This window comes from Nicotiana sylvestris, chromosome 9, assembly GCF_000393655.2.
Source record: "Nicotiana sylvestris chromosome 9, ASM39365v2, whole genome shotgun sequence".
NCBI lineage: Eukaryota > Viridiplantae > Streptophyta > Magnoliopsida > Solanales > Solanaceae > Nicotiana > Nicotiana sylvestris.
The window spans coordinates 106,046,275-106,178,711 of NC_091065.1; the positions used below are offsets into that span (position 1 = coordinate 106,046,275).

Consider the following 132,437-nt stretch of genomic DNA (forward strand, 5'->3'; position numbering starts at 1 on the left):
CCCTATCCAAAAGCCCACATTATGGTCCAAAGAAAGACCTTCCGATCAGTCTTCGAGAGATGCCAAGTCAAGGAAGTGGAGGATTCATATCAAGGGCAACACTCTGGTCCAAGCAGAAAATATTGAAAATGAGAGAGTCTTATTGGTGAAAACCCTCACGGGCACCGTAAGGCGACGGGAGCTGAGAGAAATAAAAAATGAGAGAGTCTTATTGGTGTAAACCTTCGCGGGCACCTTGAGGTGACAGTGAGTTGAGATAAAGAACAAATGAGAGAGGCTTGATGGTGAAAACTCTCCGGGCACTACAAGTCGAATAAGGATTGTGAATCAGATTGGATAATCGGAGAATTGAAGCCCAGTTTCACGGTTTAAAGGTACAACAAGAGTCGAACATCAGACTTGCTCAACAGAATAGGCTACAGGTGCATGTCATGGTCATTAGAGTTGGTATCCACATCTGATAGGTTTCTACTTTGTAGTTTTCTTGTTAGGAGTCATCTCTTTCCTTTGTCCTTTACTCTGTTCCTTTTGTCTTGTTTACTTCCTTCTCTTGAGTCTGTTTGGTCAAAATAAGTGAGAAATGACTTCAAAATTAGCCACCAGCTTCCCAATCGCACAAAACGGGATCTGGCCAGTACAGCAAAGTGGCATAAGTTAGGAAAGAACAACAAGCGCACTGAGTTGGTAGCAATCAACATGCTTTGGGGTCCATGAGGAATACAAAGGTTTGATATATTTCAATTCGTGAACAGTGGAACAGATAGAGGATGTTGGGTGAACGAGTCAAAGGTATTCTCTGTGATGAGCTCAATAAAGAAAGTGGTTAACCAGTGACAAGCGAGGTCTTCCAAGCAGAAATCAAAGTTATCATGACGAGTGAGGGAACAATAGACTTCAAGGCCAAGGCCAGTGATTTAAGTTAGGAAAGAACAGCATGCGCACTAAGTGGATGGAAATTAACGTGCTTTGGAATTCATAAGAAACACAAAAGTGCAGTACATGTCAACACAAGAGCACGATGCAACAGATGGAGGGTGTTAGGTGGACGGATCAAAGGTATTTTCGGTAAAACCCAAAGGTTGGTAAATGTTAGTTCATGAGCAGTGTAACAGATAGAAGGAATTGGGTCTGAACAGAGAATGGGAATTTTCTATGATAAGGATGACAGAGAAAGTGGCTAGTCCATAAGCAAGCAAGGTCCTCGAGGGGAAATCAGTTATCATAGGAAGTGAAGGAGCAATCGCCCTCAAAGTCAAGGCCACAAACCAACCACCACATTTTAAACTAACAAAATTTTTCTTCGATTGAAACAGGGGCAGAAAAGTTCATTTGTTTCGGAGAAACCCTCCGTGGAGAAAGGCAGTCACCAAACAGGTTTGATTTTTGATCTTCAGGACCCTCCTGGAAAATAAGACCTAGTTCAAAGTTCAGAAATAGCATAATCTAGCATAAATATATCCCAAAGGAATATAAGTCGGTTTAGAAGTTTGCATGTTTGATATAGGACGCAATTAGGAGTTTTCAGGACCCTCCTGGAAAATGGGACTTAGTTTAAAATTCAAAATACATGACTGAGTAGCAAGACTTGGCATAAATGTTCCCCAAAAGAATATAAGTTGGTTTCAAAGTTTTCATTCTGGAGATAGAATTTAGTTAGGAGTTGTCAGGACTCTCCTGGAAAATAGGACCTAGTTTAAAATTTAAAACAGTCATGAGTAGTAAAATCTAGCATAAATGTATCCCAAGGAATAACATGGTTTTAAAGTTTGCATGTTTAAGATATGATTCAATTAGGAGTTTTCAGGACCCTCCTGGATAATGGGACCTAGCTTTGAGATCTCCATTAGATAACAAGGTTTAGCATAAGTTCTTGTTGTAGGGTAATATAATTTAGCCGTAGAATTGTCACTCTTAAGATAAGACTTGATTTAAGAGTTGTCAGGGCCCGCCTGGATAATGGGACGTAGTTTAAAACTGGTTTGGATAACAAGATTTAGCATAAGACATACCCTTCAGTAGATATAATTTAGCTCTAAAATTGTCGTTTAATTAAGAATTGTCAGGACCCTCCTGGATAATGGGGAATAGTTTAAGACCTCCTTAGATAACAAGATATAGCTTAGATTTAAAATCGTCGTTTAGTTAAGAGTTATTAGGACCCCCCTGGATAATGGGACCTAGCTTTAAAATTCTTAGTAATATTTGGTGATGTGATTCAGTTTAAACTCACAGATGCGCCCAGCTACCAAACTGGGGCAGAAAATCTTCTTTTGTTTGTCTATTTTTGTTGAAGTTAGGTGCCCATCTAAAGAATAGGGAGAACAACATGGATATCAAAGATAAGAGTGTGACAAAGTACTAGCAATCAGGCGTCCACCTGGAGAACAAGGAACAACAATTGAAGTATCAGCAATCAGGCGTCCACCTGGAGAACAAGGAACAACAGTTCAAGTTTCGGCAATCAGGAGCCCACCTGGAGAATAAGGGAAAACAAATCAGGTTTCAAGGAAGATTGGCACAAGTATTGGTAATCAGGAGCCTACCTAGAGGAACGAGGGAGAACAAGTCAAAGAAAAGCAGTTTCAAGAAGAAGATGGACCAAGTTTCAGAAATCAGGCGTCCACCTGGAGAACAAGGAAAGACGGTTGAAATTTCAGCAGTCAGGAGCCCACCTGGAGAACAAGGGAATACATTCAAGTTTTAGCAGTCAGGAGCCTACCTGGAAAGTAAGGGAATACATTTCGAGTTCAGCAATCAGGAACCTACCTGGAGAACAAGAGAATACATTTCAAGTTTCAGCAGTCAGGAGCCCACCTGGAGAACAAGGGAATACATTTGAGTTTTAGCAGTCAGGAGCCCACCTGGAGAGCAAGGGAATACAATTCCATTTTTGGCAATCAGGCGCCCACCTGGAGAGCAAGGGAATATAATTCAAGTTTTGGCAATCAGACGCCCACCTGGAGAGCAAGGGAATATAGTTCAAGTATTGGTAATCAGGAGCCCACCTGAAGAACGAAGGGAAGCAGCAAGTCAAGTGTTGGTAATCAGGATCCCACTTGAAGAACGAAGGGAAGCAGTTCAAGTTTCGAGGAAAAGCAGTGCAAGTATTGGCAATCAGGAGCCCACCTGGAGAATGAAGGGAAGCAGCAAGGTTCAAAGTAGTTCAGCAATCAAGAAACCACCTAAAAAACAAAGGGAAGCAGTTCAAGTTTCGAGGAAAAGTAGCGCAAGTGTTGGTATTCAGGAGCCCACCTGGAGAACGAAGGGAAGCAGCAAGGTTCAAAGGAAGACAACAATCAGGAGCCCACTTGAAGAACAAAGGGAAAGCATCTCAGAATGCAATTCAAGTCAGCAACAAAGGAATCTCACTCAGAGAGTACAAGTCAGCAGGGCAGCAGAAACTGCAAGTTCAAGATATAGATAGGATTCTTGTAATTCATATATCATAGTTTAGTCTGGCTTCTTTTATTTTGTCACGGTGTAATAAGGAGTTCAGTAAGCAGAAACAGCAGCAATAGCAGCAAAATCACAGCTCTTCGGTAGTACCATCTACCAAACTTCTTGAACTACACGCAACCTGATTCCCCTATAACCCGGGATATGTAGGTTGTCCAAAACCAAGACTCGGTTGCACCCTTTCTCTTTTCTCTTATCCTTATTTCTTCCCTTTTGAATAAAAATATGTTCAAAAATTAGTCACATGGCTCACCTTATCTTTGCTTGAAAACTCTTCATATTTCCAAATAAAGAGGGGCAGCTGTGAGCACCTAATTTTTGATAATATTTAATTTTTTATCACTTCTTCTATGTAAATATTTTAGGGGTTTTAACCTAAAATTTTTAGCTTTGTTACACTTTTTATTATAGGGTAAAAATATAAAATTTAAAAGGTAAATTATTACTATTAATATTATTTTATTTTTATTTTTATTTTAAAAAAATAAAAAAATTCCGAAAAAATATTAATTTTTTTTTAATTTTCAGGAGTGATTTAAAAAATAAGAAAAGGAAAGTATTGAATAAAAAAAATAAAAGTAAAATTAGGTGGAATTCTCTTTTAAAAAGTAAAAGAAAGTAGAAAATTAAAAAAATAAAAATAAAGTTTTGTGGAAATTTTAAAAAAAATAAAAAGTAAAAGAAAGTTGGAATTAAAAAATAAATATAAAGGTATCTAAAAATTAAAAAAATTTAAAGTAAAAGAAAGTAGCATTTTTAAAATAAAAGCAAAAGAAAGTGGATTGTTTTTCAAGAAAAGTTAAATAAAGTGGAATTCTCTTTTAAAAAGTAAAAAAAGTGGGATTTTAAATAAGATAAAAGTAATTAAAGTTGAAATTTAAAAAATAAAAGTAAAGAAAGGTGGGATTTCTTTTTATAAAAAAAACAAAAGCAATTTGTAAGTGGGATTTCTTTTAATTAAAAAATAATAAAATAATAAAATATTTTTTTAAAACAATCTGAAAAATCTCGAAAATTTTGCTATAAATAGAAGAGAAAATTTGAGAAGAAAAAAAGAATAAGAGAGGGGGGGGAGAGAAATTTAGGTTGAAAATTTTCATTAAATTTTTCTTTCAATATTTCGGGCCTTGAATCTTGGGTTTGAAGAAGAGTTGATAGAGATTTTGTTGTTGCAGCTATATTGACTCTACAACTTTCAGATTTTATTCATTTGAATTCACTCTCTTGTAGGTATATAATTCAAACTCTTGAGTTAAAAAATGTTGGAGCATCTTTATTGAAGCAGAAGCAAATTGATTTGGTTCTTTTGATAAAGTTTCTTTCGTATTTAATCTGTTCGCATGAATGATGTTTCTTTGATTGAGTGAATTGAGATTTGCAAATGTTAACGTTATTTTAGTATGTTCATGACTCTGTCTCGTTTTTTTTTTCTGTTTTTTATTTTTCTTGGCTCATGATTTGTAACCAGCAGGTATTGTTTTGTTTACATTTAGATTTCAAGCCCATGTAGCACCATGTTCATATTTTGAAATTTAAAGAAGTATGTGAAGTTGAACAATTTGTCAACATTAAGATGTAAAAAAATAGATTGCGTTAGTGGAAGGATCTTATCTTCAGTTTATGTTATTGGCTGCATATTTTCTTAAATTAACCATGTAAAGATTCAACTTCCTCTGCTTCAAAATGGTACTGTAGAAGTTATAGTGGTGATACTACAACTTTCTCTTTAGCATAGTGTTAAATAAATTAATTACTTTAAGTGTTCTTTGTTATAATCAAGTTTAAAATGCATTTTTGTATGTCCATGTTTGTTTTGTTCCTTCTGGTTCATCCGAATAGTTCTCAGCATGGTTTCTTTTTTTTGTGCTCATATGGTCATTTAAGATTCATTATCTTGTTATAAAATTTTGTTAGTTTCTTTCTAGAATTTGAAAACGAAAGTTGGTCTTTTGAAGATGATATGGAGATGAACCCAAAGCTGGTACCTGTCTTTTGTTATTTTCACATAAATGTCAACTCCACATTTCTGAATTGTAGTATGCTATAACAAAAGGCTGCAGTGATATACATGTAGCTAACCCATTTCTTTAGGACTTTTGTACTTATCAATTCATACCACTCCATCCACAACAAAAAATCAAAACTCATGGCCCTCATTTAATTAATTTTAAATCCTTAGAATTCGAGGCATGCCATTTAGCGAATTTTCTATGGCCCTCGCAAAGTTAAAAAAATGCATAGTTGCTTTTGGCGCGTAATTTAAAATTACCTTCCTAAACTTAGGTGTGCATTTCATGTGACCCAAATCCAAATCCCAACAACGTTAAATAAAATGTGTCGTGGATCGCGGGTGCATTTATGTGATGTGGTTCAAGACATATTTTAAATGACGTTGCAATCTTCCTAAAAATGAATAAGAGCGGTTAATAAGTTAAAATTGAACCATAGGCTAAAACATGTATTAAAATCATATAATAGGCCAATTATAACAGTTGAGCGACCGTGTTAGAACCACGGAACCCGGGAATGCCTAACACCTTCTCCCGGGTTAACAGAATTCCTTACCCGGATTTTTGTGTTCGTGGACTGTAAAACAGAGTCAATCTTTTCCTCGATTCGGGATTTGAACCGGTGACTTGGGACACCATAAATTATCCCAAGTGGAGACTCTGAATTTTTAATAATAAATGAATCCTGTTTCGATTATCACTTTAAGTTGGAAAAAACTCCCTTATACCCTTTTCGGGGTGTAGGAAAAAAGGAGGTGTGACAGGACTTGCTTGATAAAGGCTTTATTAGACCTAGTACATCACCATGGGGAGCACCTGTGTTATTTGTGAGGAAGAAAGATGGTTCCTTGCGGATATGTATTGATTATAGACAGTTGAATAAGGTGACGATCAAGAATAAGTACCCGCTCCCGAGGATTGATGATTTATTTGATCAGTTGCAAGGTGCCAAGTGTTTTTCGAAGATAGACTTAAGGTCCGGGTACCATTAGGTAAGGGTTAAGGAGAAGGATATTCCGAAGACAACAGTTAGGACCAGATACGGGCACTTTGAGTTTCTTGTTATTTCATTCGGTTTGACTAATGCCCCAGCAGTATTCATGGACTTGATGAACCGAGTGTTCAGACCCTTTCTAGATCTATTCGTGATCATATTTATTGATGATATATTGGTGTATTCTCGTTCAGAAACTGAGCATGCAGATCATTTGCGTGTTGTGCTCAAAGTTTTACAAAAAGGGAAGTTGTATGCAAAGTTCACTAAATGTGAATTCTGGTTGAATTCTAAGCTTTCCTTGGGCATATTATTTTGGGTAAAGGTATCTGGGTTGAAACACAAAAGATTGAGGCAGTAAAAACTTTGCCTAGACCCACAACACCGATAGAGGTTCTTAGATTTCTCAGTTTGGAAGGTTACTACAGGAAATTTTTAGAGGTATTTTTTTCCCTTTCAGCACCATTGACAAAGTTGACTCAGAAGGGAGCTAAGTTTCAATGGACTGATGCTTGCGAACGGAGTTTCCAGACATTGAATGGCAAATTAGCTTCAGTACCAATTCTAACGCTCCCAGAAAGAACCGATGGTTATGTTATCTATTGTGATGCTTCGGGCGTTAGATTGGGTTGTGTGCTGATGCAGCATGATAAGGTTGTAGATTATGCTTCCAGACAACTAAGATAGTATGCGAAGAATTAACTAACCCACGATTTAGAGTTATCCGCGATGATTCATGCACTAAAGATATGGAGGAATTATTTGTATGGCATTCATGTTGATATCTATACAGATCATAAGAGCCTTCGGTATATCTTCAAGCAAGAGGAATTGAATTTACGCCAAATGAGATGGTTGGAGCTACTGAAAGACTATGACTTTGATATTTTATACCATCCAGGGAAGGCGAATGTAGTAGCTGATGCCCTCAGCCATAGATCTATGGGTAGCATGTCATATTTACAATCAGAGAAGAGTGGGATAGCTCATGACATTCATCAGCTAGCTAGTCTTAGAGTTCGGTTACTGGACTTAGTTGATACTGGAATTACTATTCAAGACACGACAATATCCTCTTTAGTAACTAAAGTGAAGGAACGACAGTACGAGAATCCTGTGTTAGCTCATTATAGGAATACAACCCCTCAAAAGGAGAAGACACCATTTGAGGTTACAGAAGATGGGGTCCTCAGATATCGAGGACGATTATATGTCACTAATGTTGCGAGGCTGCATCTGCAGGTTATGGGAGAAACTCACTATTCTCGTTATTCTATCCATCCAGGAGCAACAAAGATGTATCGTAATATCAGGGAAATATATTGGTGGGACGGAATGAAAAAGGATATAGCAGAGCTTGTTGCTCAGTTCCCTAATTGTCAGCAGGATAAGATTGAACATCAAAAACCCGATGGATTATTGCAGGCTATAGAGATTCTGACTTGGAAGTGGAAAGTAATCAATATGAATTTCATCGTAGGTTTACCTCGTACCCAGCGTAAGTTCGATTCTATATGGGTGATTGTTGGTAGACTTATAAAATCAGTCCATTTTCTGCCCGTTAGGACTACATATTCCACAGAGGATTATGCAAGGCTTTACATTAAGGAGATAGTACGATTTCATGGTGTCCCTATATTTATTATCTCGGATAGAGGAGCTTAGTTTACAGCTAATTTCTAGAGGTCCTTTCAAAAATGATTAGGGACACGGGCAAGTCTTAGTACTACACTTCATTCCCAAATAGACGGACATGCTGAGCGTACTATTCAGACACTTGAGGATATGTTACGAGCTTGTGTGGTAGACTTCAAGGGTAGTTGGGATGATCATTTGCCGCTTATTGAATTCGCGTATAATAATAGCTATCATTCCAGTATTCAGATGACTCCATACGAAGATTTTTACAAACAGAAGTGTAGGTCACCTATAGGATGGTTCGATGTTGGGGAAACTAAGTTAGTAGGACCAAAGTTGGTACAACAGGCAATCGAGAAGATTAAGCTTATATAGGAAAGGCTATTAGCATCTCAAAGCCATTAGAAGTCTTCTGCGAATAATCGACGACGAGACTTGGAGTTTCAGGTTAACGATTGGGTATTCCTAAAGGTATCACTGATGAAAGGTGTTATGAGGTTCGGAAAGAAAGGAAAACTTTGCCCTCGGTACATTAGACCATATAATATCATACGCAAGGTAGGCCAATTAGCATATGAGTTAGACTTGCCTTCTCACTTGGAGTCTGTACATCCAGTCTTTTATGTGTCTATGCTTTGTAAATATATTGAAGATCCTTCTAGAGTCGTGTCAGTCGACGATGTTCAGGTCACAGAGCAGCTATCATATGAGAAAACTCCCATTTCTATACTAGATAGATAGGTTCGGAGACTGAAGACTAAAGACGTAGCTTCGGTGAAAGTACTTTGGAGAAACAATAATGTGGAAGAAATGACTTGGGAAGCCGAAGAAGACATGAAGTCTAGATATCTTCACTTGTTTCCTCTTCCAAAAAAGAATCCGACTAGGACATCATATCCTTAAGGTACGTGTATGGATTCTTGTGTTAGTTATTATCATTGGGCGTGTGAGGCCATTATCATTATTGATGATTGTGGTCTTATGTGGCATTGAATTATTGAGTTTTCTACAGGAAGGGTTGATAGTACTACTGTTACAAAGGCGACTCTGGTAAAATTTATATAGATCCCGGGGAGCTAAACATTCGAGGACGAATATTTCTAAGGGGGAAAGGATGTTATATCTCGTGTTTTCATACGTTAAAGTTTTGTCATAAGTTGTTCGACGTAGACTCGAGGATGAGATTATTTTGAGGTTATAAGAATTTACAATATTTATAACAGGCGATAAGTAAGTGCCATGAAGGTTAAGGGTAAACGAATCTAAGAAAATGAGTTTCATTGAAGGTTGTCAATTGGGATAAAATACGGTCCAAGCTATAATACCTGATATTTATGGACTAGTGTCATACAAGATACCACATGACCATGATAGTAGGGTACATAAAGTGTGTTAAAAGTGAGTAGTATTTTAAGTAATTTGAGATAATTCTTAATTATGTAGATAATTTGGTGGGAGATTAGCTAATTAATTATAATTTTTGGATAAGCTTAACCCCTCCACCCTCTCAACGTGGCAGCCCAAGAAGGTCTTAATAAAGCCCAAGTAATGACTCTTAGTTTATTAAAATATGTGGCATAATAGGGGCCTTTAGCCGAAGCTTAGCCACAAAAATGGGGCCCACAAACCAACAACTTTGAAAAATGTCCTAACCTCATTTAGGCTGGATGCTAAGCTTGCTAACAGATGGAGCTCAGATAGCTCGTTTGAAACTTCATAAAACGATAAAGCATGAGATTTGCGATTTTAAGGGAGTACAGTGCAATCTTTCTTAAGAATATCATACGAATTTTCCCCTACTTCGATCCGTCGTTACATGTTTTGTCGTAATTAACATGTGTTAGAGGGATTGTCAAGAGAATCAGTTCAGGTATGCTAAGGCTATCCTTCTTTCTTTTTGGCATGATTCATATGATACAAACGAAACGAGCGTACGCACAGCTTTCATAAATGACTCTATTCATAGAAGTACTAAGGGTGTCTATGTTCTTGATTCCCCATGCGACTTATCATTATATCTTCTATTCATGGGTCTCGAAAAAATACATAGTTGATAAAGTTTATCCGAAGGCATATTGATCTTATAACATTCCAAGAAATCTTATTAACGTATTTCTTATGCATTTTATTCATTTATATATGTACATTGACTCATGACCAGATGACGTTATATACACATATATTATATGTATATGGGATATGGGAAAAGGTTACGGCATTATATACGCACCACCACCTGATCGGCTGGTATATGTTGATGATTTTACCCACAGTGGCTGAGATGATATGATGGGATGCCCGCAGAAGCTTGATGATGTTATGTAAACTTATACCTATGCATGATACGACATTTATACATACGTGCATGACATTATAAATATTTCAGGATTCACAAAGTTATTGTCATGCCCCGAACTTGGGGGGCGAGACCGGCACCGGGTGCCTTACCTATCCTTGCATACCAACTTGCGACTAAGGGATTCTGAGCATATAATTTCATACTTTAGTCATGGGCCACATTGCAAGACAATTGCGAATACTGACTAAATCTCAATATAAAGTTGGCCGACAAGGCCATCATAACTACTATAGCTGACAAACCAACAAAATGTACATAAAAGGCCTACAAACCCAACATACTGCATTAACTGACAAGATATGTCTATAAGCCTCTACTAATGGATATACTATGATCGGAACAGGGCCCCGACCTACTCATAACATATATACATATATATAAAGATGTACGTAAAGCTCTAGACCCGGCAACTCTGAAGGGTATGGAGCTTACCAATCAAGCTGAACTCGGGCAACATCTAATGAGGAGGTCTACCCGTCTGTCTGTCTGAACCTGCACGCATGAAATGCAACGCCCCCAGAAAAGGGACGTCAGTACGAAATAATGTACCGAGTATGTATGGCAATATACTGAAAGCTGAAACTGAACTGATAATATAATAACTGAAAGCAACTGGGAGTCAAAGATAATCTGAATATATTCTTATCTGTTGATACTGACTCAACTCTCTCAATTTAGTAAGTAAAATAGTTGTCCGGCCTTATAAGGTTCGGTATATATATATAACTGCTCTACCGTAGTAGGCTTGCTCATAGGCGCTCGGCCATACTAGGCTCTGTATCTCGACCAACTGAGCTCGCCCATAGGCGCTCGGCCACAGTAGACTCGGTATATAAGTTACCATCTGATCAGAGGTTGTCCAATAGGGGCCTACCTATCTATTATAGCTCGATGGTAATGAAAATACTTTAATAATGTACATATAAACTCTCTGATCTCTTGACTAGAAGAAGGAAATACTTAATTGAATATAAAGTCCCAAAAAGGAGAATATTGTAACTTACAAAACTAGAAAAATATACGTAAATTCCGGGACATAAATTTTTCTTTACGTCTCGTTATCAAACTTGTGTAATTACTGGGATCATGCAAAATGAAGGAGGAGCTTAGCCTTAACATACCTGGAGTAGGGAAAAATTCGTATGATTCTTGGAAAACTTTGCACCGTATTCCTTTAGAATCGCAAAATCTCGTTGCTAATATTTTGAATAAGTTGATGAATCTTTCCTTTGAATTTGATCATAATATTGTGCGTGACTTTTACTGAAGCTTTCATCCGTAAGCTTTTTCCTAAGCTTATGAAATTTTCTCTTAACTTATGCATAATCATCCTTATAGGAATTGGTTGGGATGTTATGGATTCCATTAATATATATTAACCGTAGGCTTTGTAATCATTGCCATAGGAAAGCTTGATAAGATCATTTTCTTTAATATTTAAAGTCCACAATGCCAATCTTTTGTCTTTGTAGGAAGATATGTAGTGTCTTATACTTAACCTCATAATTTGCCACCTTTCAACCAAATGCACGAGTCACTTAATGTGAATTTGTGGCTGCCACATAATCCTTTGTAATTCCTATCCAATATATCCCTAATTAATTAGGTAATATTCCATTACCCAATAATTAACTAATTACTCACATAATTTAAAATTATCTCAACTTGCTTAAAATACTACTCACTTTTAACATACCTTGTACACCTTATTATCATGGTCGTGTGGTACTTATCCTTTGTTTAAATAGCGTGATACTTATAATCCCAAAATAAATTTCATTCCCGAACTTACGTCGATTAATTACGATGAAACTTCAACGTACAAAAATGCAGGACGTAACATCTCATTTCCGATCTTATATCAATTTACTTATGGTGTACTTCCACGTACGAAAATATGGGGTATAACATCATTCCCCCCTTTGGAACACTCGTCCTCGAATTTGACTAATGCACTTATCATTCTTATAACCCATAGCTCTTGCGAATACTTTAGTATTCCTCTTGCCATCTAGGCAACTGTTCTGTGATTGAATCTCATAGACCAGGGCATTTTCTTCTTTAAGCCTCTTTCTCACACCACGACTTGTAGTCGGAATCCTTCTAATCTTGTAACTGTTGCTACCTTCTATCATGCAGCCTTTACGATTCTAACTTTGTATGTGTGCCTATGTGACTCTTCTCTTCTCTTTCCTCCAGCTTTTAGCCAATCTCTAGGCTTCACTTTATGAACATATATAAAATTATGTCAAGTTGTCCCTCTGGGCATCATTAGCTTTACTACATCTACGTAGGCCATACTATACCATAATTCTTACTTCGATTTATCATTACAGAGGTCTGCTATCGAATTCTAGGTTACTCTCGTTGCTTATCATATATGCATAAAGCTAAGTCTTTTAACGCTTCTTCATTACTGTCCATCTTAAGACTAATGGCCTAATCTCATCTCGTACTTTACAACTTTCACCCATCTATTGTTGATTAACCTCAACGTTGATCTACAATTATCCATTGATAACTTGAAGTTTATTACGTAATATATTGCCACTAGGGCTTACGTTACATCGTGAAACATTTGAAGTGGTTTTCCTGATCCACTTAGGGGTGATACTGTACTTCAATAATTGTATTTTATAGCTTCCCAATGTGATTCACCTTATGTTGATATTTTAACTCCGTGCAATTCATGAAATCCTCTTTAAATCATTACTAAATCGAAGGCTCAAACGTCATCCTTTATTTTATGACAATTACACCCTCATTGTACTATTAGGGAAGCATTCCTTCTCTTCTAAATTCCATTAGTCTTAGACTCGTTTGAGTTGATTCAAGTTATACCGAGCTTTGTATAACTTAGAGAACCCATCAGCTCTCTTGTTTTCATAGGCTTAATCCCGAGAACTTGTTCATTAGCGTCACCTTCTCACTCGCCTTTTCTTATCCTTACTTCTATCTTCCTAAAACCTTGTCGCTTACCATATTTTAGCTTGCGACCTATATATTCATTTATACTACTCGCAACCTTCCTTCAACTCGCTAGCACACAAATCTCCTTATGTGATTTTGGAACATCAAGCGAGACATCGTATCGTCTCTAACTCTTCTTTACTCTCTTAACCAGATCTCTCGGTACCTAGAAACTATAGGCTGGAAGATGTGTTACTGACTATGCCGCTATCAATCTTGGATAATGAATCCCCGTGCTTCTAGCCTTTTATCCGAAGTATGGACTATTCACAACCTTTTGAATTTGAGTATCTCGTATGTTGTTCACATTTACCTTACTTACCTTAAAGTCTCTCATCACACCTTCTATCTCTTTCGTGACCTCCCTTCCACATAGGTATAATTCACATCCACAACTTGAACTTCTATTATAATACTTGTACCTCTTTACATGTTTTGGTGAGAGCTTCACATTGTCTTCTTATGAGGCTAGTATTCTTCTAAGTGGCTTTATTGTAGAGCTGTTATAAAATATGGCTACTGTACTATCTCTCTTGCACCTCTGATATTAAGACTGATTATGCAATGTTCTCACTCATGATGTTCATAATTTCCTGGGTCCAATAATCAAACTCTTGATTTACTTAGTCAATGTACCCCTTTAGTTTCCTCTTCCTTCTGATCAGCCTTTATGTAGGCTTAGGCTATCTTTCGATCTGCGGCTCATAGAATTTAGTTATTACTTTATCCTTTCATGGATGCTATGGAAAACCACAACACAATCTTCTAATGATTCAATCCTTTGTCTATGATCTAGACCCAATTCCTTCTTTAACTTATACCGGAGTCTTCTACGGTTGATCATATATCTAATAATTCCTTTCGATCTATCTCAGCTTTCTTCAAACATAAGCAATTGCTTTTCCTAGTCTTTTTGCCCCCTTCTGCCCCCTTATTGCATGCATACTTAGCTTATCTTAGTTCCAACGTATGCCGAAATTATTGTTCAACTTATATGGTTTCGAATATTACCTTCGATTTTTCTCCCCATTCATTAGCCACGATAGGTGCCACTTTCTTTCGGAGTGCATCCAATGTTGTTGTGAGACTGTTATTACAAGACCATTTCCTTTTGAGGTCACTGTACTTAGGTTGCAGCCTTCTTCCTTATTTCCTCAACTCTAGTTTTTCATTTTAGTACGTAGGGAGGACCCTCTGACTCTTGTAAAGCTGCAAGTTTATTATATCGTATACTCGACGGAATTTTTGATGTCCTTTCTTGCCTATAATTATCTGTAGTTACTTACCTCCACTCCCTTGTGCTTGCAGGGTTACTTCTAAACTGATATTTTGACTATCTTCCCAGTGGCACTCTCTTTTATTTCTATAACACTCATACGGTACCTCTAACTCTCCCAACTCATATCTGAATATTTCTCAAGGATCACGATGTCATATCTGTGAGACTGAATTGCCCAGGTTGGGGTTCACTATGTTTATCTTGATTGACCTGTTGATTTGTCTATATCCTCTTGTCTAACCATAACTCTTCCTGAATCAGATGCTAACTATTCGTTGTCCTATCCTTATATCAATATTTCGTATAATCTTTATTAGGTTATTTCATTTGTCCTAACTTATCTCTCGCACTAGCTCCTTATGTCTCAAGTGTTCATTCATACTTATTTATCAATAACATCCTGGGTAAAACCCTTGCTGCCTCTCCCCGGCATTGAACTTGCATAATGGTCTGGAGTCGTAGCATATCAGTAAGATTTGGATAAGTGCAATCTCATCCCTTTCATTTTTATCGCATTCTTCCTTTACCATTCCATAGTTACTAGAACCACTTAATTTTAACTTAATGTCACATCACTTCATATTCCCTCCTTTATGAGAGTACTAAGATTTAGTGCTATGATGATCTACGTATAGATGTTTTACCTCTTTATCTTTGGCTTCTCTTCACATCATCGATGGCCCTTACTCTCCTTGCGTTAATCCTTTTGTACCAAGGATAACAAAATTCCTTACTCACGAGGGAGGCACCTAGTGTAACTGGTACATATAGTCCCTTAAGCTTAACTTTGCTCACATTGCTTGCTCTAGGGAGGCATCTTCCTGAATGACCTTTAAAGGTTTTTTTTCTGTCGTCCATTCTATTATCACTGAAAGGCAATCTCTGAATTTCTCATGATGCCGACTATTATCAAATTACTCAGTCCCTAATTCATGTTTAGTTTACCTTGTTCACCAGCCCATACTGATTTCTATTACTCTTGAGGTCTATCTTTTCCTTCTGGTAATCACGTTAGAGTCACGAACTTATTTTTCGAAATAAGGATATGACTTTTATGGCCTATACTCTTTTGTTGCCTCAAGGCCTGTCACCTCTCGTATTTTCCTTCACTTAACTATAGACTCTGTAATACTGTCATTTTTTTTATCTACCGTTGTCATCCATGTATCACACCTTACTCATAATGCTTCATTAACTCTCTTCTTATTTCCTGCTAATATTTCTATCTATTACTTTATTCTGAAAACTTCAATAAGATATTCTTTTGCTTTTAGCTCCCCTTTTCTCCATCCGCTGGCTCTTCGGGCTAGCATTATTTCTCTACTAGGGGCGGGAGCCATACTAAGATAATATTTATCCCTTCCAGGCTTCCAGTGCCTATTTTTATAGTACTCATATCGAGCTGTACTATTTTAAAGTATACCATCTAGGTGTCTCACAAGGAGATCAATTACCATGTTTGCACTATCCTTCGGAAATGTCAACTAACACTAACAATCTATCCATTATTTTGGGTTACTCTGACCCCAAACATATCCTGATATCTCGTCCTTCTCTTAAGACATATTTGTTGGCTCCCATAGGGAATAATTGAGATGGGTGTAGCTAATTGTGTATATCTCTGTTACTGTTGAAAGTAACTCGGATTGCTTATATTCCTCTGCTTGAATTGTAAATATTATTAATCTTTATTAACTGGGCACCTCGTACCCTTCTTCACCTTGCTTCTTTTACTTGCTTAAACTTGTGTCTATCTTCCGATTCTCTTTTTCTTTTTAACCATATGAGTGGATAGATATTCTTTTATCAAGGCTCCTTACACATCTTGTAGACTCCCTAGGACAGAACTGCTCTAATACCACTTTTGTCACCCCCCGAACTTGGTGGGCGAGACCGGTACCCGGTGTCTTACCTATCTTTGCGTACCAACTTGCGACTAAGGGATTCTGAGCATATAATTTCATACTTTAGCCATGGGCCACATTGCAAGACAATTGCAAATACTGACTGAATCTCAATATAAAGCTGGGCCGACAAGGCCGTCATAACTACTACAGCTGGCAAACTAACAAAATGTACATAAAAGGCCTACAAGCCCAACATATTGCATTAACTGACAGGATATATCTATAAGCCTCTACTAATGGATATACTATGATCGGAACAGGGCTCCGACCTACTCATAACATATATACATATATACAAAGATGTACGTAAAACTCTAGACCCGGCAACTCTGAAGGGTATGGAGCTTACCGATCAAGCTGAACTCGGGCAACATCTAATGAGGAGGTGTACCCGTCTGTCTGTCTGAACCTGCACGCATGAAATGCAGCGCCCCCAGAAAAGGGACGTCAGTACGAAATAATGTACCGAGTATGTAAGGCAATATACTGAAAGCTGAAACTGAACTGATAATATAATAACTGAAAGCAACTGGGAGTCAAAGATAATCTGAATATATGCTTATCTGCTGATACTGACTCAACTCTCTCAATTTAGTAAGTAAAATAGTTGTCCGGCCTTATAAGGTTCGGTATATATATATATATAACTGCTCTACCGTAGTAAGCTCGCTCATAGGCGCTCGGCCATACTAGGCTCTGTATCTCGACCAACTGGGCTCGCTCATAGGCGCTCGGCCACAGTAGGCTCGGTATATAAGTTACCATCTGATCAGAGGTTGTCTAATAGGGGCCTGCCTATCGATTATAGCTCGATGGTAATGAAAATACTTTAATATTGTACATATAAACTCTCTGCTCTCTTGACTAGAAGAAGGAAATACTTAATCGAATATGAAATCCCGATAAGGAGAATATTATAACTTACAAAACAAGGAAAATATACGTAAATTCCGGGGCATGAATTTTTTTATGCCTCGTTATCAAACTTGTGTAATTACTGGGATCATGCAAAATGAAGGAGGAGCTTAGCCTTAACATACCTAGTAGGGAAAAATTCGTATGATATTCTTGAAAAAGTTTGCACCGTATTCCTTTAGAATCATAAAATTCCGTTGCTAATATTTTAAATAAGTTGCTGAATCTTTCCTTTGAATTTGATCATAATATTGGGCGTGACGTTTGCTGAAGCTTTCATCCGTAAGCTTTTTCCTAAGCTTATGAAATTTTCTCTTAATTTATGCATAATCATCCTTATATGAATTGGTTGGGATGTTATGGATTCCTTTAATATATGTCACACCTCCTTTTTCCGCACCCGCGAGGGTACAAGGAGTTTTTTCCAATTAAAGGACAATCGAAACGGAATTTGTTTATTTATTTCAGAGTCGCCACTTGGGAGATTTAGGGTGTCCCAAGTCACCAATTTTAATCCCGAATCGAGGAAAAGAATGACTCTGTTTAACAGTCTGCGCACCAGAAATCCGGATAAGGAATTCTGTTAACCCGGGAGAAGGTGTTAGGCATTCCCGAGTTCCGTGGTTCTAGCACGGTCGCTCAACTGTTATATTCGGCTTGATTATCTGATTTTTATACAAATATGAACTTATGTGCAAGTTTTATCTTTTTACCGCTTTTATCATTATTTATTTTTATTTTTACAAGAATGTGAACATTGTTTAAAACATGTCTTTGGATTACGTCACATGAAATGCACCCGCAATCCGGAACACATTTTATTCAATGTTTTGGGATTTGGATTTGGGTCGCAAAAATGCGCACCCGTGTTTAAGAATGTATTATTATTAACATCGTGCCTAAAGCGATTAACGTATTATTATTTATGGGTAAGACCGTGGAATTCACTAAACAGTCCATCCCGAATTCTAAGCAATTAAATGTACATTTATTGAGGGCCCCGCAATCTATACATTTTATTAAGCGAGGCTCATCTCATTTAGTTTTAAAAGACAATCCTAAAATGCCTACATTATTTTCTATTAAATCTGTCTCTACAAAATAAAATAAAATAAAAAGTCTTAATTTATTTACATGCTGAAATTAACCAATAATATTTACTCTAAACAATATTTCTACCAAGTTCCTACTAGATGGCCTATTCGTTTGATTTTTGACTCGACGAAGTTACTACACCATTTATTTATTTAGGCAATATATGCAGATAGTTCAACTGTTAAGCTATCGTCGAATGTTCCACTATGTGTATTAAATAGCTACATGATTCTGATTTTTTGCAAACTAAATAATTTGTACATACAAATAAAAATCAGAATATAATTAAAGCTAATTCAGAATTTCAACTCTTCATTTTTCGTATTCATGCTTCATATTCGGATTACAATAACCAGTTTTTCAGTTGTGTACCTGATATTGGAAGCAAAAGAAAATGAAGATGAGAATCAGCAGCAGTAATAACAGTACAACACAGCAGCAACAATCCAGCAACAGTAACAACCCAGGAACAGAGTTTGCAAACCGGTGGAGTATTAATCCCAAAACAAAGCTTCAAGCTTTGATGACACAACAACAATTAATGCTAATTTCAAACAATGAAAGAAAGCAGAAGATTTTTTTTTTAGTTTTTTTTATTTGAAAGTTTAATTATTTTTTTCGGAATTTTCTCTCTCTTAAATGTTCAGCCCTTTTTTCTCTCTCTTATTCTCTTTCTGTCAGATTTTTTTCCTCTCTATCCGTCTGTTCTGTCCCTTTTTTCTCTCTCTTATTCTCTTTCTGTCAGAATTTTTTCCTCTCTATCCGTCTGTTCTGTCCCTTTTTAAAATCTGATTTCAAGACTTCTACTTATATCTCATCCCATAAATCTTTTAATCAATTAAAATCAACCCATTTTCTCTACCAAATTCATTATCTTCCCACTCATCCCTATTACATTAAATAAATATATCACACCACCCCATTATATTTTGTCCCCCATACCTAACATAAACAAATACAAGATTCCTCCCCACTAAATTTTGTCTTGTCCCCCTTTTATATTAAACAACTATATCACAACCCACCCCATTACATTTTGTCCCCCATGCTTCATATAAAAAATTACAAAATGTACAATTCCTAAACTACCCCTCCGACCTTATTGCAATTACTATTTTACCCCCAAACGTACTGCGATTTACCAAATTACCCCATCAGCTATAACAAATCAATTAATCAAACTCAACCAAAATATAGTCAATATGACCAATTTCTACATAAATTCGAACAACAAATCTCATGAACATGATTTCTTCAACATTTCAACAACAAATCACATGAACATGATTGAACAACAAAGAACAACTAAAATTTGATTGAACAATATTTTTAGCAACAAACAAACCTATTTTCAGATTCAACAACAACAATCAAATAAGTATATTTAGATTTCTAAATTCAATAATATTGAACTTAAAATCAACTCTAACAACATTACCACCAACAATTCCTATATTAAACTTAAACAAGATTATGAGACAAATTCAAGAAATAATCATAAATGATAAACAAGAAATCAAACTATACAAATTTCGGATTCAAGATCAACCAAACAAAGTATGAACATGAATGAAAATATTCAATAACAATAACAAACAAACTTTGTTCAAACTTCGAATTAAACTTAAACAAAACAAATAAACATATTCAAATTACTAATCTTCAAATAATCAATTAATCTTTCTTAAATTAAATCCAACCAAAAATATAACAAAGATATATGATCCAAAATTAAAAAGAAAAACATAACTTCACATTAAATTACTAAATTAAAAATGAACTTCAAACAAAGATGAACATGAACTAAATCTATTTTTTAAACAACAAACATGACGGATTAAATGACTCAAACAACATTAATAATTTCTGGAAAATACATAACAACATGAAACAAATTGAAGAAATAATCAATTAAATTTCAATTTGAATCTAACAAACATCAAACTAACAAATTCTTACCTAAACAATAAAACAAACATGAAATAAACATGAAAAAACACTTAATTAATTTACCATTTGAAATCTGAAAATTAATTCAACAAAACATATGAACAAACTAAAAAATTATTTCAACGACGAATAAACAAAACAAGAATTGAATCATTTATCGATTTTGGATCCGAAAAACATCAAACAAAAATATGGATAAAATTGGAACTTAAACCAACTAACCGGGTTCAAAACAATGACGAAGAAACGAAGAAGACGAAGGAACAACAACGTTGGTGAGGCAGTGGCTGGTCATTTTCTCGACGCCGAGGCAGTAGGAGGCAGAAGCGTGAAACGTGAGCAGCAGCAAAACGGAGCAGCAGCAACGGCGACGCAGCGGCAGCAGCAGCGGTGACACAGCGACGACGAACATGAAGAAGAAGTAGCTGGGTTCGTTTGGACGATGAAACAGTAGCTGCAATGGCTGGACGCGAGGAGGAAGGCAGCAGCGACGACACAGCGACGACGAACATGAAGAAGAAGTAGCTGGGTTCGTTTGGACGATGAAACAGTAGCTGCAATGGCTGGACGCGAGGAGGAAGGCAGCAGCGATGTGAGCTCGTTTTTGGGCTGGTTTCGAGCAACTTTCATTGCTGTGTTTTGGAGAACGGAGCAGCTTGGTCATTTGGACTTGAGGTTGAGAAGATGGAAGCAGAAGGACCTCCATGGATGACGAAGGAATAGCAGTAGCAGCTGCAACGACTGGAAGAAAACGCAGCAACAATGGCGGACGTGAAGCTACTCCAATGGTCGTTTGGTTTCGACAACGGGAAACGAAGGGGGGAAAGCAGTCATGGCTGCTCGTGTTGGGGTCGATGGGACGATGGGGAATGTCGTGTGTGTGTGTGTTGAGGTGGTGGAGGCGTGAGGAAGGGTAGCCATGGGAGGTGGGGCTTGGAGGTTGGAGAAGATGAAGATAGGAGGGGGGGGCGGATGGCTTAAGTTTAGGGTTTTCTTCTTCTTTTTTTTGTTTTGTTTTTGTTTTGTAAAAATGAAAAAATGAAAATGAAGAGGGGGAGTTGGGTTGTTGGTATTGAACTGGGTCGACCCAGTTCGAAATGGACTGGGTCGTTTGGGAAGATTGGGTCATTTTTTGGGCCTGTGGCTTGAAATCGAAGAAGAGGCCCAATTCCGACTTTCTTTATATTTTCGCTCACTTTTCTTCTTTTATTTCTCTAAAACTAAATTATAAAAATACTTGAACTATTATTAAGAACTAAATTAAGTTATAAAAGCGCAAATTAACTCCCAATAACAATTAACGCACAATTAAGTAATAATTAAGCATAAAATTGTATATTTGGACATTAAATGCTAAAAATGCAAACGATGCCTATTTTTGTAATTTTTATTTTTTTGTAAAACAAACTTAATTACTAACAATTGTAGAATTAAATCCTACATGCAAAATGCGACATATTTTTTTATTTTTATTAATTTAACAAATAAACATGCACAGACAAACATACAAATAATTACACAAAAATACCACAAAATATCACAAAAATTGCACACCAAGAAAAATTATTTTATTTTTGAATTTTTTGGGAGTAATTCTCATATAGGGCAAAAATCACGTGCTTACAGCTGCCCCTCTTTGCCCGAAGACACGAAGGGTTTTCGTGCAAAGATAAAGCGAGCGATTTTTGCCCATCCGAGTACTCCGTGTGAAGCATTTTTTGAAAAAGATTTGACCGAACCTTTGCTTCAAAGGTTTCCTACATATCCTGGGCTAAACAGGAATCAGGTCAATGTAGTTCGGGAAGTTTTTGGTAGCTGGGACTACCGTGGGACTGCATTGTTACTGTTGTTGCATGCTATTACTACTGCTTACCGATCTCCTTGTTACACCTTGCTTAAAAGAAAACAAGAAGCTAGGCTATACTGCAATTTTTCTTGTTGCCTTGCTTTCTTGTCTGCTTGCATTTTTTCCGGTGCTTTTCTTCCGATGCTTTTCTTCCTTTCGACACATGCACTTGAGTTTTTGCTGGGACCTCTTATTGCAACCTTCTGTTTCCCGGTGCTGGGGATTTTTATTGCTTCCTGCTGGGGATTCCTATTGTAACCCTCTGTTTTATTGTTCTCTGACTTGATTTTGAAATGTATGCCTCTGTTGTATGGGCGGGCTCCCAACTTCAATACTTGAAAATTAATGATGAATGTATTCCTCTGTTATATGGGCGGGCTCCCAACTTCAACACTTGAAATGAAAAGACTGAAATGTATGCCTCTGTTCTATGGGCGGGCTCCCAACTTTAACACTTGAAATGAAAAGACTGAAATGTATTCCTCTGTTCTATGGGCGGGCTCCCAACTTCAACACTTAAAATGAAAAGATTGAAATGTATGCCTCTGTTCTATGGGCGGGCTCCCAACTTCAACACTTGAAATGAAAAGACTGAAATGTATGCCTCTGTTATATGGGCGGGCTCCCAACTTCAACACTTGAAATGAATTACTGAAATGTATGCCTCTGTTCTCCAGGCGGACTCCTGATTGTTAAATTTGAAATTGAATGTCTCTATTCTCCAGGCGGACTCCTGACTTTAAAATTTAAACTGTATGTCTCCGTTCTTCAGGCGGACTCCTGACGTCAAACTTGAAAAGTACGTCTCTGTTCTCCAGGCGGACTCCTGATTGCTAAATTTGAAATTGAATGTCTCTATTCTCCAGGTGGACTCCTGACTTCAACAACAACTTAGGAGGAAATGCCTCTCCTATGGGTAAAATAAACTTAGGAGGAAATGCCTCTCCTATGGGTAAGACTAAACTTAGGAGGAAATGTATCTCCTATGGAGTGAAACTAAAACAAACTTAGGAGGAAATGCATCTCCTATGGGTGAAACTAAAACAAACTTAGGAGGAAATGCATCTCCTATGGGAAAAACTAAATGTAGGAGGAAATGCGTCTCCTATGGGTAAAACTAAACGTAGGAGGAAATGCGTCTCCTATGGGTAAAAACAAACTTAGGAGGAAATGCCTCTCCTATGGGTGAAACTAAATTTAGGAGGAAATGCCTCTCCTATTGGTTAAACAACAACTTAGGAGGAAATGCCTCTCCTATGGGTAAGACTAAACTTAGGAGGAAATGCATCTCCTATGGGGTAAAAGTAAACTTAGGAGGAAATGCATCTCCTATGGGTGAAACTAAACTTAGGAGGAAATGCCTCTCCTATGGGTGAAACTAAACTTAGGAGAAAATGTCTCCCCTATGGGTAAAAACAAACTTAGAAGGAAATGCATCTCCTATGGGTGAAACTAAATTTAGGAGGAAATGCCTCTCCTATGGGTGAAACTAAACTTAGGAGGAAATGCCTCTCCTATGGTTAAAACTAAAACAAATTTAGGAGGAAATGTCTCTCCTATGGGTGAAACTAAACAAACTTAGGAGGAAATGCCTCTCCTATGGGTGAAACTAAATTTAGGAGGAAATGCCTCTCCTATGGGTGAAACTAAACTTAGGAGGAAATGCCTCTCCTATGGTTAAAACTAAAACAAACTTAGGAGGAAATGCCTCTCCTATGGGTGAAACTAAACAAACTTAGGAGGAAATGCCTCTCCTATGGGTGAAACTAAACAAACTTAGGAGGAAATGCATCTCCTATGGGTGAAACTTTAATGATTTCAAACTAGGAAGTGCGTCTCCTATTAATGAAATCTTCACTTAGGAAGTGTGTCTCCTATGCGTGAACCATTTCCTTCTTCCTGAATTATTTACTTACCTGTGTTGTCTTCCCTCGAAACTGCTGGGGATTATTTTGCTGGGGATGACTTTTCCTTTTCTTCCTTACCCACTCTGGGTTGCCCGAAACTCTGTCGAGGATGCTTTCTACATCTCGATGATCCACTGGGGATAACACTGTTGTGGATAACTCTGCTGAGTAAATATGTTATCTTACTCCTTCCAAAATTACTTCCTTTTGAGTAGGATGTTTCATTCCTCTGCAAACTACTTCCCCCTTTTTCTTTCTTTTTTCGTTTTTTTTTTCTCTTTCTTTTTTCTTCTTTTTTTTTTTGAAATGAAAAGACTGAATGTATTCCTCTGTTATATGGGCAGGCTCCCAACTTCAACCAACAAATCACCATTCTGTTCTTCAGGGGGCTCCTGACTTCAACCAATAATGTCAAAAATAAAACGTCATTCTGTTTTTCAGGGGGCTCCTGATTACTTAAAATTTGAATTGTATTCCCTTATTCTCCAGGTGGGCTCCTGATTGCTGATACTTCCATTGTATTCCCTTATTCTCCAGGTGGGCTCCTGATTGCTGATACTTCAACTACTCTTCCTTGTTCTCCAGGTGGACGCCTGATTGATAATACTCCAACTGTTCTTCCTTGTTCTCCAGGTGGACGCCTGATTGCTGGGGATAATACTACTGGGGAAGCCTCCTTTCTTCCCCTCCTTCAAATTCAATTTTTTTTCTTTTTTTTTTCTTTTTTTTTCAACACAGCTGGGGATAAAAGTGTTATCTTCTCGGGATAACGTTGTTGAGGATAACGCTGCTGGGGAATTTTATCCCTTCAAGTCGATGCTTCATTCTTCTGGAAGCTGCTGGGGATGATAATGGCTTTTTGCTTTTCTGAGCACAAGTGTCATCCCTTTATTCTGTCTGCTGGGGAATACTTCCTCCATTTAAACTTATTATGTTGGGGCAACACTGGTTCAAACACCACTTCCCTTGAGACTGGTGCTATCTTTATTCTTCCTCGAATGGGTACCTGACTTCCAGAAAATTTTCCAAATGAAAGGAAAATTTTCTGCCCCAGTTTGACAGTCTCCCTTATGGCATGCATTTCTGTCATCAATGCCATTTCCTTTACCTGTTTCAAATCAAACAAAATTTGTTAGTTTAAAACGTGGTGGTTGGTTGTGATACTCCTACTGGGGATGGCTTTTCCCTTTTTCCTTCCCTGCTCTGCGTTCCAAAACTTGTTGGGATGATATTATTTGCTGGGGATAATCCCTTTCTGCTAGGGATATCCCTCTTGACACTCGTCAATCCTTTTGTCAATTCCCTTTTGCTGGGGATATCTTTTTTGACACTGGCCTCGCGTTTGTTCCTTGCTGACTATACCACTTGGATGTATTAGTCAGATCTCATCTTGGAAAGCTGATGGCATATTTTGAAGTCATTTCTCATTTGTTCTGACCAAACAGATTCTACTGGGGAATTTCTCTATGAAAGGAAAAAGATAAAAGGGAACAGAGTAAAAAGACAAAGGAAAAAGATGACTCTTTAACAAAAGAAACTATAAATAAAAACCTATCAAACGCAGATAACGACTCTAATGGTCATGACATGCACATGTGGCCTATCCTCCGCCGTCAATCATCTTTCAAGACCTTCAATTGGCAATTCCCCATCTGATTCTCAATCTTATTCGACTTGTAGTGTCCAAAAGGTTTTCACTATCAAGTCTCTCTCATTTTGGTTTTTCTCTCAGCTTTCATCGCCTTATGGTGCCTGTGAAGGTTTTCACCGATAAGACTCTCTCATTTGTATCACTTTCAAGCTAGGGATTTGGAGTGTTGCCGGTATGACTCTCTCTGCTGGAGATTAGAGTCCTTTCTGCTGTGGAACAGAATGTTATGTTCGCCGGTAAGACTTTCATTTGTCTGACTTGGCATCTTTTGCAGACTGATCAGAAGGTCTTTCTTTGGACCGTAATGTGGGTTTTGGATAGGGCTAGAAAGAAAGGGTATTAAAGGCTCAAAAACAAAATAAATTTGGGGTTAAATTACAACATTCGGAACCAATTTTTTGCTTCCCACAAGCGCAACCCTTGCCCCAGTTTCTGGCTTGGGGATTATTTACTTATTTTTTATTATTTTTTATTACACCATGACCGAGTCGTGAAGCGCCTACGTATCCTCTTTGAGGAATCCGGTCAAACGTAGTTCCCAATTCCTCTGTTTTCATTTGACTTTCCTTTGTTTTTTTTGTTATCATTTTTCTTTTCTTTTCCTTTTTTTTTTGATTTTTTTTCTTTACCTTCCAGGCTCGTATTTCCTAGTCGTTGTTATTGATTCCGAACGAGGGGTATGAAAGAAAATAAATAAGGCTCAAAAGGGGTAACGAAGGATAAAGTGTTTAGGTAGCAGAACAAAATGCCTTCGTCATTCCAGTCTTCAAAACATGCCAAGTGCAAACAACACAATTGATCATAGATTTATAGTCTCTTCCGATGGTGCTGGACTTGACAATTGTGTTAAACACTTGCTTTTTCATTTGTCATTTCTAAAGCACTGCTGGGCGACACTCTCATTCTCATGAACGACCCTCATGCCAATTTGGCGAATCTTGCATTTAACGGTTTTCTTTATGTTTTACTTGCCCCAGTTCCACATGACTCGGGCTTCAAATAATCTCAAACCGTTCTTATTTCCTTTAAATGCTTTGATCACCTTCCCAGGGTTTTATGATTAACTTTATAGACTAGGCCCAAACTGTGTGCGCATGTCATGTCCCTAGAATCGGCATTGAACGAAAATGACAAAAGGACTAAATAAAAAGATGACTGGAAACAATAAAAGACCGGCTTTTGTATTAGACTACCGGCGAAATGGTTTGAATAATAAAACAAACAAAACAACCATAATAAAATCCTAACACAGCCTTGACAAAACTTAAACAAACTGATATGACAAACTGGAAAGATAAGAAGGTTTGACACAAGACAATATTCGGATTACAACCCTAAGAATAATCCGGACAACAGAAATGACAACAAAATAAGCCACCAAAAACTTCTCTCCTGCTAACCAAGGAACGGAGCGTCCTCCCATTTTATCAAAACTGGCATCTCAGCCACTGAGCTTCGCATCAGTATTGCCCAGACCATTGCCAACTTCAATATCATCAACTTTAATCAACAAGTCCCAATATGATTTGAGTGCTTCTGTTATCAGGCCTGATCCCCGCAAAGTATGCTTCTAGGCCTTGTATTTCCGGCTTACCACAAACCAACCACCTTAACTTTCTTTGTGATTCAAAGCGAAACAGGTTAGAATGGACTCCGTCGGTCCCCATTATTAATAACATCTTTTTTTTCTTTTTCTTTTTTTTTTTCATTTTTTCTTTTCTTTTTTTTCGATTTTTTTTCTCATTTTTTGTTGTGGTGGAATCTTATGGAGATTGCCTACGTATCATGACCCCGCATGAATCAGACCTTGCGTAGTTCGGACCAATAAAAGATAAACAATAATAAACTTTTTTTTCAATTTTCATATTAAAACAAACTGGGTTTCAAAGGTTTGAAGATGACCTACAAACTCGAAAATAAAACAACCCACATATTCTAATCAAAAGATTTACAAACGGCCAGTTTCTTTCTTCGTTTGACAAATGCAACCAAACGGCTATTTTTGCAAATGTGGCCCCTTCCAAATCTCACATGAATTTTGAGGCCGGGGAGGATTATTTTGACACTTTACAAACTTGTTCATTCTTTTACGAAAATAACCTTTCGACAACTAAAAGATACTCTAAGGCTATTTCGGCAAGAACGGTTTAAGGCGCGGCCGAAGCTGGCTCGGCTTATTATGACAAAATTCAAACGGTATTCAACTGACCGCCGACTCTTTGTTTTTTTTTTTCAAATTACAATAAAAACCTGGTGTTGCAAACACGGCCCTTCAGCACCTCGGGGACGAAGATTTATAGGGCTGTGTGGGTCAACTAGACCAAAAATCCTAAAAATGACCCAAAAGGTGGCTGTTTATGCAAAGTTAGCCTTCTGGCGTTCCTTTCGGGAACATTCGGCTATTTATGACAAAACATCACCTGACTTATTTATGACTCTTTTTATCGTTTTTCAAATTAGAAAACTCAATATTGCAAACACGACCTTTCAACGTCTCTGGGACGAAGATTTTTAAGGCTGTGTGGGTCAACTGGACCAAATCTTAAGAAATGACCCAAAGGTGGCTGTTTATGCAAAGTCAGCCTTCCGGCGTCCCTTTCAGGAACATTCGGCTATGTCTTGATAAAACAGCGTCACCCGACTTCTTTATGACAGAATTAAAATTTTGGCATGTTTTTTATTTATTTATTTGTTTTTGGCTATTTAGCAAAAATGGGGTTGGACCCGATGGAGGTTGCCTACGTATCTCACATCCGGTGAGAATCAAACCCGCGTAGTTCGGGCAAATTAACCGAACTATTTTAAAACATGACTCTTTTCCATTTTTATTTTTTCCTGGCAAGACAATCTATTTTCCTTTTCTATTTTTGAAAAAGACAAAATAACGATTTTTTTTTTCATTTTCAATAAAACAATCTATTTTTCCAAAAATAAAAGACTCTTTTTTTCTATATTTTTTAGTAAAACAAAATAAAATATTTTCCTCTTTTTTTTTCAAAATTTCGGCAGAGTTTCGCCAGTAATTGGTCATTGATTTTTTCTAAAATAATCAATTAACTCCCTAACTGATATATTCTTTTTCCCTTTTTTTTCTTTTTTTTCCTTCAATTTTCCCAACATTCCCGAGATTCAGAAACCGGTCAACATGCAAGTTCGAAACAAATATATGTACAGAGCAAGTAGGATGCATCAGAATGGTCTTTTCATTTCAGGTTGCTAGTCCTAGACGGACCCAACCCCTGTGTTGAGTCCCCTAAGTCAAATGCAACGTGATGCAAATAAGCGTTCCTACTAGGGATCCGGCATGAGGTTTCGTTATACTAGGTTTATAACCTGGGTATATGTTCTAGACTGTGTACCCGAGCGGACAACTCGAGTCGAGGAGGGGGCAACTTACCGGGAACCAAAAGGCCATCCGGCTTCGTAACTTATCCGTCCTCTTTCTTATTTCAGGTATTGACACTAACAGAATAGGGAGCCTCGACCAGCGAGCTTCTCCCCGGAGGTAAGAAGAGAAAGGTTTCGGCACAGTTTATATACAGTTCAGATAATATCAAAGCGGTAAAAGCAGCATTTAGCACATTAGGCTCAAATATGTAAAAATCAGATAAAACCAAATATAACAATTTATCTAAGCTCGAATTCTAACCCTGAACCAGTGGTTCTGGAGTTAATCCCCAGCAGAGTCGCCAGAGCTGTCACACCTCCTTTTTCCGCCCCCGCGAGGGTACAAGGAGTTTTTTCCAATTAAAGGACAATCGAAACGGGATTTATTTATTTATTTCAGAGTCGCCACTTGGGAGATTTAGGGTGTCCCAAGTCACCAATTTTAATCCCGAATCGAGGAAAAGAATGACTCTGTTTAACAGTCTGCGCACCAGAAATCCGGATAAGGAATTCTGTTAACCCGGGAGAAGGTGTTAGGCATTCCCGAGTTCCGTGGTTCTAGCACGGTCGCTCAACTGTTATATTCGGCTTGATTATCTGATTTTTATACAAATATGAACTTATGTGCAAGTTTTATCTTTTTACCGCTTTTATCATTATTTATTTTTATTTTTACAAGAATGTGAACATTGTTTAAAACATATCTTTGGATTACGTCACATGAAATGCACCCGCAATCCGGAACACATTTTATTCAATGTTTTGGGATTTGGATTTGGGTCGTATGAAATACGCACCCGAGTTTAAGAAGATAATATTATTAAATACGCGCCTAAAGCGACTAGCGTATCATTATTTTGGGTAGGGCCGAGAAATTTGCTAAACGACTCCTCCCGAATTCTAAGCAATTAAATGTACATTTATTGAGGGTCCCGCAATCTATACATTTTATTTAGCGAGGCTCATCTCATTTATTTTTAAAAGACAATCCTAAAATACTTACATTATTTTCTATTAAATCTGTCTCTACAAAATAAAATAAAATAAAAAGTCTTAATTTATTTACATGCTGAAATTAACCAATAATATTTACTCTAAACAATATTTCTACCAAGTTCCTACTAGATGGCCTATTCGTTTGATTTTTGACTCGACGAAGTTACTACACCATTTATTTATTTAGGCAATATATGCAGATAGTTCAACTGTTAAGCTATCGTCGAATGTTCCACTATGTGTATTAAATAGCTACATGATTCTGATTTTTTGCAAACTAAATAATTTGTACATACAAATAAAAATCAGAATATAATTAAAGCTAATTCAGAATTTCAACTCTTCATTTTTCGTATTCATGCTTCATATTCGGATTACAATAACCAGTTTTTCAGTTGTGTACCTGATATTGGAAGCAAAAGAAAATGAAGATGAGAATCAGCAGCAGTAATAACAGTACAACACAGCAGCAACAATCCAGCAACAGTAACAACCCAGGAACAGAGTTTGCAAACCGGTGGAGTATTAATCCCAAAACAAAGCTTCAAGCTTTGATGACACAACAACAATTAATGCTAATTTCAAACAATGAAAGAAAGTAGAAGATTTTTTTTATAGTTTTTTTTTTATTTGAAAGTTTAAATATTTTTTCGGAATTTTCTCTCTCTTAAATGTTCAGCCCTTTTTTCTCTCTCTTATTCTCTTTCTGTCAGATTTTTTTCCTCTCTATCCGTCTGTTCTGTCCCTTTTTTCTCTCTCTTATTCTCTTTCTGTTAGATTTTTTTCCTCTCTATCCGTCTGTTCTGTCCCTTTTTAAAATCTGATTTCAAGACTTCTACTTATATCTCATCCCATAAATCTTTAAATCAATTAAAATCAACCCATTTTCTCTACCAAACCCATTATCTTCCCACTCATCTCTATTACATTAAATAAATATATCACACCACCCCATTATATTTTGTCCCCCATACCTAACATAAACAAATACAAGATTCATCCCCACTAAATTTTGTCTTGTCCCCCTTTTATATTAAACAACTCTATCACAACCCACCCCATTACATTTTGTCCCCCATGCTTCATATAAAAAATTACAAAATGTACAATTCCTAAACTACCCCTCCGACCTTATTGCAATTACTATTTTACCCCCAAACGTACTGCGATTTACCAAATTACCCCATCAGCTATAACAAATCAATTAATCAAACTCAACCAAAATATAGTCAATATGACCAATTTCTACATAAATTCGAACAACAAATCTCATGAACATGATTTCTTCAACATTTCAACAACAAATCACATGAACATGATTGAACAACAAAGAACAACTAAAATTTGATTGAACAATATTTTTAGCAACAAACAAACCTATTTTCAGATTCAACAACAACAATCAAACAAGTATATTTAGATTTCTAAATTCAATAATATTGAACTTAAAATCAACTCTAACAACATTACCACCAACAATTCCTATATTAAACTTAAACAAGATTATGAGACAAATTCAAGAAATAATCATAAATGATAAACAAGAAATCAAACTATACAAATTTCGGATTCAAGATCAACCAAACAAAGTATGAACATGAATGAAAATATTCAATAACAATAACAAACAAACTTTGTTCAAACTTCGAATTAAACTTAAACAAAACAAATAAACATATTCAAATCACTAATCTTCAAATAATCAACTAATCTTTCTTAAATTAAATCCAACCAAATATATAACAAAGATATATGATCCAAAATTAAAAAGCAAAACATAACTTCACATTAAATTACTCGGATTCAAGATCAACCAAACAAAGTATGAACATGAATGAATCTATTTTTTAAAACAACAAACATGACGGATTAAATGACTCAAACAACATTAATAATTTCTGGAAAATATATAACAACATGAAACAAATTGAAGAAATAATCAATTAAATTTCAATTTGAATCTAACAAACATCAAACTAACAAATTCTTACCTAAACAATAAAACAAACATGAAATAAACATGAAAAAACACTTAATTAATTTACCATTTGAAATCTGAAAATTAATTCAACAAAACATATGAACAAACTAAAAAATTATTTCAACGACGAATAAACAAAACAAGAATTGAATCATTTATCGATTTTGGATCCGAAAAACATCAAACAAAAATATGGATAAAATTGGAACTTAAACCAACTAACCGGGTTCAAAACAACGACGAAGAAACGAAGAAGACGAAGGAACAACAACGTTGGTGAGGCAGTGGCTGGCCATTTTCTCGACGCCGAGGCAGTAGGAGGCAGAAGCGTGAAACGTGAGCAGCAGCAAAACGGAGCAGCAGCAGCGGCGACGCAGTGGCAGCAGCAGCGGCGACACAGCGACGACGAACATGAAGAAGAAGTAGCTGGGTTCGTTTGGACGATGAAACAGTAGCTGCAATGGCTGGACGCGAGGAGGAAGGCAGCAGCGACGACACAGCGACGACGAACATGAAGAAGAAGTAGCTGGGTTCGTTTGGACGATGAAACAGTAGCTGCAATGGCTGGACGCGAGGAGGAAGGCAGCAGCAATGTGAGCTCGTTTTTGGGCTGGTTTCGAGCAACTTTCATTGCTGCGTTTTGGAGAACGGAGCAGCTTGGTCATTTGGACTTGAGGTTGAGAAGATGGAAGCAGAAGGACCTCCATGGATGACGAAGGAACAGTAGTAGCAGCTGCAACGACTGGAAGAAAACGCAGCAACAATGGCGGACGTGAAGCTACTCCAATGGTCGTTTGGTTTCGACAACGGGAAACGAGGGGGGAAAGCAGCCATGGCTGCTCGTGTTGGGGTCGATGGGACGATGGGGAATGTCGTGTGTGTGTGTGTTGAGGTGGTGGAGGCATGAGGAAGGGCAGCCATGGGAGGTGGGGCTTGGAGGTTGGAGAAGATGAAGATAGGAGGGGGGGCGGATGGCTTAAGTTTAGGGTTTTCTTCTTCTTCTTTTTTTTTGTTTTGTTTTTGTTTTGTAAAAATGAAAAAATGAAAATGAAGAGGGGGAGTTGGGTTGTTGGTATTGGACTGGGTCGACCCAGTTCGAAATGGACTGGGTCGTTTGGGAAGATTGGGTCATTTTTTGGGCCTGTGGCTTGAAATCGAAGAAGAGGCCCAATTCCGACTTTCTTTATATTTTCGCTCACTTTTCTTCTTTTATTTCTCTAAAACTAAATTATAAAAATACTTGAACTATTATTAAGAACTAAATTAAGTTATAAAAGCGCAAATTAACTCCCAATAACAATTAACGCACAATTAAGTAATAATTAAGCATAAAATTATATATTTGGACATTAAATGCTAAAAATGCAAACGATGCATATTTTTGTAAATTTTTATTTTTTTTGTAAACAAACTTAATTACTAACAAATTGTAGAATTAAATCCTACATGCAAAATGCGACATATTTTTGTATTTTTTATTAATTTAGCAAATAAACATGCACAAACAAACATACAAATAATTACACAAAAATACCACAAAATATCACAAAAATTGCACATCAAGAAAAATTATTTTATTTTTGAATTTTTTGGAAGTAATTCTCATATAGGGCAAAAATCACGTGCTTACAATATATATTAATTGTAGTCTTTGTAATCCTTGCCATAGGAAAGCTTGATAAGATCATTCCCATTAATATTTAAATTCCACAATGCCAATCTTTTGTCTTTGTAGGAAGATATGTAGTGTCTTGTACTTAACCTCATAATTTGACACCTTTCAACCAAATGCATGAGTCACTTAATGTAAAATTGGTGCTGCCACATAATCCTTTGTAATCCTTATCCAATATATTCCCAATTAATTAGGTAATATCTCATTACCCAATAATTAACCAATTACCCACATAATTAAGAATTATCTCAACTTACTTAAAATACTATTCACTTTTAACATGCCTTGTACACCTTATTATCATGGTCATGTGGTACCTTGTATGGTACTAGTCCATAAATACCGAATTTTTCTTAGCTTGGCCCATATTTTATCTCAAAATGTCAAACTTCGACGAAACTCATTTTTTCGATTTGCTTACCCTCTCACCTTCACGTATTTACTTATCATTTGTTTAAATAGTGTGACACTTATGATCCCAAAATAAATTTCATTCCCGAACTTACGTCGATTAATTTACGATGAAACTTCAACGTACGAAAATACGGGACGTAACATCTCATTTCTAATCTTATATAAATTTACTTATGGAGTACTTCCACATACGAAAACATGGGGTGTAATAGTTATTTAGACTTACAGGTAGAATTCTTTACTCCATGTTTCATCTATGTCTATGTATTGATTTTCATGTTTTACATACTTAGTACATTATTCGTACTGACGCCCCTATTTCTCGGGGCCTGCATTTCATGCCCACAGGTGCAGGTAGACAAGCTGACGGTCCCTCTCTTTAGGATCCTTGATCAGCGAGAGTTGGTGTGCTTCACTTGATCCGGAGCTATTATTAGTTTTGGTACGCTATTCTTATATGTAGATATGGGTATGACGGGATCCAGTCCTGTCCTTTATACAGTTGTACACTCTATTAGAGATATGTAAACAGTTATGTATAATTGGATATTATGTCGCCTTGCCGACTCGCCCTACCGTATTTTGCGTGTATATGTATATATGTCTTTTGGTCACGTTATTCCTCAAGTATGTTATTCACGTGATTCATCTGTTTATTGACCGATGTTATTCATGACCTACCCTTAATTCATATTTATGTCTTGACGCATGCTTAGGGATATTCGACAGGTAAAACTCGGGCACTCGTCATGGCCCATCGGTTTGGGTCGTGACAATTTTTAATAAACTCACACGAGGAAAATAAAGTAAACATAAATGTAATTCTCAAACTCTAAATATTTATATAATATGTCTGCGAGTATATTAAGTATACTTTTAGAAGCTAACTAAAATAAACAGTAAAACTAGCACCCACAAAATATACGTAGGGATCATCACTAACTACCTATCAACTTGAAGTCAACTCTTTACCAAATCAAAACATGTATTATTGAAACACATAAACAAGATAGAAGAGAGTCTACCAACTCAATGTATAGTTACATAATCAAATGTAAAATTTGGACAACTTCGAAACCATGTATCATGCAATAAATCATGCTAGCATTATATCATAATCATATGTGTTTTTACGTATGCGTAATAAATATTTATCGCACGTTTACCATTCATATTGAAATACACTCTATCTCATTAGTGTTTATAATTTTAACTTTCCTATTATTATCTGTCTTCTTACGTTTATATTGTGAAAACTTGTCCTACTTTAGTCTAATTCCAACATGATGAATTAGGTCAAAATTAGCACCATTGATATCAACTAAATCAACTAGGTTGCGCATTGTCATTGTCACAGGCAAGTAACAATCTGATCCTAATCCAACCGGCTATATATTTTATTTAGGTCGACCAAGAGGTGAGTTAATTATCTTAATATATTTTTTATTTTGTTATTGTTATATTATATATCTTGTAATAATTATAGGGGTATCAAGTTACTAAGTCATACGATGAAAGTTTGGGAGAGAGTGGTAGAGAGGGTGAGGAAGACGGTGTCTATATCCGACACCCAGTTCGGGTTCATGCAGGGTCGTTTGATTCCGGAAGCTATCCATCTTATTAGTAGGTTGGTGGAACAGTAAAGGAATAGGAAGAAGGATCTGCACATGGTGTTAATTGACTTGGAGAAAGCGTATGACAAGCTCCCTAAGGAGGTGCTCTAGAGATGTCTAGAGATAAAGGGTGTGCCGGTAGCTTACATTAGAGCGATCAAGGACATGTATAATGGAGCTAAGACTAGGGTTAGGACTGTGGGAGGCAACTCGGAGTATTTTTCGGTTGTTATGGGGTTACACCAAGGATCTGCACTTAGCCCGTTCTTATTTGCCCTAGTGATGGATGCACTTACACACCATATTTAAGGAGAAGTGTCGTGGTGTATGTTATTCATTGATGACATAGTTCTGATTGATGAGACGCGAGACAGTGTTAACGAGAGGTTGGAGGTTTGGGGATAGGCCCTCGGGTCTAAGGGTTTCAAGTTGAGCAGGACTAAGACAGAGTATCTGGAGTACAAGTTCAGCGCTGAGTCGAGGGAAGTAGGCATGGACGTGAGGCTTGGATCACAGGTCATCCCCAAGAAAGGTAGTTTGAAGTATCTAGGGTAGGTTATACAGGGAGGCGAAGAGATCGACGAGGACGTCACTCACCGTATAGGGGTGAGGTGGATAAAATGGAGTCTAGCATCTGAAGTCATGTGTGATAAGAAAGTACACACTGGTACTCAAAGGTGAGTTTTATAGAGCGGTGGTTAGACCGACCATATTGTATGCGGCAGAGTGTCGGCCGGTTAAGAACTCTCATATCTAGAAAATAAAGGTAGCAGAGATGAGGATATTGAGGTGGATGTGCGAACACACTAGGATGGATAAGATTAGGAATGAATATATTCGGGAGAAGGTGGGCATGGCACCTGTGGATGACAAGATGGGGGAAGCGAGGCTCATATGGTTCGGGCACGTGCGGAGGAGAAGCTTTGATGCTCCAGTGAGGAGGTGTGAGCGGTTGGCTTTGGTACATACGAGAAGATGTAGAGGGTGACCTAAGGAGTATTGTGGAGAAGTGATCAGGCAGAACATGGCACGACTGCAGATTTTCGAGGACATGGCCCTGGATAGGAAGGTTTAGAGGTCGAGCATTAAGCTTGTAGGATAGGGGGTAGTCGAGCTTTTTCTACTTCATACCAGGGTAAGGCTGGTTTGATAGGGTTGATCTTCGACGGCTAGTGGTTAATGTTGTGTCCACACTATCCTTTCTGTTTTTTATAGCTCCGGGCCTTAATTACTGGTTATTGTTATTGCATGTCATCAATTTTATGATTTTTATGATGTTGTTACTATTTCTATGGTTTATGTCGACGATACTGATATATTGTCTTCTTTTTTTATTTTCTTTCCATTTAGCCGATTATCTATCGGAAACAGCCTTTCTGCCCTATCGGGGTGGGGGTAAGGTCTGCGTATACACTACCCTCTCAAACCCTACTTTGTAGGGATTTTATTGGATCGTTGTTGTTGTTATTGTTATATTATCTTGTATATGTTTCTTAAATCATATATATAATTAACTTTTCGAGACCATATAGCTCATTAGTCTCATAATACGCATACTCGATATTTTTCACAAACATAAATTCTCATATCAATTAGAAGATCCACAACATAAATGGATACCTAAACTGCTTAATTAAGTGAATAACTTGGAAGGCATTAAATAGTAGATTACTAGATAACTTCAACTGATTCCGTGAAGAAGTTGATTTCATTTAAATACAAATAGATTAAATAGTAGATTACTAGATAATGAATTTTTGTTGTTGATAAAAGAAATATATAGTTTCTGTTATGAAATAAAAGCAATTTAGTAAAACATGAACAAGAAATAAAGACAATTTAGTAAAACATGAACAAGAAATAAAGACAATTTAGTAAAACATGAACAAGAAATAGAGATAGAGAGAAATGAAGAGATTTTCTTCTTAAATTGTGTGTATTTTTCTATCTATTACAAAGCCTTTATATAGGCATGAAAAGTGAAGAAAATATGTCATGGAATATGTCATGGAACATAGAAAATATGTCATTGAATATGTCATTAACCATTTGAGAGAAAGATCATGGAGGAAGAGTAGACATCCACCATATTTTGATTTTTATCATAACACTCCCCTTGGATGTCCATAAATAATGTGCCTCGTTAAAATCTTATAAAAAAACCCTATGGGAAAAAAATCCTAATGAAGGAAAAAGAGTACACATATTTAGAAATACGTCTTTTGGTTGCCTCGTTAAAAACCTTGCAAGGAAAACCCAATGGGACAAAACCTTGTAAGGGAAAAAGAGTACAACGCGTATTAACTCCCCCTGATGAGATCATCAGTTCACATCGTTGAGCCTTCGTATCCCAATCTTGTACACTAGTTTCTTGAAGGTTGACGCCGGTAGATATTTGGTGAACAAATCAGCCATATTATCACTTGAACGGATCCGTTGCACGCTAATATCACCATTCTTTTGAAAATCATGTATGAACAATAATTTAAGTGAAATGTGCTTTGTCCTAACTCCTTTATGAATCCTCCATTTAATTGGGCTATGCATGTTGTATTTTCTTCATACAAAACTGTGGGTAGTTTATCACACTTCAAACCACATTTGTCTCGAATAAGATGTATAGTAGACCTCAACCATACACATTCTCGACTTGCTTCATGAATAGCAATTATCTCAGCATGATTAGAAGAAGTAGCCACGATTGATTGCTTAGTCGATCGCCAAGATATGACAGTGCCACACATGTAAACACATAACATGTTTGAGATCAAGCCTTGTGTGTGTCAGATAAATACCCCACATCGACATAACCAACAAGATCGGTATTGCAATCATTGCCATAAAATAAGCCCACACGGGTAATCCCCCTTAGATAACACAATATGTGCTTGATTTCATTCCAATTTCTCCTTGAGCGGAGCTATATCTTGCTAAGACATTAACTGAAAAAGTTATATCATGCCTTGTAGTGTTAGCAAGATATATTAGCGCACGAATTGCATTAAGATATGGTACTTTAGGACCAAGAAGCTCTTCATTATTTTCATGAGGTCGGAGTGGATCTTTATTTATATCGAGTAATCTCACAACCATCGGGGTACTTAATGGATGTGCTTTATCCACATAGAAGCTCTTTAAAATCTTTTTAGTGTATGCTGATTGAAGGACAAAAATTCCATCTTTCATATATTCAATTTGTAGACCAAGACAAAATTTTGTCTTTCCAAGATCTTTCATTTCAAATTCTTTCTTTAAACAGTCTACTGCTTTAGGAAGCTCTCCGAGAGTTCTAATGATATTTGAATCATCAACATACATGGCGATTATAACAAATTCAAATCCATATCCTTTTATAAGGACACAAGGACAAATTAAATTGTTCTTATACCCTTCTTTCAACAAGTACTCTCTCGGGCGATTATACCACATGCGCCCTGATTGTTTCAATCCGTATAAGGATTTTTGAAGCTTTATTTAATAAATTTCTTGGAAACCTTAATATGCTCCAAGACAATTTAAATCTTTCAATGATATCCACTATACGCATATCAAGTTTTTCATATATTGCCAGATTAAAACCTGAAGTGACTATATCCACTATAAGAGAACATGTCTCCATATAATCAATGTGAGGATATTTACTAATTTTCTTGTGCCACAAGTCGTCTTTATGTCTATCGACTTGAACCTTTCGCACAAGAACACATTTATACCTCAATTGACTTTATACTTTCAGGTGTTGGACTATCCGTCCAACTTCACATTTTTCAAGTGAAGTCAATTTCATTGCGTATTTTTTATTTGGCCAATCTTTTATCCGTCCAAATTTCATGACAGATTTGATCTCAAGATCCTCGTCAATATTAATCATATTGAGCGCTACATTATATTAACAATATCGTCGACAATCATTTTATGTCGGTTCCATTATTACCCAATAAAGACATAACTTATTGAGATCTCTTTATTTCATTATTTTCAGGTACCTGAGCCTCTCCCATGAGGTCTTATGAAGTGTTATGTCGTGGTGCTCTTCTAGGGCACTTGCCTCCTTATTATGACCATTTTGAATATTTGCCCCTCTCCTTCTTCAAGGAGTTTTATCTTTGGAACCGATTGGTCTGTTACACTTCATGCGTGCCATAGACTCTGTCCCTCATGGACTTTATTCTATTTGGAGCATTAGCAGCTGAAATATGACATTTAGCTTTGGGTCAGCAAATGCGTCTGGCAATAATTTGTAAATGAATTATCACTTGAACTTCAAGTTTATATTTTCTTGTACGAGGATCTATATGTATTCATAATAATTCATTTCACGTATCACTTTCTCAGCTGCCCATTTTCTCCCCCTAATGTTGGGATCACCAACACATTTCCCAACCATCTTTGGGAACTCATCTTTGTGCATTTTGGTGGCATAATTAAATCATATAGCACATCCATATTTCTATATAGAAATTATTTTGTTCCTGACCCTGAACCGATTGTGATAGGGAGAAATTTTTATAACTTGGCTACATGCGTACAAGTGCTGTTGTATATTAAATAATAAATCTCATACCAAATTTCGTTTTTGGGAGTTTTGTTCTCATAACTAATGATTTAGCTATAATTGGAGGCATACAATTTCTGTTAAACCAACTTAGATTTAAACCAGTATTATTAAGATAAATCATCATAATTTATATTCTGGAATTGTGCTCTAATAATTTGAGCAAGTAATCTTGCAAAAACCAAACTGCAAGTTGATAACAAATGTACATGTGACCATAAAATAGATGCATCTATTAAAATCATATAATAGTAAACGGTCCACATGGCAGGTGACTGGGCCTATATATATATCACCTTTTATTCCTTCCAGAAATCAAAGGATTCAATCTCAACCTTTAACTGGTATATCATGAGAATAAGCAGCACAAGAGAATTCTTGAAGAATCTTCTATTCTTCAATATAAGTCAATGTAATTCTTAATTAATTTTTTGCATCATAATTGAACCGAGATGGTCAACCGGTCATGCCAATTAATATTTGTTTTAGTAAACCTCTAGTTTACTTGTGGCATATGATTCCAGCATCATGTTTATACTTGTTTAGTACAAATAGAAAGAAGATCGGGTAACTTTTCATATTTACCCGGTATGATTATAGAAATATGAAGATATTCAATCTTCCTTTCATTTATAGTCTCAATATTCCAATCACTTTGACTTATATATTTGAAACTCAAAAAGTTTCTTTTGAGACTTTACAATATCAATGTCATGAATAAGCTTATTCATTCGGGTAGTAACAAATTAGTTTTTCCGGAGTTCTTAACAACTTTTGTACTACAAGATCTTTTATTATACCATTCATATGGTAAATATCTCCTTCACGGAGAAAATTATATCATAATAAATTGTCATGGTCAAAATCATCATAAACAAAATCATTTCTTGCTTTAATTTTGCCTTTAATAACTTTTATAAGGCATGCCAAAATAATATTTGGCATATCACATGTACGCGACCGATGACATATTCGTGTAACCACACAATAATATTTATTCTCTTTATTTTACTCAAACCTCCCTTAGAGGTGAGTTGTGTGGTATTCATATAATCATGAATTGCATGTCTTTATTCATTGCTTTTATCACATATTGCCACATTCAACTTTAGGAATGAGTTTGCATTCTCAATGCTTATCATAAGTCACATTCTCTTCAAGGAATGGATCATAATCAGCGACGTGCTTTATTATTTTCATACCAATTTGATGGTAAGCATTGCCTTCACATTTTGAAGGACTATTTTGAGAACCCTTATTGTTCTCCTTTTATAATCATAGTGATGATTATTATTATTTTGATATTTGGAACGCCCACGTTCATTGTTCAACCACTTGTCTTCATTGAAACTTATTATGCATTTCTATCACATTCACTTCAAGAATGGAGCATATCAAGTGGGACATTTTTCATGCCTTTTCATGAAAAATATATTATTTTTCTTTAGTCATCATTATATCATTAATATGGTACATTGGAACTCAAACCCAATGTCTTACCAATATAAAGGCATGTTAGGCCATAATAAATTGGGACTCAAACCTAACTCTCATCATTATGGAGCATCATGACTTGATCCCGATGTCTTATCCCCAATCAATGGCATAATAGACTAAACAATATTGAGATTCATTCTCAAGCCTTAATTTCAATCACATGCCAAGAAAGTTATACACAACTAATTTGCAACTTAGCAAATCAAATTTGCTTTCTTAAATAAGTGTACAAATCTCAAATCAGCGTAAAGCTTTATTAATTATTTGTAGCATCTATATGAAATACAATCGTTTGTAGTCAGAATATTTCTTCTAAATTCTATTAGAGTTTAAAAGGATCATAAAATCATTGTCATAATATTTATTGAGTCTCTCTCAAAAATATTGTTGTTTTCGGGGTATACCCTACCTATTGGATTTGATTTAACGCCATGACTTTCCTTCACTCAATTCAACCAAGCAATTAGTGAATAAATTTATCAAAAGTACACCATATAGGTAACAACACATATATAGTACTAATACATAAATTCAGCATTTATATTACCTGAAAAGTGACATTATAGGTAACAACTTACCAGTTGTAGCTTGTGCATCATTCATATAAAATACTTAAAAATGGTAAGTCAGTAGCAAGCATCAAGTAGGTCATGGATACTCAAAAATACCTCTTCTAGTAGTCATACTAATCATTGTTTGCTTTCAAATGATACGACCATAAATTATGAAGTATACTTTTCCAAACTTCAAAGAAGTAATTAATCAACCTAGATAAAGATGTGAAGTATTTCTTGTTTTCTTCAAGATGATTTATGCTTTTAATCAGTATGACCAATTTTATTTTATTTTTTATTCCTTTTTTTGGTACTATATGCAAGTGTAAAAATCCAAAAGAAAAAAAAATCATCCAAGTAAAAGAAAATGTTAAAAGCGGCAGAACAAATTGAAGATAGTTAACACATAAATATGCATAAGACAATTTATATAAAATATTCTTGGTTACCATGACATGCATCATATCAACAATTAACTGCTACTATTATTTTAACATATAGAACTTCGAAAAATTTATTTCATTCATGTGATATAAAAGATGTAATATTAATATGTGCTTATGCAATACAGGTGTAGTACGAAGTTGTGTGCATATGAGATTTTAAAGGAATGACAAGTATAAGATAATCATACTTTCTTACATTTCATTACTTACCATATGTAGTTTCTCTTTACATTTAACCATGTGATGATATGTATGGCTTCTAATTGTAATCTTTGTGGATGTAGGAAATTTTTTGTAGATATATATATACACACACAATTGGTTAGAGACTCGTGTTGATAACGTGTTATGAAATAAAAGCAATTTAGTAAAACATGAACAAGAAATAAAGACAATTTAGTAAAACATGAACAAGAAATAGAGATAGAGAGAAAGGAAAAGATTTTCTTCTTAAATTGTGTGTATTTTCCTATCTATTACAAAGCTTTTATATAGGATGAAAAGTGAAGAAAATATATCATGAAATATGTCATGGAACATAGAAAATATGTCATTGAATATGTCATTAACCATTTGAGAGAAAAATAGAGCAGACATCCACCGTATTTTAATTTTTATCAATAACAGTTTCTATTTTATGACAGTAGACCCAATTATTATTAGCTTGAAACAGAGAGTAAATATTAAAATCAATAATATTAATAGAACAAAAATTAGAAGAAGAAAAAAATTAAAAGAATTGCCCATCGCCATTGCTTTTCTGTTCCCCAAAAAAGAATCCAAATTAGTCCTCCTCTTCAATATTCACCCCCTTTTCTTCCCCCAAATCCCAATTGCAGAGTGAGTCACTGAACTCGCCAAATTGACAACTCCATAGCAAATTCAATAGCCCCTATAGTCTACTAGCCCGTGATTCTCTTTCAGAAAATTCAGTTTAACCCATTTATAGCATTTTACAGTTGGAATTACCATTTAGCCACTAGCAGCTGGGGCACAAAACAGCTCCTGTAGAAGAGGAAGATTTCAGAATTATACTCCAGTGAGCGTGAAACAAGAATCTGACTGAGCCAATTTTCTCAACAGGTCTTAGAAGTTTGGAGCTCCTTATTGAGGTCCCAACATTTCTGTTTTAATTCGATTATTCAATTGATTGCTTTTTTCGTTTGTGGATATTTTATTTTGGATTTAGAAGTTTTCATCTGTGTTTGGTGATCCTGGCTGAAATATATATCTTTTGGGGACATCTTAAAGCTTGTGTCATTGCTATTCAGGTTTCATGCATGGCGTTCATGTGAAGCTTTGGACTCTCTTTTTCTTTTCTTTAATAAGATAATCAAATAGAATTGGCTAGTAGAAAGCTTAAAGATACTTCAATAGAAGGTCTAGAAGGTTTATAGTGTGATTTATTATCCATGACCAGTGGCAGAACCAGGAATTCCGTACAAGGGGATCCAGGAAAACAATAAAATGTCACATATGGGATTTGAACCTGTGATCTAAAGCAATTGTTAAACCCCCTTTGCCACATCACTAGACTTTTTCCTTCTATCAAAAGGATTCAATAATTTATTAAAAAAGGGCAGCCTACCTTGACGTAAGCGTCAGTGCCTAATTCTACGGTTCGAACATGGAGACAACTCTACCGTGGCTCCAAGGCTCCCCTTCAACAAATTATATATAACCTAAAAAGTCATTTTTGTCCTATTTGCACATGTAATTATTCAGTTCACTCCACTTAGCTCCGCCACTGTCCATGATGCTGAAGGGTTTTAGGCCCAAGTTTACATAGGTTGAAGTTTGCATCTCGAATTGCCTAGAAGTTTAAGCTATTCTTATGGTTAAGAGCTATGCATTTACCTCTGAAAAGCTTGTCTTTTTACCCTCCCTTGCACCATATTTTTCTTGTATTGACCAAGTACATTGAGTAATAGAACTAAAATAATTGCTAAGTGACTTTTGTGTTGAGTGATGATGATCATAACTGTTTTACCATAATTATTAATGTATTTCTAGAACATGAGCTTGACATTCAGAGTAAAATGTTGCATCTGCTTAAGCAATTTTGTTTGTAGTGCATTGTCTTCAGCAACATATGGCACCTAATATATTGTATTTAAGTGATGATTTTCTATTTAACTGTTCCCTCCTTATTGTTCATTGTCCTTTCAATTTAGTTTCTCATATTACTCATGAGGACACTTTATATCCAGTCAGAAGGTTTTAGGTAACTTTTGGAAGTGGGATATGTGCAATACAAATTCCATTTCATGAATTAAGAATGCCGAACGATTGCTCTGCAATAAATTTTGATTATATTTTACTCTGAATTTTGACTTTATAGGACTTGCTAGTGCATTCATAAAATATCGTTGGTTTGTGCGGAAGGTTTATAAAATATTATAATCTCAAGCTAATTGGTTTCTCTTTCTTCCTCATCCCCCCTTGTTTTCTTTCTTATTTTACCTAATGGGGACTGCAGAGCCTGATCTGTCAGTAAATAGAGATACACAATAGGCACACGCTTAGGCTCCAGAATTCTGAACCTGAACACAGAGAAGACAATTCATAATGCTCTTGGATGTGTGATTCACTGTTCAACTTTTTATGCTTAATGCTGTTGGAGTATTTTGAAATTTAATCAAGTAGATTTATTAGTGTGTATTATGTTCGCAGCCGAGCTGACTGAATCATATTGTGTGTAAATTGTCATGCTGAATGCTACTTCCAACTGGTGGGGGTGGGATGAATTCTACAATGGATGACATGAACTTAATACATCAGGCTCAGAGGCATCATCTTGTAGTGAGAGAGATAGGAGAAGAAATTGATTTGGAAATAGGGCCTGGGGATGATGACCCTTCATTTAGTAATAATACTTTGATTAATGTTCCACCACAAGAATCTGCGGGCGAAGAGCATGATGAGACCAAGCAGATGATGATTCATCAAGCTTCCGGAGTGAACCAGGATTTGTTGAAGACTCAACCAGTGAAAAAGAAAAAGAAGGTTGTTAAAAGATGGAGAGAGGAGTGGGCAGATACATATAAGTGGGCGTATGTTGATGTGAAAGATGGCACAGCAAGGATATTCTGCTCTGTTTGCAGAGAGTATGGTAGGAAGCATAGGAGGAATCCTTATGGAAATGAAGGCAGTCGAAACATGCAGATGAGTGCTCTGGAGGAGCATAATAATAGTTTACTTCACAAAGAAGCTCTTCGCCTCCAAATGGCATCCAAAGATAAGATAGTTGTTGATAAACCTATATATGTTAAAGGTAATTTCCCTTTTCAATTTTTTTTGTTGGCTCTATTCCACCTTATCCTTTACACTTTTGTTTTTATTTTTAAAAATAGTGTGGGACTTCTAAAGCAGTAATTATTTAATTTGTCAACCATTTTCAAGAACATCACTCTTTCCTTCATACCTCCTCTTGCTGTATATTGATGATAGCTTTAGAAGTTCATCAAGTACACATAGTTTAATTTTCCGCCGTATGTAGAAACCGTATTTGTCGTGAATTAGGTTTCAAATTCTTCTTCTTTTTTCCTTGAGGAGTTCATAAATTCCAACCTTACCCCTACTTAAAATTGAAATATATGAGTTTGATGTCAGTAGTAGGAGCAGCTATTTTGTTAATATCTAATCTAAGCAAAAACTTGTAAATCGTCCAACTTAAGTCTTTCCCTAGATCTTATTCTTATTATATCCCGTCGGAAGATTATGCCTTTCACTTTTGCGAAGTTCAGAAGTCTCCAGAACAGGTTAATTTTATCCAGTATGCTTGCATGGGAATGGTGGGCCAAAAATTGGTTTTGATCTTCTATTCCATATTGAGGGATAGAGTTGTAAATTTGTGACTAATGTTTAGAATCACAGGTATATCTTTGTTTAGTTCTTTTGTGCTCTGCTTTATAACACTGAGACAATAACCACCAAAGTCAATTTGTTATCACCTTGAACACGTATATGTGTGTGTATCAGATTGTCATTTCACAAGTCATTCTTGTTTGTTTGTGTAGATGTGGGATTTTGTTCCTAGCGACTAAGATTCTTTTTTGACTTTTTCATTGCTGTTGAAATTCCTAAAAAAGCGCTTATGTCAAAAACGGCTGGATCAATCGTTGAAGCTGCATTAAAAAGGGATCCTCATGAACTAGAGTTCATACAATCTGTTCAAGAAGCGGTTCATGCTTTAGAAAGAGTCATTTCAAAAAACTCAAGGTAAGTTGTCTTGAGAATAAACCATGTGTATGAAAGAGTAATCATTACAACTTCTATTACAACTCTGATAAGAGAATATTTTACTATGTTAGTTACGTAAGCACTATGGAGCGGTTATTAGAACCTGAGCGCACAATTATTTTTCGAGTGCCGTGGGTTGATGATAGGGGTGAGACGCATGTGAACCGTGGTTTTCGGGTTCATTTTAATCAGACTCTAGGTCCATGCAGGGGTGGTCTCCGTTTCCATCCATCAATGAACTTGAGTATTGCCAAATTTCTTAGCTTTGGACAGGTGATCTTCTGCTAATTATCTTACTCTCTTAATTTACATGCAAACACTCGTAATGTGTGTATAATTTCTTTAAAGAGTACAAGCAATGAATTGAGAAAGTTTGCTGCTTCTCATAATGTTTTATTTTGCTCTCATTTGGTAGACTTTGAAAAATGCCTTGTCGCCTTACCGACTTGGGGGTTCTTCAGGTGGAAGTGATTTTGATCCTAAAGGCAAAAGTGATAGTGAGGTATATGTTTATGTTTAACCATGTTGATTTCTAATCACGAATTTATTTTCAAGCGTTAATCTTTCTTCTACTTCCTGCCTACTTCACTGTAGGTCATGCGATTTTGTCAGAGTTTTATGAATGAATTGTATCGTTATTTGGGTCCTGAAAAGGTAGCTAAAGACTAACTTCTATGTCGATTTTACTTTGAGTTTCCTGTCAAATCATATCTTGTTTCTGTAGTTTGATTATTATCTAATCATGTAGGATCTTCCTTCAGAGGAGATGGGTGTTGGTACTCGGGAAATGGGCTTTCTGCATGGACAATATCGGCGACTGGCTGGTCATTCACAGGTGAAGATGGTTAATTTTCTGATATTTCAGATCATCTTATTCTGTTCCTTCCATTTCTTTTTTCTGCACCTAATGTGACCATGGATAAGAATTGTATCAAGACCAGACACACTAACAACCTAACATCCTTAAATGTATTACGAGAATCAAGAGGCTAATAATTCACATATTATATGAGATTTGCTGAATTTCGTAGAGTGACAGCAGAATACAGATCTAAGCTAAATGATCTTGATATTTTAACTCAAAAAAGAGAAAAAAGTAGAAGAGAAGAAAATGCCATCTGATGGATTTCTGAACTGTGTTATTATTGTCATTTTCTGTTGAAGATGAAATGAGGAGGACAAGAGGGGATTCTGTAAATAGCATTATGTCATTTATTTATTTTTAATTTTAATAAGTTAAGGCTGCGTACAATAGACCCTTGTGGTCCAGCCCTTCCCCGGACCCCGTGCATAACGGGAGCTTAGTGCACCGGGCTGCCCTTTTTTAGCATTAGCTTATGTACAAAGCTGCAAAACTAAAAATAAATTCCTGAAAGTATGCCTGTCTCCCTCTTATGATCTCATTGGGCTGAAGGACTAATAGTTCATGGAGAAGGCTCTGCTATTTTCAACAAAAAGCCACTAATTGGCTTTGCTGTTGATCTAATGAGGAGCATCTCTATCAGCTAGTCAATTGAAAATTCTAATGTGCATGCATTTCCCTCGTAAGTCCACAACCACAAGGCACTTGTTGGTATCCTTTTCGAGCTTCTTCGGTAGTTTGGGCAAGTTACTGGAAGCTGTTAAGCAAGTTTTTCAATTGTATGATTTTAGGGCTTCTTTTACACTTGCAAATTTAATTATTACTACTATTGTGCCAATTCTTGTGATTCAATTTTCCATTTAGGTATGTCTCAAAATGTTTGACTCACTTCCAACAATGATAATTCACATCTAAGAATTTTTAAACAATGATTTGATGTACCAATTGATATAAACAGGTAGATTTAACTTATTAAACTCCTTGCTCTAGTTAAACCCTGTCACGTATGGTCTGGGTAAGTATTTTTTTACAAGTATATATATGGAAATTGTTTGGTTGTCCTTGTAATAAGTCAAGATATAGGTAACACTCATGTAGGGGTTTTAGTCCTTTCCTGTAGGGGTTCCTACTCTTCTAGATAAAACATTGCCATCTGTCAAATATTACTATTTTCATTTTATTCTCTTTTTTTTTTTTTGTTTCTACACGTCTTTAACTGACTACGGGGTCATGGTAACACCCGTTTAACAGCTGTGCCAATCATATAAACGAAGCATAATTCTGAAGTGCTTGATGTAGTTTGAGATGTTAAGAATAGATAATTAACAGTTCTTCATGGGTGAACCGCCAGATTTAATGCTTTTGAGCAAGAAGTTTTTTTCCGACCTTTTTCCTTTGAATGTGTTGGATATCATCCAAATGATTATATGCATTCTCCTTTCTGTTCTCTCTCTCTGTTCTTTTTAATTTTATGAATAGTTAAAATGATACATGTTCCATGTTATGCAGGGAAGTTTTACAGGACCTAGAGTAAATTGGTCAGGCTCCAGTCTTCGAACTGAGGCTACTGGCTACGGATTGGTGGAGTCTCTTCTTCTGTTGGTTTAATTTGTCAAATACCTGTCTCATTCCTGCCAACTAATTTCTGTTGCAAACTTTAGGTTTTCTTTGCACAACTTATGCTTGCAGACATGAACAAAGAACTAAAAGGTTTAAGGTACCATCCTTTCCAAATGATGGATTTCCTTCTGTTTGAAATCAGAAATATAAGAGCAAAATAGCCTAGTGTTTGGGGCTTCTTTTACTGATCCTCATGAATGGCAATGTCACTGGATCTGTTTGTTATTATGAGCATCCACCTACATTATGGGCATAGCTGAAAAATGGCAAGCCTGTTAGAAATTCATGGAGATCTCTTTGTCAGAAGACATGAGTGGATAGCATGTAGATATTTATACCGTCCGACATTATAGGTGGCACGTAATTAGGCCATTATAGCCTGACCCCTCCAAGGCATTTAAATTATGAGCTTCGAAACTATTTGCATTGGCAGGTATCAATACCTAGAGAGAGAAAGCTATTTGCTCTTGGTATTTGCGGGTGTTATCAGAAATAATGCTTGTAACGTCCTTTATGTTCAGGTGTGCGGTTAGTGGTTCTGGAAAGATTGCAATGCATGTCCTAGAGAAGCTCATTGCTTACGGGGCCGTTCCCATCACCGTATCTGGTAAACATTCTGATTTCTTTTGAAATCTTTTTCAGCTTGAATGGTGAACTTAGAGGTGTTCTCTAAAAAATCTGTATTCCAATATCAACCAGTACAACCTGCGACCTACCTTCTTTCAATTTCATATTTTGGCTTGGCTTAGAGCTTATCATTTAGGAATTACCGAGAATTCAGTTTATGCTTGTCACAGATGTTCCCTTCCAGAAGGTGAGAGTGATAGTTCATTGCACCACTAATTTGGTGCAGGTACAATATGATACTTAAATTATTAAATTTGCCAATTATGATTTTACAGACTCAAAGGGTTATCTGGTGGATGAAGATGGATTTGATTTCTTAAAGATATCTTTTCTGAGAGAAATCAAAACTCAGCAGAGAAGCTTAAGGTTTGTTTTTTTCTCCATAATAGCTGTGTAGACAAATACCTTTGAGGTTTTGAATAAATGGCGTACTTACAAGTACTTTTGCAGAGATTACTCAAAGACTTATGCTCGCTCAAAGTACTATGATGAAGCTAAGCCTTGGAGTGAAAGGTGTGATGTTGCATTCCCATGTGCCTCACAGAATGAAATTAATCAATCTGATGCCATAAACTTGGTTAACTCTGGTTGTCATATACTTGTAGAAGGTATTGGTCAACCTCCTGTTATCATTGTCACTTGTTTGTTATTATTGTCCAGGATTCCTACCCATATAGTGAGTGGGTAAGTGGCGTTTTTTAACACTTTAACTGTATTCCTGTTCATTTTTAGGCTCCATTATGCCATGTACCGCTGAGGCAGTTGATGTTTTGAGAAAGGCTAATGTCCTAGTTGCTCCTTCTATGGCTGCTGGTGTTGGAGGGGTAGGATCTACTTTCCTCACTAGTCTGTTCATGATAAGTAACTCACTTGTTGAAAATAGCAAACACTACCTGAATTTGCATCGGAAGTCATTATGTATTTCTACTATCTTTTTTGCTTTAGTTCAAAGTAAGCTTATGCTTCTATGTGACAGTAATACTGACTTGGGTCTTCCAACATGGGTAAGATATAATGCTAAAGTAGGTAATTTCAAACTCTAATTTCGACTTGTTGATGGATTATATCAGGAAGGTTAAGGATGAAAGTCTTGGTAACTGTGAAGAAAATGGTGTTCACCTCATGAATGGGAATGAGAGAAGGAAGCAACATTCTCTTCATTCGATCCCAATTTTACTTTTACCCAAGAAATGATTTTGGAGTCTGTCCCGTAGTTAACCGGCTTCCTGCGAGGGCATCTCACACTTTTGATGTCCTATTTAATGCTTGACAAAAGATTCATTTCCAATTTCTCCCACGTTACTTGATTAACTTTTCTTTTGTGATGACTCATTTTTGACATCCCTTTTATGTGATCTGCTTGTGAAGTAATTTTGTGAAGCTTGCGTTAGACATAAGTTTAGCAAGAAAGTTAGTGCAACAAGCATGAAGCACCAATTTGTATCAACATATGTTTTATATCTTGAGATGCTCATAATAACATGGACGAGGTTTCCCATATTTTCTTCTGTTGTGGACTGACCTTTCTGCAACTTCATTGTGTCCATTTTCTTGGATGGATAAAATTTCTGACTATCAATCGCAGGTTGTTGCAGGGGAACTTGAGCTGAAAGAGTGTAATTTAAACTGGTCTCCAGAGGATTTTGAGTCTAAATTACAGGTTAGCACTTAAATCTTGATGCAGAACTGGAGCTTTTATTTTGGGGTTGGGTTGGGGGGGGGGGTAAGGGGGGTAGAGGGGTAGAAGTGTTAGTATGATAAAACTCATCAGTTTGTTTCTGATAATTCAAATATATTTAGTTGGAGCAAGTGCCAATCAAAGCAAATTATTATGCTTTTCCTACTCGTTCTCCAGCCAACAAAAATTAACATGTGCTGGAGTCAGTTGTGAAAGAATATCCTCTTGTTAATCATCTTCATGTAGCATTTTATCATATGCTTATTTTCCGTAAATATTCTGTAAACCAACACTAGTTGTCTCTAGATGAGGTTTTGTATAGTTGCAGGTGTTTCTTTTATCTGTTTTCCATTTTAATGCAAATGTCATCCCTAGTAACAGTGAGGATGGATCTCTTGCTTGCTGCAGGAGGCTATGAAACAGACATACCAGAGAGCCCTAAAAGCGGCAACAGATTTTGGTTATCAAAAGGAAAGTCCAGAGTAAGTCTTTGCCTCAACCTAACACCACAAAAAAAAGTGGGCTTTATGTGCATTCTGATGGATTTAGTAAATAGGCGCTTACAACAATTGTTTCTTTCCGTCTTCTTGAGTCGAGTGTCTATCGGAAACAACTTCTCTACTCCCTCGAGGTAGGGGTAAGGTTTGCGTACACACTACCCTCTCCAGACCCCACTTGTGGGATATTACTGGATTGTTGTTGTTGCGCTTACAACAATTATATTGAACAGTTTGAAGGAAATTGTTCTTGTGCTTTGTTATTATGAATAATGTCTTTTTGTGTTTTTGTTTTTTCTTTCTACATAAAGCATGAAATATTCTTTCTAAAATGCTCTTCAGTTCTTTTCTTAACAAGATTGTTGTTTTTTCCCCTTGAAATGTTCTATTATCCTTTTGGATTTTTGTGATAGACATTGCTCGCGTGGATATTATCTTGTTCAAACGTGCTAGTTTGATTCAATAGGTTGTTATGATATTTGCAGGGCGTTGGTCCATGGAGCAGTGATCTCTGCTTTCCTAACGATTGCCAACGGTATGGTGGACCAAGGATGTGTATAAATTGCAGCTTTTTCTTGATATAGCTAAATATCATATTTAATTACTTTTTATTTGACGTCAAATAAAAAGTATGGTGGACCAGGATCTTATACAGTGCTTGATATTGTAGATGGTGGGAGGAATATATGTTTGTCATTGTAGTGTACATGTATTATGTAGGTGAGTTAATGTCAGAGCTTTGGTAGGATGTACTACATTTCTATGTTAGCTAGGTTTAGTTAGCTGCTGAAATACAAAAAGTAATTGTGAAAGCAAACACTTGGTATTGTGGGGTTGATGGACTTTTAAGTTTTCAGCAAGGAAATCCTTATAACTTGGATGGACTCCAATAAACCTTTCAAAGATAAAAAGGCAAGAGAACACTCTGATAAGTTGGATGCATGCTGTTACACCAAAAAGAAATACACTATTTTTCAGGGGTTTTGATCTGAATATGGATGTATTCTTATACTTTTTCTTGGATTGAATTTATGAATTGCCAAAAAGAAAGCGTGAAACGATATTAAGTTATGATGATGTATGAAGTTTTCATTGTGAAAGCATGCAACAAGATCAAACCTTTTTCTTTTTAATGGAGAAGTTTTATTATTGCACTAAAAACAACTAGACTTTTTTTGAACCTTGGACTTGGAAAATATCTTTTTCTTTTAGGGACAAAAGAAGTTGAAATTTAGAGTTAAGAGCCGCATATATGCTAATAAGTGAAATGTTATCCAATCTAAAAGATGCGCTACTCTTGACATAACCAGAAACTGTAACCTTTGAAATTCAGTTGGCAATAGTTCAAGCATTTGACTTTTAGTTGGGAGAAGTGGAAAAAAGAGTCGCCAAAGTTAACGTTGTTAATACAATGTTTGGTTAATCCTCCTTTCCCACATAAAACTTAACGTTATTTGTGTGATGTTTAGTTTCATTAAGTCTTTACACATAACTAATACTTGAGTAAATTATGCGATAATGTAATATTATTTTATGTGATATAAAAATATGAGGATTACTAATACATGAATAAAACAACTAAATGATAAGAATAATCTTTTATGTAATAACCAATAATTTATTTTGTTAATGTTTAATAATATTTAATAAAATAACCAAATACAATACCAATAAATTCATTACAAATTCTTGCATTACCAATTTTTACATAATTTAAATTCTAAATCAAATGACCCCCAGAATTTTGAAGAAAGTCAAAGCGCACCAAGTGTGTGTAATCTATCTATATCTATATCTATCTATATTGTATTAAAAGTAGGAAGACCTTAACTAAAAAGTTGAATTACATAATTGCCCTTCTAATTAATTCAAATATCATATTAAAGTAAAAATTTATTATTAAATTTGTATGAAGAGATGCAACCTTTCATAGTTAATAGTTACTGATGTTCAACGGTTACTGCTTTATTGAGCCTCAAGGAGGGGAAGACACGATTGTTCATTTTATATTTCCTTTCTATATGTGACAAGAAATGTATTGTGGCATATCTTTCCATGAGGGATACATTGCTATCAAAAAGTGTGTCAATTGATGATTGATGCCTTTGTAGACCATCTTCTCATACAAAGGAGTCTACATAATGCATTTCGAAGATGAGAAATCCTTGCCAATGGAAGGAAAATTATGAAAAGCGTTGACCGCACTCAAACGGTAGTTTTTGACGATATATAAATCTCTGAGATGAGACTCAATAAAAATCGGGTTCTATTATTTTAACTTTATTTTATTATTTAATTATGAATTCCTACCTTTTGTGATTTTTGTTAGTTTTATTTTTTAAAATATTAGGATAGATGATATACTTATGATGATCTTAAAATACATGCTAAATTAATTATTTTTATTTTTTTTAGTTGTTATTGCACGGACAAAAAGCATGGCGTATGTATATATATGTTGCATAATTGCATGCATGGAAACATGTGAAATTCATTTCGAAAATTGTGGGATAATATATTTAATTATAAAAGAACATTAACTCTTAACCAATATCTAAGTGTAAAGAGTATTTACTCTCATGATCTCAAATTGGTGCAAAGATTGTTTATTCTCAAAGTGATTTTGTAGTATAAATATTTTATAGTATAACTATCCTATTTCATTGTTGTCTCTTAATTGAAACTATTAATAATAAAAGAGTTGGCAGTATGAATGGTCTAATCTTCTTGAAAATGCGATCTAATCTAAAAAATAGAATGATAAGAATTATTTGAATTTGAGATGAGATTTTTTTTTATTTCATAAGTTTTTATTTTTAAAAATATTACGTAAAGAAATAAAATGACAATAAACATATTACTACATATATATAATATGTTCAAACAATTAAGAAATTATTTTTCTATGATTAAAATAAAATTTTAAAAATATAAATAACTTTCTAATATAAGTAATTTTACTAATGAAAATTAAAAATTAAATTTGAATCTTAAAGCTAAAAAAAAAAAAAAAATTAACTGCATCTAATACAAAAATAATTATAAGAGAACTCAATATATTTGTAACATAATCTGATAATCATCAAATATATGTATTAATATTTTAGACTAATTCAATTTTACAATTTAAAATAAAGTATGATATTATTCTGGTTAAAGGTAAATAATTAAAATTTATAGTAGAGAAGAGAATGTATTAAAAAAATAGAGATAGTGTGAGGATACTTATACATTAAATTAATTTAAAAATAAATCAATTAAAAAATTAAATTATATTTAAAAATATTACAATAAATTTAAATGATTAAAAAAATTTGAATGCATAAAAATATACCAAATTTCAAGAATAAAACATTTATATTTATTAAAGACTATTAAAAGAATAATAAGCAAGATTTTAGTTAAGATAATAAAAAATTATATGATAGTAAAATAATATTAAATAATAAATAATACAATAACTATAAGAAAAAAATAAAAGAAAAAAGAATTTGCATAAAAATAATGTGATGAATAAGACATATTTAATTTTTAGATAAAAACAAAATAATAGTAAGAAGTTTGTTAAAATAATATGATCTAATGTGCTCAAACAAGACAGATCGCAATATGATAAGTTTAATATTCTTTGATACTGACAGCAAAATAAAGTGCAAGTACTAAAATCAAGTAGTTAGGTTGCTACAAATAAAAAATAAAATAGGTTGTGCACTACGAGATTTGAACAAGAATTTCATATCCTACTTCATAATTAATATCTAATGTTATATAATTTTTATGTGAGAGGTTTATATTTTAAGGTTATTTGCACATGATTCAAATAACCAGCATCACAATTTAACATGATTTGTGTCCGCGCATCGCGCGAGTACTACAACAACAACAACCCAGTATAATCCCACAAGTGGAGTCTGGGGAGGGTAATATGTACGCAGACCTTACCCCTACCCCGAAGGGTAGAGAGGCTGTTTCCAGGAGACCCTCGGCTCAAAAAAAGCCACAGGAGACGATATATTAGTACCATAAAAATGCATAATAAAATAACAGCAATATAAGAGATATGACATACAGAATACGAAATACGAAATAGATGGCTGGTATAGTAAAAACTAGCAGGTAAAGCCCTGCATCAATAGACGACCAATGACATTCTTAGTCCAACTCCTAACTGGCTAGTCTCACTCTATTGTGCTATAGAAATATTCACAACTTTCCCCTAACCTACAACCTTAATGCTCGACCTCCATAATTCCCTGTCAAGGGCCATGTCCTCAGTAATCCTAAGTCGTGCCATGTCATGTCTGATCACCTCTCCCCAATACTTCTTAAGTCGCCCTCTACCTCTCCGCGTGCCCACTACAGCCAGTCGCTCACACTTCCTCACTGGTGCATCAGTGCTCCTCCTCTGAATGTGCCCAAACCATCTGAGTCTTACTTCCCGCATCTTGTCCTCCATGGGGGCCACGCCCGCCTTCTCTCGAATATCTTCATTCCTAATCTTATCCATCCTTGTATGCCCGCACATCCACCTCAACATCCTCATCTCTGCTACTTTCATCTTCTAGATGTGTGAGTTCTTTACCGACCAACATTCAGTTCCATATAACATGGCAGGCCTAACCACTGCTCTATAAAACTTACCTTTTAGTAACGGTGGCACTTTCTTATCACACAAGACTCCCGACGCTAACCTCCACTTCATCCACCTCACCCCTATACGGTGTGTGACATCCTCATCAATCTCCCCGATCCCCTGAATAACCGATCCAAGGTACTTGAAACTACCCCTCTTGGAAATGACTTGAGAGTCAAGCCTCACTTTAACTCCCGCTTCCGTCGGCTCAACCCCAAATTTGCACTCGAGGTATTCCGTCTTCGTCCTGCTCAACTTGAAACCTTTAGACTCAAGAGCATGTCTCCAAATCTCCAGCCTCTCGTTGACGCCGCCTCGTGTCTCGTCAATTAGAATAATGTCATCAGCAAATAGCATGCACCATGGCACATCCCCTTGAATATGATGAGTCAGTGCATCCATCACCAGGGCAAATAGGAATGGGCTGAGCGCAGACCCTTGGTGCAACCCCGTAGTAACTGAAAAGTGTTTAGAGTCGCCTCCTACTGTCCTAACCCTTGGTGCAACCCCGTACTAATACTAGTATATTATAATGAGTAAAACATGTAATGTTAAAATTCAACGTTAAAATTATGGGATCTTCAATGCATTGTTTCCAAATTTTTCCCAAAAGAAATTCCAATTATTTACCGTACATTCTTTCCCATATAATCTTATTTATGACCATTACAATTACCAAATCTTATTGCGATAAATTTAGCTTAAGTCAATGGTTTGTTTGCAATAAAGTTTATTTATTTGAAGTGAACTCTCAAAGTTTGGTATTTGTTCAGTACAAACTTCCATCTGCAAATTATTATTCTTTTCACTACAGATTTAATATTGCATCCAATATAAATTTATGTTCTCTTTGACTCTTTCCAATAGGCTACTTGAATTACTCGGTCACGCAATAGGCTATACTATGTCAAATTATTTTAATTTATTATCTATTTCAAAAAATAATGTTGATCACGGTAGAAAGTAGAAAATCTATCTTATATATCGTTACTATTATACTTATTTTGCTTTCTCTACCTAACCATATTATATTCAGTCAAAATGGCAAGCTAATTAAAATTAACAAAATACTGTGTACCTATTAACAATTTTCTTCTGACTGAGTGATAAAAATATTAGCAATTCGAAGAGGTTCAGTAAAACTAAATAAAAATTTCCGACATAGAAGTGTTTCGGTACTATAATATTAGTCGACGAAGAGGTAATACAATTTTAAATTTTTATTATAATTTTTACTTATTCATATTGCCTTTGTTAATGATATCATTTGTTGGTTAAGTCTTTAACAGTGGAGAAATATCCAAGCAACCCCTTTAAGTACTCATGTGAAAAAGTGAAAGGACTTCTTCAAACCAAATAAGAGTTAATATAGTATTAATGATTAATTAAATCGTGTCAACCCTAATAACACTTCAGTGCACACAAAACTTGAAATAACTTTTACAAACAATACCATAGTAAAGCAATCAGTCGATGACATTTCCACCTAAAAATATTTCAAATAATTTTGTATCCTTGGAAGAGGCGGCAAAATTTAGTGAGCACACTATATTTGGTAATTTTTTATAGCAATTTATGAATTATATTTTACATAATTAATTGATACTTATCACTATTTTTTCAATCTCATAGATTTTAGATGTAATTTTTATTTTATTAACACACAAACCACTTATTGGAAAAGGATAGACTTGGAGAAGAGAGTGCATATGAAAGGTAAACTGAAATTACACGCATAAAAAATAGTTACACACATAAAAAATATTTTGGTGCACTATATAAAATTATCACTTAGTTGAGATACACTTCATTAGATCATAGCTCCTAAAATTAAAATAGTAAAATATCATATTTATAATTAAACTTTAATTGTTAGTTTTCATAAGTTCAAACGATATCCAATCATTTTAACCTCGACAAGGAAATTTACCCTACGACGATCCACATTGACTTTTCACAAATATTTATACTTTTTCTTTCATGTTTAACTATTTACTCAAAATGTTATTTTAATAACACTTATATTATTTTATAAAATTATGTATTAATTACATAGCTCAGCATACACTAGTAACTAAAAATTCAGAGGAATATTACTGAGTTAGAGGTTGGTAGCCGACAAGGACAGTGAGAGAAACTCTTCCTTCTCACTAACTTGCAGAACATCTTCATCTCCTTAATTCATTAGCTATATGGCTACAGATATTAACCACCATATCCCCCCTAAACCACCAGATAAGGACATTCCCACCCAAAAAGAAGAAGTTAAAAGCTTCAAAGAAAAACTGATCGAGGGAATACAACATTCTCAAACCATCACTGAAACCCCTATAATTATGGATACTACAACTAAGGTCCAAGGACCTTTTGCTATGCAAAATTGTCAAATGTTGATAGATGAAAGCACAATTCAACTCTCAGAGGAAGATCAAGCACGGATATATCAGCCCTGGAAATATTCTCTCATTATAAAGCTTATTGGTAAGAAAATCCAACACCATATCCTAAAAAAGAAAATCCAGGAAGCTTGGAAAATTATAGATAATTTCACACTCATCGATTTGGGAGCAGACTACTACATAGTCAAATTTAATTGTGAAGAGCACATGATTAAAGTCCTAAATTCTGGCCCATGGTTCATATTTGGCCATTTCCTCTCCATTCAAAGATGGAAGCCAAACTTCGTGGCAACAGAAGTTAAAAGCTCCCTTACTGCCATTTGGATCCGTCTGTCCCAATTGCCAACTGAGTTCTATGATGGAATCATCTTGGCAAAAATAGGAAATGGCATCAGTAAGTTACTAAAGGTTGATGCGTGCACCTCTTCCACTCTAAGGGGTCGCTATACGCGATTATGCATAGAGCTTCCTCTGGAAGTTCCTGTAATTCCTTTCATCAACATTGGCCATCACAGACAAACCATCCAATATGAGGGGGGAAAATACCCTATGCAAGCAATGTGAAAGATTAGGCCATGTGGCATGGAAATGTCTCTATGCTAAAATACCTCTGACATCAAACCACTCTATGGAAAATACTGTTGCTTCACCCGATGAGATGAACAACGACAAGGTAGTAAATGAGCTAGCATGGCAAACGGTTAAGTTTCCTAAGAAGAAAAGGACCAATGGGAGAAATTCTGAAAGATATCAAAACCCAGGTATCCAAGCAAAATCTTTACATCCAATACCAGGTAAGTATCCCTCCCGTTCCCCTATTACCAAGTATATCCCATTAACACTCAATCAGGAAATGGCAGTAAACCTATAACAAATGATTGCCATTCTTTTCTAGAAAACCTAGTGGACTGCAACAACAAATTTTTCACCTTGGTTAGTCCGCCCACAGAAATAAAAATAAAGGAAAATTATTTACAAAGCCCTAATAATTCTCCTAAGTTAAATGGTGTCATTAACGTGTCCTTACCTAGTTCTTCTAGTAACAACGTGGCTGATATGGAGGTCACCATTAGAAACAACATGCAAACTCTTAGTAACGCTTCTAATCAAAGTATAATAGATAACACGACTACTAATATCAATATTACCCAAAATCCTTTAAACAATCTTTCTGATAAACTTACTCCTAATCCTTTTCTAATTACAAATAACCCCACTAACCGTTGCATGGCAAGAGAACTGACCCCATAACACTTGTCCCGCATGCCCCTACCCCTAGCCAAATGGCCAATAACAGACACCATGTGCCTATCCCTTCTGATGCACCAAATCCCCTTAAAATCTATTCTCTTGCATGCAAAGAAAGCATGCAAATAGATTCATCATTGGCACCCTAGATAGCCAAACTACTACCGAAACCCTTCTATCTCCCTCTATGTAACACACCATAACAAATATAAATCACCCCCTAAACAATCAAAATGCCAAGAATCCCACTAGCTTAAAGAAGGAGGTACAGTCTTGTCCAAATTCTAAGACATCAAAGAGCTCACTCAATAGCAAACCCACCCCCAAATGTGAACAACCCTCAGGGAAACCAAACAGTGTTCTTCATCCAACCACCACTCCCTCAAGATCATCAACCCCTTTCGTGGATAGAACAGGCACTCATGAGTCATGCAATATCATTCAACATGATACTAGATGGCCAAGACACTGTGATAACTACCTAACACAACTTGTCAGCGAGGGAATGCACATGGCCATGAGCAACTATCACAACTATGTATGGTTGAACAATATATTTCAACCTTTGGCACCCAACTTGAATGCTCAGCATGCTCAAGCCATGAGGAACCAGTGGAATCTCCCCCATCACTTCAACCCGCTACAACCCCAGAACATGAACCTGGATCTCCCATTCTTTCCCCCAGGGGAGATTCAAAACTTGAACTCAATATTCATGCCATGGGCAGCAACCCCCCCATTTTCAACAGAACCAAGCCCAAACAGCCCCACCAGCAAACAACCCACCTCCACAAGCAGTGAATTCCAATGTGCAAGAACACGTAGAGCCTCCAGTAGAGAATGTAGAAGAAATCAACTTACTAGGGCGGAAGAGATAATAGAATTCTCAAGTCTAAACGATGTAAAGGTCTATCTCTTCAGGAAATGCAAGAGAAGAGATATGTGTTCAATTGCCCTCCACCATTGTACCAGTTCTCAATGGATATCAGACCCCCTCAGGATCCCACGGTTGGAAGCCATGCAATGATACTAGTTCCTTCCATGAGAAGGAATCTAGTGCTCCAGGTAAGAATGGAGAGCAACCCAATCAACAACCATGTATTAATAATGTATATGCCTGCTAGTGTTATCATTTGGAATATTCGTGGTGGCAACAATGAAAATTTTCGTGTCAACTTTAGGGAGATGGTTGATACTCACAAACCTTGCATGGTTACCTTGTTAGAAACTCGAATGGAAAATCATACAACCCTTCTTAATGATTTTCCCTTCACAAATATGGTCGAAGTGCCAACTGAGGGCCAATCGGGGGGGGGGTATGGTCATCCTGTGGGATGCTAGCATTGTGAAGATGCATGATTTTGTTAGGAGAAATCAAGAAATTCATGCCAACATAGAGGTAACTCCCTTTAACTCTGTTTGGTTATTTTCTTCCGTTTATGTAAGTACTACCCTAAGAAATAGACGTACACTCTGGGAAAATATAGAAAAAATCCATTTAAACAACCCCAAACCTTGGCTTCTTGGGGGATATTTTAACGATATTTTTTGTGCTTGTGACAAATTTGGAGGGAATCCTATAAACTGTAGAAGAAGTAACACACTGTGGAACAGTATCAACAAATGTAACCTCCTACACCTAGGTTATAAAGGTTCTAAATATACTTGGACTAATAATAGAAAAAAATCTAGAGGTCTTATAATGGAAAGATTAGACAGAGTTTTTGTGATTAATGATTGGATTCCTATTTTTCCTAAAGATATGGTCACTCATTTGCCTAGAACACACTCCGACCATAGCCCGTTATTAGTAGCTTTAAATCCTAGTAATATAAATTTCTCCAATAAACCGTTTAGACTAGAGACTATTTGGTGTAGGCATCCGGACTTTATCAACATTGTTAAAAATTGTTGGTCCAACAAGGGACTACCTGAAGCTCAAGCTTCTTTTAAAAACATGGTAGTGGAATGGAAAAACGATACTTTTGGTGACATCTTCAAAAAGAAAAAAATCATACTGGCCCGACTAAATGATATCCAAACCTCCCCCCGCTTACCACAAAAGTTTCTTCCTACAAGACCTTGAATCTAAGCTTCAATTGGAGTTTAATAATATCTTGAAAATGGAGCAAGACTTTTGGAAATTACGAACCAAGAATCTCTTTGTTGAATGATGGAGATGCAAATACAAAGTTCTACCATATTATGGCCTCAAATCGTAAGCGTCGTAGTGCTATCATGTTTTATAAAAACTCCAATGGTGATTGGATAACTAACCCCCCTTCCATCTTAAGCCATACCCTAGACTTCACTAGGAATGCTTTCATGACTTCAAAAACCTCCTCACATAGGAAAGACAACCTAGGGAGTTCTTCAAGACAAAACAAAATTGATCTTGCAAGTCTAGACAAGGCTTTAATAAAAGAGGAAATCATAAATGCAGTTTTTACATTCAAACCCTTTAAAGCACCGGGGCCGGACGGAATACACCCTTTCTTTTATCAAAAATACTGGGGTATCATTCACAACTCAGTAGAGTTTTTTTGTTACTCAAAGTTTGCCTGGTAATATAAATGAGACCTACATTTGCCTAATCCCAAAATTTGCCAATGCAAACAACCTGAAAATTTTTAGGCCAATTGGTCTTTGAAATACGTCCTACAAAATTATTACAAAGATTATTGCAAATAGGATTAAGCCTTTTTTACCCTACCTAATTATCCCTCTCCAATCTAGCTTCATTAAAAATAGGAGAGCTAGTGACAATGCAATTATTGTCCAAGAGATTATGAATAATCTTCGTAAATATAAAAAAACAACCCCTGATATGCTTATTAAAATTGACCTCGAAAAGGTTTTCGATAGGCTAGAGTGGTCTTTTGTCTACAGAACTCTTAGGTTCTATAATTTCCCCCAAAAAATTAGTAAGTTGATTATGCATTGCATCACTACCAACTCTATGGGTATCCTAGTTAACGGGACAACTACTGAATTTTTTAATCCTAGTAGGGGTATCCGCCAAGGTGACCCCCTTTCACCTTATATATTCATCCTTTGCATAGAATTACTATCTAAACTCATCAATTACCAAACAGATATTCTAAATTGGGATCCTATTAAAATCTCTCAAAAAGGCTTGTTTTTTTCTCATGTCCTATTTGCGGATGATATAACTCTAATGGGTAAGGCAAACAAAAAAATTGGTCATTGCATTAAGACTAGTATGAATTTTTTCTGCTCCCAATCAGGTTTATCAATCAACTACACTAAGTCCAAAATTATCCTCCCAAAATTTAGTCCTCCACAAACCTCCTCGTACTTGTCGAACCTTTTTGGAATGAAAGTTACTCATGATTTTGGAAACTACCTAGGCTTCCCAATATTGAACCATAGTCCAAAACCAAGAGATTTCCAATTCGCAATTAACAAGCTCCATAGCAAAATGTCCCATTGGAAATGCTCATTTCTAAATATAGTCGGTCGTGCAACTCTAGCTGCTAGCACTCTAAATTCCATCCCCTCATACTCCATGCAATACACTTATCTTCCTAATAAAATCCTTAAATAAATTGACAAGATTCAAAGGGATTTCATTTGGGGAAGTACTAACACTACTAAAAAACTCCATTTAGTAAATTAGAATCTCGTCACCAAGAGTAAGCAAGAAGGAGACCTTGGTATCCAAAAAACTTCCTCCAAAAATATTGCCCTTCTAACAGATCTTTCATGGAGACTACTACAAAATTCAAACACTCCTTGGACCAAGCTTATCTCCTATAAATATGCTAATAAAAAAACAATCAATACTTCCTCCTTTATTGGCAATCCATCCTTAAGGGATGGAATTTTTTGCAATCATGGTATCTTGTGGCATCCTCACTCAAATTAAAATATGAAAATTTGGTCTTCAAATTGGATCCATGACACGAGTTCTCTGAGGAAGAATTTATATAGTCCAATTGATAAAAAAGATCTTAATATCCCAATAAAGGATATTATAATTGATGGCAAGTGGAACCTCTCTAATATCTCCTTTTATATTCTTAATACCCTTATGAAAAATATTATGGCTACCCTTATACCTAATAAGTTTACTAAAAAAGATACTATGACATTGGGTATTACCTCTAGTGGTCTTTTCATCACCAAATCCTGCTACTCCCTCATCAATCCTTCTTTCCCTCCCAAACTAGATTTTGAATGAATTTGGGATCTTCAATGCCCAAACAAAATCAAGTTCTTCTTCTGGAAATGTTTGCATAATCATATACCTTGCAGAGCCTACTTATCCCACATTGGTATGAATATTGATAAGGTTTACACTATTTGTAGAATTAATGTGGAAAGTGCTGAACATATCTTCCTCGACTACCCTATCACTAATTCTTGTTGGGAACAATTAGGTATAAAAAATCTTTATTTAAAAGATGGAAATCACTCGCTTTTGAAATTAAAGAATATTTTTATTCAAACAAGTCTCTACTCAAATAACTGGAAGACCATCCTTCCTTTTGCGATTTGGAATATTTGGAAAAATAGAAACAACAATAATTTGCACAACCTTAGTAATAAGGTTTGTCACATGGTCATCCTCCAACAAGCCTGGGAATATAATTTCTTTACAGAAAAGAGTCCCTTTTAAGGAGCACAGGGTTCAAGTTAAGATCAATTGGAACAAACCTCTGGCAAATACAATCAAACTCAATATTGACGGAGCCTTCTCCAAAACTACTCTGGAAGCTGGACTGAGTGGAGTTTTCAGGAACAAAAATGGTGACTGGATTTTTGGGTACTACAGATCAACTTATGGATGAGCATCCACAATCATGCATTGCGAGCTAATGGCTCTACATGAAGGACTAAATATTGCTAAACATATTGATCTTCGTAACATCGAAGTTGAGACTGACTCAACGAATACTATATTGATGCTTAATGAAAATAACCCTAACCTTTCAAATCTAATTTTGGAATGCAGGTTGTTAATGCACCAGTTGAAGCACCCAATCCTGAGGCATAACTCCAGGGAAGGAAATGAAATAGCCCACCTCTTGGCAAAGAAAGCACTGAAGAATTTCAAAGTTCCTAGATGTGTTCATCATGCACGTCCACCTTATTTTGTTGAACATCAATTGCTAAAGGACAAGAAGGGTTTCAGTTTTAAGTTAAAGTGTGTTAGTATTAGTGTTTGTGAAAAACTAGCCAAGTTTGGCAATGAAATGGTCCTAAGGGACTATGTAAGAACTGTGTAATATTTGTGGTAGTAGTATAATATTATCGTTTGTGTTAAAAAAAAAAAAAAAGAGTTAGAGGTCGGTATATACAGAAACTGGAATTTGCTCAGTATAAAAAGCCGACGTATTTAAGGAGATCGGCACCCTCTTTTCCCCCAAAAGAAACCTACAACCTAAAAAAAACACACACACACAACTAGGGACAGTCGGACAGACGAAAAACAAAACCCTCCAAAATCCCAAGAGTCCCAAAAATCCCTATATATTCCAATCCTTGTCCTTGTTGGTCTCGTAATTCTGCGTTTATTAGAATTGTTCGATGCTTCTCCCGTTCATAATCGGATCCACTTCAGCTAATATTAAATGCTCTGTTTCTTTGTTTCTTCCTATTTCATGTCTGCAGCAACAAGGCTAATTTTTCATAAGTTCCCTATAAAGTTGTCTGCTTTAGTGGTTTTTGAGTTCCAGCCTACACTTCTCTGCACAGCATGAGTGATTCTAAGGTGTGTATTATTGATTCTTGATGTTTCTCTTTTGCTTTTGTTGGGTTTTTGGTAATTCTAGAATGTTCTGAATTATGGACAAAATTGGTTCTTGAGTTGTGGTTGTAATATTGTGGTTTGTGGCCTTCATATTGTGGATGCCTGAGTAAGGTAAAGACTGCACTTTGTTTCTGATATATGGTGATTGAGTGGAATTATGATGTTTGATTTTTTTGAGTTATGGATAAAAATCAATTTTTTAGAAGTTTCGGATGGTTCATAGGCTTATCATTGTCTGGTTATTATTGGCTGTAAGCAATTTGTTTGTGATGATGTGCATTTTTTTTTTGGGAATATGCTCTTTGTGTTGCGGACTTCTTGATAAAAATAATCAATTTGTGCATTATTGATTGCTAGTTTGGTTTTAATGGTATGTGGTTGTTGTGGATGACATAGGAAGTGAAAAAGAAATCCATATTTCTGTCAGATGGATATGCTGTTAGAGAAAAATTTTAGTTAATGGTTGAATGGCTTCTTGCTGCAAAGTAAAAGAGTCGCAAAAATTTCCTTTTTTCTCCACATGGTTGTCTTTATGGATACTTGTCTAGTAGGAAGCGGCCCAGTGCTAAGTTACATAAGATCACTTGGGAATATCTCAGGCTTGTCGTAGTGACCAATTACTGTGGGTACTTGCATTTTGCTGGTATATTCTATTTACCAAGGAGTACGAAAAGACCAGGGTTCATTCTTGCCTGTTCTATTTTTATTTGGTCACTTTTACTAATCTTCTATACAATGTGCAATATAAATTCATTGGTCCTAATAGAAGAATTTTGAGCAGTGATATCCTGCATTTAGCTAGGTGCATTAAGTCAATAAATTAGTGGTTACACAAATCTTGTGAAGGCTAACTCGGATTTGAACTGATGGGGGTGGCAGTAAAAGACTCAAAGGAGCTGCTACAATTGCAGGCTGAAAATGACTTTGGTACATGGATTTGGCATTAGCCGTGTCAAGCGATTGTGTTAAGTGTGGTTTGGACTTCTTAACTTTGTAAAAATAGTTAAGAGCTTTAGATGTGTCCGAAGGATTGGTGGATACTTGATAAAGTTATTGGTATGGTATGATATGGCAGAATTACAGTCTTTAGTTTTTGCAGCTTCTGTAAATTTACTCGACAGCTGTGCTGTGTTCGGTGATACTTTAATTATTTAAAGAAATTACTGACTACTTCTGATTCTGCCCTTTCCTTTTCCTCTCATTTTGGTTAGACTGATAGAGCCAAGATTGTTTCCTTTGTCTTGATGTTGCAGGTATTTTTATTTGGTTCATTTACTGAAGATGAAACGAAGTCATTGCTGAACCCGCCATCTGGTTGTGATGCTAATAAGCGCGTGGAAGAAAAGGTGCTAGTTAATTCCTCAAAATTGGTGCCTGAGTTATCTTTTGGAAGTTTCAGCAGTGTATCCAATTCTCAACCTGATTCTTCCAAAGAGAAAGTAGGCTCAGATTCCTCTACTATGAAGGAGCCGAAAGCTGGGCATGAGAAACCAAAGACAGATAGCTTACTCAGAGAGATCAAACAGAATGGAGATGTCCAGAATGATTACTACGGCAATGGACATGAAGTATCTGCAATGGTACGCAATATCGGCTTTAACAATTTATGTGTGTCAGAAGATGAGGGTAAAACCATTAACAATAGCACAACTGGACGAGATGATGGTGCACTATTAAATAAAGGAAATTCGAATGGGCCCACTAGCAATTCAGCAAAAAGTGCACATTCAGGACAAGCCCCTCTGGAGGTATCTGGTGGGCCTCTTGATGTTGCAGGCTTACTACCTCGCGGTTTAATCAACTCAGGGAACTTATGCTTCCTTAATGCTACATTACAAGCTCTTTTGTCATGTTCACCTTTTGTTGAGCTTTTGCTAAGTCTAAGGATACACAGTTTTTCCAAGGTTGAATATCCAATGTTAGCTGCATTTGTGGGGTTTCTTTCTCAGTTTACTGTTCCTGGTTCTACAAATTTAATGAAGAAAGATGCCACCAGTATTGAAGTCGGTACGCCCTTCAGCCCAGCAATATTTGAAGCAGTTCTGAAGAAATTTACTCCTGATGTGCCTAAAGCCATTTCCGGCAGGCCAAGGTCTGTACTTATTTACACGTGTTTAGTAGTTATAGATGTCTTCTTTCTGGGGTTTTCTTCAATGTACTTGTTGTGACAACTTTGAGGTTACCATTTCTCGATTAGTGTAAATTGGAGAAATGTGTCAACTCTTTGTAAAGTATCTCAAAACTCCTTTTATTAACAATTTTCCAGACAAGAAGATGCACAGGAGTTCCTGAGTTTTGTAATGGATCAGATGCATGGTGAATTACTAAAGCTTGAAGGGCAATCGAGTTCAAGTGGGAAAAATTCATTACTTGTTTCATCAGAAGAAGATGAGGGATGGGAAACTGTTGGCCCAAAGAACAAATCTGCAGTCACAAGAACTCAGGACTTTGTTCCTTCAAAATTAAGTGCAATTTTCGGAGGGCAGTTGAAAAGTGTTGTTAAAGCAAGAGGTAGTGTGCTTTTTATAAGTATGTAGATTTGCTTATTATATAAAGATCATCTGCTGCTCATGAAGAGCATAAGACTAGTCAAATCTAGGGGTGTTACCTGATTTTAAAAAAAGGACTAGTCAAATCTAAGAATTGGGGATTGGTTATTTCCATAAATTTCTCATTTTGGATTGCAAGTTAGGGGGTAATAGAGCTTTCCTTACTTCATACCGGGGGTGAGGCGGGGTTGGATTAGGGTTGATCTTAGATGGCTTGCAGTTTATGTTGAATCCACACTATCCTTGCTGTTTATCTTAGCCCCGGACCTTAGATTCCGGTTACTGTTATTGAATGTCATTCATCTTTTGGTTTTTATTCTTCTGTTACTATTACGGTTTCTACTGGAGTTACTAATGAATTGTCTTTTCTTGTTGTTTTTTTTTTCGTCTTTCTGAGCCGAGGGTCTATCGGAAACGGCCTCTCTGTCCTATCGGGGTAGGGGTAAGGTCTGCGTACACATTACCCTCCCCAGACCCCATTTTGTGGGATTTTACTGAATAGTTGTTGTTGTTATTCTCATTTTGGATTGCCCATGTGAATCCTGGTCCAACTGTGATAACGGTTAAAGGAAGTGTGGATCATCAGTTTAAGTTAAATATCCCCTCCAAGACAAAAAAAAGGTTTTACACAAAATTAAGCAGCTTTTGAGAAGTGGTAAGAAGCTTCGGTTTCTCTCTAAATCCCAGAAATTTCACGTTTGCTACTTTTCATGACTTTATTTTAGCAGAAAGATTGCGCATGACGTATAGATTGCTCATTAACTTTCTATTTGCATGACAAAAAAAAAAATTCTGCCTTTATTGTAAATTTGTCAAAGGACGCATAGAATGCGACAGAGGAAGGTATTTTCTGGAATCTGGCTGTATCGTAGGAAATTATCTTTTTCCCAGCAACCAGACTACAGTATTATCTTTTAGTTTCAGAAACTGTAAATTTGCTATATTACAAGTTCCCAATCTGACATATATGCAATAGCTCGTTTGTGAAGCAACTGGATGTTGTGCTCATGCTAGTATGTCTTTTATCTATTTTCCGTAGGGAAGAGAAATTTGTCTGACCAATGAGGTTCTCTCAAGTCTCAACTATTTTTAAATTTAGATTGAGTTTAAGATTTTGAATTTACTTTATTATAGGGAACAAAGCCTCTGCCACTGTTCAACCATTTTTCGTGCTCCATCTTGATATTTCACATGAGGCTGTTCGTACCATTCAAGATGCTCTCCGTCTATTTGCTGCTCCAGAGACACTCGAGGAATATAGAACAACAATAGGAAAGGTAAATTGCTCCGCTACCTTTTGGACATTATGGTTTTTACTGTCTGCTCTTAGTTGGGGAATGGTCCAGTTCTAATGTCAATTATTGAATATGTTGACCTACTGCATAAAACTGTATTGAATCTTAGATGGGTCACAATTCAGAGGCCTCTAGTGTACAAGTTCCCTAAGAAACTTTGCTGTTGATGGACATTGTTTGTGCCACCAACCTGTTTTGTTTTTACTTTGATAATGTATTATTCACAATTTAGCACTAAGTGTTATGAGTTACAGTAAGGAGTCAAACTGTCCCTCTTATATCTTTTCGGGAGCCTATGAAATCCAAATGTTCATGTATGTCACCTACAAAATGGAAACTTACACTAAAAGGATAAGGTTGTTTGATAAAAAGCCTTCAATCTGTGAAGGCGATTAAATTTTCCTTTAAATCATCTGGGGTTTCTTTCCTCTTCTAGATAGTCCATGAAGTGAAGACTGGGACTGTGAGACATGTATTCTGCAGTTGTTTTGAAGCCTTTTTCCCATGCCAGCTCCAAAAAGCCATTCTTAAAGTTCTTTGCATCACCAACTGAAACCCTGAAATGGTTATTAAAAACCTTTACCATATGTCCCTCGCAACTCGAAAATTAAAAAAACAAGTGTTGTGAATTTTCATTGTGCAGTCCTCATAGGCAACGTCAAATTTTCCTATGTTAGACAAGCTTCACGCATAATAGTCCATCCAAAACTAGTTTTATAGGTTCAATCATATTTTGCTACAGGATTTTCCATGGCCATTCCTTTCCAGTTCTCCCGGCTACATTCATATTTTGACAACAAGTTCTAACTGCAAATATATCTTTCTTTGCATCTTTCAACCTTATAAGATCTGATGCCTTAGTTGCATAGCTGCTCTCCTCCAACTTTTAGGTGTCGAATCAGCCTTCTACTTGTCATCGGGATTAACTTCGTTTTCCTCTTGGTTGATTATTCAGAAGTTATTGCTGGTTTAGTGATCACTGATCAGATTAAAAATGATGACATTCAGTAGAAAGTGCAAGTAGCACGCAATGAGGATAAAATGAGAGGTCTCTTCGGATGGTTTGGTCATGTCCTGCATCAACCTACAAATGCATCGGTCCGTAGGTGTGGAACTATGGTGAAGGAGGGTGTCAAAAGGGGATAGGGTAGACATAAAATCACATGGAAAGAAGTTGTCTCGAAAGACCTACAAGTCCTTGGAATCAATGCAAACTTAGCTAAAGATAGGACATAATGGAAGAGAAAGATCTATATAGGTGATACCTACTAGTTGGGAATGAGCTTAGACTTAGTAGAGAACTTCTATTATTATTATTATTATTATTATTATTATTATTATGAATGACCTGATATTTTTCTGCTTCAATTTTCGTATTATCTTGCTGTTGTTATAGTTTTTTTTCATGACTTCTTCACTACCATAGTCTCTTTCCTATATTATTGTGACTTTGCTTTCCTCGAGCCGAGGGTCTATTGGAAACAACCTCTTTACCTACACAAGGTAGAGATAAAGACTGTGTACACATTACCCTCGCTAGACCCCACTTGTGGGATTACACTGGGTATGTTGTTGTTATTGTTATTTATATAATACATTTATCTTATTTTTCACTTTCACGTTTATTTTATTTTAGTAATAATGGTGATGTCGGTTGAGCTTAAAGAAAGAAACGAGGATTCATATCGCCGATTCTAACTTGTTTGGGATTGAGGCGTAGTAGTTGTGATCGCTGATCAAAGGCAGGATACTAGCTGGTTTTTGACCTCTAACATAGTTTATTTCCTTGCAGTCTGGATCAGGTAGTGCCAGAAAATCCATCAGCATACAGACACTTCCTAAGATGATGATTTTACACTTGAAGCGGTTCGGTTATGGAAGCCACGGAAGTACTAAACTGCTTAAACCGGTGCAATTCCCTCCTGAACTAGTGATAAGCCGTGATTTACTTGCTAATTCGACTACTGAGGTAATATTCAAATTTAATGAAGTTCTTTGTTAACCCTCTATCCCAATCAGGGGGAAATAATTTAATTTTTGATTTTATAATTCTGGTTGCGATTTTATAGTGTTATAAGGAATATTTTGAAGGTCATTGTAGATAGAAATGGATTCAACTGTTCAAATTGCAATTTCAAGATCTTTGGTAATTGAACTAAATTGATCGAAAGTTTGGTCTATCTGAAAAAGTCTCATTCATGGGAAGGAAGGAAAGTATAAGCGAAAGCGAAAGAGCTGATGTACTTGAACCCTTATAGTCTAAATACCTCACCTTCAGTGAACTAATTTGATATATCGACTACTATGCAAATAGTAGGCATTTAATTCAGTTAAGTGTTAAATGTGAATATATATTACACCCTTGTGGGTTTTGGAAGTCATAGATATCTATAGAGCAAAATTGGACAGATCATACTGCTAACTCACATGGCGAATTAAGTGTCGTCATTTACTGAAGTGGGGAAATGCATCATAAGTCAGAAACCTTCTCAACAGAGCATATTGACGTCCCCTTGGGTCCAAAAATAAAAAATCATCACCTTTTTGTACGAATTATGTAGGAAGCAACACAACACATTCTTCTACTATGGCATGATTTCCATGGATTTACGTGAGGTGAAACTTTTGTTTGTTGTTTTACATGCAGGGTCGACAATATCAACTTGTTTCCACAATAACCCATCATGGGAGGGAAGCTTCTAAGGGGCATTATACTGCCGATTGTCGCAACCAGAGTGGGAAGTGGTTGCGATTTGATGATGCCTCTGTTACTGCTGTTACCATTAATAGAGTGCTGCACGATCAAGCTTATGTTCTATTCTATAAACAAGCATAGGCAACACGTCTTAATCCAATCAGGTAACCGAGCGTGAGAGAAGACATTCTGAAGTCATTGGACATTGCCACACCTCATGCATCTGCACTACTGTCGCTCCATTGTGTTAGATAGTCACTATTGTGTTTTCATTTACATGGTCATCAGGGAAATGAAACATCCATTGGCATCCGGGGCATGTGGTAAATGTATGGAAATTCTGTTACCAGTTTTGTTTGGAGGTGTTCCTTTCCTAGTCTTCCTTTTTTGATCTTTGATTCATTATATTAGGAAAATTTGACTCTTGTGTAATGAGAATGAGGTCGAGATATTTCTTTATACTCTTTGATATTCGAGTTTCTCTTTACTTAAGTTTATATAGAAGCATAGCTTTTTCTGGAATTAAGAATGAAATGGAATAGCCAAGCAAGCAGCAGAAAGTAGGCACCTATATATGGTGTTCCAAGTTGATATTGTGGAAACAAGTTGATATTGTCGACCCTGCATGTAAAACAAGAATAAGTCCTACTTGTCTAATATTGAGGAATGGAATCATAATCGTTTTGTTTTGTTTGCAAAATATTAGCTTCACTGTAAATATATCCTTGTAATTGACTTTTAACTATTTTGCCCCTTGTAAGCATTTCAAGTAGACGAACGTATAAAAGAAGAAATAGAACTGAGTACCAAAACGAATTCAACTTTAAATTAAGTTGTGCTTGTATAGGACAATGCATGACTCAAGATTAACTGACTGACAATGGCAACAATTATGTTTTACGCGCAGACAATGTAAGGTTTTTATACAATTAGATTACTTATTAGGTGTTACAGCGCACTAGAGTGAGACTAGCCAGTTAGGAAGTAGTCTTAGGATGCTATTGATCAACTACTGATGATGGGCTTTATCTCCTGTGTATTAATACCTTACATCTTTCTCGTATTTCCTATATCTCTTATATTGCTGTTACTTTGTTTTTTATGGTATTTATGTTATGTTATGGATTTTATGGTACTTTATGTTGTTTTATTATGAGTCTATTGATAGTACTAATATAGTGTCTCTTGTTGCCTCTTTGAGCCGAGGGTCTCCTGGAAACAGCCTCTCTGCCCCTCGGGGTAGAGGTAAGGTCTGCGTACATATTACCCTCCCCAGACCCCACTTGTGGGATTACACTGGGTTGTTGTTGTTGTTGTAGATTACTTATTAGGTAGTCGCAGCTAAATTTCTATGATAAGCATGCCTATTTTGATAACCTGGTAAAAATGGTTAAAACATACTGTATATAACTTAAATCCTATTCTAAATAGTGTAGTAGTATCCTTCGAAATCAGTCCAAAGAAATGGTCATTCCATTACATCTGCATAGAATGATTAGTTTAATGAAGCAGTTTTAGATCTTTGCTGCCTACTGTGAAATTTGAAGAATTTATTTGCGGCATTCTTTTATAAGAGGTGGATTATCTTAATTTGATATCATTTTTTCATTACATCACCCCTGCAAAATAAGTCAACTTATTTGGATATTACCTGCATTATATTACAATTAATAACTCCATCTGTAACTGTTTGTCAACGTATTCTTAAAACACATACTATTAAATGATAGTTTTACTATACCAATTACATAAACAAATTAAGAGCTACTTTCAATCTCAACCACTCTCACTTTTTACAACATATATATAAATATAACTAAGAGTTTGACTTTTGCACAGTTTTTCTTACACAACAGATAATTTTCTATAATTTAGTAATTTAAAAATTTACTATTCCCTCGGTCCTAATTTATGTGTCATATTTTCCTTGGTAGTCTCTCCCCCAAAAAAGGCATACTTTCTAATTTAGAAATAATTTAACTTTAAACTTTGAATTTACTTTTAATGAGATGCTTTATAACACCACAAATTTCTATGGTTTTTTACAACACAAAGTACAAAGGTCTTCTTTTCTTTCTTAAACTCCACGTCCAATTGAATACCAACACATAAATTGCAATGGAGGGAATGATAAATAACATGTACTAACCGGTTAAAATATACTATCAGCGTAATAATTATTCACATTGTTACTACTACTTATATAAGTAAATAAGTTATCCTGTCAATGTCAATGCGGTTGATACATAATGTTACCCCATCTGAATGTTTTTTCCTAAACCTTAGCTGCCATTATTTGTATGCTATTATATCGTCATATATTGGAATTTAAAAAATATTCAATCAGAAGAACATTATTAAAAATACGTTTTGATATCTTCCAAGGAATACACATAAACCATAAGTATTATTTTAATTTGACTGAACATGAATGCGATTACTCATTCCTTATTTTGTACATGAAGAAACTAATATTAAAGCCTTTGTGATGTGGTTAATTCAAGCAGTTGCAAGAAGTTTTTATATATATATATATATATATATATATATATATATATATATATATATATATATATATATATGTCAATTCCTAAGTCAGTCAAGAGCGACATTCTTAGGCATTTATTTTCTATATATAGCAAACATCTTAAAGGGATTCATCATTTGATTGGAAGTCAAATTGATTGTGCTTTCCGTATTTGTTTCATTGTGTTATTAATTCACGTAGATTGCACTTTTTGATGGTCCCTTAAACATTTTTAGTTGAACTGGTAAATATTTAATCACAATACTGCTGGATGGAAGCATCACTTCAAACTTTAGTTGTTGTCTTTTGAAATGAATTGCTTTCTTTCTTTTTATTAATAAGGAAATAATCATGTGGTGAAATGAATGAAATTCCTAATATAAATCCGAATTAGCCGAGTCAAAAGAAATAAAAAACTAATCAATTAACTCTCTTGTTTTTTGGTTTCCTCCAAAAAATTAGAATCAATTTTCAAACCCTGCCCAACAAACGGGAAAAGAATTCCTTAAAAATTCTAAAAGATGAGTCTTTGGAAAGAAAAAGTCTTAACTTTAATAGGGTAGCCTCATATCTTTTTATTAAAGTATAGAAAAGAGAAGAAGTAGGAATTTGTAGTTTGGTCCCCTTTTTGTATACAACATTAAACTATGGTAACTTCCTAATGTGTTTGGATTCCTTTCTTTGAGTTCAATTTAAAGAACTGTCACTTTAACTTTTTTAGGTCTTCGTGGTCCAGTTCACAGACCGCTCCTTCTCACCCTTTTTAGCTCCCCCAAGAAATAGAAAATAGGAAGGAAAAAAAAGGGAAACTTTTAGAAACCACTGTGTTTTAGTGATTATTAGCTAGTTATCGCTATCATTTACTATATTACTTCCTATAGCTATATTTTTAAGGTTTTTAGAGTGTATTCGATGTATTTAAGCTACTGTATTCATGAATACAGTAGCATTTCTAGGCGTGAAATAGGGGATTACAGCTAGACAGATTTTTGTATTCGACTGTATTCACGGCGTGAAACAAGGGATTACAGCTAGACAGATTATTGTATTCGATTGTATTCACGATATGTATTTGTGAATACAGTAACGTAAATAGCGCGATTCATGGTCTATTCAGCTGTTTTTAAACGAAAAGTGAATCAATTAACATAATAGACTCCTAATATAACTCAACAAACTCAATTATAACACAAAAAATTTGTTTTTCCAGTTATAAAAAAGATTCTCAACTGAAAAACACCCCATAAACATAGCAATCTTTAGAGAAAATCTACTGAATATTTTTTCCAGCCGATAAATACAACAAAAACAGAGCAATTTGAATACATATATACATCTGAATACATAAATTATATTAATTAAAAAAATATATGAATACATTCGTGGAATACAACGAGACAGAATACAATGAAATACATGGAATATAGCGAGATACATTGAAATACAATGAAAAAAAAAGACAATGAATACAATGAAATACATGGAAATACAGCGAGATACATAGAAATACATTGAAATATATTAACAGAAAATTCAAGTTGCTTAGCTCCAAACTCTGTCGTCTTTGTTCAAGAACAACCCTAATGTCGTCTCAGCAGATGAAAATAACAATTCCCTCGGAATAGAAACCTCAATTTTCACTTTCTTATCTACCACATCGTCCTTGCCGCCAACGATTTTCCTAAGCAACACATCCCTTTTCTCTCCCCTTTTTCCTTTCTTTTTTAGTACCAATACAATAATGGCAGAGCTAAAAATCACTCAAAATCAAAGTCTGATGCCAAAACTCGTAGATTACTTATCTTTTCTACTCCAAAGAGTGGCTGAAGCTAACGATATTAATGGCAGATTTCAACCCCAAAAGATCTCAGTTTTCATGGTCTCACAAGGCCAAATATCTGAATTAAGAATTATTTAGAGAGGATTTTCAAATATGCAAATTGTGCCCTTCTTGTTTTGTCGAAACTGTACAAACAAAAATATCTTTGAGATGCTCTGTAAAAGTAAGATGAAGGTGGAAGATGAGAGAGAGAGAGAGAGAGAGAGTGAGAGAGAGAAAATAGATATGGGGCAGGGGATACGAAAAACTTGAGGGGATAGGAGAAATTTGAGTGGAGAGAGAAAAATAATATAAAACTTATTTTATGGCTTAAGGCAGGTGACCATAAATATATATTTGGCTATAAAAAATCAAAAGGTAGCTATGGAATATAATTTTTAAAAGGGTATTTATTTAAAATAAATAAAGTATCAATCTTTGTTATAGGAGGTAACTAATCCATATTTTCGATTTCATTTCCATTTGGGCTAATCCTCTATAAGAAAGGAAATTTGGGAATGAAACAACTATTACATGCCTCAAATGACATGGTCATAAAATAGTTGTTGTTTTGAATTTGTGCCACAGAAGACACATTCAAGAGGAAGAAACGCTTTCTATTAAAAGATTTTTTAGGCTCAAACCAAAAAAAATTGATTACAACAATAACAACAACAACAACAATAAAAAACCCAATGCAATTCCACATGTAGGGTCTGGGGAGAGTAATGTGTACGCAGACCTTACCCCTACCTTATGAAGGAAGAGATGTTATTTCTGATATACCCTCGGCTCAAGAACAATGAAAAGGACATAATAAACAAACAATAACAATGGCAAGGAAATAAGATAATAGAAAGAAATAGCACAACATGTCATAGCAAAGAAACTAGGAATACGAAGCTATAAGAAAAGTGCGAAAACTACCGGCAATAATTCCACATCGTCTAATCAACAAGGAACTCGGAATAAGAGAATACAAGACTAATACTAATACTACTAGTACGACTAGAAGAGACTCTCGACTATCTGTCAACCCACAACCCTAATCTTCGACCTCCATACCTCCCTATCGAGGGTCATGTCCTCGGTAAGCTGAAGTAGTGTCATGTCTTGCCTAATCACCTCTCCCTAGTACTTCCTAGGCCTCCTTCTACTTCTCCTCTGACCCTCTATGGTCAACCTCTCGCATCTCCTCACTGGGCTATCGGTGTCTCTCCTCTTCACATGCCCGAACCATCTCAGTCTCGACTCCCGCAACTTGTCTTCCACAGGGGCCACACCCACCTTGTCCCTAATAACTTCATTCCTAATCCGGTCCTTCATAGTATGCCTACACATCCATCTCAACATCCTCAGTGATTCTTTTTCGCAAACTGTACCCAGAAGAATTCTAAAGTTAAAAGTTAGAAGAAAAGTGACATTTATCCAAGGTTCTTGATTGAGTTGTTAAGAACTCATCCTCACAAAATGCTTTTGTTAACTGCACATAATTCTGTTTGACCAAAAAGTCTTAAATCTTTTTGTTAAACTAATTAAGTGAATGATGGTAGGTAAGTTCTAATTAAATATAATAAGTTGTAGATCCGAGATTAGAATTTGGGTGAGACTATTTATCAAATGCTTATACCCATATATTCAGTCATTTAATGCACACCTTTGGGAATAAATGAAGAATGAATAATGAGCAATAAATATGAGAAATGATAATAAATGTAAATAGGAAGAACAAGTCACCCAAATATCAAATGATATGGAAGATTCTTCCTTCTGACAACGAAATGTGGCAGTCACCAAGAATATGAGTAATGCTTTCTTGGATTATGTGAGTGGAAAAGAATAATAATAGATGAAATCCATTACTATGTAAAGGTAAACTCTGTATTTTCTCTCAATGGTCAACTTCTTACAATAGTTTTTCTTAGATTCAATCTCATGTGCCTTTTTTCTTCTCTCTCTCTCTCTCTCTTTCTATTTATAAGAGATATTCTCTAAAAATCCTAAAAATTACAACAAAGGGAATATCCAGGAGAATATTCTTGTCACTAGTTCCAAGACTACACTAGCCGTTATTCCTATCTTTCGCTATTTGACCTCGACTTCTATGGCTCGCTCTGCGACTGTTCGTTATTGGGCTTTGGTCAACCTCGTCCTATCTGCCCAACTCAGGACACAGTCTTTTCACCTTCCGATATTTCCACGCCCAACTTTCTCAGTAAGATTTTGACCCATACAGTGTCACGACCAAAACCTATGGGCCACAACGAGCATCTGGTACCTTACTTAACCGAGTACCAACATAACATATCTTTCTTATAGTACTTTCATTGCAAAATGGGCCAAACGGACCGTCATAGGCTAACCAGAATAAACATAGGGGAATACTCAATATAAGATGACCCAAACTAATATAAAAAATTATACATATGATATCGGGCCTATAAGGCTAACACGATCATTTGTAAACTCTAAACATAGGCCGGCAAGGCAATACAAGTATTCGTATACATGACATCTGTGTACAAGTTTCTAAGAGTACATACTTAACATAAAGGCTGGGACAGGACCCCGTTATACCAAACAATACATGTCTAAATCATACTGACCAAACAAGCAACTCCGGAGCAAATGGAGCGCACCAACATCTTCTGCTAAGCTGATAGCCTACTTAGAGGACTCTCGACCTGTCTATCGGGACCTGCGGGTATGAAATGCAGCGTCTCCAAGCAAAAGGGACGTCAGTACAAATAATGTACAAAGTATATAAGGAATGAAAATCAGTAAGTAATAGACATTGACATGGGAGAAACATGGAGTAAAAGACTCGACATGTAAGTCTGGATAACTCTATCAATCATATAATACTTATAGTGTCATGCATATGCGTATGAATGTCATGTCGTGCATTGGTACATGTGTTCATAACATCATCAAGTCTCTGAGGGCATCCCATCATATCATCTCGACCATTGTGGGCAAATCATCAATGTATATCAGTTGATCATGTGGTGGTGCGTACATAACGTCATAACCTTTTCTCATATCCCATATACATATATACGTGTATATAACGCCATCTGGTCATTGGTCAATTTACATGAATGCAATGCATGAGAAGTACGTCAATAAAATTTCTTGGAATGTCATAAGACCATTATGCCTTTGAGTAATATCATAAAGTAAACTTTTTTCAACTTACGTATTTTTCTGAGACCCATGAACAGATGATAGAATAATATGACACATGGGGAGTCAAGAACATAAGCATCTCTAGTATTTCTATGAATAGAGTCATGTATGGAAATTGTAAGTTTGCTCGTTTCGTTTGTGTCGTATGGATCATGCCAAAAGAAATAAGGAATAGCCTTAACATACCAAAGTCAATTCTCTTAACAATCTCTCTAACACACGTCTTTTATGAAGAACACATAATGGCGAGATCGAAGTAAGGAAAAATCTGTGTGATATTCTTGAGAAAAATTGCACCATACTCCTTAAAATTGCAAAATCTCATGTTGCTAAGACACAATCTTGCATGAATTGTTTGAAGTAACTAACGTTACTATTGAAGAACATGATATTTGCTTGATGCTTTCTCATCCGCAAGAAAATTCTTTGATACTCATCTTTCATCCGTTAGCAAATTCCTTGACAACAAACTCTATATGACTCATCTGTTAGCAAGCAAGTATATGTATAAACTAAGCATATGAAAAAGTCTCTTAATATCGGGGTTGTGGGCCCCACTCTCGTAAGACTTTGGCCACCAAAATTCCTCCAATTTAGCCACCTAGCAATTGTGATTAAGAGTCACAATATGGAGCTATCCTTGTTGCCACGTTCTTGCCTCATTACCCTTATCCAAAGACATTAATTACTCAACTAGTTAATTATTAATTAACTAGTTAATTCCCCCATTACCTAATAATTTACATAATTAAGGATTATCTCTAATTACTTAAAATACTACTTACTTTTAACACACTTTATATAACTTACTATCATGGTCATGTGGTACCATATAAAATAAATACATACACTATTATTTCATTAAAATATCTATATAAAAATATATATATTTTCTCAACTTATAATTTTTCTAATCTCATATAAAGAGTACAAATTTTTGTACACTTAATTCATAAAATGGTAAAAAGATAACCTTATTTTCTTGTGAGAAAATAATTTCAATCTTTACAATAAAAAAATCTCGTAAACTTACTCATATTATGTGTATAATTTGAAACATATTCGAAAATAGTAATATTAATAACTATATAAAATCATATATTTCAAACTATTTTTTTTACAAAAATGTTCCACTCAAAATACCATATCAAATACATATATATAACGGTATCAAGGTTGTACAGTTAGTCCCTCCGCTTGTCGGGGTCTCCTTCTAGTCGGCCTCGGTGAACGGACTTTTTCAGTTGGCAATTTGTGAGGAAATTTCTGGCATGGAGATCGAGTAGAGGTGTTCGTTGCCAAGCCATGACATGTTGTTTTGATATTCATGGGTCATGGGGTTGGTACAGGGTGAATCACAACGCATGTGTCATCATTGCACGTCTTCCTGATGAGTTTCCTCGTTCCTCGTTGCTTTGATTCTAGGGCCACTGGCGGTTACTCGTATCGATTCGAGTGAAGTTGAAAGTGAGTCGATTCGAACGAGGTCGAATGTAGATAAATTCGAGCAAAGTTGAATGTGAGTCGATTCAAACGAGGTGGAATGTCTAATTCTTTAAATGATTCGAACGAGGTCGAATGTAAATAAATTCGAGCGAGGTCGAATGTGAGTCGAATCGAACGAGGTCGAGTGTCTAACTCTTTAAATGATTCGAACGAGGTCGAATGTAAATAAATAAGAGCGAGGTCGAATGTGAATCGATTCGAACGAGGTCGAATGTCTAACTCTTTAAGTGATTCGAACGAGGTCGAATGTAAACAAATCCGAACGAGGTCGAATGTGAGTCGATTCGAACGATGTTGAATGTTTGACTCTTTAAATAATGCAAACGAGGTTGAATGTAAATAAATTTGAGCAAGGTCGAATGTGAATCGATTCGAACGAGGTTGAATGTCTGACTCTTTAAGTGATTCGAATGAGGTTGAATGTAAATAAAGTCGAGCAAGGTCGAATGTGAGTCGATTTGAACGAGGTCGAATGTCTGACTCTTTAAATGATTCGAACAAAGTCGAATGTTTGACTTGGCGTAATATATGAACTTGGTGGAGAAAAATTCATGCATGCATATTTCACTTTGTTTATACATATCCATTGGAGAAGTTTACATACGTTGAAGTTTGTGTGTTTTTCTGAAGTCCCAATCCATCTAGTCCCTTCATTGGTCGACCAGGAAAAGTAGTTGATAGGTCGAGCAATGAACTTATACAAAAAACTCTAAGACGCTCTCTTCGTCACCTCGTTAAAAACCTTCCCGAGAAAACCCAAATGGGACAAAACTATGGTAAGGGAAAAAAGTACGACTTGGGAGGCGTTTATCCTTAGAAGTTGAAGTATTTGAGGTGGGCGATGTCCCAATTGTTTGATAGTAATTTTCCTTCCATTGTTTTCAGTTGGAATGACCCTTTGCTTGCTGTCGTCGTGATGTTTTATGGGCCATCCCAATTGGTTCCCAGTTTGCCTTCTCGTGGATCTTTGCTCGCTTGTGTTTTGGCTTTGAGTACGTTATCCCCGACTTTGAGTGTCCTAATTTTGGCTTTTTTGTTGTAGTACCACTTTGCTTGTTTTTTGAGCTATCATTCTTATGCAGGCCATGTCTCTTCGCTCTTCGACTTCATCGAGGTCTTGCCTTCTGTTCTCGTCATTGCTTTGCCCGCTTTCGTTTGAGTATCTCAAGCTAGGCTCCCCGATCTCGACTAGTATCATTGTATAAGTTCCATATACTAGTGAGTATGGCGTTTCCCATGTGCTCGTCTTTGGCTAGGTGCAATATGCCCACAACACTTTTGGTAACACTTCCGGTCACAGTCCATAGTGTTTTCGAGTTTCTTTTTCATGATATTCAATATTATTTTGTTGGAGGATTCTACCTGACCATTGCCTGTGGGGTGATATGGCATGGGGAGTATACTTTTGATGTGCCATTTTTCGAAGAACTCGGCGGTCTTTTTTCTAGTGAACTGAGGATCGTTGTCGCAACTAATTTCTTTGGGGATGCCGAAGCAGCATATGATGTTTCTCCATATGAATGTGATTACTTCTTGTTCGCGTATTTGGGTGAATGCACCTGCTTCTACCCATTTGGAGAAGTAGTCAGTTAAAACCAAAAGGAATCGTACATTACCTTGTCTCGCCGGGAGGGGTCCAACAATGTCCATCCCCCACTTGATGAAAGCCATGGCGAAGTGACTGAATGAAGGTGCTCGCCCGCTTGGTGAATCATGGGGGAGTATCTTTGGCATTGCTCGCACCTTTTGACGAAATCGGCGGCTTCCTTCTTCATCGCGGGCCAATATAGCCTGCCCGTATGAGGCATCTGACGAGAGCTCGGTTGCCGGTGTGAGCTCTACAGTGGCCTTCATGTACTTCTTCGAGGATGCGTCGTATTTGATTTGGCCCTAAGTACTTTGCTAGGGGGCCGCCAAATATTCTTTTGTACAAGTCATTATTGACGATGTTGTACTTAGTCGTCTGCATTCGAAGCTTCTTGGATTCTTTTTAATCTAGTAGGAGCACTCAGTCCTGCAAGTATGAGATAATACGGTTGCGCCAATCCCAAGTCAAGTTTCTAGAGTGTACCTCGATATGGTCTAGTGATGAATGGAGGAGAGTGACCACGCCCCCCTCTTCGATTATGCTTTTGGTGGCAACAACCAATTTGGCGAGGCCATCTGCTTTGATGTTCTACGCTCGAGGTATTTGATCAAGCTGGCATTCGTCGAACTCAGGTAATATTTTGCAAATCTCAGTTTGATATTTCTGTAACCGCTGCTCCTTATTTTGGAAAGTCCCTGTGACCTGATTGACGACGAGTTGCAAGTCGCATCAAAGGATGACTCGTCGTGATCTGTATTTAAGTGCTAGTTTCAACCCTGTAATTACGGCCTTATACTCGACCTCGTTGTTAGTCATATCAGGGCATCTTATGGATTGGCGAACCACTTCGCCTGTTGGGACCTCGAGCACGAGTCCCAGTCCAGATCCAAATGTGTTAGAAGCGCCATCGGTGTACATGACCCACATGTCGCGTACTCCGGTAGAGGTAATGGCGCTTTCCTTCTTGACTTCGGACGTTATCTTCACACTGAAGTTGGCGACGAAGTCAGCAAGACCCTGCGACTTTATCGCTATTCGCGGTTGTTAGGTTATATCGTGCTCGCTTAGCTCTATGGTCCACTTGGCCAATCTTCTCAAAAATTCGGGTTTGTACAAGATACTTCTTAAAGGAAAAGTTGTGACCGAGATGGGGTGGCACTGGAAATAAGGTCTAAGCTTTCGTGATGCTATGACCAGGGCCAGAGCTAACTTTTCAAGGTGGGGGTACCTTGTTTCAGCGTCGACTAAAGTTTTGCTAATATAATAGATCGGAGATTGCGTAACTTTATTTTCTCGTACCAAGACTGCACTTACTGTGACATCGGACACGGCCAAGTAGACAAGTAGGCATTTTCCGGGTTCTCCTTAGCGAGCAATGGTGGCAACGACAGGTAGGCCTTCAGTTCTTTCAAGGAGATGATGCATTCGATATTCCATTGGAGTCCATTGTCCTTTTTGAGTACGCTGATAAGTAGGGATTTTAATGAGTTTCATGCTCCTTCTTGCCTATGCTTTGATTATAAATTGTTACAAAATAGTCCCAAAAGGCTCATAAGTTGTGCTTGATTGTAGGTTTGATCGACAAAGTGACGAAATGTCAAAGTTCGGCTCAAAAGGAGTGAAACCTGCTCAAGTATAAAATACAAAGTCAAATGCGGTCACACTAGGTGATTCAGAGAGATGGCAAAACCAGGCTTCAGGCAATGCGGCCGCAGTACACATTGCGCGGTCCATGGTGAAGGTTCCGCGGCCGTATTACCTTTTTGTCCGGTCCGCAGAAGAGAGATTCAGAGAGATGGCAAAACCAGGCTTCAGGCAACACGGCCGCAGTACACATTGCGCGGTCCGCGGTGAAGGTTCCGTGGCTGCACTACCTTTTTGTACAGTCCGCGGAAGAGAGATTCAGAAAATGGAAAATGCCAAAGTTCAAGCCATGCGGTCCGCGGTCATGATTGTGTGGACCGCGCCAGCTGCCTCCGCGGCCGCAGTCCATTCTATGCGGTCCACAGAGCCCAAGCTCAGAGAGCCCAGAATTGAAGTCCAAGAGCCTAGTGCGGCCGCGATCCATTTTATGCGGCCCGCACTGACCCCGCAGGGGTATTTTTGTCCAATTTTTTCAGCCTAGTTTAAAACGAATATTTTACCATTTTTAGGTCATCAGTTAATTCCAGAACGTAGCTGCGCTCATGAGAAGCTATTGTGTAGCCATTTTGGCATCTTAACTAAGATTTTACCATAGATTCTCTGTATTTACATTAGCTTTTAAATTAATATGTCTTGTTCTTCATCTATTTCTCTATTTTCTCCTTCAAGCATGAGTAGCTAAACCCATTAGCTAGGATTGTAGCTCAACCCTAGTATGGGTAATTGATGGGTGTTTCCATCTGATGTTAGATTGACTATGAGTGTTTGTTATTTGAATCAATTTTATGGTTTAATCTATGAATTAGTGGTTGCAAACACTGGTTTGTGCTAAGTTGACTTGGCTCTTCTTGAGAAAGAGAGTCTAAGTCTCCAAAATTGACCCAACAAGGAATTGGGATGGACTCAAGAGAATTGATAGTCCCAACTAAAGGTTAAACCTCGAGAGAGTAATTACCCAACTTGAACCCTAGTTGCTTGAGCTAATTTGCCTACCCATTTGGTCTCGAGAGAGTCAATTGGGCAAATCACTCTCTCTACCAAGAGGTGTGAGAGTGGGTAAAATTGTGCAACGGTTATAACATATTTCCCCAATCATATCAATCGAACCTTAGAAGTATTTACCCGTCAATTAGCAACCTAGGTGAAAGTCACTACTCTAGTGACTTTCTACCCATTAGATTCAACTCTAGCAATTTTCTTATTAGCATAATTTAGTTCTAATTAATAATTGATAATATTAGTTTGTTAAAGAAAATTCAAAAGACGTTTGGAAGTGACATTTGGAACAATTACACAACTCTAGTCTAGATAGATACTCGACTCCATTCCTAGCTCCCAGTGAAAATCGATCCCGACCCTCATGCGACCCTCTCTTCCTACTTTTTAGTAGTGTGGAGTTGGTAGCGATCACTTTTTGGCGTCATTGTCGGGGAGCTAACGGTTTTGGCTATCTATTTAGTTAGTTTTGTGTGTTGTTCTTCTTTCCTTCTTTGTTACTTACTTGTTTGTGTCATTACTCAGGTACCAACATGGCTTTAAACAACGCTAATGATCCTCTTGGAAACGTGATAGCGGGGGAGGAGGTAGATGATCTTGAGCAAGATGAGGTGCCTCTTGCACCTCAAGGTCAACGGAGAGGCAGGAATGCCAATGCTAATCCAAATAACAATATTCCAGACCCTCCCCCGGTTCCTCCAAGAGTGGCTCCCAGAGTATTACCGAACCAGGGCTACGCAAGTGCTATTGTCCCTCCCCGAATCCAGACAGGCAACTTTCAGATAACCAATATGATGTTGACCTTACTTGAGCATCGTGGGTACTTCACGGGCGCTGCAAATCAAAATGCCTACAAACATCTCAAGGGGTTCGTAGATACATTATGGGGGGTCAAACAGATGAATGTGTCCGAGGATGCGTTGAGATTGAGACTTTTCCCATTCTCACTTCGGGGAAAGGCATTGGATTGGCTCGAGAGACTCCCCAACCATTCCATCACAACTTGGGATGAGTTGGCGGATAAGTTTATTGCCAAATTCTTCTCTCCTAGTCATATGGCGGCACTTCGAGTTGAAATATTAGCCTTCAAGCAAGAGCCAACGGAACCTTTGCATGAGATTTGGGAGCGGTATAGAACAATGGTAAAGGAATGCCCAAATAATGATATGACCGAGGCCATGATCCAACAAACCTTCTACCGGGGCATAAATACTACAAATCAATGCATTGTTAACCAATTGGCCGGGGGAAATTTTATGAAGTTTTCTTATGAGGAGGCATGTGATGTACTTGATGAAATGGCGGACACTTCTTCAGCATGGCAGAGTAGAGCAAATGTGCCTCAAGGTGACCCTACGTTTATCCATTTGCACAAGGAATGACATGATCATGGGCAAGCGATAGCTGAGCTTACTACTATGATGAATCAATTGGATAAAGCATAGTTGCAACAAGTTCAGAATCCTTACCAAGTGAATGTCATGGAGGGTGTTAATATGCTTGTCAACAAGAGAAGGCAAAGGAGGCAACAAAATCAAGGAACTTCTGAGCAATTTGTTGATGAATATGATGGGTGTCAAAATGATGGTTATGATGACCAAAGTGAAGAGGTAAAATATGTCAACAACTATCAAGGCAATAGAGGCAACTCTTCAAACCAACAATGGCGACCCCAAGGAAATTGGGGCAATCAACAACAAGGCGGTGGCAATTGGAACAACAACAACCAAAACAACAATTGGGGTAATCAAAACAACAACCAAGGCAATTGGAATGGAAATAACAACAATTGGGGCAACAACAACAATCAAGGAGGGTGGAATAACAATGGAAACCAAGACAACACCTCTTCTGGTAATGATATGAGCAGAATTGAAATGATGTTCGAGCAGATGATGAAGAGGAATGTGAATTCGGATGCACAGTTAGCTTCTCACAACACCTCTATCCGAAACTTGGAAGTGCAATTAGGCTAAATCTCTCAGTCATTGAATACCCGCCCGAAGGGTGCTCTACCAAGTGATACGGTAGTGAACCCAAAGGGTGGGAACAATCATGTTTTGGTGGTCACAACAAGAAGTGGGAGAGGCGGTGATGTGAATGCCTCTAAGCAAAAGCAAGTTGTGGATGATGATATTGAGTTGCAAGATGACGAAGTCCCTTTGGTAGTTGAAGATGTGGTTGATGAAAATGTGAACAATGAAATAAGGATTGATATTGAAGAAGTCGAGGTGGAAACCTAAAACGATGTGAACCCGTCTAGGGAACACATAATTGACATGCCGGAGCCGGTTGTGCCAAAAGCAAAGGCTCTTTTGCCAAGGCCACCTCCACATTATCCTCAAAGGCTCGCAAAGCAGAAGAATGATAATCAGTTTAAAAAGTTCATTGACATGATGAAGAGCTTATCTATTAATGTGCCTCTGGTGGAGGCACTTGAACAAATGCCGGGTTATGCAAAATTCATGAAAGGTTTGATTTCAAAGAAGCGTTCTATGGACTGTGAAACTATAAAAATGACTCACCAAGTTAGTGCTATAGTGCATTCAATGGCCCCGAAGCTTGAAGATCCCGGTGCTTTCACCATTCCTTGCACCATTGGGAGTGCGGATTTTGCCAAAGCTCTTTGTGACTTAGGATCTAGTATCAATTTGATGCCCTACTCGATTTTCAAAACTATGGGTATCGGGCAACCTAGGCCAACTTTAATGAGACTTCAAATGGCGGATCGATCGATGAAGCGACCTTTGGGCACTATTGATGATGTGTTTGTCCGGGTGGACAAATTCATATTGTCGGCCGACTTTGTGATTTTGGATTGTGAGGTGGACTATGAGGTTCCTATTATCTTGGACAGACCTTTCCTTGCAACGGGGAAGGTATTGGTTAATGTTGAAGCGGGTGAGCTCACTTTCTGAGTGGGAGATGAAAAGGTCGTTTTCCACGTTTGCAAATCTATGAAGCAACCCAATAGCACCGAGGTGTGCTCATTTGTAGACCTTGTCACAGCAGTGATTGTGGATGATACCAGTGCTATGATCAACGTGGAAGATCCTCTTGAAGCAGTGCTCTTGAACATGTATGTAAATGACGATGCTAGTAGAGTGGAATATGTCAATGCCCTACATGGGATGGGCTCTTATTCTTATGAGCCGAGGAAATTATCTTTGGATCTTGAAAACCGGAAAACTCCACCAACAAAGCCATCAATTGAGGAGCCACCGGTGTTGGAGTTGAAGCCACTTCCTCCACACCTCAGGTATGAATACTTGGGTTCAAATTCTACTTTACCAGTTATTCTTTCTTCTTGCTTTACTAACATGCAGGTTGAGGCCACTTTGGCGGTGCTTTAAAAGCAAAAAGGGCAATTGGATGGACTCTAGCTGACATTCGGGGAATAAGCCCCGCATTTTGCATGTACAAAATCATCTTGGAGGAGGATACAAAAACTTCCTTGGAGCATCAAAGAAGATTAAATGAGGTGATGCAAGAAGTGGTGAATAAAGAGGTTATCAAGTGGTTAGATGCCGGTGTGGTTTATCCTATTTCTGACAGTTCTTGGACTACTCTGGTGCAATGTGTGCCGAAGAAGGGTGGTATGACTATGGTGACCAATGAAAACAATGAACTCATTCCTACTCACACGGTCACCGGGTGGAGAGTATGTATGGATTGCTGGAAGCTAAACAAGGTGACCCAAAAAGATCATTTCCCATTGCCATTCCTTGACCAAATGCTAGATCGTCTTGCGGGGCGTGCTTTCTATTGCTTTTTGGATGGTTACTCGGGTACAATCAAATTTTATTTGCCCCGGAGGACCAAGGGAAGACAACTTTTACATGTCCTTATGGCACATTCGCTTTCTCTTGAATGCTGTTCGGATTGTGTAATGCTCCGGCGACCTTCCAACGTTGCATGATGGCTATTTTCACCGACATGGTGGAGGATATCTTGGAGGTTTTCATGGATGATTTCAGTGTGGTTGGGGATTCCTTTGATGAGTGATTGGGAAATTTGGATAGAGAGTTGGCCCGGTGTGAAGACACCAACCTTGTACTCAATTGGAAAAAGTGTCATTTCATGGTAGAAGAGGGTATAGTGTTGGGTCACAAAATTTCAAAGCGAGGGATTGAAGTTGACAAAGCCAAGATAGAGGTGATTTCAAGTCTTCCTACCCCCCCCCCATTTCTGTCAAAGGGGTGAGGAGTTTTCTTGGGCACGCAGGTTTTTACCGGAGGTTCATAAAAGACTTTTCCAAAGTGGTACACCCTTTGTGAAAGTTGCTCGAGAAAGATGCAAAGTTTTTAATCGATGAGAGTTGTATGCAAGCATTCGAGCTTCTCAAGATCAAGTTGACTTCTACCCCCATCATTACCGCACCAAATTGGAACTTGCCTTTCAAGCTCATGTGCGATGCCAGTGACGTTGCAGTTGGGGCTGTTTTGGGCCAAAGGATCAACAAGATGTTTCATCCAGTGTACTACGTAAGCAAGACCATGAATGAGGCTCAAAATAACTATACAGCCACCGAGAAAAAGTTGTTAGCTATTGTGTTTTCTATGGAAAAGTTTCGACCTTATCTTATGGGGGGCAAAGTTATAGTGCACACCGATCATGCCACCCTTAGGTACTTGATGACAAAGAAAGACTCCAAGGCAAGATTGATGAGATGGGTGCTACTACTCCAAGAGTTTGATCTAGAAATTGTGGACCGGAAAGGTAGTGACAATCAAGTGGCGGACCACTTGTCCCGTTTGGAGGAGGAGGGGAGGCCTTGTGATGGCCTTGAGATAAATGATTCATTTCCCGACGAACAACTCATTGCGATGTCAATGAATGATATGCCATGGTTTGCCAATGTTGCCAATTACCTAGTGACAGGAATAATCCCGTATGATCTCTCTTCTAACCAAAGGAAGAAGCTCAAGCGGGATAACTTGGATTTTTATTGGGATGAGCCATACTTGTTCAAGATTTGCACAGATGGTGTATTTCGTAGATGTGTCCCGGAGGAAGAACAATTGAGTATCTTATAGGCTTGTCATTCTTCACCCTATGGTGGCCATCATTGTGGGGTGAGGACCGCCTCAAAAGTTCTTAGTTGTGGATTCTATTGGCTTACAAGATGCGGGCGATTTGGTGAAGAGGTGTGATGAGTGCCAAAGAGCGGGCGGAATTTCAAAAAGGGATGAGATGCCTCTCAATACCATTCTTGAAGGGGATATCTTTGATGTTTGGGGCATCGATTTCATGGGTCCATTTGTTAGCTCTTGTGGGAATACTTACATTCTCGTGGCGGTTGACTATGTCTCAAAATGGGTTGAAGCCATGGTTTTGCCTAATAATGAAGCCCGGAGTGTTGTTGCATTTCTTAAAAAGAGCATCTTCACAAGGTTTGGCACTCCTCGTGCGATTATCAGTGATGGGGGTCTCACTTTTGCAACAAGGCTTTCGACACGTTGCTTTCCAAGTACGGTGTCAATCATAAGGTTTCTACCCCCTATCATCCTCAAGCTAGTGGTCAAGTGGAAGTCTCCAACAGAGAAATTAAGAGCATCTTGTCAAAAACTGTCAATGCTAATAGGACCGATTGGTCAAAAAAGTTGGATGACGCTCTATAGGCTTAACGGACGGCTTACAAAACTCCGATTGGTATGTCTCTGTATCGGTTGGTGTTTGGGAAAGCTTGCCATCTTCCACTTGAGTTAGAGGATAAGGCCATGTGGGCTTTAAGGAAGTTGAACTTGGAATGGGATGTTGCAGCAAATCTTCGGGTTGAACAACTTAATGAGCTCGATGAGTTTAGATTCCATGCCTACTCCAGTTCGTCTTTGTACAAGGACAAAATGAAAAACCTTCACGACAAATATGCTCGGGGTAAGGAATTCAAGGTTGGAGATATGGTTCTCTTGTTCAATTCTCGGTTACGTCTGTTTCCGGGTAAGGTCAAGTCAAAGTGGAGTGGGCCATTTGAAGTTATGTTCGTGACCCCATTTGGTGCTCTTGATCTGAGGAACAAAAATGGTAAAGTTTTCAGAGTTAATGGGCACCGGGTCAAGAATTATCTTGGAAAATTTGATGACAGCCACGTGGTGGCACTTCTTCATCTAAAGTGATGTGAAGGTAACATGCGTCGTGCCGCGACGTTAAATCAGGCGCTTCTTGGGAGGCAACCCATGTCTTTTTATTCTTGTTTTCTTTGATTTTCTTTGTAGTTTAGGTTTGATTTTTGGACTAATTGGTTGTGAGATGTTGCAGGGATTGTGTTGATGCAGTGCAAAAACATGAGGAAAAAATTGAACAGTCTCTGAAGTTGCCAGTGCAGCCGCATTGCACTTTTTGCGGTCCGCACTGGTGAAGGCCAAGTGAGGTACTCTCTGAAGTTTGCCACCGCGGCCGCATTCCATTTAGTGCGGACCGCGGTGGACCTCCGCGGCCGCGGTCTATTTTGTGCGGACCGCGGAGGTTGCCTTCTTAGACTTCTTCTGAACAAACCCAGCGCAGTCTGCGGTCCATTTTGTGTGGCCGCGCTGGTAGGTGAGGCTGGGTCCCACGTGTTTTTTTATAAATAGACCTCAGGGGTCACCGGTTACCCTTTTCGAAAAACTGACTCTCAGAGACCTAAAATCTACTGTTCATCATCTCTTTTCACATAAATCCTTGCTTAGATTGATTACTTGCATTCCATCGTCACATCTGGTAACATTTCATTTATTTTTCTTTGTTTAATTTTATAATTTCATGTTACTTTCATGTTCATTAGCCTGTAGCTTCTTCTTCTTCCCGTAATTCTTAAATTTCTAGGTTAGTTTGGTTTAACTGTTAATCTTTGTGTACTTTATGAGTGTAATAAAATGGGTAATTGAGTAGGGACATTAATTAGGCAAAAACTTGAACTAATTGCAAGATTTGAAAACCATAACTCAGTGCCTTGACTTAGCACCCTCTGCGGACCGTGGTCATCCTTGTGCGGTTCGCGGTGCTGTGATGCGGTCCGCAGTAACACTTTGTGCGGACCGCGGTGAGGATTTTTTAGGAAATTTATCTCTTGCCCAGCGCGACCGCACTGCATTTTGTGCGGTCCGCGCTGGCCCACCGCGGCCGTGGTGTTACTTTGTGCGGGCCGCGGTGGTTAGATTCAGAGAAGTGGTTTTATAGACCTTGCCTCAATATGGACTGCGGTTGCTTTTATGCGGTCCGTGGTGCCCCCAATGCGGCCACACTCCTTTTTGTGCATCCCTCGCTGCACTGTTTCTGCAACATTTTCTGCACCTTGTGGCTTCTGTTTTGCAATTCATTTTCCACATCTGTTTTAATGTCTCTACTAATACTAACAAAGTTAGATGCTTGTGTTTGCAGACAATGGTTACTCAAAGAGAAAGAGGCTCAAACCAACCCGGGAGAGGTGAATCATCCCGGAGAGGCAATGGCAAGAAGATGATCGGACGCACTCCCCAAGTGAGAGAAAGTATTAAAAAGTTGCGGAAAGTAATTAAAAGTGTTGATAGAGCTTGTGACCAGTCGAGGAGTGAGTACATGCCTTCCCAGGATATTTCCTTTGATTCTGTGCCTGAATATGTCCCTGACTGGCCTGGGAGAATGAGATTGACTAATGATACTCCTCCACTCACACCCACTGCCCAAGCAGCAGATCATGTCTCAACTGAGTCGTCTGAGGGCTCAGCAGCCGGCAGCGGTGATTACTCCACTTCCCCCATAGCTTCATTATCTGGAGAGAGTGCAGAAGGAGAGGATGAGGGATATGAGGAGGTACCTAGGGGTAGTGTGCCTCAGGTTGGGGGTGTTGACCAGACTAGAAATCCCGTTGTTTGGGAAGATAGATTCGTCAGCCAGGTGGCATTCCACAAGTTTAGGGAATGGTGGCCGTCACGAAAGCTGATTCTCGAGAGGAGCTTCATTGACAAGGACCTTCTACCCCTACACCCCAATGTGCATAGATAGTTTCGAGCTCGAGTGGGTTGGGAGCACTTTATAGATGATTGTGTGAAGGCGAATGAGCACATGGTCAAGGAGTTTTATAGCAATGTAGCCCACATCTTGAAGGGCACCAAAGTGACCAAGGTGCGAAACAAAAATGTGGTGTTTACCGGGAAGGCGCTGAATGAATACCTAGGCTTCAATGAAGAAGACGAGTCCCTTTACAATGAAAAGTTGGCAATGGGCGAGGAGGTTCGTCCGTGGTTAGCTTCATACCTGGCAATCCCGGGTATTGTTCCATAGTGGTTGACAGCAGGGGCCAAAATCCATCGGAGGACCCTTAACTTTGAGGCTAGGGGGTGGTTGACTTTTGTATGCAGCCGGCTTGATCCCACTACACATGATCAGACTCTTCCACTTGCTCGGGCTATTCTAATTGCATCGATTATGGCGGGATACCCTATCAACGTGGGAAATGTGATGTCCTACATCATTTCTTCAGTGGGGGTTGAGCATGACCGGAACTACCCTTTTCCCAACACCCTCACTATGTATTTTCGGGACTTGGAGGTGGAGAAGAGACCTTTTGACATCAAGGTCAAACCTGTGGCTCCGTTTTCGTGGTGTAGTTTGAAGGGGTCAGACAACCCCAAGGACAAGAATTACAAGCCACCTGCTTCTGCCCCAACTGGACAGTACAAAGAGTCGGTTGCGATAGAGCCCTCCACAGAGCCTATCTCCACTGAGCCTGCCTCCACAGTTGCTGACATGCCTCACGGAACTTCCAATACTGCTAGTCCCTCTACTTCAGCTGGCCCGGGGATTCCATCTTCCCGGGCCCATCCTATCACTGCCCACCAGCTGAGCCAGACACTTCATAGCTTGAACAACTGGATGGCGACTGCTTCGTCCAAGTTGTCTACATTGACCTCCACCATTGCGGCTCAGTCGGCACCGCAGCCAGCACAGATTCCACAGTCTATTGAGGATACATTGAAGAAGATCCTGGAGAACCAGGAAAAGATCATCAGTACTCAGGGTGCCTTAGCTAAGGCAGTGGATTCACATGGCAAGGCTATGAAGGAGCTTGCTAGGGAGCACAAGAAGTTGTGCGTAACACGGGCTTCCAAGGAGTCTGTGAAGGAGCTTAAAGCGGATGTGGACAAACTGAAGGCAGACCAACTGCCTTTAGACTTGCTATTTGAGGATCCAGTTCCAGCAGCAGTACCAGCAGCAGAGCCACAGTAGGAGCAGACACAGAGGCTTCAAAAGAAGAAGAGGAAGCTCTCTAGTGCAGATGATGCGATCATCCAGTTGGCGGACCTACCAGAGGCTTCCTCCAGTCAGCCATAGGATGTTCTTGATATTCAGCCCGTCCATATCCAGGCCCCAGGCCCAGCAGCTGAGCAGCAGGAGACCGGGAACCAGTCTGAGGTTCCCGCGCATATAGAGGACCCGAGGACCACTGATGATCCCATGCAGACGGACACGGCTTAGGGAGTCCTCATATCCTTTCCATATACTTTTTGGTGCTTATTTGTTTAGTTGGCATTAGGGACAATGCAGCTTTTATTTGAGGGGGTGCGCTCTACATTTTATTTTTGGATGATTGTATATATATATATACTAATTTAGTTTATGCCTTTTTGATTTTCTATTGGTCTGTATATAACTTTACATTTAGCTACTTTTATCCATTTTGTATCTTCCCTTTGGTCTGTATATAAAGTTACATTATTATATATATTCATCCCCCGTTGTATATTCAAATCCCCTATTGTACATATTCATTCTATTTTCTATTTTCGTAAAAAAAAACTTCATTTTTATCTTCTTAGATAGGCTCGTAGCTTTTTGTTTCGTTTTTGGCGCTTTCAATAAGCCTTTGGTTTTCTTAATGTCACGGTTCTTTCCAAAGGTGGAGTATTGTGTGAACCGGGTGGCTCTTCCCGATGATAGATGGTGTGACAACCTTCTTAAGGGTTTGAGTCCGTTTTTGTTTCTATTTTTGGTAGCTTGTAGTTAAGGGTACCTCAAGCAAAGCTTCACTTGGGCCTAACACATTTGCCTTTGATCCCATAATCAAAGACAAGTTGTTGTGTTTAGGATGGTGAAAGTCGTGACCTTGAGACTCTTGTGTTGACCAAACAATCATCATGTGGTCTTTCGGGACCATTGTGTGCTCAAATCGTGTCTAAGGTTGTTGTGGGCTCCCGACTATATGTCTTTAGCAATCCTTTAGCTCGTGTGGTGAGAAATCGTATTGTGAATCCAAGTCCCGAGCCAATGGTCTAGAACTTGCCCTGAATGTCTGTTGAGGCGAAATCTTAAGTAAAATTTGACTTGAGAAGTGATTATAGGCTCTCCTTGATCCAAATGATAGTTGAACAATTCCATAGCCTACCAATAATATAATCCCTAGTTAACCCTTTTGAGCCTTAAACCTTTTTCTTCCCAGAACCAATACTACAAGCTTATACCCGTTCGAAAATATACCCTCTCTTGGCACCCGATCTTTCCTTGAGCAATGGAAAAAGTCTAAGTTTGGGGGGAGAGACGAAAAAGGTAACAAAGTGGTAAAAGGTACAAAAGTGAAGAAAAGGAAGGCAATGAAAAAGAAAAGAAAAGAAAAAGACAAAAAGAAAACCCAGTGTGAAAAAAAATAAAAAAGGATTCAAGAAAAGCAAAAGAGAAAAAGGTGTGGAAAAAGTTGAAAAAGGAGAAACTTTTTGAATTGCATAAGAAAGAGCGATAATGTGTCTCTCTAGCCCCTTAGAAAGAAGTGGGATACTCAAAGAGTCAAAAGACTTGTGCCAAATGAATAAAAGAAGTGCTTAAGAGAAGATGGAACCTATTTAGACCAAAACATTCCCTACCCTAAACCAAAAGCCTTCACATTGACTCCACAAAAGCCCTATATGATCTTGAGTTGAATGACGCTTAAATTAGTGGATACTTACATGAGGGGCAAGCATATGGTACTTAGAGCCGGACTTGTGGCCTTTCCTTGAGAGAGATGAGTGAATTCCTATTAACCTCGGTTTATGTGCTAATACTCTAAAAGGTGAGGTTTGCTTAGGGAGAGTTGAGGATGTCTGAGTTTGGATTCCACAATGACCAAAGTAATTGAGAGAGTTCTTTGATGTAATGAGTCAACTCTTGATGCTCTTGTGTCACACTTTATCCATGATTTTTTCAAAGTTTAAATGTTGTTAATGATTCATTCGTATTGAGGGCAATTGTTAGTCCCAATTGATGCTTGTTGAGGTTACTTTAGGATAGCTGGAAATACTTGGATTTTCCCTTAAAGGGTGGGTCTTATTTTGTTTAATTTGGGGGAGTTGATAAGTAGGGATTTTAACGAGTTTCATGCTCCTTCTTGCCTATGCTTTGATTATAAATTATTACAAAATAGTCCCAAAAGGGTCATAAGTTGTGCTTGATTGCAGGTTTGATCGACAAAGTGACGAAATGTCAAAGATCGGCTCAAAAGGAGTGAAACCTGCTCAAGTATCAAAGACAAAATCGAATGCGGCCGCACTAGGTGATTCAGAGAGATGGCAAAACCAGGCTTCAGGCAACGCGGCCGCAGTACACATTGTGCAGTCCGCGGTGAAGGCTCCATGGCCGCACTACCTTTTTGTGCGGTCCGCGGAAGAGAGATTTAGAGATATGGCAAAATCAGGCTTCAGGCAACGCGGCCGCAGTACACATTGCTAGATTTCTTTTGTTGTCGTTTCTTTGATCTTTCCTAGACTCCATTTGGACCGAGGTCAGGCATTGAATAGGCCCATTGAAATCATCCTCGTCGGCTCTTACCTCGGCACAGTAGGCATTGTATATCTCATCCCAAGTGGTTGGAGGGTATTTCATGAGTCGGTTCAGAAATTTTTTGGTCGCCCTCGACCCACTTATGCTCAGCCCATTCAGAAAAGTGGCCACCGTCATCCCTTCAGATATATTCGAAAGGGTCATTCTTACACGGTTGAATCGGGCGAGGAAGTCCCTGAGTCCCTCGCCAAGAGATTGCTTGATGGAGAATATGTCGTTCACACTTGTCTTCGCTTTCTTGGCCCAGGCATGGGCGGTGATGAACTTGTCAGCTATTTCTTCGAACGTTTCTATGGAGCGCGCAGGTAACTGCAAGTACCAAGTTAGGGCCCCGCCGGTTAGGGTCTCTCCAAACTTCTTCAGCAATATGGATGATACTTGTTCTTTTGCAAGGTCGTTGCTTTTTACTGCAGTGATATAGTGGGTCATATGATCCTCCGGATCCGTCCTGCCATCATATATTTTCAAATATAGAGGCATTTTGAAAGTTTTTAGTATAGCATGTGGCGCGGCCTCGTCGTTATATGGTTGTTCCATGAACCGGTCGGCGTCCCGTTTTGGTAGGAGTTTTGGGGCGCCCGGTATTTTATCTACCCTTTCTTGATGCTCCCTCATTTGGTCGCGTAATTCCTTATTCTCGTTTTCCATCTCTTTCATTTTTCTAAAAATAGCAGTGAGGGCATCGTTACCTGCATCATTAACAAAGTGAGTAGTACCTGTCGTGGGAGGTTGGGTGTGCTGCTCATTGGTTGTTGTGGTGATGTCAACTCGCACACTCCTTCTGCTCGCCCTCTGAGCGGGTTTATCTAGTATGTTGTTCAGTGTATTCGTTAGCCATGCTTCTAATAGTTTTTTTACCGCTGGTGGTGCTTCTTCGGTAGTGGACGTAGAGACTCCATTTCCATGAGAAGCGGTAACGCTGCCATGAGGAGGGGGTGAATCACTTCGCCTGGGTGAGGCGCTTGATGTCACGTTCTCCTCGTCCTCTCCATGAGCTTCGTCGATAGTGTTTAGGAGATTAGCGGTGAGATCGGCAATCGCCTTTATCTTTTCTTCTCCATTGTCTGTCATATCAGATCTGTGCAAACAACGAGAAACAGGACTGTGCAGAGTTTTTTGTGTGTGTTTTTTTTATCTAGAAAAAACTAAAACTTTTAACTAGAAAATTCTCACAAATGGCGCCAAATTGTTTGACCAAAAAGTTTTAAACCTTTTTGTTAAACTAATTAAGTGAATTATGGTAGGTAAATTCTAGTTAAATATAATAAGTTCTAGATCCGAGAGTAGAATTTGGGTAAGACTATTTTTCAAATGCTTATACCCGTATATTCAGTCATTTAATGCACATCTTAGGGAGTTAATGGAGAATAAGCAATAAATATGAGAAATGACAATAAATGTAAATAGGATAAACAAGTTACCCAAATATCAAATGATGTGGAAGATTCTTCCTTTTAACAACGAAATGTGGCAGTCACCAAGAATATGAGTAATACTTTCTTGGATCATGTGAGTGGAAAGCAGAATAATAGATGAAATCAATCACTATAGAAAGGTAAACTTTGTATTTTCTCTCAATGGTCAACTTCTTACAATAGTTTTTCTTAGATTCGATATCACGTGCTTTTTTTCTTCCCTCTCTCCCTCTTTCTATTTATAAGGGATATTCTCTAAAACCCCTAAAAAGTACAACAAAAGGAATATCCATGAGAATATTCCTGTCACTAGTTCCAAGATTACACTAGTTGTTATTTCTATCTTTCGCTATTCGACCTCGACCTCTACGGCTCGCTCTATGACTGCTCGTTAGTGGGCTTTGGTCGACCTCGTCCTATCTGCCCAACTCAGGACACAGTCTTTTCACCTTACGATCTTTCCACGCCCAACTTCCTCAGCAAAATTTTTGACCCATACAAATTCCTTCAACTAATTCTTAGACATTATTATTAACTTTAAAACTCAAAATTTTATCTAAACACTCTCCGATTTGTTATTATTATTGATCGTTTCTATATGTTTTCTGAAAATTGCTTTCTACTCACCAATAACACTACGAAATATTTTCTATAGAAAATGACTTGCGGCCATGAGTCATATTAAAAGTTCTTGAGAGGTATAGAAAGTAGTTGGGACTTGGGATTTCAATCCACAGCAAATAATCTTTAGTAAGATACACGCACACACATGAAGCAAATGAAGAGTGGTTGCACATTTTGAGTCAAGTTAATTTACCACGTCTCTGCTTTTTAACTAAATTCATGCACATAAGTACAACCAAGAGTAGTTGAAAAGAAATCATGATCCAATTCAATGAGCACTGACTAACCAACTCTTCAAAATAATCGTAGGAGTCTATACAATTTATTTATTTTTATATTGAACAAGAAAATTTAAAAAATACATAAAATGTGTCGATTAATGTTTCCAACACTATTATTTAAGTTGCAAAACTTCATGTTGGATATAAGAAAAAATCATAATCTTACATGAAATTTTTTTGATCAATTTATAGATATTATTTCGTATTTTGTTCCTAAAGTGGGATTCTAATGTTGCTTTCCAGAAGGGAGACTTAGAGGCATTTTATCAAATTGTGAAGGAATAATAATTTTAAATTCTCAGTAATAATGTAGCAAATGCTACAAAATCATATTAATTGGTGGGTTAGTTGAACAATATTTTGGAAATTCGTACCACTAAACACTTAATTTAATTTGTACTAATAGCTATACATGATTATCCTCTCTTATAAGCTTAATAGGTTTAGAGAGAAAGGACAAGAAGCAACAACATATGCAAATTGAAAATAGAATAGGTCAATGAAAGAAACAAAGAGTAAAGAGCCCTATTATTAGTAATTAAGGACTTTAGGTTCATTCCTACACAAACATTATCCTAAAAAAAGTTTATTTGTCTAATGATGGTGGGGGTGGGATTATCTCACATGATTTGAAGCAGCTTCCTCATGTTTCATGGACCTATCTGCTAGCATCTAGTAAACATTTGGAGTATATTTGAGTCTAGGTTGGAAATAATATATATTTAAAGCTGCAGTTGAAAAAATATATTTTAATGTCGAAGTTGAAAAGCATCTAATGGAATTGATGGAAAACTTGGAGATTTGAAATAGAAGGTATCCCGGATATAAAGTAATCGAGGTACACACGAGATAGGTCGTATATTATTATTGTAAAAAAAAAATCGTAGATTGAAAACTAACAATTCACTTGAACTACAAATAAAACCACCATTTTTTATTTGAAATTCAAATATTATAGTTTAGTATTTGTAAGTATTCATGACCGAATAAATATTTAAGTATATTGATGCAATCGAATTAGGGTAGACTGTCTACATCACATTCCTGAAAATATGATATTTTCTCGCATGAATGTGTAATATTTTGTGTACATTGAAATTCAATATTTGGAAATATTGCAACACTTAGTGGGTGGGCGTTTGGACATAAGAATTGTAAAATTCCAAAAAAAAGTGGAAAAAAAATTCAGGTGAAAATGTTATTTGAAAATTAGAGTTGTGTTTGGACATGAATATAATTTTAGGTTGTTTTTAAAGTTTTGTGAGTGATCTGAGTAAAAGTTCTGAAAAACAGCTTTTTGGAGTTTTTCAAATTTTCAAAAAATTCCAAAATGCATCTTCAAGTGAAAATTGGAAATTTTATGAACAAACGCTGATTTCGAAAAAAAAGTAACAAAAAGAGAAAAAAAAGTTATGTCTAAACGGGCTCTTAGTATTTATGCACAAAGGACTATCCTTGCTTGTGCGGGTGTACATGGACCGGGCTGGTTCGGTTTTTATCAAAACCAAATCAAAGCAACTATATCGGTTTGGATAGGTTTGGTTTTGTCGGATTTTTCGGGTTGTCGGGTTTTCGGGTTTTTTTTGTTACATGAATATTATTTCAATCTTACTTTGTTAAAATTATAGATAAAGCTTTGATAAGTGAATATATGTTTAGTAAATATGGAAAAAATTGACAAACATATGATCTATTAAAATATTCTAATGGGAGAATTTTTGACCTAATTACATTCAAGAAGAATAGAAAAAAATTTAAGAATCCAAAGCATAAAGTATGTAATAAAAAGATGTGCAACAACTCAATTAAAAAGCTGGAATCCACCAAACTCTAAGGCTTTTATCAAGACTTCCACTATACAACATAAATCCACCTCCAACACTAACTGGTGAAGCTTGTAAACACTTAACTGGACCTTCATGTCCTTTTATAACTCCAACTCTAAATAACCCTCCATTTATTTCCCTTTTCCAAATACAAATACTCTTATCAGCTGATCCACTACACAAAAATTCCCCCTTTATCAAACACATACACAATATTGCCATTCCATGTGCTTTCTCTTCACATACTAATTTCCAACTATCAAGATTCTTGTTACCCACCCACCCCATCACATACCCATCTGACCCCCCTCCATATACAAAATTCCCATCTTCAGAAACCACCACAGAGTTTAAAGAAACATCTTTATGACCCTCCAAGATTCCCTTTAGTGAATGTGTACCCCCACAACTTTTCTCTTCTTTACCCCAAGCTTTAATCTTTCCATCTGCTGAAGCTGAAAACACAACCCCGTTTTTACTACTACATACCAATCCATTTATAGCATCATCATGTGCTTTAATTGATTCCAAACACTTCAAATCAGAAATTCTCCACACTTTTAAACTCTTATCCCAAGAACCAGAATAAATATACCCATTACAAACTGCTAAACAAGAAATACTATCAGCATGTTCAATCCATAATTTCTTGTGATGTCTCCTAGTTTGAACATAATTACTCTGTTTCATAAATTTCCCAAGATAATCTTTTGTAGTAGGAAGTGTATCAATAAGCCTAAAAACATTCTCAGATCTTCTTGAAACTTTCCACACACGAATTCTACTATCTTGATGTGCTGTAAAAACTTTATTACCAACAGTAACAAGTGCTTTAACAAAACCATCCCCTGTTCCAAATTTAGTAAATTGTCTTAAATCAGGCTGTTGCCAAACAATTATGTCTTTACCTTGAGAAGCACTGAGGATGAATTCACCACATAGAGCTAAACAAGAAACTGTGCCGACGTGGCCTGAAAGAACAGCTAAGGATTTGTAAGAGTGGAAATTTGTACAAGGAATGTTTGGTATTCTTGAAATCTTGATTTGGAGATTTAGTAATTGGAAATCATTGTATCTTTGTGAAGTTGCTGGGCTTTCTTCTGATTCACTGCTGCTGCTTGTGCTTATTATGCTGCTTGATTCGGATAATAATGGCGTTCTATATGATGATGCTGTTGCCATTGAAGCATAAACTTTTTGATTTTGTATATGAAAGAGAGAGAAGTTGGTGTCAGAGGAATAGTAAAGATGGAGCTAAAGAAAATATAGAAATGGAGATTTTATAAAGAGAGACGTTAGAGAAACGATGAGTTTGTAATATATAGAAAGAAAATATTTATCAGAGAGAGACGTTATGGATTTTATGGGTAGAAAAGAACCATAGTTATTATTCCGATTCCGATAGTATGAAAATTTTAAACAGGACACGGATTGTTTAATAATTCTTAAACGAGGAATAGTTTGTTAAATTAATATTATAAATTTGTTTAATCTATTTTTCTCTTATTTCATAATTCCTATTAATCTCTGACATGATTAAAGAAATAACTTACTCTAATTATGATTACCTTTTTTCTGATATTTAGATAACACATTTTTTCATTAAGCAAATAAGGATTTAAATTAAATATTATACAGTTGCTATACAGCTTATAATTATAATTATAATTATTTGTATAGTTCTCGGAAATCTAAGTTAAATATTTTAGCCAATTGATAGATAATACATGTTTTCCTTGAGCCAATGGTCCATCGGAAACAACCTCTTTGTTTCTATAAGGTAAAGGTAAGATCTGCGTACACACTCTCCTCCGATTCATTTATAAGATTACACTGAATTTATTATTGTTGTTGTTGATAGACATACGGAAGAAACAAGTAAACCAAATATTCAACTGATGCAAATTGTCTCAATTTGCTCTACCATTCTATACTCCGTCACACTTCTAAATATTTAGAAAATTTTGCTAGCTTGTTCTTGGTAAAGGATATTTCATAATATTTCTAATGAGAATTAAGTGCCTAGTGTTATGAAACTTACTTTGTTTCATAATATGCTTACTTTGTTCTATTTTATATGAGACTCTATTTTTAGTATGTTCTAAAATAATAAACACGTTTTCATATTTAAAAAATATTTAATATTAAACTTTTCAAATTACAATAATAATAATAATAATAATAATAATAATAATAATAATAATAAATTCAGTGCAATCCCACAAGTATGGTCTGAGGAGGGTAGTATATACACATACTACCTTTACCTTATGAGGGAAAAAAAATTATTTTTTATTTTAAATCTTAATGACATTCTTAGAATCATAGAAATGTCATGACAAATTTAAACCACAAGTTTCAAGAGTAGTTCTATTATGTGCCAAAAATATTATCTATCTTTATTAAGAGAAAGTATGTTATGTACAAATTGGGATTGGATCTATTTATAGGCGAAGGTATGATTTGATATTTGTTGGTTCCTATAACAACCTCAACATAATATTTACAAATGATTACTTATTGTATACATGATAAAGGTAAAAACATATGAACCCGTATATTACATACTAACTCCAATTTGTTGGGGTAGGGGGTGAGAGGAGCGGGGAAAAGGAGCAGGGGCCACGGATTTCTTGCAAGAAAGGCAATAGTACTAATTAATGAAGAAGTGTACAATATGTATATTGCGTAAAGTAGTTAAGAAGGCTAGGGTGGTGCAACGGCTACTTGGACTAACACAATACTACTCTACAAGTTTTGATGAAAACAAGGATTGGACCCACCACCAGGTTTTCCTCTTCCCTTTTTAGTAGACAAACAGGCTGTGTTGAACTTTTTGGACCAAACATTTTTGGCTTTCTTTGTTTTATATGTGTCATGTGTTGACCAATGATTACCAGCCACCTCAATTGTTTGGTGGGATCGGATTCCAACAGTCCAATTTTGGTAATCCTTTGCCCTGGAGATTAAGGTAAAGATGTCTTAACGGCTTGAGCGGAGGGTTATACAAGCAGAGGTAAGGTGTACATATATTTCACACTTTCCAGATCTCACTCACTGAATATGTTATAATTATCATATGTTTTTCTCATAAGGTCGAAAATGTAACACCTTTATAGTTAATTTTGACTTTTTGTGTGTTAAACAGTCTTTCGAACATACAATTAATATTGAGGTAACTGTAGATTATTTGGGTGAATGATTACAGTTGAAATAGGAGGGGTTTGGAACATACTATTAATATCTTAGCTTTATATTAATTAACAAAGGAACGATTTAGACAAGATGTGGAAAACAAAAGATGTGAACTAGTGAACTACCAATACCTCCTTGCTTAAAGACTCGTGAAAATAAGTGTCATCTTTTATTATTATTTTTTGCATGGTCGGCTTTTGCAGTTAGCCTATGCATTGGTCGAGGATTCGTCAAGATTCAGCATACTGTTTATTTCATCCATGCAGAGGATAACTTAATTTCTTTGTTTGTAAACCAGGCAAAGGTAGAAGTAACCACAAGAGTATACAGTTGTTCCCCTTTGTTTCGTATGCAAAAATAAAAGAGGGAAAGAAATCGGAGAGAGTTCATCTTACTTTTTCAGTCCACCGACCAAAGAAAAGTGCGTAATTCCTGGCCACTTTGTTCTCCTTTTGATAAATAAATATATGCACATTGCTCTTTTAAATGAAATTGTATTATAAACTTGTTTAAGACAAAAAAATTCAAGTAAATACTAAAAACATAACTAAAACTCAAATGAGAGATAATAACTAAACAGGCACCTCTTCCGCTCCAATTTATATGATACCTCTTCAATTTGAGATGCCAAATGTTTGACACCATTTACTTTTATAAAATCTCAAAGATTCAATTTCACATTACTGAAGAAGGGGTTATAGTAAGCTTCAGGGAGTAGCTATAACTTCCTACATTTCATGCCGAACAACATATAAACCTCTGAGATACATTTGCCTTCTTGGTTCTTTACAATGAGAAAATAGATAGCACTATTTTGAAAAATAAAAGTTTCAAATCATTACTTTGCCCAATTACATTGCCTTGTAGATTTCGTACACGAAATACACGTACATTTTTTTTTAAAAAGCCTCAACGTCTAGCAAAGAATACTTTCGCTTAGTGCACTCATGAAGCAGAATTCTAAAGCTGGAAAGGTCAAGAACCATCCTGGTTTGGCGCTGAGAAGATTTTTCCTTTGTCTTGTGTGATTGAAAAGCTTAGCTTAGAGCTAGAGAAGATTGACTACCACTGTGCCGGCTTTAAGTCATCAGTCACCCCTTTCTGAATTGTACTGTGCTGTATTTCTACAGCGGGCAGAGCTCAGAATATCAACTCATAAAGAAGACTTGTAAGTGATCTAAGCAGCAAAAGACGCTGTAATCCCGTGTCAAGTCAAGCCAGAACTCCTTGTTCGTACTCTATCGATAATCATTTGTCTGCCAGACAAGTCTTCTGCATATCCAACAACCTGCATAGAAGAACGCATAGTTACAATGTGATATGATGTAAAAAAAATGAAGTCGTCGAAATCATAGTAATAAAAAGAATAAAATGAACAATATATGAAAACTAAAACACAGATCTAAAGTCGCCAATATCTAAAAGAGAATAAAAGTTCAGATAAGAAGAGCAGCTCTAACAGTTTGAAATGACAAAATCTCAAACCTGAGAGTCTGTCTGTGTTTCACTAAAGTGATCATACACATTTGCAGTTGCATCTCCGGAATGACCGTGGGAATCATCTTTTTTCTCAAACCTGAAGGGGAAAAGTAATAGCACTGAGCTCTCAATCAAAAAGAGATAGATACATGGCTATGCAAATCAAAAAAATCTACGCTAAACCATCACATTCAGAACCAGAGATAGAGCATTATGAAGGATACTTCAGAAATCTATACTAACTGTTGGATGAGAATGCGTATGACAAAAATGTAACTGTTCGCCAACAGACTGCACTTCCTAGATTGATGGTTCATCTTTTATTGCCTAGTGCCTAGATGTTGCTGGTCAGGCTTTCTACTTCATTTTCTTTTAATCCCAATCTTAGCCTGTAAACCCTAACACCAGACTATTTGGGCTGGCTTAGCTTAGTGGTCCTGGGACAGGACTTACCATTGCGTAATGTAGGCCAGCATACATTTGATTGGGTTCTCAAATTGAACTTCCAACATTTTGCCATGTCAGCCAACATACATAGTGTAAGTTCCATGTCTTAAAAATCAATAGATGGTATACCGCTATTGCTCAAAGTAAATGTATTTGAAATCCTGGTAGGTAATAGCACTAACCAAGGAATTTCCATTTTCTAAACAGCCAACCGTATTAAGAGAATGAAAATGCATTAGTTAGTGGAGGTATTAGCTATCAACTTATCAAATACATTACATTAAGAATGTGGGACATTTCTAATACGACTGTCCAATTGTAACTTATTTCTAGCCTCCATAATTTGTCAGATTCTCAGGTGAAGAGCAAAAGGTGATGAGTGCCAACTGCAGCAGCAGTAAGATGAGAAAGTGAAGAGCAAAGACATCAGACGGCACCAAACTTGACCAAAAGCATGGAAAATTAGTCACCTGTTCGTCCAGTCGTTAGACAATCCAAGAGTAGTATGATGATCTTCATGACCTTGAGCAAGAATGTTACAACCAGATGTAAAAAGCTGCTTGAGAGTCAAAGGACTCAAACTTTACATAAGTCAAGAGTAAAATAAAAAGTAAGAAGAAAGCATTTTAAAAAAGGATACTTCTTTATCACACTCGATTCTTGATGGAGACTTTTGATCGTGGATCTAATGTCAGAAGCCATTGAAAACATTATTCAAGAATCAAGAGCCAGACTTCCACAACGCAAAAAAAAAAAAAAAAAAAAAAAAAAAAAAGACTAAAGATACTTGCTTCTCATAAATTACCTTGCTTGTTTGCTCCAATAAATCCTCTATAGCAGCAGCTACATCAGGAACTGCAGAAGAACCTTCTTTAGTACTTCCTATCATGTTCTTTTCTGGGGGATTTGTCCCGCAGAATGCATTATTTTCATTTGATACGCAGGTCAATGAACAATTGGTTTCTTCAACCACCATGAGCCTTGCCTTCTTATTCCATCTACTTGAATGCTTCATTTCTTCCTTTGCAATACTTCTACCAGCAAAAGCTTCAGTTCTCAGATTTATGAGTTCTTGGGGCTGGCTTTGAGGCTGGGAAGAGGTATCACCAGATGTCATCCTAACAGCTTGTGTGGGAAACTGGCTTGTTGTGCATACCCCAGCTTCTCGATCTTCAGAAGTGACTTCCTTAGGATAAAATGGATCTGGAGAAACAATTTTGTTCTGCTCCAAAACAACCATCAAGAAGCTACCATGAAGCTATAAGAATGGGGAAGAAGAAAGGAATACAAATATCTAGAAGGCAAGGACTGCACTAACCAGCTTGATACACTCATAAATCCACTCACAAGTGACTGGTTGTATTCCCCACTTACATGCAACCTCATATTTAGGGCCACTGATAAATTTACACAACAAATGTGTGACCCTTTTAGTCAATTTCTCAGCAAATTTGGCTCCAATTGTAAAACACAAATTTCTCAGCAACTGTCTTTCTTTCTCATCATACTGCGAAACACAGAAGCGAAAACTCTGGAATGCAGGGAAAGGAACTCGGCATGGAAGTGGAGAATAGAGGATGTGACTACCAACATCCAGCAAGCATCCATCCTTCATAGAAACAATATTCGGTTTTCATTAGCCTCAGTTGGAATATGCAAGAAATCAGTGAGTACAAAAGAGAGGAGAAACTGCAGGGTTTATATTAATCACTCTGCTACTTTTACAATGAATTACGCAGATATAACTTAGCATCTCAAGTTAAACAGAAAAGGACCAATCATCCTACCACTCCCCACCCTCAGGTTCAAAGGAGTATCTGAAGGACTTGCAGACTTTTAAAAAGGCAACAGGCACGATCATGAAAAAGACATAAATAAATAAAAATAAAGTTAAACCAATTCAACAATAAATATCAGTTAGATCATCATTATTGCATTATAATACTTAGAAATTAGAAATTAAAACACACATATTTCATGTGAATTGAAGAACATTTTCTCTGTTAGCAATTTGAAATTATAGATAGCATATCAATATATTCTCTAATGGGAGTCGGTCATAACTTGATGAGTCGATTTTAAATATGTTTATTCAAGCCCTAACTTAAGCTTTGCTAGAAATTTAGCATTTTGTGTGTACCTCATGCAAATTGCCATGCTTGTTTAGATGATGAAAGTAGGAAGGGATGGTCATTAATTGAGTGTAATAGAAACAAAGAAGCTTTTGAAGTCAAATGGCGAACGGCAACACAGAACAAATAAAGAAAAATTTGAAATTAGAGTGAAAAGCCACATACTCTATTAAGAGAATCATGACCAATCGCAGAGATGCACAACTCACTTTATGAGGAATCTGGACATGAAAACTGAAGGAACATTAAAAACCTAGAAATTTAGTCTCTAGTGGTTCAAACGACTCATCATTTGGACTCTCCTATGCAAGTTCTGTCCAACCTAACTGAAATCGTTCAAATCAAAGCATTAATGCAATTGCATCAACAAGTTATTGTGATTCCAGTAAATGTGCAGCATCTAAAATTTAGCATAACAAGCTTATTGCAATCACATAACTCAAAAGGAGCGTGCAATCTGAAATTTTGCTCTTTTCTTCTGAATTTAACAAGGTTTTATGGAAGAATGGGAGGAGGCCTATTTGGGAGCTTATATATAAGGTAAAGTAACCCTTATCACAAAGATTGTGCTAAGAGATTACAGAAGTTACAAGACCCCCAAAAAGAGCAAAAACCTAGTCTTGTGGTAGTTACAAGGCCCCAATAATCTCCACTATAGACTCTACATCTTCTACGAGAGCTTCTTTATACTAGAAGTGAAACAAAAATATACAGTTCATTTTGATCTTCGGTTCAGAACTAAATCTATCTTCAAAGCATCCTAATAAGCTCCATTCTCAAGGAATATAGAAAATAGGCTTGTACGCAATTCAGAAGATACATGCAAGTAAATTAACGTCCAAGGTTAATAACTAGAACATTTAAGTAGAGCATAGGAAGTTCAATAAATTGAACAGAGTGCTTGGGGAAAAAATATAGTTTGCAGATTGTTAAGTCATACTGTTTTTTGGTCGTGAAAATGCTAAACTGCGGAAGGTATTTTTTTTTGGATGAAGTAAGGTGTTATATCACCAAAAGCATCAAGAAGATGCATAGATACAAAAGTTGAGATGCATAAATAAAAGAAAGCTAGCCCCTTTACTGTGTGTCAATCTAAGACAAGGGAACAAACAAAATTCAAAAATTTTCTTAGACCAGCAAAAAAGATTGAGTAGGCATCTAGCTTTGAGAGAGTGATTTGGAGTTGAGATTCCATCAAAACATCTATTATTCCTCTCATTCCACAAACACCAAAAACTGCGGAAGCTTATAAAAACATTAGGAAAAGAAAAAAATGTAACAAGAAAAGATCTTGAGAGGCACACATTCAAGTACCTCCAGACAAGACTTAATCCAGTGACTTGATACAAAAGTAGCCGCAGCACCATCTTTCTCGGAGCACAACGTACCATGACACTCGACAGTGAAATGCACATTTGTTTCAGTTTGATCTTCCACCACCACTCCTCCCCCTTGACTAACCCACTCAACAATTTCAGCTCTCTGAACAGATTATGAAAACAATAATATCAAATTAGATAACTTATTATAGCAAAAAATGAAAGATTAAATGGAACTAGAGAGATGATGAAAAGCTTAAAGGCCATAAATCTCAGAATACACAACTAAACACTCTCGGATAAACCTAGACGCCTAACTAGTTAAATGATGATAAATGCATACATTTCCAGAGAATGAACCATTCAACAATAGTACAGAATAAGCACTGCTGGGCAAAGTAGGTACTCAACGGAACTATATTCCTTGTATGAGAACCAGAATAAATGAGTAGACATTAAAATCGAGAGGTAAGGTTACAAATTCCATGAAGCCTGTCAACTGGACTATTTGTGTTCATCGTTTTTATACAAGTTACAAGCTAAAAGCCACTGTCAAATACATCCAGAAGGTTATGTTTCTTACCACTAAAATATAAATGTCCAGCAATGTCAAGCTCCCAGACAATTTTTAGAATTTAATTGCCTATATGGAATTCAATTTCCAGTCCTATCCACTAACTAGCCTTTCCATCAGATAATCTTTCGCACTTTAGATGAAGAACCCAAGAATTCTTTTGTTCACATTTTTTTAGGGTTCAACAAAATACCAACTAAAATGAATCACTTGTTTTAGGGAATGAACTTCAAATGAGCTTGCAGTTTGCGCTCCTGCATAGTCACATCCACAAATCTAGCTAATAATTTTTAAGAATTCAGAAAACCAAGGATAACTTTGGGTAATTTCAGAGATATGTATTCTATGTGAAACAGGAAAAGAAACATATCATCGAGGACTTAAAACTCAGCTACATTATGAGAAATCTGAGAAAACCCACCCGATCAACGGGAAATGAAGCTGAAAAGCAAAACCGCCTTCCCTCGAACACACTAGATGGCTTTCTACCATTAACAGCACAACCAGATTCATTCAGTAGCTTCTCATCTTTGTGATGAGAAGAATATGGCTGATGTTGAACCCCATTCTCTCTCAAAGAAGTTCTAATGTCATTCATATTTTCTAGTTCTTTGTTTTTGTCTGATGGCATTGCACATCCAGAATCTGTGCCTCTCCATGCATGTTCATCTGAAGATATAGTATGCCCATAGGATTTTCCTTGTCTTTTCATACTCGTGCTGGTTCCAGCTCCGTTACTACAGTGAATAGGATCTAGCGACCAAAATACAGAAAGTGGGAATAAGCTTGTGAAGAAGGTACAGCATGTAATATTTAGATGAGTGTATGTCTTTTTGTATGAGATGAAAGTAGGTCATTAGTGCTGTACAAATAGCTGCCTAGCAACTTGTACAATGTAAAATATTTGATTAACTGAAAAGTCAAAATGGTTATTAGACCTTTCGGAAGAAGTAAATCATAAGCAATATGCTTCCTTAGAACAGGAACTTCTTTCTTCTCACGGTCACAATCCTGCAGCCATTCTGATTTTACCACATGAACGACACCCAAAGCCGCAAGATTTCTTAATTCTTTGATTTCACTGCAAGATAATAGTCTTTACACAATAAGTGAGACTAAGAGTTTAACTGCACAACAATTATAACAGAATATACTTGCAAGGCGTTGCACACAGATAAATATACGTGCTGGTGGATATTCATAAGATGCACATACAGATCACCTTAGCTGATAAGGACCTCATATCAAGACAAATAGAAGTATAGACCAACTGACAATGACTCATCCGATGATTAACATTATTATACACACTAGATTTTCTTTTTTCTTTTCACTCAGCCCCTTAATGTTTGTGGTTTTCTTTCGATAAGGTATAAATTATAATGTCAGGTAAACCCTGTTTACTTGTCTAAGGCTCTAAGCCGATGATCATGAAGGTCCAAAGTCAGGAGTAGATCTGAATGGAACAAGAAATTTTTCATCTATTTAATTGCATAGTCAAAAAACCTAGTTTGCCTGATTTTGGTCAAATAAGAGCACTCACGTATAAGTTTGATACAGTTATAGTTAAGTGATGGGCAAGTAGAATATGATTCTGCTGAATGTTAGAGCATATGTGTGTGGATTCAACCATGTCTAGGTTCATTGAAGTTGTAGGGGAAATGTTATAGAATATTTGTTCTTCGAAAAGGTAAGGTAATATTATAGAAACTAAAGGACAAAGAATGTGCTGTTACAGCTGTACACTATCTACATAAGCAAAAACAGCAAAACCATGCCTTTTCTAAACTAAACTCTATCCTTTAGGGCTTCTAGCATCTGTAAGACTGATTCAGCATCATCTACATGTTCCAGTCTACACCATGTGGAAAAAAAATACATTTTTAGGATTTATCTTAATGATAGAATCCGCAAAGTGTCTGAGGCTTTTGCTGTCCATGGCGGGTCTGAGGAAGGGAAGGGGTTGGCCTAAGAAGTATTGGAGAGAGGTAATTAGGCAGGACATGTCATTGCTTCAGCTTACAGAGGATATGACCCACGATAAGAAGATGTAGAGGTCGAGGATTAGGATTATAGGTTGATATATAGTAGTGTGTTCCTCCTAGGCTGACCAGTAGTACTAGGACTATTTTGGTAATTTCCTATTTATGATTCTTTATTATTACATGCTCTGGCATTCGTGCCAGTTACCATGTTATATTGTTGCTACTATTATGTGCTACTTGGTTGCTTTATCTCTACTGTTCCTTGAGCCGAGGGTCTATCGGAAACAGCCTCTCTATCTCTATGAGGTAGGGGTAAGGTCTGCGTACACACTACCCTCCCCGGACCCCATTTATGGGATCAAAATGGGTTTTTTGTTGTTGTCGTTGTATAGAATCCGCATCAGAACATCTTTTATTCCTTTCTGTCAAAATAATCCACCAAATGCATGCCAGTACCGTGTTCCACCACCTATGTTGTTGATCTAGACATGATACACTGCAGACCAACAATGTTCATGAAGAGCTGCCACAGTTGGGATGTAACTTGGCAGTGCAAAAACAAATGACAAATGCTCTCAGATTACTTCCCAGATAGGAAAGCACTCACTGCATATGACCAGCTCTTTTTTTTCTAAATTTTCATGAGTAGGACAAGCTTCGTTGCTCATAATCCAAGTGAAATAGGCAACCTTTAGAGGGGAATTACTATTCCAGAATTGTTTTCAAGGCCAAGGCCTTTCTAGGTTCACTTCTCTTGTGAGATCTCTGTAGCAAGAGGACACTGAACAAATCTTTGTTGTTGGGCAGCCATCTGATTCTAGCTTCCAAGTTAGTAAGAAGTTGAAATGTGCTTATAATGGTAGCATATATCAGCAGCCGAGTTAACCTCCCAGTCATTGAGATTCCTTCTGAAGTTGATGTTCCAGTACCATTCTCTCTGTTTTCTTCCAAAGAAGCTGAAATTTTGCTGCCAATAAAAATAAATCTGGAAACAAGTCCTTCAAAGGCTCATTTCCAATCCACTTATCCTTCCAGAGGAAATCTTCTCGCCAGAATATTATATAGAGACGTTAGGATATTCAATATTCCTGAATATTCTATAGATACGCTAGGATATTCATTATTTACTTATAAAATAATTAGTTTCCTATTGGTCATAGAGAATGATTACCTACCATATAATATGTAGCTTAAGGCTCCTATATAAGACGCCCCCTTTGAATATTGTTAATCATATAAGCCGAATAAGTATTTTATCTTCTTCTTCTTTTTCATTGAATCAGAGCCTCTACAATCTTGGTAGAGACTCAAATAGCTTTAGTCGACTACTGCGCGAGATTATGTTGCCTACTTGGCTATTGGTTTCTCTCATCCTATTCCCTTTTTTTGGCAAGCGACCACTAATTTTTCTAGCAACTAAAACCACTCCTTTTTTCAGAAACCGGTGTCGCTCTTTTTCAGGCAAACGGTTACTCGTCTATTCGGCGACTGTCGACCTCTTCTCTTCTTTCAGCTACTGGCACAGCTAGCTACTACTTTTCTTCTGGTATCCGATGCAACTCCACTCTTCTTCAGCGACTTGACCCATTCATCTCTATGGCAATCAATGGCGTTCCCCTCTTCGGCGATCAGCACCCTCTTCTCTGCGGCAACCGACACTGCTCCTCCCTCTTCTTTCAGAGACTAACAGTCTCATCTCTTTAGCAACCAGAGCCATACCTCTTTTCTTTCCACAGCAGGTGCTACTCCTTTTTTCTTCCAATAACCGAAAGCTTCTCCTCTCTTTAGAGCGACCATTCAAGTGACAACATACATCCTTTTCCCCATTGTTCTTGCAGCAGTTTTTCCACAAAGATTCCAGCAGTAATTTTCTATGTTTTCAAAATAAGTAAACTCAAATTGGTTTTCCCACTTTAAGTTTGAGGGAGCGTATTGAATGTTAGAGAATATGCGTCTGGATTCAAACATGTCTAGATTCATTGAACTTGTAAGGAAAATATTATAGAATATTTATAGGTTACCCCAGGATATTTTGTATTTAATTATGGAATAATTACTTCCTTGTTAGGCATACAGAACAGTTACCTACCATATGGTGCGTAGCCTAAGGCTCCTAAAAAGAAGCAGCTCTATTACATAGTTAATCATTCAAGTCAATGAACAGTATTAGACCTTCTTTTTTCTCTTATCTCAAATTCAAAGCTAAATACTGAAACACACGCCGCATAATGTTCAAATCAATCTATTTTAGGGCCTGAAGCTCTAACCACATATTAGATCATTTGCTAAAATATTTCCATGCAATACATGGTCCACTGGTCATCCAACTATTCACTACTTTAAGAAAGTGTAAAAGTAGTGCATTCATGAAACGATTGCAAACATACTAAAACTTACTTCTCTGATGGATTTCCAGCTATTATGTGTGTCAACTTTTCACCAAAAGACATGTAACGAGAGCCACCACCTTTTCGGACAAGGTTGACAAGTTTTCGCATTTCAGATGCATTAAAACCAACGATTAGTATTCTGCAATCTGCCAAATAAAAATCATTGTCGTCTGCTTGAGTGTCATCAGCAACACCACCATCACAGTCATTCTGTTCCTGCTCTATAGGTGCTCCACTCTGCTCATTCTTTGTAGAGACAGGAGCACTGTAATCACTTTTTGGGTTCTCAGCAGGTGCTAAATTCACCTCCTTCTTTGTAAGCACAGGAGTATCAGGCATATCTTGTGAGAGGGTAGCTTCCACATATGAATCAGACGCTCCACTGCACAAAACAGGTTCTGCATTTGATGGCGTAGCCAAGGAGGACAACCCTTGTAGGTTTCTCATGCCCTTTTCCAGGCTATGTTGATTTGTCATTCTTAAGGTGGTCATAGTATTTGGAGAACCAGCCTGAACAGGATATGATTCCTCATCAAGACATGCTATTCATCCCAAAAAAGAAGGGAAAAGGTCAGAAGCTGCACCAAAAATTTCCTTAGCTAGTTGAAAACTTCAGATGGAACTGGAAAATGCAGCTATCCCCCAGAAATATTACCTCTTCTTGCAACAGATTGGTCAAACCACCTCTTAGTAACAGTATGTATGTGACCCCATCTTTTGGCAACCTTGTATTTCTCACCTTCTGGAGCTTATTAACTGTCAAGGAAACGAACTATAATAATGCTTGTGCAAATACCAAATGATCAAAGAATGCGTGACTTCTGAATGCTCTAAATATCATACAGGTGTACATGACAACAGGAAGCAACATAGTGTAATAACTGAAAATAAACCTTGACCGTGGAGCTTGAACAATTCAGACTTTTTTTTTTTGATAACTTGAACAATTCAGGCTTAAACATACTAAAGAGAGACAAACATTTCGGAGGGAGTTGGATCATAGGACTACAACATCTCCCCAAGAGGCTAGAACAACTTCCTGATTGTCACAAAATCTGGGATAAGGTTGATGCAGTGTGACAGTCACACACATTTGCTCTGCCTTTTTCCTATGTATGACATTCTTAGACCCCCAATGACACCATGATGAGCACTTTAACGATAGTCTGTATTTACTATTAGCTTATCAGTAAAACCTGACCTACATAGAAACTGTTCTGATATCTGTATACTACCTCACATGTATGTTTTACTTGACCACATTACTTGATACAAAGCTTCTCTCAATCTTGATTTATAAGTTCATATATTGGCTTACTGAGCTTAGGTAATAAATGCACAGGTAACACGCACTATTCTATTAGCACCGTCTTAAGTCTTAACTACGTCCCATCAGTGTCCCTTCTCAACAAAAAAAAACTATAACCTATCATTGGTCCTCATTTTGTTGTTTTCTTATCCTGATCTGTAAATTTGGTAAAGTTTACAATACATATATCTACAAAACAAATTCCTTTTGCAGAAGGATTACAAAAAGGATATATTGCAAATTAAATGTGAGCACTTTCTGGTCAGCTCAGGAGAGTATTTTCCGCCATTTTGCAAGATAATCTTTTCCATCTCCCTCCGCTCATCTGAGATATAAAAACAAGTGCATTAGAGAAAGACGAATATTAAAAGAGTTTGAATTATAATGAGATATAGGTTGTCAACCTATAGGAATTCTGGTGACACAAATTGTCAACCCAGAAAAAGGAAGGACTTTGAATGACTCCTGAGGAACAAGACGGTGTTCTTTCCAGCATTGCTGAAGCCAATTAATAGTGACAATTGGTTTCTTTAGTTTGTTTACAGCCCACTGCACATGAGAAAAAGATATAAGGAAAAAGAAAAGAAAAGAAAACTGAGTTCTAGCAGTACCACTAAATATTTTGACTTCTTCTCCTTCTTTTTTTTGGGTGTAGGGGTGTTCCAATGCAGCCCGTGGAACTTGTTTTAAACTTACGATCAAAAGAGGAATAGGAGAACCAAATAATAAAAGACCTTGTACTTTGCAGCCAAAACATTCTTCACAATAACAAAGCTCACATCCAATGAAGCTTTAGTATGCAGGACCCCTCCCATAGCACTCACCAACTTTCCAAGTTCAACCTACAGAATATATACAATTACAAGGGGTCGAACAAATCATTAAATATAATAATGAGCTCAAGCGAAAACCAGTGCTACCACTATATAGAATAATTTGCGGTAACCCACCTCTTATGGTTCAGTATTAAAATGATGTTTTCAGGAGTACTTGAGCCTTTAGCTTGAAGACAAAAGCATTGCAAAGACACAGTCATACAGGAGAATAACGCGAAACGAAGTGTATGTCAGTATATTGGCGCAAGCAAAAGCACAGGCTCTTATGTTTTAGTGACAGTACAAATAATTGCACTACGCCCCTCACAAAAGACATGTTTACCCAATATTCTCACAAATGTTTAAATATATAAACATTTACAGAGAAACTAATATTATTCTTAATGTATGAGTTCTGAGCATGCAAATGTTGTCAATGAAAGTAAATGGAACCTGAATAAGTAGGAGTTTTTTAATGCTATACATAATTGCTTGTTAATCCTTAAGGTACTGTCCCCATCCTTCTTCATTTAAATTCCACATATGTAGAAAAATCATCAAGATTTAAGATAGAGACGGGTACCTTTTCATCCATCTCAAAACCAGATGCCAGGATCTTGACCCCATCCATTGCAAGGCAACAAGTAAACCCCTGCTGAGGTAGTGGCCTCTGTTCTTTAGCACAAGAAAGCACGCACTGAGGACCTTGTGACCAGAAATGGATATCAATATCAGCACGCCAAAAGTTGAATTAAAAAAATCAAGACCAGTATCCCAATTGCTAACCCAAAAGTAAATACTAACTGGTTGTCGACAGGATAAGAGAAAGATGTTTGGAAGCATTTAAAGGATGACTGCACAGGGCCTCTTTTTTCTTGAATTTGTCTTTTTTAGAGTTCAAAAATTACAATCAATCTAGTAAAATTATTTTTTTAGATTTAGTAATCAAACCAAGTAAATTATACCAGACCACTACAGATGGACAGGCGGTAATACATGCTTTTATAGTTCTGACACTTGGCTTAGCTAAAATCTATATTACAAAGTAAATAGTGCTTTTTTAGTTCTGACAATTGGCTTAGCTAAAATTTATGTTCTGAATATTTTGTGTAATAGGAGTCTCAATCATGGTCATGAATAAAGAAGTCACTATAAGAGGGGAGAATATGATTTGAACTTGTAAATACAGACAGCTTAAATTTTACCCCAAAACTTTAGTTGTGTGCTACAGATAAAGCTTTTTCCACCAAAATGCGATGTTAGTTTCCCTTGTCTCTTTGCCTATGATTACTGTTATTAGAGAAGCCTACAATCTACTCAACTCTAGAAGCAGGAATAGGAACACGAAACAGTAAAATAAATTTTGTAGAAATGAGCTAGCTTCACATTTAAGAAACCAATAGTGTATCTTGGCTATATACATCAAACAGTAAACACATCTTGAACCTTGTGGACTAAGGTTTACGTAATGCTTGAAAGGGGAAGATAGTTATAATCATGAAGCAGAAAAAATTTGGTATCCAGGATTTTAATAAACAAGAAAGCATAATTATTTTCAATATCATGAATTAATAACACATGGTTTCTAGCCAAAAGCAGTGTATCACCATATATTCTTATTTTATTTTTTTACTTTAATATTTCATTCGCCATTAGTTGATAGTGGAACTAGATCTCCATGCTTGCAAAAATATTACCACTTTGGAAATTGAACATGAGACCAAATGTGATATATAGAAGACTAAACCCCTAAGTTTAAGGTGCAAACTACCACTCTACCAAAAATTAGGGCTAACACCAGAAATGAAGACACAAAAAAATCAACTTCGTCAATCCAATAGGATCAAATTGTGACGTTATAATGACAATAGTAAACAAAATTCCCATATAAACTATCCAGATAATCTTCAATCTGAATCTATACTAACCTCCACCAATCAAAATCCAAGGACAAATCAGTAAAGTAGAGTCGAAACAGAAATTACCTATCAAGTTGCAGCCCTTAGCTTGAAGATCCCCAAACTTCTCCTGCAAATAGCATATAAAAATTGAAATTATGGCAGAACCAATGGCTCAGGAGACGGAGTAATAAGTTTCGAACCAAAATTCACTAAAAATGATGAGATAATTCGCAAATAAACATTAACATAATTCAAATAGAAGCAACTGAAATATATGATTTAGAAATACATACATGATGCGGAGAAGAAATGACGTGGTAATCAGTGGAAGAATTTCGGGAGGGGTCGCAACAGAGAAAGACTTGAGCTCCGTTGTGCTTGAGCGCGTCGTGAAGCGCGTCGAATTGCTCCGGCGGGACGAGATTCCGCGACATGAACACACTCGCTCCATTGAACACCTTCGTCGTCATCATCTTCTTCTCTGCCGCAACTACACTTACATGTGTGTAGAGATGTATACACGCGGCGAGTGTGTTTCTGATGTGTGTGTGTTTTTTGAAGTTATGGATTTCTGCGGGTTTAGAAACGAGCGGGAATTCTTGCCTTCTTGGTGTGGTGTAAATGAGCCTCCAGGGTATGGGCTTTGAGAGATCCGATTGAGTAGGCCCAATTGTCTCTCCTATTTAGTCCCTCCCAATATAAGCACGTATTGAAAGAATTTTAAATTGGAATTTTTACCAAGGTTAACACCTTATTTATTTATTTTAAATAAATATCATTTAAAAAAATTATATTCTATAGATACCTTTTAATGTTTATAGCAAAATATCTAATTTTGGTTAACTCCTACCTCTAAGGCCATCTCCAACCCTACACCAAAATGGTGTAACACCAAATTTACGCCAACCATTACACCACTTTTTACGCCAAATCTTCTCTCTCTTCTATATTATATTATTATCTTCTATTTACTTTTCATTTTTTATTTCCTTCAAATTAATATTTTCTTTTTTCTTTTTTCCATATTCATTATATATAATTCACATTCACCACTTATATAATCATTTATTACAAAATTATTTTAAAGGAAAAATCAACTAAAAGTGAAATTATTGATAAAATATAATTAAATAAATATTACATCGTAGTCAAATTTAATTTAAGTACCACATAAATATTTAACTTTCGCCTCTATTCTCCCATAAATGCTCGATTAATGCATTACGAAGTGCGAAGTGCGCATATTTATCCTTAATTTTTTTTGTATCTCTTTTCATATAATTATAATAATAATAAAATTAACTTATAATTTTATATAAATATAATATATACAAAAATTAATATATCAAAAAATAGGATATAAAATTAAAATTATAAAGATCTTAATATAAAAATTAATTATATACACAATATATGATAAATTAAAAGTCCAAAAAAATAAAAAAAGATTGAATAAAATAATAATAAACCAAATTTGGAGCGAGGAAAAGTGTTGCACCAAATTTGGTGTAACACTATTCATACTCTATAATGATGCAAGATTTAGTGTTGCATTGGAGCAAAACAAATACCATTTCTTGCACCAAATCCAAATTTGGTGCAAGAAATGGTGCAGAGATGGTCTAAGCCACTAAATATGCTATTCAGTTACACTATTTTCTTTCTCTCTCTACTTTGATACATGTCATTCTCTTCCCCATTCCCTGAAAACACGATGCTCAATCTCAAAATTCCTTTCACCCATATCACCTACATTCTCTCCGATCTCAATTTCTCCAATTCCATCGGACTTTGCTTTCTCTTAAATTTTTTAATGTATACACGATTTGAGCAAACTTCAGACACTACTTCCACTTCCTTCTTCCTCTCTTTTTCTTATTTTCTTTCTTCTCCCTTCTTCTTTGTTGCTGTTTGAAAGCTATAGATACGTTAATATTGGAGAAAAAAGAAACTAAGTGTTTGGATTCTGATAATGTGAATTGTGGGATTTGTTTTGAGGAATATACTGTTTTTTCCGATCGGCACGCACAATACAGGGGTTTTTGCTCGACGACGGATTCGCCGGAAATTAGGGTTTGTTCTTGAACAAAGACGACGGAGTTTGGGGCTGAGCAACTTGATTTTCTGTTAATATATTTCAATATATTTTCAACGTATCACGCTGTATTTTCATGTATTTCATTGTATTCATTGTCTTTTTTTCATTGTAATTCAAAGTATCTCGCTTTATTCCATGTATTTCGTTGTATTCACTATCTTTTTTTTAAATTATATTTCAATATATCCCGTTGTATTCTATGTATTTCATTGTATTCACTGTCTCGCTATATGCAATGAATGTATTCATACGTTTTTTTTAATTAATATAATTTATATATTCAGATGTATTATATAATTTTGCTGAAGAATGCTATGTTTTTGGGGGTATTTTTCGGTTGAGAATCTTTTTTATAACTAGAAATATAAATTTTGTGTGGTATAATTGAGTTTGTTGAGTTATATTAGGAGTCTATTATGTTAATTGATTCACTTTCCGTTTAAAAACAGTAATCCCATGTTTCATGTCGTGAATACAGTCGAATACAATAATCTGTCCAGCTGTAATCCCATGTTTCACGCTATGAATACAATCGAATACAACAACTGATTAGCTGGACTTCCCTGATTCACGCCCATTTTTGTTACTGTATTCATGAATACAGTAGCTTAAATACATCAAATACATCTTATAACAATAGAAAAGATATCTATAATTCGCAATATAGCAAATGATATCTATAGATAGCTAATTACCACTAAAAGATAGTGCTTTATGAAAATTTCTCTTTAAAATTTGTGTTCAGTATATATAACTGCCAAATAGTAGTACAATTAAAAATTATTAAACGCTTCCAAATAATTCTCCTTGATCCGAGGGTATGCAGTATTGTTAGTAATAAGACAAAAAAAGAAATTTGACAATGAGATGTGTCCCCAATAATAGCCATTACATAGGACATTGGAACTACTTGTGAAGATATCAGGTTACATGCTTAAATGTTGTAAATATTGTACATGTTCCTAAATCTTTGAACGTAATAGCTCATACATTAGCTAATTTTTCGATAACCCTATTGCATGATGTCTCATGGGAGAATGCCTTCCCAAATTAGATTAGTAAATGTCGTTTTGGCATCTATTACACTTGTTTTCTCTAATGATTTAATAAAAATTAGTTTTTTCTAGGAAGCTAATCAAACGAACTCTCCAAGGATAAATTAAATTGTATGTGAACAATACATGAGTTATATAGAAAGATCGTGAGACGTACGTAAAATCGAGTATTTAGTCTAACAAATTAACGAGGAGTAAAGTACGAATAACATTTCCTATTATTTTCGCAAAGTCTTCTACACATTCATCAATTACAAAAACATAAGAAAGGCCTCGTGACCATCAACATCAAGGACAAGAGTAATGAGTATCATATTGCCACTATACAGAGGCTATGCCAAAAGCATGTCATATGATAATTGTCATGTTAAGCAAGTATAAAATTTTGAGATAGGCATGTGATCAGTTCATGTTCACCAAGTACAAAAGTTCGACAGGGGTCGCCATTATATGTAACTATCTTTTAAAATCAGATAGTTTACAATTCTTTATATATAATTAATATATAAAATTAAATTATTTTTACACTAAAGAAGTTAACGAGCAAATTTAGGCTTTTCATTTTGAGTAGAAACTCGCACTTTCATGAATCAAACACGTTGCAGCAGAATCGACGTACACTAAATGCCAAGTGTAAAATGAAAGTGCTAGAAAAAAAAAAAAAAAAAAAAAAGGAGAGAGTGAGAAATGAAAGTGCTAATTCACAACTGTTTATTCAAACACTCACAACAGACAAATTTTCCTTTTGAAGAACTCCAAGGTTGTCCTTTTCGCTGCAAATATAGTATTAGTCGCCCATAATCTTAGAAACACAGCTAAGTCGTCTCCTTCAATGAATCATCCCTACTTTGATCCATTAAAAATGAATTAATACAATTTTCAAGTCCTGTGAGACATACTTATGTAAGTAGATCCCTTTTCTCGTCTTCATTTGTTACGACACAAATATAACATAACATTGTGTATATATATACATGGCTAGTCAAATAATGTAACGATATTTAATTTGTTAAATTTGTGAAGATTCATGAGTTGAGGGATCAAAAGTTTATATGTCAATTAATGAATGTTATGCTAATAAACCAAATATCATAATGATCAAAAGTAGAATTTGCTAATACTTAAGGGAAGAAAAGTACAAACTTCCTTACAAATATTTATTTTGTGGAATAAAAATCAAAGAAACAGAGTATATAGGCAAGTTGCAACAATTTCTTAGAGATAATCTATTTAAGGTTTACCAGAAAAGATGCACAAAATCCTGCTTAATTTTGTGGCTATGTTTTAAGTTTTAAGTATGATTGATTTTGTTCGAACAAACAGAAAGCAAAACGACATTTCCTTTTGACATGATAGTTGATAGATAATGTCACACCCTCAAGGTTGTGGTGGGATGGATAAGATTTCTTCACTTTTAACTAGAGGTCTCGGATTCGATCGTTTCAGGTATGCAAAAAAATAATTCTGAAGAATTAACCCAAATAGCGCCCACGAATCCCTTAAACTAAAAATAAACGGCGGATATATTATATATGTATAATTTATGTATAATGTGTGTATAAGTGTATATAATCTATGTATACAGATTAGAAAAAGTAAACGGTGAATCTGCCGGCTATTTTTGTAACAATCCCAAAAATTCTAGGGAGTATTTTTTCTCTTAGTGGACTTTATGTGATGCAAATCAAGATTAGTCAGATCCTTAATGCAGATATCAAATAGGCACTATGGAGGGAGGGAAGGAGGAATAGGCAAAAAACAAACACATGACAGCATGTGTCCCAATGCGTTGTGGAATAGAAGGCCGTCCAGCCGCCAGCGTGCGCGGAACACCGGCAATATCACATGGCAATTACAAGACATGCATGGCCATTTGCGAGGAGCAGTGATTTTTTGACCAACGGCAATGGAACAAAAAAAGGGACAAGAAACCCACATGATTTGATTCTCGATTGAGTTAACCATATCTTAGTGTAACATGGATACTGTCATAGTCAAATGGCTTATGTTTTATGCCCATGTCTCTCTTCTTCCTTGTCCCTCTTACCATTAATAAACTTTGTTTTTCAATTTGATTTTTACTAGACTTGAGCTGAACAAACATGCTTTTGGAAAATGCTTTATTCTTTTTTTTTTTAAAATTACTTTTCTATTGTTTTCCCCCGCTTTGGCTTCTTTATGGAAAATGTCTAATCACCTCACATAATGAAAAAAATATATCTAGATTTAATAAAAGGTGCAACTATGGTCTCTCTTGCCCATCTCCTTACTTTATATCTCGTTCCTGAACATTTAATTTCCAATCAAACTTAGTAAATTTGATTTTGTCGATTATCTATTGACATTAACGGTTTCTCTAGCTTACAGGCTACAACTGACTCTCCCATGTTGTTTGTTAGGAGACATGGCAAGTGAATGTTAATAAGGAGATGAACACAGACAATAGTCAATTAGTCCATGCATCTAAGATAGTAAGCTTAATTAGACGAATTCGTATAATTCAAAAGTATAAAATTAGTAACGGATGCTCAAACATAAAATAAGTAATTAGTCACCGAGTGATGCATTTCAGATATTTTATATGAGACTGTGCATAATTTATTTTTAATTAAGCCACAAGTGGAAGTATGGGTCTTTCTTGCTAAGATGATTTTTTGAACCCCTTCAAGCTATCATGACAATCCACTTATTCTTAATCCATTCAATTTGAATTGACATTTTCTCCATATATCATAGTTGTTATTAAGAAACATCTAAAAGTTATTCTTGGACAGTTTATTTATTAAAATGTATGCATAACAAAACAAAAACAAAAAAAAAGGACCATCCCTCTAATCGGGTCAAGATATGCTTGTTCAGGTAGACTATAGTGATACAATTGGTGGAGCACCATTTTTCTTATTCATTCTCAAGATCTCATACTCCCCTACAAAATTAGACTTAGTAAGAATTGGTTTAACAAAATCTTTATCGTTTTATCAAATTACTTGTATCTTTGATTTTTCTGTTTTCCATAATTTGCTTTCTATGGAGTTTCCTTTGAGACGGTTAAGTTAAAAAATCAAACTAGCCACCTTCAAATGATTTTCTTTGTTTTGGTAATAGGCAGAACTCAGAAGGAAAAGGAAGACCGTATAACTTATACCTCGCAAGGTAGATAATCTCAACAAACTATAGAAGAAGAGCCCAGGACTATATATATAAGTTAAGAGGTAACCTAATGCTAGGAATAGCACCATTTTGTCAATGTATCAACGTGTTATATTATCATGTAAGTGCTAGTAAATAGTATAGTACGTAATAAAATACGATAGTCACTCTTGTGTCAGTAGGTAAAGAGTAACATCATTTAAACAAACAACAATGTGAGACAAATTAAAGGGGTGGACGCTGCAAGTGCACCAATCAAAGTTGTCTCTTTTGCTCCAAAATTTCCTCTACCATTTCAAAATTACTCTCTTCGTCTTCTTTTTAACAATCTCGAACTTGGCTTGTACAGGAAAAATTGTCGTTGACTTTGCTATATATCGAGAAAACAGATAATCGTCAAATATTGTCGGTGAAAGCAGTAAAGACAGTGTTCGTGAAAATTGCAAATCATTAAGCAAAATTGCAAAAATGTACTTCGATTTTTTTAAAGAGCAAAAAACAAAAGGCGAAGTTTTTTATTATGTGTCAGAATTATTATTCAGTAGTATGCTTCTGTTCTAATACACTAGAAATAACTCGGAATGAGAATTTAACAATCTAATCGTAAAGCTGTTATATTTCCAAATCATGGCGCAAAAATAAAATTTAATTCGATTATCGTCATTACTACTCAACTAGATTTACTTATTCCCTCTAGTTAACTCGATTGAAAGAAACAAAAATTACTACTACTACTATCAAGAACATAAAAAACGTGACCAATGAAATTTCGTCTTGTACTCTTGTAGGCGGAAATCACCGACAGAATGGACCACGTGGAGCAAAAGATCATGTAAGAAACTGACCCATCCAAAATGGAAAATCGTGTGTGGGGTCCCTTAAGTGGACGAAAGGACCCCACCGCTTCATTGATACCCCACATGTTCGAGCAAATTGTAAATCTACAATTTTTTGTAGGAGAGATTTTCTTATGATCCTGCAAAAATATAGAGAAACTAACTTAAAAAGTCGTAGTCCAAAAAAAAATCAACATATATATGTTTGACTAAAAAGTATAAGATCTTTTTACTAAATCAATTTAATAGGAAGATTTGAGGCAAATCCTAGCCCAAGGTAATTTATCCTAGATTTGAGATAGAGGATAAAAATAAACAAGCATAGCTAAACATAAAATTTGATTATAATAATGGTTGAATCTCATCATGTACGGAAAGGATGATGATTTCAGTAATATTAAATGACAGTGATGAATACATAGATAAAAAGGGTCACCGTTAATTAACAAGGCTAACCTCCATATATTTGATATAATCTCAATTACTAATGAACATTGAGGATATAAGCTTCTTTTCTCCTTTATTCTCGGCCCAGAGCTTGAGATGAAGATCCCTCTTTGTCTTTAAAGATGTGTCTATATCTCCCTATCAGTCTTTCTTGCCAAATCCCCCCTTTAGTTACTCTCTCCTATGATATTTATAGAAAAATCCAACAATCCTTAATCGGAGTACTTAAGTTCTCGGAATATCCTGTGCAATATTCCTCTAAAAATGTCTAAGGGTTGAACTAGTCGTTCAGGCCGAATGGAGTGCTCAACCTCGACCGCAGCTGAATCACTCGTTAGTGTATTGCTTCCCATACGTGACCTCGGCTTGGTTGATTCTTCGTCGTCCTCCCTTAAGTAAGATCCTTCTGTTCATATTTCGATCTATCTTTTCTTTTGGGGGTCCCCTTTTGGCCCTTTGTAAGACGCTATCTTTATTTTCCCTTTGAATGAAACAGTCGGTTCATCTTTGATTGTATGTCTTTAGCTTTTCCTTGTAATTTCTTAGATTTTCTCGCAATAAGTTTCTGACTTTTGGTATTCGATTCGAGTGGGGCCAATTTTGACTTGCTAATTCGGGCGAGGTCGAACCTGACTTGTTAACTCGAGCAAGGTCGAATTTGGCATGTTAATTCGAGCGAGGTCAAATTTTGACTCGTCCATTCGAGCGAAGTCGAATTTCGACTTGCTAATTCGAGCGAGGTTGAGTTCTGATTTGCCAGTTTGGGTGAAATCAATTTTGACTTGTAAGTTCGAGCAAGGTCGAATTTTGATTTGCCAATTTGGGCGAGGTCAATTTTGACTTGTAAATTCGAGCGAGGTCGGATTTTGATTTGCCAATTTGGGCGAAGCCAATTTTGACTCGTAAATTCGAGCGAGGTCGAATTTTGATTTGCCAATTTGGGCGAAGTCAATTTTGACCTACAAATTCGAGCGAGGTCGAATTTTGATTTGTCAATTTGGGCGAAGTCAATTTTGACTTGTAAATTCGAGCGAGGTCGAATTTTAAAAACAAAAAAATATCAGTTTTTTGGTCGGTTTGGTTTGATTTTCGGTTTAGTTCGATTTTTCGGGTTTTTATGAACACCCCTAATACTGGGTATGTTGTTGTTGTTGCTATTTAGTCATTTTAACCATTTTCCTTCTTCATAGTATTAAAAAAACAAATGAATTATGCACAACCTTTCTAGTGATCATTATACCACCCCTCTAGTTTTACTAATTACTAAAGTCCCCTTATTATGGTACTAGTGTACTTCTTGCCTAAAAGACTAGGCGGAATTATGCTCAAAATTCTTTTAGTGTTATAAAATAAAAACAATGCAGTAAAATGTAAATAAGAATAGATAGAAAGAATGGAGAAGTGTTTTCTTCTTTCACTTTGGTGTATCTTTCCATTGCAATTACATGGCCTTTTATAGGCATAAAAAGTAAAGATGATGGACATAAAGTAGGAGATTTAATCTTTAAGTTATTCACAACATGGGCATCCAATGTACAAACTATTCATAACACTCCCCCTTGGATGTCCATGTAAGATAATGTGCCTCATTAAGAACTTACAAAAAAAATATTGGGATGTACATAGTTATTTATAATATGCATTGCTTGCTGCCTCGTTAAAAACCTTACCAGGAAAACCCAGTGGGACAAAACCTTGGTTAAGGAAAAGAGTGCAGCGTGTAGTTACTCCCCCTGATGAAAAATCACTTAATGTCTTGAAGACGACGCATTCCAACCTTATATATCAGCTTTTCAAATATTGAGGTTGGTAATGCCTTAGTGAACAGATCAGCCAAATTATCACTTGAACGAACTTATTGTACATCTATTTCACCATTCTTCTGAAAATCATGATTGAAAAAGAATTTCGGTGAAATGTGTTTTGTTCTATCTCCTTTGATATATCCTCCTTTCAATTGAGTTATGCATGCAGCATTGTCTTCATACAATATTGTTGGAATATTCTCTTTCGAAGAAAGACCACATGTTTGCTGAATGTGTTGAGTTATAGATCTCAACCAAACGCATTCTCGACTTGCTTCGTGAATGGCTATTATCTCTGCATGATTTGAAGAAGTAGCAACCATAGTTTGTTTTGTCGAACACCATGATATGGTTGTACCTCCACTTGTAAATAAATAGTCTGTCTGAGATCGACCTTTGTGTGGATCAGACAAATATCCTGAATCTTCATAACCAATCAATGATGGCTTGGATTCATTTGAATAAAATAAACTCATATCAATGGTCCCTTGGAGGTATCTGAATATATGTTTAATACCATTCCAGTGTCTTTGTGTTGGCGAAGTACTAAATCTTGCCAATAAGCTTACTGAGAAAGCTATATCTGGTCGGGAATTATTGGCAAGATACATTAATGCCCCAATTGCACTAAGATATGGTACTTCGGCACCAAGAAGCTCTTCATCATTTTCATGAGGTCGGAATGGATCTTTCTTTATATCAAGTGATCTCACAACCATCGGGGTACTCAATGGATGTGCTTTATCCATATAGAATCGCTTTAAAATCTTTTCGGTGTATGTTGATTGATGGACAAATATTCCATCTTTCATATACTCAATTTGTAGACCAAGACAAAATTTTGTCTTTCCAAGATCTTTCATTTCAAATTCTTTCTTCAAACAGTCTACTGTTTTTGGAAGCTCCTCAGGAGTTCCAATGATATTTAAATCATCAACATACACAGCGATTATAACAAATTCAGATCCAGACCTTTTTATAAAGACACAAGGACAAATTGGATCATTCTTGTACCCTTCTTTCAACAGGTATTCACTCAGGCGATTGTACCACATACGACCTGATTGTTTCAATCCGTATAAAGATTTCTGAAGCTTTATTGAACAAGTTTCTCGAAAACTTTTATATGCTTCTGGCACTTTAAATCCCTCAGGTACTTTCATAAAAATTTCGTTGTCTAATGATCCATACAAATAGGCTGTAACAACATCCATTAGATGCATATCAAGTTTTTCTTGCACTGCCATATTTATGAGATACCTGAAGGTGATAGCATCCACTACAGGAGAATATGTCTCCATATAATCAATTCCAGGCCTTTGGGAAAACCCTTGTGCCACAAGTCGTGCTTTATATCTAACGACTTCATTTTTATCATTTCGTTTTCGCACAAAAACCCATTTATACCCTACTGGCTTTATGCCTTCAGGTGTTCGAACTATGGGTCCGAAGACTTCACGTTTTCCAAGTGAAGTTAACTCTGCCTGGATAGCGTCTTTCCATTTTGGCCAATCATTTCTCTGTCTACATTCATTGACAGATTTTGGTTCAAGATCCTCATCTTGTTGCATTATTTCAATAGCAACATTATAAGCAAAAATGTTATCGATAACAATATTATTTCAGTTCCATCTTTTCCCGGTTGAGACGTAACTTATTGATATCTCTTCATTTTCATTATTTTTAGGTACCTGGACCTCCCCTAAGGTCTTATCATTTGTTACGTCTTGGGGCTCTTCTTGAGCCACTACCTCTGTGTTATGTTCACTTTGATCACTTGCTCCTTTTCTTCTTCGAGGATTTTTATCTTTAGAACCGATTGGTCTACCACGTTTCAAGCATGGCTTAGACTCATTTGCTTTAATTAATTGTCCTGTCGGGATATCAACTCGAATTGGTGCATTAACAGCTGGAATATATGACTTAGACACCCTTGGTAGGTCAGTGAATGCATCTGGCAATTGATTTGCAATATTTTGTTAATGAATAATTTTTTGAACCTCTTGTTCACATTGATTTGTTCGAGGATCTAAATGAGACAGTGATAATGCATTCCAATCTATCTTCTTCTTCAGCTGCTTATTTTCTCCCCATAATGTTGGATATACTGATTTAGCAAAATGGCAATCAAAAAATATTGCTGTAAATAAATCTTCAGTCATCGGCTCTATATATTTTATAATAGAAGGAGATTCATATCCAACATATATCCCCAACCTTCTTTGAGGACCTATCTTTGTTTGTTTTGGTGGAGAAATTGGAACATATATCGCACAACCAAAGATCCTAAGATGAGAAATATTTGGCTCCTGACCAAAAGTCATTTGCAATTGGGAGACTTTATGATAACTTGTGGGCCTTATCCGCACAAGTGCTGTTGCTGCAAAATAGCATGACCCCATACTGAAATGGGATGTTTTGTTCTCATAAGCATTGGTCTAGCAATTAATTGGAGGCGTTTGATCAATGATTCTGCTAGACCATTTTGTGTATGAACATGAACAACCGGATGCTCAATTGTTATCCTAGTTGAAATACAATAATCATTAAAGGCTTGGGATGTAAACTCACCAACATTATCAAGACGAATTGTCTTAATTGCACAATCTGGAAATTGTGCTCTTAGCTTTATTATTTGAGCCAACAATCTCGCAAATGCCATATTGCGAGTTGATAGTAAGCACACATGTGACCATTTTGTAGATGCATCTACCAAAACCATATAATATTTGAATGGTCCACATAGAGGGTGAATGGGCCCGCATATATCACCCTGTATACGTTCCAGAAATGCAGGGGATTCCATCCTAACTTTAATAGTTAATGGTCTAATAATTAATTTTCCTTGAGAACATGCAGCACAAGAGAATTCCTTAAATTGAAGAATCTTCTGATTCTTCATTGCATGTCCATGTGAATTCTCAATTATTTTACGCATCATATTAGAACCAGGATGGCCCAACCGGTCATGCCAAATAATAAAATTATCTTGATTAGTAAACTTCTCGTTTACTACGGCATGTGTTTCAATCCTGCTAATACTTGTGTAGTATAAGCCGGAGGAAAGAGCAGGTAACATTTCAAGCACATATTTCTTACCG

The 132,437-nt window shown here is 36.6% G+C and overlaps 5 protein-coding genes across 9 annotated transcripts; 3 read left to right on the forward strand and 2 right to left on the reverse strand.

Moving 5' to 3' along the window:
* The first annotated feature begins 43,823 nt into the window (after positions 1 to 43,823).
* Positions 43,824 to 53,496, forward strand: LOC104236572 (uncharacterized). Of its 3 annotated transcripts, none has more exons than XM_009790521.2 (16): positions 43,824 to 44,206; positions 45,768 to 46,368; positions 47,186 to 47,315; positions 47,408 to 47,609; positions 47,752 to 47,838; positions 47,931 to 47,990; positions 48,085 to 48,171; positions 49,708 to 49,779; positions 49,860 to 49,915; positions 50,340 to 50,425; positions 50,721 to 50,811; positions 50,896 to 51,053; positions 51,178 to 51,269; positions 52,031 to 52,105; positions 52,532 to 52,605; positions 53,106 to 53,496. In XM_009790521.2, exons 2-16 carry the CDS (start codon positions 45,810 to 45,812, stop codon positions 53,179 to 53,181), a joined length of 1,905 nt encoding a protein of 634 aa, XP_009788823.1. In that variant the 5' UTR covers positions 43,824 to 44,206; positions 45,768 to 45,809; the 3' UTR covers positions 53,182 to 53,496. The 3 variants fall into 3 exon arrangements, with proteins under 3 accessions (XP_009788823.1, XP_070012016.1, XP_070012015.1); XM_070155915.1 differs by having other exon boundaries at positions 47,546 to 47,609; XM_070155914.1 differs by having other exon boundaries at positions 43,855 to 44,177.
* Positions 53,497 to 59,445: 5,949 nt separating this feature from the next.
* Positions 59,446 to 60,216, forward strand: LOC104236581 (uncharacterized). Its single transcript, XM_009790537.1, has one exon. The coding sequence runs from the start codon at positions 59,446 to 59,448 to the stop codon at positions 60,214 to 60,216; it is 771 nt and encodes a 256-aa protein (XP_009788839.1).
* A 5,995-nt stretch (positions 60,217 to 66,211) lies between these two features.
* LOC104236573 (ubiquitin carboxyl-terminal hydrolase 24-like) lies at positions 66,212 to 73,707 on the forward strand. Its single transcript, XM_009790523.2, has 6 exons — positions 66,212 to 66,637; positions 67,930 to 68,768; positions 68,943 to 69,187; positions 70,360 to 70,502; positions 72,313 to 72,489; positions 73,168 to 73,707. The coding sequence occupies exons 1-6, from the start codon at positions 66,623 to 66,625 to the stop codon at positions 73,354 to 73,356; spliced, it is 1,608 nt and encodes a 535-aa protein (XP_009788825.1). The 5' UTR covers positions 66,212 to 66,622; the 3' UTR covers positions 73,357 to 73,707.
* A 28,544-nt stretch (positions 73,708 to 102,251) lies between these two features.
* On the reverse strand, positions 102,252 to 103,830 carry LOC104236574 (protein JINGUBANG). The gene has a single exon (XM_009790524.2). It carries the CDS (start codon positions 103,579 to 103,581, stop codon positions 102,379 to 102,381), a length of 1,203 nt encoding a protein of 400 aa, XP_009788826.1. The 5' UTR covers positions 103,582 to 103,830; the 3' UTR covers positions 102,252 to 102,378.
* A 2,377-nt stretch (positions 103,831 to 106,207) lies between these two features.
* On the reverse strand, positions 106,208 to 120,516 carry LOC104236575 (uncharacterized). Of its 3 annotated transcripts, none has more exons than XM_009790527.2 (17): positions 120,239 to 120,516; positions 120,030 to 120,072; positions 118,628 to 118,719; positions 117,964 to 118,071; positions 117,634 to 117,778; positions 117,463 to 117,554; positions 116,576 to 116,669; positions 115,928 to 116,462; positions 112,484 to 112,641; positions 111,967 to 112,298; positions 110,967 to 111,134; positions 108,839 to 109,129; positions 108,326 to 108,742; positions 108,161 to 108,205; positions 107,991 to 108,076; positions 107,080 to 107,170; positions 106,208 to 106,882 (listed from the first exon to the last, which is right to left on the reverse strand). In XM_009790527.2, the coding sequence occupies exons 1-17, from the start codon at positions 120,416 to 120,418 to the stop codon at positions 106,802 to 106,804; spliced, it is 2,958 nt and encodes a 985-aa protein (XP_009788829.1). In that variant the 5' UTR covers positions 120,419 to 120,516; the 3' UTR covers positions 106,208 to 106,801. The 3 variants fall into 3 exon arrangements, with proteins under 3 accessions (XP_009788829.1, XP_009788828.1, XP_009788827.1); XM_009790526.2 differs by having other exon boundaries at positions 112,484 to 112,626; positions 118,628 to 118,749; XM_009790525.2 differs by having other exon boundaries at positions 118,628 to 118,749.
* Positions 120,517 to 132,437: the final 11,921 nt, after the last annotated feature.

Bases quoted from the DNA above. Each gene is read 5' to 3' on its own strand.
- LOC104236575 (XM_009790525.2), bottom strand. From the start codon at position 120,418: ATGATGACGACGAAGGTGTTCAATGGAGCGAGTGTGTTCATGTCGCGG. The intron at 109,130-110,966 runs GTACTTGAATGT...GTTTCTATGAAG, and splicing joins GGATTAAGTCTTGTCTGGAG to GATGGATGCTTGCTGGATGT. The intron at 108,206-108,325 runs GTAATTTATGAG...TTCTGACATTAG, and splicing joins TATTGGAGCAAACAAGCAAG to ATCCACGATCAAAAGTCTCC.
- LOC104236581 (XM_009790537.1), top strand. From the start codon at position 59,446: ATGGCTACAGATATTAACCACCATATCCCCCCTAAACCACCAGATAAG.
- LOC104236574 (XM_009790524.2), bottom strand. From the start codon at position 103,581: ATGGCAACAGCATCATCATATAGAACGCCATTATTATCCGAATCAAGC.
- LOC104236573 (XM_009790523.2), top strand. The intron at 69,188-70,359 runs GTAGTGTGCTTT...ACTTTATTATAG, and splicing joins AAGTGTTGTTAAAGCAAGAG to GGAACAAAGCCTCTGCCACT. The intron at 70,503-72,312 runs GTAAATTGCTCC...ATTTCCTTGCAG, and splicing joins ATAGAACAACAATAGGAAAG to TCTGGATCAGGTAGTGCCAG.
- LOC104236572 (XM_009790521.2), top strand. From the start codon at position 45,810: ATGCTACTTCCAACTGGTGGGGGTGGGATGAATTCTACAATGGATGAC. The intron at 48,172-49,707 runs GTGAAGATGGTT...CATGTTATGCAG, and splicing joins GACTGGCTGGTCATTCACAG to GGAAGTTTTACAGGACCTAG. The intron at 49,916-50,339 runs GTACCATCCTTT...CTTTATGTTCAG, and splicing joins AAAGAACTAAAAGGTTTAAG to GTGTGCGGTTAGTGGTTCTG.